We start from the raw sequence: 144,179 nt of genomic DNA, 5'->3' as shown, positions 1-144,179 counted from the left end.
TTAATGTTGAGGGGAATCTGGAATGGGTAATAAAGGAGGAAGAGGGTAAATACCACTTATATTTTACTGCCAGCTTGGGGTAGTTTGCCTCACTGTTCTTCCCCTTATACATTTTTTGCAGTAATAGATAAACCAGAATCTTGGAGGATCTGTTCCTAAGGTCAACTTAACTATATGAAGTGGAGTTGCACGAAGGCTACGCTGTAGTAACTGCTGTGGTACATCACACAAATTTTTCTTTAAGGATCAGGGAGGATCCACTTACTAGGAATGTTGCCAGCTAAAGTTTTGCAAATGTCTTTCTCCTTGGGAATTGCTCTCAGCCAAAGGGAACTGCCTACCCCAAAGTAACCCCCATTTGAAAACTGATTCATGTGGGGATGAAAAGGCCTGGCCCCCTTGTTTCAATTTTGAACCTATCTGAATGTCAGTTCCTGCTTCACAACTACCTGGCAGAAGTCTTGGTTGAAACCGAATCACAGTTCAACCTCTTTCTCAATCTGATCCTGCTGTCCATATTCTCTTACAGGTGGTGTTGCTGAGAACACTTTGCAGTAACATCCCTCCACATATAACTTTGATCTCAAGAAACTATTTTACAGGGAATTAGGTCTGATATAATCTTTTCACAGTTATTTTGAGGGCTAGTCAAAATGTTAGAAGTAACATAATTAGCACATTTCTAGCATATAGGAACTGTAAAGGAGATGGTGGCTTATACTAAAGAAGTACACACACACACACACAAACACACACACATACACACACACGAACTTAATTTACTTTTATTAATTTTATTCATACTTTTACCCAGATATATTGTTTAAGCATCTCATCAATATTTGAAAAGTTACCATTTCTGTAAAATAGGAAGATTGCTATTATGATAATTAAAGCTCAAATGTCTTATTTTATAGATTATATTGCCACCAAACATTTATCAAGGGCCAATATTTATCAATTTCCTCTACATCTGAAGAAACGTAAAAATATAAATCCACCTGTGTTCACAATGACCCTATGAGGTAGAAACTATTACTGCCCCCGTGTTACAGAACCAACCCACTAATCAGGAGTCAGCAATTTTTTTCTGTAAAGGAACATAGAGTAAATATTTTAGGTTTTGCAGGCCACATACAATCACTGTTGCATAGTCTTTAAATTCTATTTTCTTCACTTTAAAAATGTCAATATCTTTCTAAGTTCTCAGGCTACACAAAAACAGACAGCAGGCTGAATTTGTCCTGTAGGCTGTACCTAGTAACCCTTGTGCTAGACTGAAAGGAACTACTTTCCTTGCCCCTGGTTACTTGTTATGACAGATCTTAGAAGAAAATATTCTAACCTCCCTATTGAAAGTTCTTTGTACTGAATTATTTGTTGTATCTGTAAAACTAGAAGTAAACATTGCTATTGAGTTGCCTGCTACTTATTATTATAAATATAAAATACTCAAGTAGATAAGCTACAATACAACTCAAAGTCTCTGAGTTAAAGGTTAAATGTTTGTTTGAAAATAATTTTCTTGAAATAATGATGGAAGTATGAATCTTAATATCAAACTGTTATTGTTATATAAGTGCTCTCATTTAACTAAAGGATAACCTGATATTGAAAACCTAAGACAGTTTATTATATGATCTTGTGTCTACACAGAGATAGATTTTTAATCAGAAGAACCAGCAGTCCTTCAAATTAAATGCTTTAAGTACCATTTTCAATTAGCAATAACACTCTATGTGTCCAGTTAAATCTTTATTTGAAACACTAAGTGTGATGGAATGTCCAGTAGATAAGATGAAATATGTACATAGTCTGAAGATTTCTGCTGGAGAAAAGAGGTAGCTTTGTGCTCAGAAAAGCAAATTTTATTTTATGAATCTAATTTCTGCTAGGCATATAAGTTGTGTTTAATGCTAATTGATACATAGTAAACCAAAATTGCAATCAAATGGGTTTCTATATTTGTATTACATATCTATACACACATATATATACAAATACAGTTATATAGTTATTTAGCTATATATATTTTCAGTATGTATTAATAGAAACCCTTGAACACAATGATAAGAAAGCCTATAATTAATTATTTGCCACAATTTGACTCATCTGTGAATTATGTCAGATAAAAAACAGCAATTATTTTGCAGTAATGCAGTAAAATGGTAAGTGAGTTGATTATACTAACATGTATTAAAAGAAAGATCTTTACAAATCCTTGTTAAATAAATATACTAATGAAAGGAGCATACTGTGATTTGGGAAGAAGTTTAGAAGTCATATAGCCTAACCTAATATCCAAGTGAATCCTTACAATCACCCTTTTTGCAAATTCTTTAACAGCCCAAAGCAAAATAATTCACTGGAAAACATATTCTGTAGTCCATAAAGAGAACATTAAATGCTGGAAGACAGTTAAGCAAGCTTACTCCCTTCATATCAGTATTTACTCCAGCTCCATTGCTTCATTCTGGTAATGTAAAATAAAATAACAAAAGAATAAAAAATATCCATTTATATCTTTATCAATCACTGTGGAGGAGACGTAAAGTCCAATAATAACAATATTATTATTTTGATCATATTTTGTCATGGCAAGATTCATATACAGAGAATGGAGAAATTCCTGTTCCAGGAGTGTTTGTAGCTTCATTAGCTACAAAAATCCCATCATACCTACTTGATGAATCATCATGCATAAATTTTGACAAGTCCTAAACATGTTTTTCGTCTATGAAAATATGACATGAAATTAGAGGATCTTTATGAAACTTTCCTGCTCAGAATTCCCAAAGATATAGATCTGACTTAAAATTCATGAGCAATTTTCTAATGGAGAAGACTCTCAATGTTTAAAAGGAGGTATTTTGTAATTCTGTACAAGCTCCTAGACAAAAGCTGAACCTTGGTAGCTTCACTTCTTGCATCATCCTGATTAGGTCCATACAATCTTACCCAAATAGGCAAATAGATGTGACCGTGTAAGGACCTTTCTGGCTATGACTCATCTAAAGGTTGAGTCAAATGTCTCAAATGTCTGAGGAGCTTATTGACAATTTAGGTAAAGACAGTTCTATTTGGTAATATCTGGAAGTATTTTATTGTAATTAGATTTTATTAGCATGAACTATGAAATGCACACCATTACACCTAACAATTACTCAAATCTAGGATTCTTTATTTCTGTAGCCCAGAAATAATTACAGTACCTAATGCTTCATTGGTGGCTTTCTACACCACCCCTGGGTTCTTTATCCTTGACTCTTCTTTATGTATGAGTCTAATTTTCTATCTTTTTAAAGGCAATAGAGTGTGGCTAGGAACTTGTTTGTAGATAACAATTTTTTAATTAATTAATTAATTAATTAATTAATTTAATTTTATTTATTTTTGGCTGCATTGGGTCTTCGTTGCTGCACGCGGGCTTTTCTCTAGTTGTGGCGAGCGGGGGCTACTCTTCGTTGTGGTGTGCAGGCTTATTGCTGTGGCTTCTCGTTGTGGAGCATGGGCTCTAGGCGCACGGGCTTTAGTAGTTGTGGCACACGGGCTCAGTAGTTGTGGCGCACGGGCTTAGTTACTTTGCGGCATGTGGGATCATCCCGGACCAGGGCTTGAACCCGTGTCTCCTGCATTGGCAGGCAGATTCTTAACCACTGCACCACCAGGGAAGCCCTCAGATAACAATTTGAATCAACTCAATCATATATCATGATCAGTGGAAAGAGCTAAAATCAATACTGATGTATGAAAACCAAGAAAGTCTTGAAATTCCAATATTAAAGAGTTAAATGATGAATTAGAATAACTTTTCATAGTATTCCTTCTCTGAATATAGGCATTTGAAAGTAACCTAATATATGCAATTTTATTTTCATAAAACAAAGTATCACTTCTTGATTTATATTTTGTAACTATCTTAAAATATGTATTTTATTTTCCATTTCTAAGTAAAAGTATTACATTGATAAGAAATTTTTTCATCTTAAAATAACTCTTTTTTCAAAAGATTGAAACTAATCAAAAGCTTTCCAGAAACTTTACCTAGTCTTTCATATGATTTTACTTTAAATATTTTCAGAAGTTTTCAAATTTTGCCTAGGCTATTCTGAGTAGTATTCCAATAATATTTCAATTTTTCTTGATTGAAATAATGTCATTTGTGATATTTAAAAGGGGATATATTTTATTCAGGAGGATATGACTTGCTTCTTTGTATCTTTTGGTGTCCATTATAATCAGACTCACTGGTGCCGCAATTTATAAAATATTTGTAAACCTAAAAAGCAAATTCTGAATGACTACGGCAAGAAATTGTCATCCAAAAAAAATTTTCTAACTAGTCATTAATCCTATAAGTGGGGTTTGAAATAAGATAATGACCAAGGAAAAAGATATGATTTCTCCAAGCTATTTTTAATTAATAATTTTTACCAGTGAGTTTTTTATTGAATGATAAGAAACAGTATATTAAATTGAGGATTTTTTCATAAAATCTCAATGAAGATAGAAATTTATGATTAAATGTTTGAATATATTAAATTCTAAATGCTTCATGATTTCAGGGAATTATATAAAAATTATGTAAGGAACATGCATAAATCAAGCATTATTATATGTTAATATATTAATTTATGCTATATAATTATATATTATATATAATATTGCTAATATACTGTCACAGATTCTAACACATTTAAACCAGTTATTTTATAATAGTCTAGTCTTATTTTAGACTTGAGTTAATATTTTAGAGTTAAAGTTATTTGTGAAATATTAAATTTTTCTGTTTATGTGTTAAAATAAGGCAAACATACAACAATTTGTTCATTTATGTGTTTAAAATTAAAGTTGTTTATGTATGGACAGAAAGAAAAAAAAATTCAACAAAGGAGGGGTATCATATATTGAAATTTGCCAACACTAGATAATGTATGCAGGAAATTAGAGACTAGAAGGAGTAGCAGGTTGGCAAATTCAGGGGGTGATCAAGAATGAAGACGTCTAGGAGTCTGGGCATCATAGTATTAAGGCTCTCAGGAGTCTCGCTAAAAATCTATGTGTGACTTTGTTACCAGCCCTCCTTGTTGGTCCCCAAAAAGGGTCCTTCTGCCCTATGTCATTGGAGCCAAAAGAAGGAGACTGAGTTGGGTTCACAAGCAAAACAAAAGCTTTGTTCTCTGATCAGAGAATGGAGATGTGGGAACTCCCGCTCTAGAGCACACGCAGCATAAGCCCTTCCCACAGGCCACGGGCGAGGCTCCTTTGTAGGGTTCTTGTCAACGAGGAGGGGGCGGAGTTCTCGCGGTGCGTGCTTACGCACCAGGGGCTGGGCATCTCTGGGCACAGCCAACTGAGCGCAGGTGTTGGTGCAGCCATTTTGCAGGAGAGACGCCGAAGGGTCCGGCGGGAGGCCTCTGCGTTTGGCACCTTATGAGCTAGTGAAACTAGACGAAGCACAAAGGAAAAAAAAAGGTTAGACTTCATTTTATTATTCTATTTTTATTTCTGGGGAATGGTTAATGGGCTTCTTTGGTGACAGTTTTTCAGGCCAATCCTTGGGCAATTACAGAGCCGTTACCTGGAAAGCTTCAGAGGGGAGACCTGCCCTCCCACAGCAGACCTGGGGCACCCCCAGTGCGTTCTAGTCTCTGAAGGGAGTTGTAGTCAAGGACTCAGGCCCTTCTGGCTGGCCATGTTCTTAGGCATGTCTGCATTCCTAGCCCAGGAGTGTCCATTTGGAGGCCTCTTTTTAGGGAGAGGGAGTCCTTTGCCAGGGGCCTTTCAGTGAGGTTTCCTCATTAAGGGGCAGGGGAGAACTTTGAAGACACTTCACAGTTACTCAGTACTTGGTAGTTTTCTACTCCTAGCTTTTCCCCCTCTCAGGTCCATGAAACCACAGGAGCCTTTGGTTTGGGGTTCCCTCTGCAGTGAGAGGAGCCCCATATTCTTTCTGTGTGTGCTGATCCAATTAAACCGTGACTAGAGCCATGCCGTGGAAAACACGGAATGAGGAATGGACTTAGCACTATCTCCAGTTTAGCCTATTGCTTATATTATCGCACTCAGTGATTGAAGAAGCCTTGAGAGTTATCTTCATTTTGGCGTGTTGTCTAAGCTATTCCAGTACCTGGCAGCTCAGCTCTCTCCAGCTCAGCTGATCCCTGGACAGACATCTTGCCAGTAAGTTTTTATTAAAACATATATGCTAAGTTTGGAAATTTTCAAATAAGATGCCTGGGGAAAGTGAAGATACAAAGCCCTGCTTACTATTAGCTGTGCTTAAGAAACAAAAAGAGGAATTCCCTGGCAGTCCAGTGGTTAGGACTCCGCCCTTCCACTGCAGGGGGCACGGGTTCATCCCTGGTCAGGGAACTAAGATCCCATCCAGCAAGCCTTGCGTCTTGGCCAGAAAAATAAAAACAAAAAAACCCAAAAAACAAGGAGCTTGATACCAGAGTAGCAGTATATTCATCAATGAAGCAGATGCTACTAATATGTCACCTATCTCAACACAGGACTAATGACATAGCATATGAGGAACACAGGAAGAGCTAATATGGGACATGAAGTCAGGATGGGAATAAGGAGCAGTTTCTTTTCAAATATTCTTTAATTGTGTAACTATGAACAGCAGAGAATAAATTAATTTGGGAGTGAGGATTAATAGGTTTAAATATAGACTTGTGTTCCAAAAATGATTCAAATATATTTAACACCTGTAATATATGTTTCTCTCTGCAATGCTCTTTGATTAAACATACTTTTATGGGCAATGTTTCCTTTGGTTTTTCATGCAAATTTTAGAAATTTTTAAGTCAATTATGTTTCTCTAAACTGTTTACGAATTAAATTACCTATCTGTCTCATTTCCTAGTTCCTAAACAAAATACAGAACAAAACACACACACACACAAATATAAAATGATGATTGAACTACTAGACTAGATATTCACAAGTTACTGTGTAATCCTTTTTTGCTTGCTCTTCCTCTTATTGTAACAATTTGACATAAAGTCAACTTAAAGAGATATTTTGGTCACTTTTCCAATCTCTGTTAGCTAAATTGTATGAGGACAGAAAAAAAAGACATAGAAATAGCTGGGTTGGGAAAAGGAAGAAATAGATGACTTTTAGTACAGTCAATAAAATATGTCCTTGTTTTCTATTTTGTCAGGAGTTAGCAGAAAAAAGGAAAATAAGAGAGGACCTGGGAAAGCCAATGAAACATGGCGTTCATTGCACCTGTCAATATTAAATTGTAAAGAAATGATTAGGCACTAGGGGCAAAAAATCAACACTATTTGCCTTCATTTAATAGTGTTCACCTGAAGTATGATGGTAGAATAAATGCATAACTGCATGAGTTATAGGATGAACTAAGATTAATTCAATTTACACATTTTTTTTAAAAGCAATTACTCAAGTCTTTAATGTAGTCATAAAATGCTCTAGGGAATTTATTTCCTGCCTTCCTTTCCAGCTTGGAGTTTTATGCTCTCCTGCTTGGTCACTATGCTCTGGTCACAATGGTCATCCTCAAACCTAAACAGCTCTTAAGCAAATCTGGAACTCACATACCATCTGATCCTGCAGTTTCCCTCTTAGTCATATATACAAAAGAATTCTCACAATTCTAAAATGGTCCCCAAGATTTCTCACCCCCTAGTGTACATGCCTGCATAATCCCCAGAACTGTGAATTAGATGGAGTTACTACCTTTATAACTTGATGTTATTTGGCACAGTTGACTTTAAAATGGGAACGTAATCCAGGTGGCCTAACTTAATTACATGAGCCTTCTAAAAGGAGAGGGGTTTTTTCAGCCAGAGAGGAGGAAGCCAGAGAGATCCACTACAGCTGGCCTGAAAGGAAGCAAACGTGCATGTTATGAACTGTTGTTGGAGAGAGAAAACATCCAGGAGTTGCCTCTAGAAGCCTGGTTTATAGCCAGCAAGAAATTGTGAATTTCAGTCCTAACTGAATTCTGCCTTTGGTAAATGAATTCTGCCGACAACCAATGAGAATGAAAAAGAACCTGGAATCCCAGATGAGACCTGCAGCCCTGATAAACATTTTGACTTTAGCTCAGTGAGACCCTGAGTGGGGAATCCAACCTTGCGGTCCCTCGACTTCTGATCTGTAGAAGCTGTAAGAGAATAAGTTTTTATTGCTGTAATGCTTGTGGTAATCTGCTATGCAGCATAGAAAATTAGGGAAAGATGAGTGAAGAACTTTATCATAGTGTTAAAGACAATCAGTGTATCACTGAGGGAAGCAAAAACAAAATATAGAGGATATCATTGAGTCCCATGAGAAATTAGGAATATCAGACTACAATTTCACAAAGCAACATGGGTCATAAAGTGCCAAGTAGAAAAAAAAGTAAAACAATGATAGTTTATGTAATATAAAATAAAATAACATTTATGTGAACTGAGAAGATATGTTTATAAAGCATCAATGCACACTTTAAAGAAAAGAGGGAACATTAAACCCATTAGAATATCTGCATATAATCAGGAGTTTTGGAGCTGGAATCCAAATAAAAGAATAAGTCAATAAAACAAGAGAGGGGCTTTGCAAGGATCAGTAATAACAATGTGCTATGAACTAAGAGATTATGATTAACTCAGCTTCCAACACATGAAGTGGGGAAAAGGGAGAGTCAAAAACCAAGTCCTACCAATTCTTACCTTCCCTAGGACTTTCACTCACACTCACACTCATGCTGTTCCTCTGAAAAACTACTACTTGCTCCTAACGATCAACTTGAATGTCACTTTCTCATAGAGGATTTCCCATATGTTCTACTTGAAATTGCATCCCTCTATGCAAATATGCATTTCATAGCCTATTGAACATTTCTTTTCAAAACACAAGACACCCTTGTCATAACTTTTGTTTATATAAAACAAAAGTTTTATATCTCCACTCTTTAGTAACTTCTATCAGGGAGGGATTGTATTTCTTTTGATTAGTACTAAACTTCCTCTGTTTATCAATCATGGTGCTTGAAAAATATATTTTGAATGAATTAATCATTCAAGGAATGATTTGCTGTAGGTTGGAATGTGTCAAAGCTGTTTCTACCCCCCCTTTCTAGGAGTAAGTGACTTTCACTTCCTATGAATGATTTTCTTATTCCCTCTGCCCTCTATCTGCTTTTACCTCAGGAACACTTTCCTCTGACTGACAAATCTGAGTTTTGACTCCAAAGATCTAAAGTTATAGTTAATAAGGACCATTAAACTACTGACAACCACATGAAGTAGTGTTTTGGCTCCCCGTGTTTTCTCTATGATGGCAGTGATTTTGGAAATAAAAGGGACTACTTCAGATCATTGTATTTAAAATTTAAAATATATTCCTATGATGATATATTTCTAAATCTGCCCTTTTTCTTTTGTTTTCTAGTTCTTTACAATGGTATATTTTCTCTCTGTCTGAGAATTTTCTAAATAGGTATTTTTATTCTTTATGTCTGACTTTACAAGAGTTCTGGCTACTCTAGAAAATGCATTTCTTCTAGAAATGATGGTTGAATGTCAATTTAAAGAATGTCTACATATATGGGTATTTCTATTTAAAGACTCTGTTATAGTCTATGCTGGAAAAAAATCCCTTATGCTGTTGATCAGTCCGTTATTTATTAGGCCAGAAATATTTTCAGTAATGTCTTTTTTCTTCTTATCCCATTTATAGTTTCACAAATGCTTCTTTTTTCCCATAAAATCAATTTAATAATATTTCAGATTAAACAAAGTCAAGAAGATACAATCTGGGTTACCACCTGGCTCCAGAAAAAAATTGAACATTTATTTTATTTCCTAATTAGGAATTTGGATACAAATGGACGTTAGTATAAAAATAATGAGAAAAAATATCTCAAGAGAATTACTTTTTTTTTTCCTAAAAAGTAAACAGAAATATAATTGAATTTATGTTATAATGTACCTCACCTCTTTAAATGTTAGGAAATGAGGAATTTATTTTTATAAGATGTTTATCTTTTTTCTCAGTAAATTACTGAAAGCAAACTAAGAAAATAAAGGAATCCTAAAAATAAAGCAACTATGATGCTTTTAGAATATTCTATATTCTCTTTTAAAGCATCTTAGAGCACTTTAGAGCATTGTATATTTCTACGTCATTACAAAGAGATTTCAAAATGTTTATAAATGCCCACTAACAAAGATGTAATTCATTTTTTAAAAAATTGAGACCCTAATGAGGAAAGGAACTATTACTAAATAACTACTCTAAGTGCTCTGTGTCAGTTAATCTTCCCAATAACCTTCCCCCTGTAGACATCTTCACCCCATATTACGAATGAGAAAAATGAGGCTCAAATTATTGTATTTGTTCAAGTTAAAGTTTCAAGACCACCATTTAACCAAGCAGTATGTGCTTCCCTCTTCTGTTGTTCATAACTTAGTCTCCCCTGCAGTCATGCATTCGGTCAACAGGTGTGTATTGAGTAGCTACTGTGTTCAATAATGTACTGTTCTGGTCACCAGAGAGGTACAGGTGGTGAGGGATTCAGTTGATAAGCCCATATTCTCTCTCTTGAAATTGAAGAGAGTTGGGTAATTTTCCTTTATTATCAGGCTTTCTCAAATTTGATTCCCTCTTCTGGACAAATACAGCCTCCATGTTGTCAGAAATGCATAAGCAGGTAAATAATATTAGTTTTTCTTTTATTATGTACAGTTTATTTACTCTTTTAAATAAATCAGATGATTGTCATTTAAACACCTAACTCTTCCACACTTGTGGGGCAGATGTGGATCGTTAAACACCTCTCTAATTTTATGTCTGTGGACGGCCACAAATTATATAAGAAGCACTCTCTACTGTTGTAGATGTTAAAATACGGCTCAGAGGGCAGCTGGGTAAGAGCTTTTAGACTGCAAATTGGTATGGTTTTCTCACTGTTCAAATTGCTTTGAAGTTTTCATTGTAAAGCAATTATACTCCAATAAAGATGTTTAAAAAAGTTGCTTTGAAGTTTTAAATGAAATAGAAAAATAAGAAGAGCCAGTTCACCTTCAATAACATGATAGTTAAAAGCCTGGTGTATCCACTAAATACTATTGCCAGAAAGCCTTGTGCCTTCTGTTTCTCTATAAATCATCCAAGTGATGCATCTTTCTGTTCAGTATACAGAACAAAATCAGTGCCGACCAATTATCTGGTTTTAAAAATGGCTCTAGGTCTATTATCTGATGTATTTGTTTAAGTCGTGATTCTTGTTCATGTATGAAAAATAAATTATCCACCTAGATATTTGATAGGAAATCTTTGTACTATAAACTTGAAACCAGGTTTATACAAAGCATGTATTTAGTTTGGAATTTAGTTAAAAAAAAAGTAAATCCAGACAAATTTTATTACTTCCCAAATTATGTTTTGAACCATTTGCTTATTTCATTTTTAGTTAACTATAAGATATTGCAATTGAAGATAAGCAACTTACTGCAATTGAAGATAAGCAACTTATTTTCTACATATAAAATAATTGCATATTTTTCATCCCTCAAAGATGTTTGTTTTTCTATAGCATTTTTAGTTTTATTGAGAATTTCCATTAACACATTAGAGTGCCACAACCAAATAAACCTATAGCAATATAACAGAACAATATAGCAATGCCAAAATATTTCAAAAGTGAGAAATAAAATAGGTTTCATCATTATTATGGCAACCACTTTCATAACACTAAAATGTTCAGCCACATTTAGAAAATCAAGCTTTTATGACTTTCCCAACATCTCTCTTCTTGTTGGAATTGGTGAGATGCATGTGAAATTCTCCAGGTGAGCTAATGATAAAAGGCAAAGAAGAAACTTATAAATTCAGAACTTGGCCTGATCTTAAGTAACCAAGTAAGCCCATAGCAATTAAACTTACTGAGTTTGTGTTCCCTCAATTTACAACTAACCAAAAGCTCATATATAAGCTGTCAGTGCATTTACTCATATTTATAAAACAATGTCTTTGACCTTATATTGATTGATTTCGTACTATTTTTGAGTTTATTTATTTAGTATTTTATTTTTCAAAAAATTTAAGCCATTTCCTCAATGTAGATGTGCATATAATTTTAATATATCCACTAAAATTAGTTTGAGACATGCCTCAGGCAAACTGCTTTCTATCTCTGAGTGTTTCAGATCTCTTAGACCCTATTGATCCATGTTACTAAATATATATATATAGTATCTTAATAATCTATTTTTATAAAATATATATATATTTTTAACATCTTTATTGGGGTACAGTTGCTTTACAATGGTGTGTTAGTTTCTGCTTTATAACAAAGTGAATCAGCTATACATATACGTACATCCCCATATCTCTTCCCTCTTGCGTCACCCTCCCACCCTCCCTATCCCACCCCTCTAGGTGATCACAAAGCACTGAGCTGATCTCCCTGTGCTATGCAGCTGCTTCCTGCTAGCTATCTATTTTACGTTTGGTAGTATATATAAGTACATGCCCATCTCTCACTTCGCCCCAGCTTACCCTTCCCCCTCCCATGTCCTCAAGTCCATTCTCTATGTCTCCATCTTTACTCCTGTCCTGCCCCTAGGTTCTTCATAACCAATTTTTTAGATTCCATGTATATGTGTTAGCATACAGTATTTGTTTTTATCTTTCTGACTGATATTACTCTGTATGACAGACTCTAGGTCCATCCACCCCACTACAAATAACTCAATTTCATTTCTTTTTATGGCTGAGTAATATTCCATTGTATATATGTGCCTCATCTTCTTGATCCATTCATCTGTCGATCGACACTTAGGTTACTTCCATGTCCTGGCTATTGTAAATAGAGATGCAATGAACATTGTGGTACATGACTCTTTTTGAATTATGGTTTTCTCAGGGTATATACCCAGTATGTACCCAGTGGGATTGCTGAGTCATATGGTAGTTCTATTTTTAGTTTTCTGAGGAAGCTTCATACTGGCTCCATAGTGGCTGTATCAATTTACATTCCCACCAACAGTGCAAGAGGGTTCCCTTTTCTCCACACCCCCTCCAGCATTTATTGTGTGTAGATTTTTTGATGATGGCCATTCTGACTGGTGTGAGGTGATACCTCATTGTAGTTTTGATTTTCATTTCTCTAATGATTAGTGATGTTGAGCATCCTTTCATGTGATTATCGCCATTCTGTATAAATTCTTAGGAGAAATGTCTATTTTAGGTCTTCTGCCCATTTTTGCAGTGGGTTGTTTGTTTTGTTGATATTGAGCTGCATGGGCTGCTTGTAAATTTTGGAGATTAATCCTTTGTCAGTTGCTTCATTTGCAAATATTTTCTCCCATTCTGAGGGTTGTCTTTTCATCTTGTTTATGGTTTCCTTTGCTGGGCAAAAGCTTTTAAGTTTCATTAGGTCCCATTTGTTTATTTTTGTTTTTATTTCCATTTCTCTAGGAGGTGGGTCAAAAAGGATCTTGCTGTGATTTATGTCATAGAGTGTTCTGCCTATGTTTTCCTCTAAGAGTTTTATAGTGTCTGGCCTTACATTTAGGTCTTTAATCTATTTGGAGCTTATTTTTGTGTGCTAGTTTCTGCTTTATAACAAAGTGAATCAGTTATACATATACATATGTTCCCATATCTCTTCCCTCTTGCATCTCCCTCCCTCCCACCCTCCCTATCCCACCCCTCTAGGTGGTCACAAAGCACCGAGCTGATCTCCCTGTGCTATGCGACTGCTTCCCACTAGCTATCTATTTTACATTTGGTAGTGTATATATGTCTATGCCACTCTCTCACCCTGTCACATCTTACCCCTCCCCCTCCCCATATCCTCAAGTCCATTCTCTAGTAGGTCTGTGTCTTTATTCCCGTCTTGCCACTAGGTTCTTCATGACCTTTATTTTCCCTTAGATTCCATATATATGTGTTAGCATACTGTATTTCTTTTTCTCTTTCTGACTTACTTCACTCTGTATGACAGACTCTAACTCCATCCACCTCACTACAAATACCTCCATTTCATTTCTTTTTATGGCTGAGTAATATTCCATTGTATATATGTGCCACATCTTCTTTATTCATGCATCCGATGATGGACACTTATGTTGCTTCCATGTCCTGGCTATTGTAAATAGAGCTGCAATGAACATTTTGGTACATGACTCTCTTTGAATTACGGTTTTCTCAGGGTATATGCCCAGTAGTGGGATTGCTGGGTCAGGTAGAATCTTTAGGATTCTCTATGTATAGTATCATGTCATCTGCAAACAGTGACAGCTTTACTTCTTCTTTTCCATTTTGGATTCGTTTATTTCTTTTTCTTCTCTGATTGCTGTGGCTAAAACTTCCAAAACTATGTTGAATAATAGTGGTGAGAGTGGGCAACCTTGTCTTGTTCCTGATCTTAGTGGAAACGGTTTCAGTTTTTCACCATTGAGAACAATGTTGGCTGTGGGTCTGTCATATATGACCTTTATTATGTTGAGCTAAGTTCACTCTATGCCTACTCTCTGGAGGGTTTTTATCATAAATGGGTGTTAAATTTTGTTGAAAACTTTTTCTGCATCTATTGAGGTGATCATATGGTTTTCTTCAGTTTGTTAATATGGTGTATCACACTGATTGATTTGGGTATATTGAAGAATCCCTGGATTCCAGGGATAAACCCCACTTGATCATGGTGTATGATTCTTTTAATGTGCTGTTGGATATTGTTTGCTAGTATTTTGTTGAGGATTTTTGCATCTATGTTCATCAGTGATATTGGCCTGTAGTTTTCTTTCTTTGTGACATCTTTGTCTGGTTTTGGTATCAGGGTGATGGTGGTCTCGTAGAATGAGTTTGGGAGTGTCCCTCCCTCTGCTATATTTTGGAAGAGTTTGAGAAGGATAGGTGTTAGCACTTCTCTAAATGTTTGGAAGAATTCGCCTGTCAACCATCTGGTCCTGGACTTTTGTTTGTTGGAAGATTTTTAATCACAGTTTCAATTTCAGTGCTTGTGATTGGTCTGTTCATATTTTCTATTTCTTCCTGGTTCAGTCTCGGAAGGTTGTGCTTTTCTAAGAATTTGTCCATTTCTTCCAGGTTGTCCATTTTATTGGCATATAATTGCTTGTAGTACTCTCTCATGATCCTTTGTATTTCTGCAGTGTCAGTTGTTACTTCTCCTTTTTCATTTCTAATTCTATTGATTTGAGTCTTCTCCCTTTTTTTCTTGATGAGTCTGGCTAATGGTTTATCAATTTTGTTTATCTTCTCAAAGAACAGCTTTTAGTTTTATTGATCTTTGCTATTGTTTCCTTCATTTCTTTTTCATTTATTTGTGATCTGATCTTTATGATTTCTTTCCTTCTAAATTTGGGTTTTCGTTTTCTTCTTTCTCTAATTGCTTTAGGTGTATGGTTAGGTTGTTTATTTGAGATGTTTCTTGTTTCTTGAAGTAGGATTGTATTGCTGTATACTTCCCTCTTAGAACTGCTTTTGCTGCATCCCTTAGGTTTTGTGTCATCGTGTGTTAATTGTCATTTGTTTTTAGGTATTTTTTGATTTCCTCTTTGATTTCTTCAGTGATCTCTTGGTTATTAAGTAGTGTATCGTTTAGCCTCCACGTGTTTGTATTTTTTACAGATTTTTTCATGTAATTTATATTTAGTCTTACGGCACTGTGGTCGGAAAAGATACTTGATACGATTTCAATTTTGTTAATGTTAAAATTACCAAGGCTTGATTTGTGACCCAAGATATGATCTGTCCTGGAGAATGTTTCATGAGCACTTGAGAAGAAAGTGTATTCTGTTGCTTTTGGATGGAATGTCCTGTAAATATGAATTAAGTCCATCTTGTTTAATGTATCATTTAAAGCTTGTGTTTCCTTATTTATTTTCATTTTGGATGATCTTTCCATTGGTGAAAGTGGGGTGTTAAACTCCCCTACTATGATTGTGTTACTGTCGATTTCCCCTTTTATGGCTGTTAGCATTTGCCTTATGTATTGAGGTGCTCCTAAGTTGGGTGCATAAATATTTACAATTGTTATATCTTCTTCTTGGATTGATCCCTTGATCATTATGTAGTGTCCTTCTTTGTCTCTTGTAATAGTCTTTATTTTAAAGTCCATTTTGTCTGATATGAGAATTGCTACTCCAGCTTTCTTTTGATTTCCATTTGCATAGAATTTCTTTTTCCATCCCTTCACTTTCAGTCTGTATGTGTCCCTAGGTCTGAAGTGGGTCTCGTGTAGACAGCATATATATGGGTCTTGTTTTTGTATCCATTCAGCCAGTCTATGTCTTTTGGTTGGAGCATTTAATCCATTTACGTTTAAGGTAATTATCGATCTGTATGTTCCTATTACGATTTTCTTAATTGTTTTTGGTTTGTTTTTGTAAGTCTTTTCCTTCTCTTGTGTTTCCTACCTAGAGAAGTTCTTTTAGCATTTGTTTTAAAGCTAGTTTGGTGGTGCTGAATTCTCTTAGCTTTTACTTGTCTGTAAAGGTTTTAATTTCTCCATCGAATCTGAATGAGATCCTTACTGGGTAGAGTAGTCTTGGTTGTAGGTTTTTCTCCTTCATCACTTTAAATATGTCCTGCCAGTCCCTTCTGGCTTGCAGAGTTTCTGCTGAAAGATCAGCTGTTAACCTTATGGGGATTCCCTTGTATGTTATTTGTTGTTTTTCCCTTGCTGCTTTTAATATTTTTTCCTTGTGTTTAATTTTTGATAGTTTGATTAATATGTGTCTTGGCATGTTTCTCCTTGGATTTATCCTGTATGGGGCTTCTGTGCTTCCTGGACTTGATTAACTATTTCTTTTCCCATATTGGGGAAGTTTTCAAATATAATCTCTTCAAATATATTCTCAGTCCTTTTCTTTTTCTCGTCTTCTTCTGGGACCCCTATAATTCAAATGTTGGTGCGTTTAATGTTGTCCCAGAGGTCTCTGAGACTGTTCTCAATTCTTTTCATTCTTTTTTCTTTATTCTGCTCTGCAGCAGTTATTTCCACTATTTTATCTTCCAGATCACTTATCTGTTCTTCTGCCTCAGTTATTCTGTTCTTGATTCCTTTTAGAGAATTTTTAATTTCATTTATTGTGTTGTTCATCATTGTTTGTTTGCTCTTTAGTTTTTCTAGGTCCTTGTTAAATGTTTCTTGTATTTTCTCCATTCTATTTCCAAGACTTTGGTCATCTTTGCTATCATTATTCTGAATTCTTTTTCAGGTAGACTGTCTGTTTCCTCTTCATTTGTTTGGTCTGGTGGGTTTTTACCTTGCTCCTTTCCTGCTGTGTGTTTTTCTGTCTTCTCATTTTGCTTAACTTACTGTGGTTGAGGTCTCCTTTTTGCAGGCTGCAGGTTTGTAGTTCACATTGTTTTTGGTGTCTGCCCCCAGTGGCTAAGGTTGTTTCAGTGGGTTATGTAGGCTTCCTGGTGGAGGGGAGTAATACCTATGTTCTGGTGAACTAGGCTGGATCTTGTCTTTTTGGTGGGCAGGACCGCATCCAGTGGTGTGTTATAGTGTGTTTGTGACCTTATTATGATTTTAGGCAGCCTATCTGCTAATGGGTTTGGTTGTGTTCCTGTCTTGCTAGCTGTTTGGCATAGGGTGTCCAGCACTGTGGATTGCTGGTTGCTGCGTGGAGCTGGGGCTTAACATTGAGATGGAGATCTCTGGGAGAGCTTTAGCCATTTGATATTTTGTGGAACTGGGAGGTTTCTGGTGGACCAATGTCCTGAACTCAGATCTCCCACCTCAGCATCACAGGCCTGACACCTGCTGGAGCACCAAAACCCTGTCAGCCACATGGCTCAGAAGAAAAAGAGAAAAAAAGAAAGAACGAAAGAAAAAAAGAAAAGAAAATAAAAGTTATTAAAATAAAAAATAATTATTAAAAATAAAGAAATTCAAAAGTAATAAAAAAAAGAAAGAAAGAAGAGAGCAACCAAACCAAAAAACAAATACACCAATGATAACAAGCACTAAAAACTATACTTAAAAAAAAAGACGAACAGAACCCTGGGACAAATGGTAAAAGCAAAGCTATACAGACAAAGTCACACAAGGAAGCATACGCATACACACTCACAAAAAGATAAAAAGGAAAAATATATATATACCGTTGCCCCCAAATTGCACCACCTCAGTTTTGGAATGATTCATTGTCTATTCAGGTATTCCACAGATGCAGGGTACATCAAGTTGATTGTGGAGATTTAATCCTCTGCTCCTGAGGCTGCTTAGAGAGTTTCCTTTCTCTTCTTTGTTTGCACAGCTCCTGGGGTTCAGCTTTGGATTTGGTCCTGCCTCTGCATATAGGTCACCTGAGGGCGTCTCTTCATAGCTCAGACAGGACGGGGTTAAAGGAGCAGCTGATTAGGGGGCTCTGGCTCACTCAGGCCGGGGGGAGGGAGGGATACGGAATGCGGGCGAGCCTGCATCGGCAGAGACCAGACAACGGCCTGAGGTGCGCCGTGTGTTCTCCCAGGGAATTTGACCCTGGATCACGGGACCCTGGCAGTGCTGGGCTGCACAGAATCCCGGGAGGGTAGTTGTGGATAGTGACCTGTTCTTGCACACAGGCTTTTTGGTGGCTGCAGCAGCAGCCTTAGCGTTTCAGGCCTGTCTCTGGTGTCTGCACTGATAGCCGCGGCTCGCGTCCATCTCTGGAGATCATTCAGGTAGTGCTCTGAATCCCCTCTCCTCATGCACCCTGAAACAATGGTCTCTTGCCTCTTAGCTCCAGACTTTTTCCTGGACTCCCTCCCGGCTAGCCGTGGCGCACTAGCCCCCTCCAGGCTGTTTTCACGCAGCCAACCCCAGTCCCCTCCCTGGGATCCGACCTCCGATGCCCGAGCCTCAGCTCCCAGCCCCCACCTGCCCCGGTGGGCGAGCAGACAAGCCTCTCAGGCTGGTGAGTGCTGGTCAGCACTGATCCTCTGTGCAGGAATCTCTCTGCTTTGCCTTCCGCACCCCTGTTGCTGCACTCTCTTCCGTGGCTCCTAGGCTTCCCCCACCCCCACCCCCCATCTCCACCAGTGAAGGGGCTTCCTAGTGTGTGGAAACTTTCCCTCCTTCACAGCTCTCTCCCACTGGTGCAGGTCCCATCCCTATTCTTTTGTCTCTGTTTTTTGTTTTTTCTTTTGCTCTACCCAGGTACATGGGGAGTTTCTTGCCTTTTCGGAAGTGTGAGGTCTTTTGCCAGTGTTCAGTAGGTGTTCTGTAGGAGTTGTTCCACGTGTAGATGTATTTCTGATGTGTTTGTGGGGAGGAAAATGATCTCTATGTCTTACTCTTCCGCCATCTTGAAGGTCTCCCATATATTTTTAAAGTAACTTCATCCACATTTCCCTTAAGCTTCTTTTTTTTCTTTTAAACCTAAAATTTGGTTTCATAGATATATAAGTACATACCCGCATCAGCATTAATTACATCATAGTTCTTAGTATTTTTCTTAGGAACAGATAGTAATCACTGTTTATGAACTATATTCTAAGAATAAAAACAAAAAGTGAAATACAGTGACACTCTTTTTAAGCAATACCTGATGACTCTTTATTAAGTGTCAAATTAATTTTATTTGATGATAGTGCTAAGGGTGGTTGTAGTAGCCGTACTAATAGTAGTAGTTTGGTAATTTAGTGTAGAAAATTTTAAAAAAGGAAGATAAAAGTAGAAGAAGAACAAGGAAAAGAAGAAGGAGGAAGACAGGAGAATAAGAGAAAGTGATGAGGAATAAGAGAAAGTGAGGAAGAAGAGAAAGAAAAAGATGGAGGAATGAAAAACAAAGTGATGAAGTAAAAGCCATGAATGCCAGATGTTAGTTATTAGAAAAATAGTATGTATATATTTATTTGGAATCTGTTGCCATTTAAATGATTAAATGTATATGCATATTAATTCAGATCAAGAAAAATGTCCATGTTATATCAGTATGCTTTCCCAGTTGATTAAATTTTGTTTGATTTAATTGAATATTTTAAAATAGTTAATGTGTGTCTTTTTATTTATTTATTTATTTATTTATTTATTTATTTATTTATTTATGGCTGTGTTGGGTCTTCATTTCTGTGCGAGGGCTTTCTCTAGTTGCAGCGAGCGGGGGCCACTCTTCATCACGGTGCGTGGGCCTCTCACTGTCGCGGCCTCTCTTGTTATGGAGCATGGGCTCCAGATGCGCAGGCTCAGTAATTGTGGCGCATGGGCCCAGTTGCTCCACGGCATGTGGGATCTTCCCAGACCAGGGCTTGAACCTGTGTCCTCTGCATTGGCGGGCAGATTCTCAACCACTGCACCACCAGGGAAGCCCAATGTGTGTCTTATTGACTATTACTTTTCGTTAGTACATTAGATTTGTGACTCTAGTTCAGCCATTTTAATGCACCACATTTAACAAGAAATATGTTGGAGATTTAAAATTTCACTGTGTGGGACACTGTCAGTGCTCCGCCCATATCTGCCAGGATTTCTTTGACTATTTCTGGGTCCTCTTCTGTGCTTTTACCTCCGGGGATTTTTCTTACCTACTATTTCTCCTAGGGGAGGACTGCCATTTTTCTACCCTAGCAGCAGGAAGCTAGAAGAATTGGGAGTTAAGTTCCCCTGGAGCCTGACTCCTTTGTTTAGGGTGAAACAAACTCTGAGGCAAAACCTACATTCCGGAGTCCCCCTGTGGAAGTGCACTACTCCTGTCACTGCGCTGCTGCCTTTCCTTCCAAGTCCTCCTTCTCTAATCCCCTTACTGCTGCTCTCAGACGCACTTTCTTAGCAAATCACTTGCACACAAATCTTTGTCTTAGGTTTTCTTCTAGGGAATCTGACCTAAAACAACTGTAAAACAAATAAATGAATTGAGTAATGGAATTTTGTGAAAATCAAAAAAAAAATTTTAAATGAATCACAAAGAACAGAAAGTCCTTGAAATGAATACACGTATAGCCCAAATTGATTTAACAATTTTTCCCGCTAGTACTGGCCTGGGTTTTTTGGAGCCGAGGGTGTCTGTGTGTTTCAGTGGCTCAGAGAAAGAGAGGAGGTTGTTAGTTTTTATTATTACTATAAGATACAAACCCTGAAAATTATAGAACCATCACACTTACAAATTGAAAGTAATGAAAAAGTTGGTGGTAATTATGATATTGTGCGGCATCAACACTTTCTAATCACTGTTATACAAAAACAAAATAAATCATTTTAAAGAGAGTTATATGTAACATACATGTATATATAATAGAAATAACTAGATCTGTGTTCACACCATTCAATGTGCCATAACTTTTACATATAACTACATATTTTGATAGAAAAAAATGGAAGTGAACTTGCCTGCCTATGGAGATATAAGCATTGAAAATTTCTGTCTCCTCGATTTCCAATTTTAAAGTTTATATAATTTTTAGCAAACATATTCAAAAACAGTATTAATATTTGCTTTGGGAACAGTCTATGAAAACAATTATTTGGGCATAGTACATAGTTCTGTATTATTTATTAGGAAACTTGGTGTAATATGGTTCACACAAATTAGCTTTTAGCCAAGAGTAACAAAGGGATAGGTTCCTAATTCTTATTAGGATTTTATAAAGAGAGTGAATTAAAAAGTTGTTTACCCTATGTAATAAGGAAGTCCAGGGGTAAGTCTGACTCCAAACACAGCTGGATCTGGGGCTCAGTATATAATATCAGGACAGTATTCCTTAACATCCCTTACCTCTGCTTCTTCTATCCCCATTCCCACACCTTTGACCTGATTCTCAAGTGGGCTGTTTCTTTTCAGTAGTAAAAATTGTGACAAGCAGCACCAAATCTCTATTCTTTTAGGTAAGCAATTCTGTATAAAGTGTGTGCGTTTATCCTACAAACTCAACATAAACCCATGTATGATTTTATTGGCTTGGGAGGTCACATAGAAATCTAATCACTATATTAAAGGGGCTGCAGGTAACCTAACCTAACCTGAACCACATACATTAAGAGCTGGAGAAGCACTATAATTAGAAGAAGGAGGAAATGGATATTACATATATAAAAGCAAAAGATTCCCTGGATAGTATCAGACCTAGGATGTCACCAGGTTAAAGTCCTGTCTTAAAATTACCACATTAAATAGAGTGTTCTCACATATCCAAGAAATTGACTGGAAGCCAAGCAGAAATCACAAAGGAGAAACCCAGGAATTGGAAGAAAACGGTCAATGTATATTGACTCTCCAAGTTGATGTGTTCAGTCTTACTGAGAAAATGTGCAGTTGAGTGAATCTGACCAGACTGAGGCAATTTTTTTACCTTTTATTCTCTTTTAAACGTCTAAAATGATGTTCTTTATAAGATCTCTTAATCTTTTATCTTCACGTACTTATCTTTATGTACCTCAATGTTGATTATAACTTACCTATTTTCAAATTTACAGGTTTATTATAGATTGTGAGAGTATTTTGTAATATAGATTATAGATTATAATAGGTTTTTTCTTTACTCAATGTATTATTTTATTGATCAATATGCTTATCTATTTGGCAGATACATATGTATTAATTGCTTACCAAGTTTTGGGAACTATTCTTAAAGTAGGGCATGTAAAATTGTTAGCATTTATTTTCTCTTCTTGAAGATTTCGATGTCTAATTACACATAAAATATCTGAGTGAGGACCATATTCCACCATTTTCACTTTTGTAATTCATGTATTCACACAATATCTGGTCCATAGTAAATACTCCAAATGTTTCATAAATGAATAAATAAGTATAAATGCATAGTGTGATTATGAAATATATTTTCCATATATAGGTCATTGAAAATCTACAAAACATTTAAAATACATTTCAATCAAATCATATTTTCCTAAAATTAAAAGGTTATACTTAACACTAATTTATGTAATTAATTAAATATTTAATTAGCCATGAATATTTTTTTCTTCTTTATTTTAGAAGGAATTTCATAGAGTGATTTGGAAAGCTTTTGTGATTTCAAAAGTCTGTACTAATTTAAAATGATGAAATTGTTTTTTAAGAAAATATATTCTAGTGACATATAGAGATATTAAAATAATTTTATTATTCTTCTGTAAAAAATTATTACTGAGACATCTTTTTTATAGACATCCCTAAAAAATTGTCTTTAATGGTAGAGAAAGCACAGATATCTGTAATTTCACATTTTGGTGTTCAACTTTTCCTCATATCATTTACTTAACATAAACAAGTCATTTAGATAGATGAGTGTAAATTCAAGGAGAAATAGTTGGGAATTAACCACTTTGATAAGGTTGATAAATGTTAATACATTATATGTATTTCCCAAAATAAGTGATTATGTAAAATTTGTATTCTTTAATTCACTGTATGCAGAAGAAGAGATCTCAGTTGAAGTGAAAATAAATTAATTAATGAATAAATAAATTTAAAAATGTTAGAAATGAGATGTAACTGTTAATTAGAGCAAACTGAAGGAGCAGTAAAATAAAGTTGGGGTATTAAAAATAAGAAAGTTCAGAAACTAGTTTTGGATGTGAGAAACAATACTAGTTGCATATAGCAAACATTTTTGGGGTATATATTAGTTTAGTTGGGCCTTCATACCCAAATACCATAGACAACATGATTTAAATAAATTCATTTCTCCCACGTTTGGAGGCTGGAAAGTCCAAGATTAAGGTCCAGCAGGGTTTGGTTCTGGTCAGGTATCGCTTCCTCGCTTGCAGATAGCCACTTTGTCCTCACCTGGCCGTTCCTCTGAGTGAGCACTGAGGCGCGTGTAAGGCAGAGAGGGAAGGAGAGAGAATGAGTGAGCTTGGATCAGGGCCCCAATTTATGACCTCATTTACCCTTAACTACTTCCTTAAAGGCCTTATCTTCAAATATAGCCATGCTGGGGTTTAGCGCTTCAACATAAAAACTTTGAGGGGATACAAACATTCAGTGGATAATAAGGTAGGTGATACCTAATAATAAGATACTCCATTTAGTTATATTCCTGTTTTTCCTTTCCTGTGAATTCTTCTTAATCTGTTTACTCAGTCTCGTAATAATTAAAGAAGATCAAGTTTTCTATACTCATCATGATGACTACTGTTAACACTGTATTGCATATTTCAAAGTTTCTAAGAGAGTAGGTCTTAAAAGTTCTCATCACAAGAAAAAGATTTGTGTAACTATGTGAGGTGACAGATGTTAACTATACTTATTGTGGTGACCATTTTGCAGTATATACAAATATCAAATCGTTCCATTGTACCTCTGAAACTAGTAAAATGTTATATATCAACTATACCTCAACAAAAAGAAAGACAAAAAATCAAAATTTATTGTTTAGCACACTGAATTTAAAAATTGTGATTTTATACATTATAGAAAACATTATTTCCATCTATATAATAGTATTAAGTCCATTTTTATTATTTGCAGTTTATTTTTCCTTAAAAACTTTTCTCAAAAATATTAGAAAACTTTGAATCTGGACATAGAATAATATTGTCTGCTGTGAGATAATGGAAAATATATATTTGTCTCTGCCCCTAGCTCCTGACACAGAGCTCCTGAAATCCTTGTAATTTCCGAAGTGATAAGAGCAATAGGAGCATCTTTTGTTCTAATATTTGGTCTCTGACCCCAGTTCCTGACACAGAGCTTCTGAAATCATTGTAATTTCCTGGCTGATAGGAATGTCTTTTGTTCTAGTGAGGCTATTCTGTGTGCACTATTCTGTGAGGGCTGGTCACTGGAAAGACTAAGCCATGATTAGAAGCTTGGAATTTTCAGCCCCACCCCTCATTCTCCTAAGAAGGGAGAAGGGCTGAAATGGAATTAATGCCATCCCAATGAAGCCTTCATAAAAATCCCAACACTAATGGGTTTGGGGTGCCTTCAGGTTGGTGAACACTTGGAGGACATGGAAACTCCCAGGCCCCTTCCCACATACCTTGCTCTACTCATCTCTTCCCTTTGGATGTTTAACTGTTCATACCCTTTTATAATAAACTGGTAAAAATAAGTAAAATATTTCTCTGAGTTCTGTGAGCCGCTCTTGCAGATTAATTGAACCTGAGGAGGGAGTGACTGGAACCTCCAGTCTATAGCCAGTAGGTCAGAAGCCTAGGTTACAATCTGGACTTCCAACTGGCATCTGAAGTGGGGTTGGAGGACAGTCCTGTGGGACTGAGCCCTTAACCTGTGGGATCTTACACAATCTCCAGGTAGATAGTGTTAGAATTGAGTTACATTAAAGGGCACCCAACTGGTGTCTTAGAGAACTGTGTGGGAAAAACTTCACATCAGGTGACCTGAAGTGTTCTGTGTGAGTAGAAAGGAGACCCACAGGAAAGAAATACACAGTAGGGAAGAACTGGGTTTTTCCCTATGTAGGAAGGAAAAGCTGAGTTTTTCCTTTTTATCTATAATTTCATTTTTTATACAAATTTAGAATTTCTCCATTATCTTGTAAAATGAAGGAGTTATCTTTGGATGTTGCATAGAATACTTGAACTAAGAATCAATAGATATCATTTTTACCCTTAGGTTTCATACCTCGGAAAAGTCATTTGATTTCTCAGCCTCCTCAGTTAAAGAAGCTGGAGACACTAGGTGCATTATCCCTTTTTTCTCTAGTTTTCTAAAACAGACTCATGAATATACCTCAGATCCTACTTTTTTTTTTTTTTTTTTTTTTTTGCTGTTCTCTGCCCTGCTCTGTTCCTGAAGACTTGGTAATTGCATATTCCAAAGATAATATTTTATGGGTTTAAGTCAGCCCTAATTTTTAAAAGAATCTAAATAAGATCTATGGCCCTGGTGACCACTCAGTTACTTAGAGCAAAGTGATTATTTCCTGAATGTGAATTCAGTAGCTCAGCTACTGACCCTGGGTTTTCCAGTGAACCATTTCTTTCCTAATCCTTCTTTTCCAAGCAAAACTCTGAGCCAGTGCACTTGTAGTTGGTTCTTAGACCTTGGTGGAGAGAAGAAAGATTGAGAGATGTAAGTGTTCATTGTATTATTAGAATCTTCTAAAAACTATGATAACCACTCTAAATAAATTATCTTGTGTAATTTATTTATTTACACATTTCCTATACCTTTTTCAAGGTAGGTCACAGATGAGGAATTCGAATATCATGGAAATTTACCAAGTGTCAGGATAAAAACTAAGATGGAGCTAAACTAAAATCCATGCTCTCTCTTCAAACCATGTTAACTTTCCCAAATCAAATCTTTTATAATACTACCTCCTCTGCCCTGATTTTTACATTTTTCTCTCCTTGGTTTCTGTTCCATCTCTGACCACTAGAGGTCTCCCTACTTTCTAGAAAACCAACAGCCTGCCTTCATATCCTGCCTTTGTGGCACCTGATCTCCCTCCTTTCTTGCTGTCTCCATTCTCAACAGTGTAGAAACATGTAGAAACATGTAGAAACTTGACCCTACTCCTCCATTAGCATTTCTTCTAACTCCAGATCATTACTGATCCTATGGGTTCCCTAAATCCTGAATTTACTCTGTAATTCTGTGTCGTACCCAACTACGAGTCTTTGGATCCTGGGATCAGTGGCCATATCTAGGACCCATCTGTGCAGATTCCTCCAGTTTTCAAAAAAAAATCTTTGCAAATGTCTTTGCCTTTTTGGAGACATTGCTACCCTTTCCTTCCAATTTTCAAGGTGTAGACAGTCACTCAGAACATAACCATGTTCAATGTGATGATGTACAAACCCAGAAAATATTTGATTTATGAATTTTTTGTTTGTTTTGGATATTATTTCTTTATAGTTACCAACATAATTTTATTGGTTTGTGATGTTTTGTTTTGTTTGGTTTTCTTTGTTAAATGTTTTCTCTCTTTCTGGGACCATTGGCTTGCTCAGTGGATGATGAGAAAGATATCTCCACATAAAAAAAGTTAAGAAATGCACAGTATATAAATATTGTACTTAAAAAATAAAACTAGTTTTAGTGCTTTTATTTATACCAATCCCTGTAAATTTCTTTGTACTGTTTGATAACTTGTGTAATGTAAAATATATTAAAAAAATCACTTTTATTCATATCACCTTTGTCTTATTTTAAATGTATTGACATTACTTAATTGTGTGTACATTATATTATTGATACTTTTGTAATAGCATTCATATTATTGAAAAGGTATAGACCCAGTTTATCTCAGGAGAAATGTTTATCTCAGGAGAGTGAAATAATATGTGATAAATAAATTGTCGAATTTGTGACTTTCTCTAACTTCCAGTTTTCTACATGGGACATGGATATCCTTTGTAATCAAATAATATATAATAATGTTTTAATGTGAAAATAACAGAATACACGTAAGAAAGTACTTTTTTGATAGAGTCACTTATAGTAGATACTTAAGTTTAGGGTAAATAGTCATCATGCTTTAACAAACACTTTTAATCTTCGTTGTGTATTCTTGTAAGAGAAAAAAGGCAAAAAAATTGAGCAGCCTTAATAGGTAAAAATGAAGAACTACTATGTAGCTTGGCAAAGAATATATATCTTCATTAGATAGTGATTCTTTATTCCATGCCTCTTTGCTGATTCCTTTGAATATTTTTTCATTTTAAAGCAAACTGATTTTTATATTTTCCAATAACCATAAAGGAATTTGTATGCGACACCATGGAATGAATCAATGATGAACTGCTCCCCCCCCCAAAAAATTGACTTTCATCACACTGTGGCACAAACACAAGAGACATTTATTTTATGCCACATTGGGGGTCCTGTGTTGAACAAGGCATGTAGGATCTTGCAGAGTAAAGAGCATTGTAGAATGGCATAAGTGTGAAAGTACATGGAATGTTAACAGAACCTAAACACTGCATAGCTCACAGGTTTAGTATGATACAGTTTTGTTGCTGAAGCATAGGCGTCTGGTTTGCATAAATACACATCACTGATCATATTAACTGAAGAACGAATTCTAAGTTTTCAGTGAGGAGAGAGTTCAGTTTGCATAAAGTGAATTTAGGTTGTTGATGGGCTTTTAAGACTGGAGAGATCTAATGGTTAATTAGATATATTCTTCCACAATTTAGGAAGAAACTTGGAGTTGTAGATTTGGATATCTACAACAGTATTTGTTAAATCCATTCATCTGAGTTTACCCAAGATGAGACATTTAGATGACAAGAATAGAAAGGAAATGCTAGTATCCGGAGAGTTTAAAGAGCAGGAAGAAGAGGAATAGTAAACAGAATTGACTAAGAAATAGTCTTTAGTCAATGCAGAAGATATTTTAGCAGACAATGGTGTATGAACACCGAAGGAGAAAATTTCAGGGACATAGGTCAACAGTATTTATAGGCAAAGTAAATATAAGCTTTCACCATTCCACACATACATATGTGCTATATATTTGCTGTTGAATCAATATTAATAATTTATATTTTACATTAAATACTACTATAGTGGAAATAATCCAGAGTAATAATTGAAATACATTTTATATAAAATTTTACCCCAGAGTGTTAGAAGGCTTTAGGGGCCTTGCCTTGGCTCAACTACCATTACTGAAATAAAAATATACTGGATGGTACAAACAAGTGTTTATGTCCTTGAATATCAGATGTAAGAAATCAAAAAGCAAAGAAAGATGGATTTTAACAATCTTCTTTTTAAAATCTATAATAAAAATCTAAGGTTTTTCCCACTTCCTCTTTTATTAGAGGTTATCTTAATGGAAAAACAATCAGTATAAGAAAATTAACAGAATATGGAGCTGTGATGAAGAAAAAAGAAAGTTGAAAAACAGAAAAAAAAGTATTTTTCTTTTGATAGGTAGATACATACACCTATATTCAAAGGCATACATTTTCTTTTTAAATGTAATTTGCATTGATTATTTCATGCATTATTTTATGTATTCATTTAAGTCATCCATTAAAGTTCTTCTACTGTGGAAACTGCTCTGAGTCGCACAAAGGCTCAAAACTCAATGACCCTGAAGGAGACTTAGCATGTATTTCTAACTGAAGGGTTTTTGCCATGTGCATCACTTTCATGTGATAGGCATTGCTTGTCACAGGACCACAGTCCTTCCAGATACTCACAACCCTGATCTCTATGTTAGACATGCTTGTGTGGGGAAGTTGTAAGAGTGTGCTTGCTACATAGTTCACAGGCCTTATCTGTTTTAGGGACAGAGGTGGGCAGGGCCTTGGTTAAAAGGATGTCGTGTGCTGTAAAAGGTGTTGACAGATGTCCTACACCAGTCAGAAGTAAGAAGAACACATGTGTCTTCTCAACACAGGTTATAGGCATATTTACTTTTAGAGGAACAGAGGATCTGTTGGCATCAGCTCAAGACCCATGCAGCTCTGAGACCTGGGGCCTGGTAGCCTAGTCAGTGCAGACTCCCTCCACTCCAAGGGCCACTCTGGATATGTTCTTCCTTTGTGCCCTAATCCACTCTCCTTCTCCCTGTACTCCCCAATAACCCTGGCCTAGTTGCATGGATTACTTTTCCTCTACTTTCTTTTCAACCTGTTGTTATGGTACCTCCTGTCTAATCTGCTTCCTTCTAATCTTACTCCCTACGGGAGTGGCTGCAGTCTGAAGGCTGTGTGCTTTATTTGTTTTGTTTTGTTTTTAAAGAATAATTCAGCATTTACCTTGTCAGTAGTTCCAGAACAGTAATGAAAGACTGAGATCAAGATAAGAAGTGGTTAATCTAAAGAGAAGACTACTACATCCACAGAGAGATTAGGACTTCAGATTGATTACACCCATTGGAAGACAGGAAAAGGGCACTGATTATCTGGCAATGGTTTAGTTTGGAAGCCATTTCCGTAATGCACAGATATTTGTTTACACAGTTTGTTTTGTCCTTGTATTTTTCCTAAACCAAAATTATACATTAAAAGCGGATTGTTGCAGCATCAACTTATTATAAAGCTTGCTTTCAAGTTTTGATAACTGTAGGACTGATTTCTAGCTTATTTGTTATCATAGAAACGCCTATCACCAGTTTCCCAGAAATGGAAGTAGAACTGGCAAAATGTTCACAAGTAATTACATTCTTCTGTTGAATGTGCAAAACATAGTCTTACATGTTTAACTGCTGTTATTTTACTGTATTTTAGCAAAGTTGTCACACAGAAGCTTTGATATGTGAAGGATCTTGATGAATGACCCCATATTGAAAATAAATATTTGCCATCTGCAGTGAATATTCAAATATCATCTTAACTTTAACCTGTTAAAACACTTCTTCCACTGAGACTCAAATAGGAGATCCTCCCATGATGGAATAAAGGACAAAGAGTTAAATGGTTAATAGTAATAGCTTGCAAACCCCAAGCAGATTCTTTAAGAGGCATTGTGTATTTTTGGCAGGTTCTGATGTTTTCCTTCGGCCACAAGAGTTGCATGTCCCCAAAAGGAGCTTCTCTTTGACTCTGGGACCCCAGAATAAGAAGAGCTGTGGAACAGAGTAGCCAACCTGTAGCAACTGCCATGCAAGTAAGTAATGTTTGTTGCTGTAAGCCACTGAGATTTTGGGGTTGTTCATTACTGCAAAGATGATTCTGACTCAAAGACTGGATTCCTTACATCATGACAAGAGGGTCTAACTTAACTTGTTTCAGTATCTCCCTTAAATTCCACTAGAAAAAAGAACAAAGAATTCAATTATGTTTTTTAAAGATTTGTCTATTTCTATACACAGGAAAGTAAAGAATGAAAGTTTGAGGCTCTGGCTGTTAAACTAATAAGAATATAGTATTATAGAACACACATAATATCCAAGGCAAATACAAGATTTGTCTTCCCTTATGTACATGATATGTTTTCATTATTTTTTTCAAATATTGTCTAATTTTTTTTCTCAATTTTGTTTGTGACTTATTTAGAAATAGGTTAATTTCCAAATGTTTGGGATTTTTCTAAACATCTTACATATTTTGTTTCCTAATTTAATTCCTGATGGTAAAAGAATATTTTGAACTTTTGACATTTGTTTTATGGCCCAGGGTAAAGTCTATCTTGGTGAATGAACAAAGGGCACACTTGCAAAGTGTGATTCTACAACTATTGGGTGTAGTGTCCTATAAATGTAAATTAGATCAAAGTGGTTGAGAGTTGTTCATATCTTTTATATTTTTACTCCCCCATCTTTTTTTCTTGCTGGGAGAGATGAGTGTCAAAATCTATAACTGTGATTGTGAATTTTCCCATTTCCCTTTAAATACTTTTAATTTGTGACTCATGTAGTTGGAAAATCTTCCAACTACAGATTTTCCAGGTGAATACATGTTTATGACTGCTAGCCTTCCTGACAAATTGACCTTTTCATCATTATGAAATATTCCATTTATCTCTGGTAATATTCTCTGTCTTAAAGTTTACTTATATGATGTTAATATAGCCACTCCAGTCCCCTTAACCTTATTGTTTGTACAGTATATCTTTTTCCATCACTGTATTTTCAAACTATGTTTTTATACTTACAGTATATCTTATGTATTTAAAGTGCATATTTTTTATTTTTATTAAAAAATTTTATATTATATTGGAGTATAGTTGATTTACAATGTGTTAATTTCAGGTGTACAGCAAAATGATTCAGTTATACATATGCATATTTTTAATATTGATGACTGCTTTGCTTATGTTTTTTTTCCTTGATAAACACTGTATTTTACAGTCAACAAATTAATGCAGTTTGAGCATAAGGGTTAATAATTTACAATAAAGTACTAGAGAAATACTGATCATAGGACAGAAATAAAAAATAATCAGAAGGTGTTAGTGTTTTCTCTCTCTCACTTTCTCTATCTGTCTTTCTCTCTATCTCTTCCTCTCTCATTTTCTATCTCTGTCTCTCTCTGCCAATATGATTCATGATTCTAGAACCTCCCTGAACTTAGAAGGAATTCAGGTCATGGAAAAGAATCATATTGATAAATATTTTGTCATGCACTCAACTGTCACCAGTTGGTAATGTAATGATTCAATATTAGATATTTGACCATGGATTTATATAATTTTACTATTTCCTTTCCTTTATGATAAATCTTATATATCTGAAAATGACAAAGATTATGTGTATGTATATATATTAGATGAAGGTATATTGATATTTCAGTAAGTGCATTTAATAAAATTAAATTCTTAATATTGTATTAGACTGGATATTTTATTTTTCTGAAATGAGGGGTTTTTTTGACATTGAGTTGAGATCAAAAGCATATTTCCAAGTAATATTCATATTTCAAAATAATACACTAATATTTCCATTTATTATTTTTCTCAGTAAATGCTACTAGATGAATAAGTTTGAATGAAATCATAATGTTATGAGTCTTTATGTTACATTCTCGCATTGCTTTTGGAAAACAGACATGCCTGTGGAATTTCACATTAGCTACGTTACAGTGTTACTGAAGCTGAAACCGGCCTCTGTACTCTGACACCGAATTAATTCTCGGAGTTTTGAGTGAAGTAGGAAAGAATAGCTTTACTGCTTTGCCAGGCAAAGGGGGCCACAGCGGGCTAATGCCCTCAGAACTGTGTGTCCCAACCTGGTGGGGGTAGTGAGAAGTTTTATAGTAACGGTTCAAAGAGGGCATGATCATCTTGTGGACATTTTTCTGATTGGTTGGCAGTGAGGTCAGTGGGAGTCAGCATCATCAACCTTCTGGTTCCAGTAGGTCTGGCTGGGGTCTACATGCATGTGGGCAGAAACTTTTAATTTCTCCCACTGGTGGGGGTTTCAGTATCTACAAAACAACTCAAAGATATTGTTATATGTATCCCTTGATGGGGAACCAGGACCCTGCCCCAAGGCTGCACTATTGTTTCTTGATTGCTCCTCCCTTGTCTCCACATCCCCTCCCTTCCCTAATTAGCAACTGTTTGAACCTGCTCCTTGGAACTCAGGGAAGGTCATGAAGGCTGAATGAAGCCTATTTCCTGTAATCAAGAAATGGAGGACACAGAGAGGTTTTTATGCACAGGAGCCCCACAGGGTTCTACTTGGTATCATTATTTATTGTTGAGATAGCCTCAAATCAATTTACATTTAGTTTATGTTACTTTATTGATAACAACTATATATATATTCAAATGTTTTCTTCTATAAATGTTCTAAGTAAAATTTCCACCTTATAGTTTGTGCATAGTTCAAATTCAAGTTTGGTGTTTCAAAATAATTTTATGAAATAATATCTGCATTGCCAGGAATGTGTTTTCTATTCTGGTAGTATATTTGTGTAAGTGGTTTGGATTTAACAACTCTTAATATAAGCCAAAATGTATAAAATTTTATATACATCTAATTACACTTGATTTCCTGCATTTTCAAAGATATAATCCAGTAGTTTGCTATTATTCAATTTTTTGTAGATTAACACTGCTATTATTATACAAGGTAATAAAAGGGTTTTATAAAAAAATTAATGTGAAATATTTAATTGAGAGATTGATGTGGCAGTTATATAATTATTCACTTTGTTTCTTAAGGCATTATGAAATCATTTCTCAGTCAATACTGCATTTAAAAAAACTTTTTACAAGCCCAATATTTTTTATTCTTAGATTCAACAAACATACAATTAATAAGTCAAAATACTAGGAAATTTTAATCTGTATCTATCTTCTTCAGACATGTAATTAACAGTTTGAGATAGTTCTTGTCCATGAGTCTTTGAGTAGCCCTAGGATATAAACATTTATCAGATCTGTCTGCCTAATTATCTGACCTAAAGTAATTTAAATCATTCCCTAATTTGGGTTTTTTAAATGTGTTTAAACAAAAACATTATTTGTACTTCAAATTATAACATTACTTTCATATGGATTTACAATTTTTATTCAGAACTTTCAAAATTACAAGTATATTTAGAATTGAGTTATTGTTTTTTCCATCATGGTGATCCTTAATACCAAGAATAACAACATTCTTCTATATTTGACTTCATTATCTGTTGATTTACCATAACAATATTGAATCATTTATAAACACATCCATTTGCAGAATCACTAACTGCTGATTTACCTCTCATGATAACCAACCTGAACTAATCTGAGAAAATGCTGAATTCAAAGCTTGTATTTTCCAGGCAATCTGGTTTGCTTTGTTAGAGAGATGGAGGTGCCCTTTAGATCCCAGATAATGAAATCAAGTTTTCCTTACATTAAACACTAACCAAACCCCATCAAGAGGGCCAAAGCAAAATTGTTAGAACAAGAAGTGCAAAACTGCTATGAAACAAGTGAATAAAAACCAAAGAATGCTCATTTGAATTTGCATGAAAGGATAGAAAGTGATGTTTGGAAAAAGTTATTGAATTTCCAGAATGAATAAAAGTATATATAGAAACAGGGATGGGGACAGTTCATGGCAGAGAGGAATTTGTTTATACTGTACCTGAAACCTCTTTTATGAGTAGGGAAGAAAATGTTAAGGGCCCTAACTTGATTTAGAAGCAGACAAAGTCATAACTTAACCTCGTGCACCTGGAAGAGATTATAAATGCATATTCTGCCAAAGGAACAATTTAAAGCCTGTTGCTAAACTCAAAAATCCTTGAAGTCTCCTCAAATTTTTCCAGAATTTTCTTCTCGAAACACATCTGTGCACTTTTGAGGGGATTATTTGCAGGGTGTGATATGTTTACTTCTGAGTTTAATCCTCCAATGTGAATTTAGATTAAAAAATAGAGTTCTTTAGATCTGGAAATAGAAGATGGAGGCCACAGTGGAGGAGAACATTTTAAAGATTATTTGTTTGCCATTTAAACAAACAGTCCCATGAACGATATTCAACATTTGACTTTGGGTCAGCAGATCAGAAAAGAGAACTGGCAAACTTCATAAGTATTTCAGCTTCAAAATGAGTTATTATAGCTCCAAGTTGAACTAAAATGTCTAAAGATATTTAATTATATATATAAAAAAAGTTCCAATGGATGCCAGGTCGAAAATCAAACTTATTAACAATGCCATGGTAAAGATTGGACTTACAAGTTAATCTAGTTTAGAAAGACAATTTAATACAAATAGAAAAAATTGTAATTACATATTTCAGGCAAACTTTATTTTTTGTTTTACTTTTTCTACCAAATTAAACTTAAGTAGACTTTTAATTTAGAATCTCCTAGTACAATTCAGTAAGTTTTAAAATAAGCTTCCATTCTAAAAGACAGTGTACTCCAAATTCATAATTGAAAATATTTTTATTATTTAGGTATGTTGCCCCTGAAATGTGTGTTTTATGCAGTGTGCAGGTGCAGTGTATGTGTCATACACAGATGTGTCTGAGAGAAATATGTGTTTGTGTGTGTTTACATTACTTATTCATTGAACTGTGCTACCAGTCTTCCTTATGTAATATGTAAATAAAAATTTAAATATTTTATGCCCTTGGATATTTTAATATGTTTTATAAAATATCACTATTATGTGATTATGTGGTACTATAATTGTAAATGTTTTGTAGAAAATTGAGTTATAAAAGAAATTATATGATTGATAACTAAAGAGAAATAATTGGATGATAATATCTAAGAGTTGGAAATAAACTCAGTCACTCAGCTCTTCTTTTATTAAGCTCCAAATCCACTTCTGAGTGCTTTTCCAGACTGTTCTCAAAGATTGCTACTAAGAGGAATCACATCATCCTCCAAGGCAGTTTATTCCTTCTTTCTTTTGTTCTGTTTAAATTTTCACCTTATGTTGACCCTAAATTTATATCTGAGATGATTCTGTTGTTGAACCCAACTTCCTGTGCCTGAGGCACAGTGAGGCCAAACAAACTGAAGTGTTGTAGCTTGGAGCAAAGAAGGTTTATTGCAAGGCAAAGCAAGAACAGGGTGGTTCATGCTCAAAACATCCGAATTCCTCGATGGTTTTGGGGGAAGAGTTTTTATAGGCAGAATTTGGGGAGACGTCTGCAGGGTGTGTCTGTTGGTGGTGAGGTACAGGGTGGTGGTCCAGGAATCTCAATCATCAGCCTCCTGGTTCCAACCATCTGGGGTCCATATCCTATGCTCAGCCTGAAGTTACCATCCTCCACCTGGGTGGGAGCCTTAGTTCCTGCAGAAGAACTCAGAGATGTATATCAGATTGCTATATATAACCCTTGGGGAGGAACTAGGACCCTGACCCATCCCTGTACTAGTATTTCTTGACTGCCTTTCCTTTGTTTCTGCATTCTCTCACTCTAACTAATAACGGAATCTGCCCTTTGGAACTGAGGGAAGATCTAGGAGGTGAAACTTTTTTCCTACAACAAGAAATGGGGGACAGGGAAAGTCTGGTGCCAGGGGCAGCCCCACAGGGTCCTGCTTAGTTTCAATTCCAAACAATAGCAATTATATGTATTTCTTGATTTTCCTCGTTCATATGATGAAGCCGAATCCAGCCTTTGTACCCCAACACCAAATTAAATCTCAGAGACAGAGTTTTGGGTAAAGTAGAAATGGGTAACTTTATTGCTTTGCCAGGCAAAATGGGCCACAGTACGCTAATGCCCTCAAAACTGTGTGTCCCAATCCAGGGATGGGGAAAGATGTGAGGAGTCCTATACTCCAGGGGCAGGGTTGCTGATAAAGATCAGGGTGCATGCAGGGCCTGCATTCCTTCAATCCAGAGGTCTTCTGACATCAAGTGATGATGTGTGAACTGTGACCTTATCTAGAATGAAGAGGGCTTCATCAGGTCTTCCATTTGGTGGGGTTTTGGTTCTCCAGAAGAGCTCAAAAATAATGTTATGTATATCCCTTGAGGGGGAACCAGGACCCTGCCCCCAAAGCTATACTATTGTTTCTTGACTGCTTCTCCCTTGTCTCCGCATCCCCTCCCTTTCTGCGTTTGAACCTGCCCTTTGGAATTCAGGGAAGGGGACACAGAAAGGCTTTTGCGCCTGTGAGCCCCATAGGGACCTGCTCAGTTTCAATGGTAATCTTGTAATTGTTTGCAGAGAGTTGTCCATGGACCCTCAGAATCTAGAATGGCTGACTAAATACCATGTACCATAAAAAAATAGATGTGATTCTGTTCAATCAATCCTCTCTTTTCTTTGAATATCTTTCTTTTTCTATAGGATTGTTAATATGTGTTGTCAAGAAATGGTTGAGTAGCTCCATCAGTACAAAATAGAACAATTTTAAAAAAGAATTTTACTCAGATATAATATATTGACAAAGAATAAAAATGCCCTCAAGTAGCCCAAGTAAACAGGGATATATTTCAAGACAACAGGTAAACTAATAATCAATCACCACTAAGGGGATAGAATGGATATCAAAATCTTGTGGGCACCAGAGCTAGAAATACAGGTACTGCAATCTCATTAATTTTGGGCTTCCTGGTCCTTTTGTTTCTTTTGTTTTCTTTTTATGTTTTTATTCTTATCCTGCTTCAGGTCGTCAGCTCTTTTCAGTCTTTTCTTCTACTTAATTCTTTCTTTTGACTAGTTATTCATCATGTGTTTTCAAATGGCACTTCAGCACCTGAGTCTGCATGACCTTACTGCTTTGCCTTCTTCTAGATAAATCAGTTGGTTTTCTAATGTTCCAATTCCAGACTCCCAGGAGAGAGAATCTGATTTTTGGCTTCCAAATCTCATCCAATAAACCTATTGGGGTGGAGGGAGGTACAGGCTCACATGGGCAGAGGGATATAGTTGAGGCAGTTCTCAGTAACAGGTATGAGATCAGCAGGTAGTGGGACATCCAGTTCTGAAAGACTGTCATCTTTCTCAATCTAGACATCATATTTCTTTATTATAATTATATTCAAGTAATTTAATGCTACTTATTTTGGCACACAGATTAGTCTGTTGAATTACATTGAAATATATATGATTTTATCAACCAACCATAACTTTTCTTCTGCAAATAACTGTCTATATTAATTTCTAAATTAATGTTTAAGAAGTAGGTGCATGAATTATGTGTAGTTTAGGAAAAAGGGACCTAATTCAAAGAAAGATTAGCTGAGATTGTTAAAGCTGAAGGTAAAATACAATCAAGAGTTGAATAGCATTTCTTGGCCATTAATTATTGCCTCTTTCAGAGAGGAGTTATGCATGTTTATATACAGAAAAAATCTAGTTCACACACACACACACATTTTTACACACCCCTTCATACTCATTATCCATTGGATTTATCAGCCCATTCCTCAAACTTGAGCTCATAGCTTTTATGTGGGTTTCCCTCAATACCACCAACATCATCACTGTCAACTTTAGTCTCTTTGTCTCTGCTCAGAGGCCACCTAACATGTAATATTACAATTAGGCACTTATATTTCAATATTCTGCACAATGCTTTGTAAGGTAGGTAGCTTATTATGATGCTTAATAGATGAGTAGAAGTATCTATTTAGATGTTTTAAACATCAAAATAGTTGGTGAGTAGAAACATCAAGTAACATCTAATAAGTGATAAACTCAGGATTTTACAGATCAAACTTTAACCATTATGCTGTTCTGTAAGTTCCAGCCTTGGACAGTAAACTATATTTAGGAACAGGTGTAATTTGATTTGTGTAATATAGTTTGTAATACAGCTTAAATATAGATTAAAGATTGTCATATTTTTTAAACTTTCTAAATTATAGTAAAAACATATTTCATTGTCCATTTTCTTAATTATATATGCAATCTAATAAAAATCTATGGAAGTAAAAGTAATTAAATAAGGTAGTCAAAGGGGAGTTTAGTGTGTTTTCACATTGTGGTATTAAGTTAATAATCTCATTTGAACTTTACTTGTAGAGTGTCCTCAAATACCATCAGTAACATTTAAAAATGTTCATCTTTAGAAATTATTCATTATATTTTAATTTTTTATGATACTATTTTGATTTTAAATGAATTTTCAAACTTATGTCAAATAAGCACATCTTAATTTTGAAGTGTAAGATGTGTTCAGTATTTTCTTGATAAATATTTTTCAAGTGATTCCATTGGAAGGAATAATATCTTTTTTCTCAAGGATAAGAGTTATATTCTGCCATTATATGCAATACTTGTCAATTAGAACTGAAATAACAATTGTTACTATAAAATTTTACTTATTCTATTTTACATATTGAGACTCATGAATTTTGAGTAATTCCACATAGACATAAAGCATTATTTTTTTCCTTATATCTTTTATTCTGACTTTCTGGTGAATATCATAATTGAAATTATTTTTGTGTTATGTAGGATTGGTTTGTAAATTGACTTATTTATAACAGAAAAGGAAATTATTAAAACAACCACAAAATTAAAGTGACAGCTACTAACATAGCAACATATAATCTTATGATATTCTTTTCTAGAAATTGTACATTCCCCAAATATACAAAATTATTCCATAAACAAGAAGAGAGTGGTTTGTATATTAGTGATCATAACATTAAATTCATAAATAACTTTAATCACCACAATTTTTTGGTCTGACTTTTGTCTTAGTTAATCACAACCAAGTACTGAAAAATCCAAATAAGGATCAGCATTTGGTAATAACATTAGATGCCTACCTAGCAATCTTCAATTTTCTGATCTGTTGCATAATTTGTTTAGAATATTCCTAAACCAGTCTCACTTTTATCATGTTTTTATTGTTTTCTTACCTTAATGATAGTATGAACTATGGTGAACATTAAAACAGAAGTATACTATTTTAACAGGCCACCATTATGGATGACTGAAAGAAAAAATAATTTACTAATGCCATAGAGGGCTGAAAGGAATTTGAGTTACATAGTATTTTATTTCCTAGATTCACATTCTCTTTAGAAACATGTTGATTCCAGTGATCTTTTAAAATTATTATAGTCTGGCTTTTATTCTGAAGACAGCTTAATAACTGTACTCAGTGACTAAATAACAAGACTATTTTATCATCAGTATTTCAGTTTCAGCCAGTACCCCCCACTTATCTAAATAACCAAGCCCAATGTTCAGCAAAATTCTGCTTCAGTGAGATGGATCATGACTTCAACTAAAATATTTTTAATTCCTATGTAGCAACTGTCTCCAGTGAATGTCAACTCCAGTTCTTGAAATTCTGTGTAATGAAAAGAAGTGTATTTTATAAAAATATTTAAAGAGTACCTTTCTGAAAATAATATCTCTGAGGACATCTGAGATTACTCTCAGCTTGAATTAGTGACCTTACGGGAGGCAATGATATTAAAACGTGGTGCAGCACACAGCTGCTAAATCATTTCAAAGTGTGTGGACATCATTCGGTGTTCTGCATTTTAGTATTATATATATGACATCTCAATAATTACTATCAGTTTACAACTGCATATTAAAAAGGGGAATTCTTTTTAAAAATGTTATCCACTTTATTGAGAATCTGCCTGCCAATGCAGGGGACACGGGTTCGAGCCCTGGTCTGGGAAGATCGCACATGCTGCAGAGCAACTAGGCCTGTGAGCCACAATCACTGAGCCTGCGCGTGTGGAGCCTGTGCTCCGCAACAGGAGAGGCCGCGATAGTGAGAGGCCCGCGCACCGCGATGAAGAGTGGCCCCCGCTTGCCACAACTAGAGAAAGCCCTCGCACAGAAACGAAGACCCAACACAGCCATAAATAAATAAATTAATTAATTAAAAAAAAATGTTATCCACTTTAAAGCATGTTAGGAGCACCTAGGATCAGAGTCCACCCCAGATTATTAAAATTAAAGCCTCCAGGGAAAGTGAACTAGATTAACTTTATCCATCCCTTACTAACTTCACTGATTTTGAGAGTGTCTCTTTTCTGTAAAACATTCTTTCACAATATCACACACATTAAAATGAATAAGGTATAGTTTATTTAAATGTTATTATTTCTATAAATGAACACTTTTCTCATACATGCAATGTGATATTTTTCATTAGAATGCTCATATGTTTATAAAAGGATTTAATGTCAAAAACACAGTCAAATTTAAACTCTAAATTTCTGGATGTAGAGGATAACTTTGCCAACTGTGATGACCAGAACAATTGTTTTAGAATAATGGTAAAAGGCTCTTGAAATTATTACTTACTGACTTCTTCTAAAACTACTGAGGCAGTTAAACAAGTTTATCCATGAACAAGATTTTTTGCATTAGTTTGTAAAATGCAGCTTTTTGGAATACTTTATAAAATTTGAACTAAAGAACTTATTACTGTCTGAATTCATGTAATCTTCCATATTTGTCTTGGTTTTTTCAAAACCTTCCTTGGGGAATTTAATTGTTTATAAATGATTTTAGCATTTGATGAAAAATGCATATTCTTTCTCATTTTAAACCAAAATGAATTCAATTTGATAAAATTTTCAATTAAAAAACCAACAACTAAAATGTGTAAGAATAAAATAAAATACTTCTATCCTTCATGTGAGGAAGAACTTTCTCAGCATGATTACAAAAGCAACATAATCTATGATTTTGCAGAAAGGCCCACCCCCACTGTAGGCCCTGGCTTCATTGCTCATTTCACTTGGGCAGAGACAATGCAGCAGAGCAGCTCAGAAGGAGATATTTAGTCACTGTTTGAACACATCCTGGATCTGCCATTCAACATCTTAAGACCCTGTCTATGTGTCCCAGTTTATTTTCTCTAATACAAGGATGATAAAAGTATTTACCTTTTAATGTAGCTCTGAGGGAAGAAAAAAAAAAAAGATATCCCATGCCCGGCACATCTAAAGTTCCCTGTAAATGTTACTGTTGGTACCTAATCACACTAGGATTCACTGAACTTATCCATAAAGACAAACCTCTGAGTTCTATTCCCAGAAATAGGATTCCAACTTTTTATGAGGCCATCCTGTGACTAAATCCAAGATTTTGATCATATCCAGTTTTCCTATATGAAACATTTCATATTCAATTTGCTTCTTTGAAACTTAATACCAAAAGTATTTCATCCCTGGCCTTTCAAAGTATCAGTGAACACCAGTTCATAGAGAACAAGATCATTAAAATGTTTTGTAGTAAGTTCATATATTGTAGATTTCAACACATTGTCCCATTTCACTGTATTTAGATAATTAAGCAATGAGACAGAACAAACTGTGAATTGTGTGACATTTATTTACATATGGTGGGTTATTAGTCATAAGGCTGAAAGCCAAATGTTATCAAATGAGTAAAGTGTGAATTAAGCATCACATGCCTGGGCTTACATGTCTAAGTTCATTATGAAATGCGACTAATAAAATCAAATTAACATTTGTAGAGATGCTTCAAAATAACAAGGTGACAATGTCAGCAAAACCCATAGCTAAGGATTGTGTGACTTGTACAGAGTTAATTAAAATAAAGTCAGGATTCTTGTTGAAAACACAAGAAGTTGGTTTTTTTGTTCACTTGTTTTTGTTGGAGTTTATTACTTGTTTGGCTCTTACATGAGATTTGTTAATATAGATATTAACATAACATGTCAAATAGTCAAACAAATTTAACAGAGAGTTCACAGTACTGTTATGTTTATGATTTTGGGCTGCATACTTTGTTTAATTTTCTGTAAGCTCCTTTTGAAACTCTAATACCAATGCCTACCCTGGATCAACACTGTTTCATTCTGCACCAATCATTCTCAAGATACAGAGCTAATAATAACTCCATATGTACCACTGTTGCAGGAAGGTGGACCCCTTCCAGGGCCTGAGAGTGGGCTCTTGTCTAACACGTGGAAATGAATTGTCTGAGGGGACACACATGCTGGCAAAGCAAGAGACTTTATTGGGAAGGGGCGCCGGGGCGGAGAGCAGCAGGGTAAGGGAACCCAGGAAGATTGCTCTGCCATGTGGCTCGCAGTCTCGGGTTTTATGGTAATGGGGTTAGTTTCCGGGTTGTCTCTGGACAATCATTCTGACTCAGGAACCTTCCTCAGGGCGCGTGCATCACTCGGCTAAGATGGATTCCAACGAGGAGGATTCTGGGAGGTTGTCAGGACATATGGACTGACATCTCCTCTCTCCTTTTGACCTTTCCCAAATTCTTCCGGTTGGTGGTAGCTTGTTAGTTCCATGTTCCTTACCAGGACCTCCTGTTATTAAGATAACTCATGCAAGTGACTACTATCTTGCCTGGCCAGGGAAGGCGGTTTCAGTCAGTGTTTCTCCTAACACTACTGTGCATCAGTATTTTGTGTACTATTAGTACATATGTACTAATGCTACATGTAAAATTTGTAAGTTTTCTATCCCTTTATTCTCTTCTATGATTTAGGGATATCCTCATTCAATCTGAAGCTCATAATTGTATTATAAATAAAAATACAAAGAAACTTTGACAAGATTTTCTGTTATTCTTTTAGCAATTAAAAATTATTTGAATGAATACAAATTATAGTCCTTAAGTGAATTAACTCAATCCTTACATGATTTCAAAAGCAATAATCACAAACACACAGATAAACATGCTCACATATACAAACTTTTTTCAACCAACCTCACAATATATATGAATCATACCACTGCTTAACAGTTATACACTGAGTTCCCAAATACCCTTTACTCAGCTTCCCCTTATAATGACATAATCATAGAACATTCATCAAAACTAAGACTTTGTTCTTTGTACAATATTGTTAACTAAAGTCCAGAAGTTATTTAGATTTCAGCAGTTGTTCCACTAATATCCTTTTTCTTTTCCTGGATCCAACACAGGATTCCACATTGCATTTAACTGTCTTCTTAGTCTCCTGGTATCTGTGACAGTTCTTCAGTCTTTCCTTGTCTGACATTACCTTGACACTTAAAGATTATCAGTCAGTTATTTTGTAGAATGTCCTTCAGTTTAGGTTTGTCTGGTGTTTTCTTATGTTTTGGTGAGTTTTCATCAATACCCTAAAGGCAGAAATACTTATTTTCTCCCTCCCCCATCCCTGAAAGACTCTTATTTCATAGTGGAGACTAAAGGAATAGATTTCAGTCAAGCGTTTTGTTGCTCTCTATGCACAGTTGTTATTTCTCTAACCCTGGTCACAGTCAGAGATACTTCTTAGAGCTTTTTCTATTCCTTTCTGTGAGCACCCAATGGGTTTCATATAGAAAGAGACTGTCCTGTAATACACTTGACATTCTTCAAATGTTACCTCTTCTGGTAAACTCTTAGCCACATCAGGTATGTTTACCCCCCAGGTAAGCATATGCTCACTTTTCCTTTCTCCCTTCAAGTACAGTCTCTTTTGTCCTTGGGCCATTTGGTGGTTCTACAGTCTTATGTCTCCAATAAGTTTGAAAAAATTGTGATTTTTAAGTTTGGTCCACATCTGTTGGGAAAGACAGTTGTGCTAGTATGTTGTACCCCCTCTTGGGCTACAGAAGAATGGGTTTTGGTTTAAAGTATTTCTAACTGGGAGATAAGGAACCCTCACAGTCTGTGTTGGGTTTAATCCGGTATTTCAGACTTAATGTGTTCTCCTTTGTTTTGCTTAAGTGCATGTCAGTGGCCCTTAGGCACTCCCCCAGCTTTCTGTATTTCAGACCCCATGGCAGGAGGGGCAGAGTCCTTCCAGTGCAGCAGAAAGGGAGATGCTCGGTTGCAGAAGGAATCCACTGGTGGTGGAGGACCTACACATTGCAAGGAACTGAATCTTGTGTCCAATCTCTCTCATTTTGCTGTTAAGTAAACCCTGTACCTCTTGAGCCTGAAGTGCATGCTGTCTGTTCTCAGTGACCTCAGATCATGCATTTGTTTCTTCCCTGGGTGGCACTTATCTGCCTATGAACATGCTGTGGACATGCTCTTGTTATAGTCTGTCTTATGGCACAGCCTGACTGCTCAATGAACAGTGAAACATCGTTTTCATTGCAAGCTGGGAGCAACATTCCTCCCAACTATCTACATGCTGGGTGCAGAATTTTGAACAACTGGTATGGTACTGATAGTGTCTGTATTTTCTTAAATACATTAAATTACAGTTTTCTTTATTATAAAGTTGTGATCATTCTTTAAATTTTTAATGCAGTACTAATTAATATGAAATTCAGTTTAAGTTCTGAAAGGCACTGAATCCATACAAAAGTTTTACTTTCTAATAGAATTGTCATTTTTGATGGTTTTTCAAAATTAAAAATGTAAATGCAGTGTTATGGAAGCAAGCCAAGTTGGCTTAAATGTATAAATCACTTCAATTTTATGGAAATGTTTCACTAACACAATAATGATCACACATTTCCTAACCCCACTAAATTAAACAGGTGACTGAGTTTTCAGTCAATCCTTGATTATATTCTTCATGTTGTTCCCTGGATACAGGAAAGTTTAAGAAAAAACTATCTTCATCTTTGCCTTTGAACTCTGTTCTAAAGCTTTAATTTCTTCTTGAGAGTCTGGGACATTTTTTAATACATAGTAGGCTTCCTAATTTGTTGATGAATGGCACTGTTATACACAGACACATTTACCCAAATATGGCACTATAGGTTTGACTAATGTTTGTGGGGCTGGCTGGAGCCAGTAGAGATGTCAGATTTACATTGAGTGAGGAGCTCCTGGAGCTGCTACAGACAGACTGTTCACACTGACTTTATAAAATAGCACAGTAAAACAAAGTGGACCGTAACGCAGGGAGAAAAGGGGAGCTCAGTGTTGTATTAGAGGTATAAAACCAGGCTGTAAAGAGGAAAATGAGTCATAAAGTCAGAATCCATGAGAAATGGGTCAGTAAATAATAGATAGTGTGAAGGATAGGTTCCATACCAAGGCTATTCATCTTTCAAGTCTGCTTTGGTCCTGCTCTCATTTGGTATCAACTGTATGTGACAAATTCAAGACTAATAGTTTACAAATGAACAGCACCAAAATAGACATATGTGCGCTGAAGATAGCCAATCTCTCTCTATCTCAGGTAACTTTAAGTAAGAATTAGGATAGGATGAATTAAGATTGACCTTGATGTATTATTTTGATTATTAACTTCGTAAAGTATTTTTTCTGAATTTGTAATATAATTAGGTTGCTGTGCATTCATATCTTTGTCTACTTTTACTAATTGGTTTAAAAAATATCTTTGCGATATTGGAAACATTAGTTGCAAATACTAAATGAAAATTCATCTTCATCTCAATAATCCAATGCAAATTTTATTCTTTATTTAAATAAATTACACTTTTAATATTCAGCCAAAAGTTAAATGCTAAATATGTTTTTCTTATTTTAGAAGGATTATAAGCAGTGGATTAAAAATTTCCAGATTTTTGAGACTCATAACTTCCATAATGATACAGTATGTTAAGTAAGCATTCACTTCTCAATATGATTCATAATTATTAGGTATAGAGTCTGTTTATTCATTGTTGCACATTCCCTAACATATCTACAGAAAATTTATAGCACAAAAATACTCTGTCTACTTGTCTGCATATCCCAAAATTGAATTAGGAAAACAATGGTATGTATAGTTCAAAGGCCAATGACCAAGGAAGCAAATTTGTATTAAAATATGAATGAATGATCTATACCATTAAACCATAGTATTATAAATTGGATTTGATAACATTTAGGAAGATATGTACACCACTAAGGGGATAATTCATATTTTAATATTGATGCAAACATCTTTCAGTAAAACATGTATGAAAAAGGGGAAAAGCCTATTACAGATTGTAGGTAAAAAGAAAAGGTTGATCACTTTTGAAAAGAAGCATGTCAGCTAAAATTTTATTAGAAGACTTATCCTTTTAAACTTAAAAATTAGAATGAGAAAATCATATACAAGAAAAACTTACTTTCTGACATGTTTTAAATTGTTTTGATGGTTTTAAAAAGAAGGAGCTGTATTAGACATTTATATTTAAATAATAAATGAGACAAATGCACAATAAAGGATTAAAAAACTAACTTAAATTATAAATAACTCCTCTGGACATTATTGAAAAAAATCTCCAGGGTTAATGGCTATACTGATTCTGTGTTTTATTTTTATGGATGTATTATTTTAAAGATGAGTTCTTGTGAGCATTAAAACATAGATTCATTAAAAGATGGCAAGTTTCTGAGGACCTAGATGAATGTCTCAATGGTAAACAACAGGATTCTTTAGATTTTTTGTGTGTCTCCTACCTAATTTTTACCTCCTTGCACAATTTTATGTTTATATGTAATCGTATTAATTATAAAAATATTTTTATTTATTTACATAGTTGCAAAGCCTATAATTCCCAGTGTGTAGTATGGATATTTAAAAATAAAACTCTTATGTGACTATTTAAAAGTGTATTTTGTGGAATCTATAGTAGAGATTTGGTATTAACTTAATCTATTTTTAAAAATACATGGATAATATTGTTTCTGAGAGCCAAAATTTTATTTCATTACATTTTTTATTGAATTCATAATTCTACTCTACTTTTCCCAAAGAATTTATTCCAATCTATTTTTATGCTTGAAATTCTTTTACTGATCACCCCATCTTATTTCCCTGTAACAACCACCTATAACAAAGCTAAGAGTTGTATTTTTGCCTTCTTCTTTGTTATTTTTAGAATTATTTTGTACACATTTATCAGAACAACCTTAATGTGTTATACAATTTTGATGAATAATTATAAAGTACAAAAAGTAAATTCTGACTGGAAATGCATTTTTAAATGACTTGGATGGTACTTAAAATTCTATGTTAAAATACGTTCAAATCAAAGAGGTGGCTATAAAAGGAAGTTTCTGGGATTTTTTAACTTAATTTTTTTTAAACTTAAAAATGTCATTGAATGCTTTGACTTCCTTCTGAGTAATATGTCAAGAAACGCAGAGTGATCTATCATGAAAATTATAACAATCTGTTACCTGGCAGTTCAATTACTTTTTTCTTTAATTTTGTTGATAGGCATAAAATAAAATAAAATAAAATAAAATAAAATAATAAAAATGAAAAGGGAATCTTCTGATCTACTGATGGATTTGTTACTTAATCACTAGTCATTCATTTTTTTCAACATGTTCAATTTTTCATTCTGTTAGGTGTTCTGAACATTTTATTTGTTCTTCTGTTTATTTTTTGTTGTTAGTTTTTTCATTTGTTTTTGACAGTTTTATTGAGATATAACTTTCATACCACAAAGTTCATCTATTTAAATTGTACAATTCATTGGCTGTTAGTGTATTTACAGAGTTGAGCAACCATCAACATGATCTAATTTTAGAATATTTCATCATTTAGGATAATGAAAAAAAGAAATCATGCATCCATTAGCAGACCATCCTAGCAAAATGCAGCATAATAAAACTCAGTTTAAGTGTAAGGAAACGTCTGAGTGGGTTGTGATTTACGCAGGCAGGGCAGAGAAACTGCCCTCATGCAGACCCTTCCCAAGCAGATACTGTTAAGAATAGAGTATACATAGAAATTGAAGATATGGAAAAGGATTCCCATAAAACTCTCCATGCTCTGGTGCCTTTTAGAAAGTCTTTTTATACCCCTAGGAGTGTGCTTGCAAGAAGTATGCCATGATATAGTAAGATGTTTGTTATTTATCTTTTGAAACCTGTTCACTCACTGGGTAATAAATAGTAAAAGTCAGCACATAACATTCCAATAGGAAAATTTTTAGGGAGAGACACATACGTTACACTAAACAGAGTTTTGTTATCGGCATATAAACCAGTAGTTTAAAATTTTTGTTAAAATCATTTATAAATACTTTGAGCCAAAGCAAAGCATGGCTGTCCCTCTCTGAATGGTTTGGATAACTCATGGAGGATGAGGACATTTTCTTGCAATATGTTGCCAGTGATAGGCAAATGTTTAAAGTTCATGTATTCCAGTCATTTTTTTAAAAAAATATATTTATTTATTTATTTTATATTTATTTTTGGCTGTGTTGGGTCTTCGTTTCTGTGCGAGGGCTTTCTCTAGTTGCGGCGAGCGGGGCCCACTCTTCATCGCGGTGCGCGGGCCTCTCACTGTCGCGGCCTCTCTTGTTGCGGAGCACAAGCTCCAGACGCGCAGGCTCAGTAGTTGTGGCTCACGGGCCTAGTTGCTCCGCGGCATGTGGGATCTTCCCAGACCAGGGCTCGAACCCGTGTCCCCTGCATTGGCAGGCAGATTCTCAACCACTGCGCCACCAGGGAAGCCCTCCAGTCATTTTTAAAGGTGTTCCACCTTTCTATAAAGTTTTATAATACTCTTGGGTCTGTACCTTAGCAGTTTTTGAAGAACTTGATGGTATGGTTTGATAGCTTGTGACCATATTTATGCTATATGCTGAGGGCAACTTACTGTTACTTAACATATCAGGACCACTGTGGCCTTAAGAATTGTAACTTGTCACTTTGATGCATTAGATTTAATAGTCAGCTTATGTTTATGTCAATATTTTTCCAAAATGTTTGGACTGTTAGCACTAAATTTATTATTGTTACATGACATTTGCAGAATCATCAGAAAAAAGCAGATCCACAATTCTAAGCCCATGTTTACTTTGGAATTGTTTAGTCAATGAGAATAGTAAAGATATCTATTTAACTTTTTCTCTTTTGCTTTCTATCTTTCACTCAGAATCATGTTCTCTCTCTAACATTATGTAGTGGCTTTACAGAGGATAGTCTCAAAAGGGAATACTCTTCTGTGGAATTTCATGATGTCCGTACATATGATACTTCAGTAAATTTGATGAAATATTTCATCTATAATCAATATTGGAAAATCCCCTTATGTGCATTTGGTTCAATCTCCTGCCCAGTGCTGGAATTAAATAAATAATAAATAAATAAATAAATATCCCTTATGAAATGGCACTCTCTGTTAAAAGATAAAAGACATAGTGTATTAGAGAATGCACTAATTTAAGAGGCAGAACTTTTTAATTTTTGAATAAATATGATTGTTGCAAAAACTTTCTTTTTTTAAGTTAATAATTACATCTGAGTAACTTCATTCTCTTGGTCCTATCTCCAACTCATAGGTGAATGTAGGTGATTCCCCAGAAACAAACTTTTTTGATTTAAAAAAGAAAAGCAAAATATAAACAATCAATAAAACTAAGATTATTGCATTATTCCAAGTCTCTAAGATTACTGAAATCAACTCATATGTTTACTTATAGCCACTATAATAGCTATATTGATAGCATATAATTTTAATCAATTATTCAGTTAGAAATCATTGATTTCCAGTTACTGTGCTTAGCCATCTTTTTCTGTGAGATAGTTAATGTGCCAGGACCCTTGATATTTTTATAAAAAGGCGGAGAAAAAATAAAACAGGTAGAAGAAAGGAGAGAAGTAAAGAAACAGAAGGAAGCATGTTTTTTCTGTCTTTTCTCCCCCACATGACAGCTGTGCAGGTTATAAACTATCTTAGACCAACTAGATTTTCTTATGAAAAATCAAAAATGACTACAAGTCCAACTGTATGTAATTTAGACCAAGTAGAATTTATGAACATGTAAGATTATGAAGAAATAAGGAAGAAAAATAATAAATTCATTATTTTATAAATGATCTTAAAATAATCTAAAGGAATATACATTAGGAGGAGATTAGCCAGGTAATAGCAGAAAGAAATCAGTAAATTATTAACAATGAAACAGGAAATTAGGCAAAGAAGAAAAAAAAGTTTTCTGTCTTGATGACTGAAAGAGACAAAACTATGGCAAACTAAAATATATGAATAAATAAAATACAATTTTTGTTTTCGTGAGATAAGAGTAAGCTGATATAACACTGTTATTATCTTAGTGCTTTGAAGAGCTTGTCAGCACGTCAGCAGCCTTTCACATTTCATCCATTGTAGTGAGCCATCTCGGGGTCAGAAAAGTCGACTGCTGAAATATGATCATACTTTCTACTTCAGAAACAGACTAATTACAATTTCATGAGATGTATTTATAAATCAGGATGCAAACGTAGCTAAAACAAGAAGCACAGAAAAAGACAATGTTGCATAATCATTGAATGTTTAATGATTTATCAGAAATCTAGTAATTTTATTTCTTAATAATCATCCAGACTATTTTAGTTCCAAAGCTTCTCACATATGACATATAAAATAGGGTTTAATAGAAATGCTAATTATGAAATTATATTTTCATAACTATTAAGGAATGTCTCAGGGTTGTGACAAAAGGAAAAATTTTCGAAGAAATAAATACTGATTTTATAAAATAATCATTAAAATCAGAAAATTTGAGATTACAGAAAGTATCATAAAAATGAAAATAATAGATTGGCAAAATGTATCCACATTATATATGGCAGTTAATAAATTATGTAGGCATATGAATGCATAACGATTGTGATAGATGGGTAGACGAATACTATCTTTTGTAACTTGACCTGCATAAGAACAAAGATAGTATTTTATTCATAGCTGTATGCTCATATCTTAAGAGAACATGACAATAGACAAGCACTCATCATATAATTGCTGAACAGATGGTTGGTTGGATCGAGTAGATAGATACTGAGACTTAGTTACCTCCCAAACTCTCTGATAAAATTGGTTGAGGGAAAGTCAAGTTTCTGAATCCTTTAAGGTAAGACTAAAATCATGGTGAGTTGCTCCACTTATGAGACTTTGTCTATTGCTTGGAAAATTACTTGAACATGTTTTTCAAACCTGACAATAACCTACCAGTAAGAAGGATGTGTGTGTATAAAAAAATAACAAAAATTTCATGAATAAAATAGACTTACGGTAGTGATATATTCTGATATTTTATATTTTATTTCATTCAAACATATTTGATTGCAAGTTACCAAATGAATTCCAGACCTGAAAATGAGACACAACTCCAATTTAGAGCAATTCCCAGATTTTGCAGTTGTGATCAGAAAAAGTGCATAAGTCATAACCCAAGTTTTTTGATACCTAGCAGAGCATTTTTCCATCACTATATTCAAAATTAGTATTTATACGCAGGCTTCAATCAAGCAAATAAAACTATAACTAAAAAATAGGAATTACACCTGTTGTGAGCTCTTAAACTTGGATACTCATAAGTAATACTGAATGTGTTTTATTTATTTACTAAACATAATGTGTTGTTATGACTAAAGGAAAGAATTTGAAAGTCCCTTTATATTTGTTCACATTTTGAACAAGCCTGATAAATATTGTTCTATATGGCAATGGAGCTAAATTTCAAGTAGGTTTTTAAAAAGGGAATTTAACTTCTCTCCCGTCTCTTTTTTCTATTCCTTTGCCCTGTCTTTCTCTCAAAAACATTTATTCACCATCTCTTCTTTGTGCAGCCATCCGTACAACAACACAAACCTAAAACAAAAATGCCAAATATTTAAACTTAGAAATTTAAAATTTCTGTTTAACAACTTCTGATGAATTTAGAATTCTATTTTGTCTCATAATATATATGCTGACTTATGTGTAGTTCCTCAATGTAAGAATCAGAAATTCAGGTAAAGCATTTAACAAATGCTTCATTTAATAAAACACACATTTTCAAAAAAAGGTTATCTATGTAATTCATCTGCTTATTTATGTCCATTTCCTTTTAAAAATGAATTAAACCAGTAAGCATTTTATTAGTATTTAATTCCTTCAAAAGGTTTTTATTATAATATTTGATATGATAATTATAAAATATGTAGTAGTTATAGTAATACCCCTAAATAAATGCAGTAAAATATCATAATAACAGTTTTGAAAGAATGAAGTTTATTAAATCTGTTTGCTTACAAATTAAAAATATGAGAGATTCAATCAAACTTTCAGTTTTACTATTACAGGACTATGACATAATAACCAGACTATCAAGATATATTGTTTTAATGTTAAGAGGATTTATTTACTGTTAACATGAATTGTTAGGTTTTAAATTGCAGACCTCTAAAACTTTAATTCCAATCTCTAAAATTTAACTGCAGCTCAGTTACAAAAATTTTTAAAGTAAGAAGTGAGTTTTACTACTTGGATTAGTAAAACTAATCCAAAAAAATCTAATTAAAAGAAAATAAAGAATGCAAATTAATTACACTATTAAATAACATATTATTATAAAACTATATAAAAAAACTGTATCCATTATTTTATTGTGTTTAAAACAATATCAGTTGTACAATATCTTTAACTTAGACATTTTAAAATCATATAACATCATTTTAACAAGAGCTTAAGTAAGATATTTAATGTGCCAATTTATCAGTGTAAAGTGTTCTTTTTAATATTATTTTTCAGAGGAAGAAAACCACTAAGTTGGTTTCAGATAATTTGTTTATATTCCTATGACTATACTTTCAGTAAAACTTAGAATTGACAAAGGTAAATTATTATTATTTGGTGATATTTTCTATCTCCAAGAACCAGTGTTCTCTCTGTACTTTGTTGATAGGAAATCTCCTGAGATTAAATACTTAAAGTATGTGATTGTGACACATTCTGCTCAAGATCATCTGTCTAATAAGATAGCAAACTGCAAAGAATTGAGAAATTGATTTTGCCAAGTTTTAACTTAATGAAAAACAACCTGGTTTCAATCACACTGGAAGGTGAGAGATAGAGTTGCTTATTAAGACCTAGATACATGGGAAGTCAAGAAACTTTCTGTCTTCAGAGATAAGATGTAACAAGAGAATGGTCTCTAACAAAACAAAACAAATTTACAGGAAAGACATTGCTCTGCCCAATGTGTATTTTGAAATTCACCAATAAGGAAATCACTTAAGAAGCCTCCTAGTATTATGTTCATTTTCTAGGTCAACAAAACAAAAGACAGTAGGTTCATTTGCATCTTTCTTTGGAAAGCAAGGAGAGATTTCTGGATATCCAAATTTTTTTTCTTTCTAAGTCTCTCTCTTTCTCAATCTCTCTCTCTCTTTCTCATTCTCTAATGAAGTATATAGTAACCTTGACTTATCAAAATATAGTTAATGAATATGTTTTAATGATAAACAGACTGTAGATTTTTGTCTCTCTTCAGTGGATGAAAGGAAACTGTTTCCTCACCATTGAGCCCAAGTCTATTTCTCCTGAGAAAACATATTTTCTTCTTTTGATGATTCTGCCAAAGAAGTTTAAAGGATCTTTTCTTACTTCACCTACATACAAGTAGAATTTTAGTCACTAGCTATGCCCAAATAAATGGATAGTATTAGGTAGTTATATATAGCTAGTAGAAACCATGCTTCTTAGACTTTGCTGCACACAAATTTTGAGATAGATTTTTTGTCACTTAGTGAATTCTTTGTTGCTCAATGCCCTTGCTTTAAGCTTCTGCAGACCCTTAAGAAAGACTATCAGCCTAATGAGGAAAGGACTCTGTATGTTCAATTTCTTAACCTGAGATTTATTGTTATTAAGAGCAGAAATAGAATTTGAACTCCTTTCAACTCTTTTTCTACCCAGAACAATTATGTTATTTTTCTAGTTCAAGTTAGTTAAATTTTCGAAAGGATTAAATCATCCTGTGAAAAAGAGATTGGAAGGGAGTTACTGGTACTTTTTTAATATTGAATTGTCTAGTGCTTTTGAAAGCCAGGATTCTTTGATAATTATAGATATGAAAATATCATTAGAAAATGAAAATATAAGAGCTTCAGTGATATACATATTGAGGTCTTGCTTTGTTTTGATTTTTAAAATTTTGAGATTCAATGAAAAGTAAGAAAAGTAATCTCTGGTAAGGGACTGTGTTTACCTCCCTTGGATAGCAAATCAGAGTTAGCAATTTTAACAGTATTCACTGATAAACTAGTGACTTGATAATCTTGGGCAAGATACACCTGGAGTATAATATGGACCATAATATAGACAACTGACTTGCTTTACAAAAGAGGTTAACTCACTTTTTATGGCATTTTTAAGTATTCGCTGTGTTAGAAAGTTGGATGGGAGTTGACAAATTGGAAACAAAATTAGAGAAAGAATACTACTAAAAACGATATCAAAGTTTCTTCTAAGAAACTGTGTCCATTGGTCATTACACTTCTCATTTATTCTAGTGAATTTATTACTGTTGCTTAAAGGACAGAAATACAGGCTATGTGTAGTTTGATGTTTTCTTTGATATATTCCTTAACATCAAAATGAATTAAGAAAAGGAAGTTTTGTTCCTATGTCTTTCAGATACAGAATCCAATGTATTCAAGGATTATTTCAGAGTTAATTGTTCCTTTCTTATTTTTTTTCCTAGCAAATGTGCAAAGACACAACAGTACTTAGACCAGAATATGACCAATAGTTTTTCAAATTGAAAAATTATTTCAAAGATTTTTGAACAGATTAGAATTTTACTCTATAAATTACTTTAAATTTATAAATTATTTTGTCTATTATTCAAACTTTAACTAAAAGAGAAAACAGCTACACAGACATACATGTGCCACAAAACAGAGGTTAGCACTGCTGAATGTTGCAACACTAAGTCATTTTTGTGCAGAATTCAGAATAAACTTTATTGCATGTACTTTGTACTTTATATAAATATGTCATTGATTTGAAAGATTGTTGCTCTGCACTGGTATTTGTTTATTAGCTTGTTTTAATTTAAGCCTAGTCACTTACCTTAAATCATGAAAATGACTACATTTTCACAAGTGATACTAGGTAAAGCAAGTAGATACACTCGAGAAATAATTATATAATAACAACTGAACTTCAGACATTATAAGCAGTTTGTGGGTTGATTTTAGGAGACTGATCATTATATAAATTATTAATAGTAAAGAATAGAAGTTCTGGTTAGATTTGTGATTAAAGTATAAGAAAATCATATTCTTCACTACAATCTCATGTATCAGGACCAGTACAAGAGGATTCTGTGACTTCTTGATGAGCTTAAAAAAATAGTTGCCATTAAAGCTGCTTGTTTTGTGTACTTGCTTGCAGACAATTAAGAACTTTTTACACCAGTATGTCATCAATATAAATACAGAAATGAATTGGTTGCTGACTTTAAGTTCCAACATTCATTCTCAACTGCTGACATAAATAATATGTTCACCTTAATAGCTTCATTTTTATTGCTGATTTGCTCTGTAAATGAGTAAAATAAATTTATAAGAAATTAAAGTGATATTAATCATAAATATTAATAAAATAAGCCATAATGTCTCTTTATGTTTTAGTCATTAATATTAACAAAAAATAAATTACTATTTGAGACTTTAAATTTACCTTGAAAATTAGGATTCTGTTATCTACAAATGCTAAAATATGCATCTTTAATTAAAATGTTTCAATTTTTTTGAACATTTTCAATGTTATGAACAAATGGAAATATTTTAGCCTAGCCATGATTGTTTCTTAAGAATAGAATTTAGAAGGAGTGATGAGTGGAAGAAATTGAAGTATTTAAATGTCACTAATGCATGTATCAATTTATATTATATTTCTACAAGCCATGTATGTGATCATCCTTTTCTCTTAAACAAATGCTAATTAGTGGCTCTCTTTTTAAATAATTTTCAGTTTTCTAAATCAACACTTATCTTCATTTAAAATGTGTTTTCACTTTACTTATGGATTTATTCGTTGCTTTATATATAAAGGCTATTAATAATTTGTTTTGTATATTTTTTGTTTACCTAATTATGCTATCTCAACTGTATTTTTATTTTGATCATTTCTAAATTAAAAGTATTGAAAAATGTATTCTAAGCAACAATTAAAATCATCCTTAGAATTGACTTCCTCACAATGAGAATATAAATATTTAGCTAGGTTTTCTTCCATATATTTTTGGTTTCTTTTTTTAATGTTTAAAATTATAATTCCACTAGGATTTGTTTTGATGTATAAGCATCAACGATGTTTTCCCCAAATGGTTAGTCTCTTGTAAGAATCAACATTTTACTGAATTATCTACCTTTTGCTAAATGATTTATCATGTTTCCAATTATTGAATCCTTAGGAATTATTCTGAACTTAGCCATTATTGATTGTTATTATTTTGAACTTCATAATTACTTTGTTAATCAGGAGTTTGATCTAAAGTACCTGAAATTTATTTATCAATAGGGACGTATAGCGTAACATCCAAGAATATTGAGTACTCCTATCCACATATCATTATTTTCATTTTTTTCTTTCCAATATTTATAAAATGTCTGCATACTTTGTGATTTCTGTCATTATGACAGAGTGTAGGAGACAATTTGAAATTACAAATGAAAAAATTACCTATGAAAGTGAAAATCAAGTTGCTGAGATCACAAAATGTATATGCATGATGGTAGGATGCATTTTATTTTGATGGATGTCCTGGGAAAGATTTTCTAAGGATGCAAAATTTAAAGAAAACTTGAACTGGTGCTAGAGTTGGCAGTACTAAATAAATAAGTGATAGTAAGAATTCCAGGGAAAGAGAACAACCTATGCAAAATCTTGAAGGTAGAAAACAGCTTGTTGAAGGAAAGGAAAGGTGACCCATGTATCTGTAGTTCAGTGGGAAAAGGGGACAGGCTCAAACTGATGCTGGAGATGTATAAAGATACTGCATAATAAAGGATCCAGATAACCATAGTAAAGTGTTTATATTTTGTTTTTTTATAATATCCAGTTAAGATTTGTAGCTGAATTTCTTGTTTTGGGATTCCTCTTTGCAAATATTTTCCCATGTTTTTTCCCATATATTTCAAATGTTAATGCTAGTATACAAGGTTCTTAATGACTTTTCGTGATTTAATTGTGTAATGGATCACCTCTTTGAATTTATTACATATAGCATGATAATATGCCATCATTGGGTATCTTTGTTTTGTTCTTCATGCTAAAGGAAATGGCTTGTGTGTTAGATTGTTACAATGATGTTGAGTGTCAGTTTAAGACATAATCTTTACCATGTTAAGGATATAGATATTTTTTCTTCCCTAATCAGAGTTTAATAAATTTTACTAGAGTTTTCATTTTAATTCTTCAATTGATGAATTTTTTTAAAATGTATTTTTAACATCTGTTGAAATAATCATGTCTTCCCACTTTGATTTATTGATGTCCTTAGAGCATTTCAGGTACTGAATAATTTGTTTTCTGAAATAAAAAGTACTTAGTCATGTTTTGTTATTCTTTAAATGTCCTTATGAATTTAAATTTCTGTTAACTTCTTAAGGCTTTCATTTGCTTTGTATAGCACTTGTTCCATTTGTGCTGATCTCTGAGCCTGGAATACCATTAATTTATTTGTTATCTCCTCATCCTGTTATGATTATCTTCTTGTTCATGCTTTAATTCTTTACACTTTTCTTTACATTCTGGGAGCATCTCTCCTTTGCCCTTCCCCTCACTGATACTAGTTTTAGAGAAGCAATTCTAATCTTCAACATCTCAGTAAGACTGTCAGTGCTATTTGAGTTCCAGCTCCTTGCCTTATCAATTTTGATTTCCCTTTCATATTATGATATTTTGATCTCAGCTGCACTTTTCTAGTGACTTTCCATGTCTGTTTCACAAAGGGCATGTCTTATTACACTCTGGAGATATAAAATGATTACCTGCTTACATCTGTGAGCAATAAGGAGTTTTTTGTTTCTTTAGCAAATGAATTGGACAATACAACAGTGGATTATTTTTTAGAAGTGTGCTTTTCTGATCCACAGCTGCTCTTTTTCTCTCTAGTTTTTCAGTATCTATTTTCTGAGTTCCATTTTTTTTTTCTCCTTTCCCAAACGTGATGAGAGACTTGATCAGTGGAATTCCCTTTGCATGAACTTTCCATTTGTACATGGATAAATTTCCTTCTCAAAGTTTATGCTGGATCTGAGGGTGCTGTGAGCAGTTCTCAAAACTTTCAAAACCCCCAATTATTAACAATTTTATACCTAGTACAAATCTCTCTTAGATAGCATTTTCTTATAACTTATTGACTTATGACTAAAAGTCAAAATATCAAAATAACTTATGACTCCTAATGTTATGAGTAAATAGGATATGAAAAATGCAAATTGCTATTATGTAAAACCACTCAGAAGTTCTACTACCTCTGTCCTATTTATTTCAGGAATAACCACCCCAGAATACTATAATTTTATCAAGCATTCCTTCATCCTGTCCAGATTTTGTTTTGTATAGATTTTTGGTTTCTTTTACAGAATTTTTGTATCCTTTTCTTCGGGATTATTAGATAAGAGCAGGTGGGTGGGGAAATGTAATAATATTTCACATAGTATTTTTGAAGTTGTAGAAAGAGACTACAGTAGCCAAGTTTTCCTGATGATACCGTTCATGTTTCTCTATATTAGGTATATAATTTCTTTTGTTGCATGATGCAATGGGTTTTTCCTTATATGCATAGGACTACCATAAATCTAACCTGAGGAAGATTTTTCTCAATCCAGTTTCATCTGTATTAGAGCACTATTCCACCTAGATTCTAATATGATATTCTCCACCAATCTTCTTCACTTCAGGTATAAGTATTCTTTTTTTATCTGTATAAGTATAGACATTAGAGGAAAGTTGGAGAAGTCTGTATTAGAAGTACTGGCCAAAATCTGGAAGCTCTTTTCCTCAGTCACTAAACTTTCTGAAATAATGGCTAGTATATTTTTCTATAGAATAAAGATTGCAACTGATATTAATATGTTAAAATTCTGCTTGAGTCAGAATGGCTACAGGATATTATCTGAAAAAATAAGCAGTAAATATTTCATTAATAGAACAATTAAGACACCAGCCAATTCAGAGATCCCAAGTTCCAGAAAGGATCTGAATTATTCTGAGGTTAAAGTTTGGGGGAATTTAGGTTAGCGAGGCCACGTAGCATCAGATGAAAGTAGTGAATACTTCTTATTGTCATTTAGAGTTTTTTGAACACTGTGAGATTTCTAATATGGAAAACAGACAAGTGTTTAAATTTCTTAGATCGTGCATAACTGGTAAGATAGCAACAATTATGAAATCAAACCATACTCTGCAAAGAGTTGTACATAACCCATCTGGTGCAATATTGTAAGAGAGGTGTCACTCCCAAAACATATCTTCAAACTGTATAGCCACACTAAGGGATAAACAGAATTACTGCTATCAAAATGATCAGTATGTGCCAATGTGAGAGTTTCTCTTGTTACCTTTTCCTCTAGTTGTTTTTTTTTTAAATTTATTCTGCTTGTTTTCTCAGTAGGATTAGCTTTCTTTTCCTGTATTTATTAGCTATCATCCTACCCCACCTTTATTTTTATTTTATGAACTACTTGTTATTATTCATCATTTTTCTAGTAAATTGGTTTATAGTAACTATTTCTATAGTGAAAACAAGCAATCAGAAAGCCTAACTATTCCTTGTCATATGTGTTGCATATACTATTTATTTTTTGTCTTTTGATGCTGGTCATGGTATTTTATTCATACAGATATTTTTATGCAGACAATTAAAAAATCTTTCCCTCTGTGTTTCTGGGTTTTGTAATCATGCTTAGAAAACCTTCCCCTCTTCTAAGATAATAAACTAAACCCTATATTTCTTCCACCTATTATATACTTTCCTTTTTATATCATTTAAAGACTGTTTCATCTGAAATGGAAAGCTGGTGGAGAGGAAGGAGAAGGCTATACTAATTTTATTATTTGGAGTGGTCAATTTGAATTTTTGTACCATACTTTGGGTAACTTCCATTTTTTTTTCAGTATTTTTATTTTATTTTATTTTATTATTTGTTATACATCTTTATTGGAGTATAATTGCTTCACAATGCTGTGTTAGTTTCTGTTGTACAACAAAGTGAATCAGCCATTTGTATGCATATATCCCCATACCCCCTCCCTCTTGAAACTCCCTCCCACATTCCCTATCCCTCTGCTCTATGTCGTTGCAAAGCACCGAGCTGATCTCCCTGTGCTATGCTGCTGCTTCCCACTAGCTAACTATTATACATTTGGTAGTGTATATATGTCAGTGCTACTCTCACTTTGCCCCACCTTCCCCTCCCCACCCCCCCATGTCCTCAAGTCCATTCTCTATGTCTGCGTCTTTATTTTTGCCCTGCCACTAGGTTCCTCAGTACCATTTGTTTTAGGTTCAATTTCCTTGCATTAGCATATGGTATTTTTCTCTTTCTGACTTACTTCACTCTGTATGACAGACTCTAGGTCCATCCACCTCACTACAAATATCTCAGTTTTGTTCCTTTCTATGGCTGAGTAATATTCCATTGTATATATATGTGCCAAATCTTCTTTATCCATTCATCGGTCGATGGACATTTAAGTTGGTTACATGTCCTGGCTATTGAAAATAGTGCTGCAGTGAACATTGTGGTATATGTCATTTTGAATTATGGTTTTCTCAGGGTATATGCCCAGTAGTGGGATTGCTGGGTCATATGGTAGTTCTATTTTTAGTTTTTTAAGGAACCTCCATACTGTTCTCCATGGTGGCTGTATCAATTAATATTCCCACAAACAGTGCAGGAAGGTTCCCTATTCACCACACCTTCTCCAGCATTTATTGTTTCTAGGTTTTTTGATGATGGCCTTTCTGACCAGTGTGAGGTGATACCTCATTGTAGTTTTGATTTGCATTCCTCTAATAGCCAATGCTGTTGAGCATCCCTTCATGTGCCTCTTGGCCATCTATATGTCTTCTTTGGTGAAATGTCTATTTAAGTCTTCTGCCCATTTTTCAATTGGGTTGTTTGTTTATTTGATATTGAGCTCCATGAGCTGTTTATATATTTTGAAGATTAATCCTTTGTCCATTGTTTCATTTGCAAATATTTTCTCCCATTCTGAGGGTTCTCTTTTCTTCTTGTTTATGGTTTCCTTTGCTGTGCAAAAGCTTTTAAGTTTAATTAGGTCCCATTTCTTTATTTTTGTTTTTATATTCATTATTCTAGAAGGTGGGTCAAAAAGGATCTTGCTGTGGTTTATGTCAAAGAGTGTTTTTCCTATGTTTTCCTCTTAAGAGTTTTATAGTGTCCTGTCTTACATTTAGGTCTTTAATCCATTTGGATTTTATTTTTGTGTACAGTGTTAGGGAGTGTTCTAATTTCATTCTTTTACATGTAGCTGTCCAGTTTTCCCAGCACCACTTATTGAAGAGGCTGTCTTTTCTCCACTGTATATGCTTGCCTCCTTTATCAAAGATAAGGTGACCATATGTGCGTGGGCTTATCTCTGGGCTTTCTGTCGTGTACCACTGAACTATATTTCTGTTTTTGTGCCAGTACCATACTACCTTGATTACTATAGCTTTGTAGTATAGTTTGAAGTCAGAGAACATGATTCCTCCAGCTCCGTTTTTCTTTCTCAAGGTTGCTTTGGCTATTCAGAGTCTTTTTTGTTTCCATACAAATTGTAAAATTTTTTGTTCTAATTCTGTGAAGAATGCCATTGGTAGTTTGATAGGGATTGCATTGAATCTGTAGATTGCTTTGGGTAGTATAGTCATTTTCACAATGTCGATTCTTCCAATCCAAGAACATGGTATATTTCTCCATCTGTTTACATCATCTTTGATTTCTTTCATCAGTGTCTTATAGTTTTCTGCATACAGGCCTTTGTCTCCTTAGGTAGGTTTATTCCTAGGTATTTTATTCTTTTTGTTGCTTTGGTAAATAGGATTGTTTCCTTAATTTCTCTTTCAGATTTTTCGTTGTAAGTGTATAGGAATGCCAGAGATTTCTGTGCATTAATTTTGTATCCTGAAACCTCACCAAATTCATTGATTAGTTCTAGTAGTTTTCTGGTGACATCTTTAGATTTTCTATGTATAGTATCATGTCATCTGCAAACAGTGACAGTTTTACTTCTTCTTTTCCAATTTGGATTCCTTTTATTTCTTTTTCTTCTCTGATTGCTGTGACTAGGACTTCCAAAATTATGTTGAATAAGAGTGGCGAGAGTGGACATCCTTGTCTTCTTCCTAATCTTCGTAGAAATGCTTTCAGTTTTTCACCATTGAGTATGGTATTTACTGTGGCTTTGTCATATGTGGCTGTATTATGGTAAGGTAGGTTCCTTCTGTGCCCATTTTCTTGAGCAATTTTATCATAAATGGGTGTTGAATTTTGTCAAAAGCTTATTCTGCATCTATTGAGATGATCATACGGTTTTTATTCCTTAATTTGATAATATGATGTATCACATTGATTGATTTACATGTATTGAAGAATCCTTGCATTCCTGGGATAAATCTCTCTTGATCATGGTGTATGATCCTTTTAATATGTTGTTGGATTCTGCTTACTAGTATTTTGTTGAGAATTTTTGCATCTATGTTCCTCAGTGATACTGGTCTATAATTTTCTTTTTTTGTGGTATCTTTTTCTGGTTTTGGTATCAAGGTGATGTTGGCTTCGTGGAATGAATTTGGGAGCGTTCATCCCTCTGCAGTTTTTTGGAAGAGTTTGAGAAGGATCAGTGTTAGCTCTTCTCTAAATGTTTGATAGAATTCTCCTGTGAAGTTGTCTGGTCCTGGACTTTTGTTTGTTGGAAGATTTTAAATTACAGTTTCAATTTCATTACTTGTGGTAGGTCTGTTTATATTTTCTAACTCTTCCTAGTTCAGTCTTGGAAAATTGTACCTTTCCAAGTGTTTGTCCATTTCTTCGTGGTTGTCCATTTTATTGGCATATAGTTGTTAGTAGTAGTATTATAATCCTTTGTATTTCTGCGGTTTTAGTTGTGATTTCTCCTTTTTCATTTCTAATTTTATTAATTTGCATCCTCTCCCTTTTTTTCTTGATGGGTCTGGCTAAGGGTTTATCAATTTTGTTTATCTTCTCAAAGAACCAACTTTTATTGATCTTTGCTATTTCTTTGTTTTCTTCATTTCTATTTCATTTATTTCTGCTCTGATCTTTATGATTTCTTTCCTTCTACTGACTTCGGGTTTTCTTTGTTCTTCGTTCTCTAGTTGCTTTAGGTGTAAGGTTAGATTGTTTGAGAGTTTTCTTGTTTCTTGAGGTGAGATTGAATTACTATAAACTTCCCTCTTAGAACTGCTTTTGCTGCATCCCGTTGGTTTTGGGTCATGGTGTTTTCGTTGTCATTTTTTCTATTTATTTTTTTATTTCTTCTCTGATTTCTTAGTGATCTCTTGGTTATTTAGTAGCGCACTGTTTAGCCTCCATGTATTTGTGTTTTTCACAGTTTTTTTTCCTGTAACTGATTTCCAGTCTCATAGCATTGTTGTCAGAAAAGATGCTTGATGTGATTTCAGTTTTCTTAAATTTTCTGAGGCTTGATTTTTGACCCAAGCTGTGATCTATCCTGGAGAATGTTCTGTGTGCACTTGATAAGAAAGTGTATTCTGCCACTTTCAGGTGGAATGTTCTGTAAATATCAGTTTAAATCTCTCTGGTCTATTGTGTCGTCTAAAGCTTGTGTTTCCTTATTTATTTTCTGTTTGGATGATCTGTCCGTTGGTGTAAGTGGGGTGTTAAAGTCCCTTACTATCATTGTGTTACTGTCAATTTCCCCTTTCATGGTTGTTAGTATTTGCCTTATGTATTGAGGTGCTTCTATGTTGGGTGCATAAAGATTTATAATTGTTATAGTAAATATGAAAATTGTTTGCCTGCTTCTTGTATTCCTAGAGCATCAACACTAAAGAACTATAGTGAAGTACACAACAACTCAGGTATTAGAAAATCCAGGTTCAGTTCTAAACCTGGTATTTGCTAATTGTTGGACCTTGACCAGTTCCTTCTTCTCAACAGTTTAGAGTCCCTGAACCTTATTAGAAAGAAGCCTCCTAAAAACCCAGACAGGTCAATGGCTCTTTTAAACCATATTTTATTTGTACCTTAAAGAGCATCAGTTAGTATAAAACTGGCCTCTAGCCGAGCTCTATTGTTTGAGTTCAACTTCCCAGGGAAATTGACTTTGTCTTGCTGTGTCTTATAATGGGAACTCATTTGTTTCAAACTCAGGACAATATCAGCCACTCAATCCTTGCATTATTGGCTTTTGTCTGCTCTCATGAAGGACTTGCTTCTATCTCTGGCTTCTGGTATTCACATTGCATTAAGTTGCCAACTTCACTTTTACTAACATCTCCATTGCATGCTGAACTCGCCCAGAATTCTGGAAGTACCTAAGCATCTGAAGGATATCTGAGGCTGTCATGGGTTAGCGTTTTCTTTGACCATAGACAGCTGTGTTCAGCTTCTTGCAGCTGACCAGATAACATTTGCTTTGGAAAACTACCTTATGCTCCTCAAGCTTCTCTTCCTCCAAGAAAAGGATTTCTCCAAGATTTCCTTGGATTTATGTATTTATTTAAATGTAAAAGTGGAGCTTGGATTAGATAATTTTTGAGCTTCGTTTGTTTCTGACAGAGTATGATTTTATAAATCTATATTTGAATATGTCTATTTTTTTAAAGATTCATAGACTTTTTCACTAATGCAATTTTTTTTTTTCTCTTTAAGGACCATAGCTTATCTTGAGCATTCCTCTCTTATAGAACGGAAGGATGATATTTTAAAATCACAGGACTTGCATTCTTCCTAATGTAATTGTGTTTATTTGCAATTTTACCCAGTTCATGTTAACTAATATAAACCTACAGTAGTTCACTGAGTGAAAAAGATCATTGCTAGATTTCTTGGATATAAAATGTAATTGACAGATACTATTTAACTTCAAGGAGGTTATACTATGTTTAATAATCCAAAATGAAATTGTTTTTATTCCTTTATGTATTGTTTTCAATTTCTTCTATCTTATTCTATATCAGTACACATATTCTTTCATCATACCATTTCCTTTATAATTTTGCTGAAGATCTGCCTCACTCTATCTCTCTTTTTATGACAATCCAGTTAAATATAAACTTCCTACAGTTCAAAAAGGGGAAGCATTATTAATTTGAAATTGACCTAATTGTTCCAGGTGTGGTTTTTTTACATCACATTCTTCTGAGGCTGCTAATACTTGTTTTGTGGTCTGTGTTAGCCAGAACACAGCATTAGTTCATGGCAGAACGGTAGGACTCCAGTTAATGAGAAGCTCAAGAAATAGAAGGAGAAGAAGGAGGAGGAGGAGAAAAAGAGGAAGAAGAAGAGGGAAGGGGAGGGGAAGTAAAAGGGAGAGAAGAAGAGGAGACAGGAGGGGGGAAGAGGAAGAAGAAGAAAAACACTGGGGACATTGTCAAATTCTTGAGTAGAAGAGAAGAAATGTCATTTCATCTCCATAAAATTTTTGTTTTGTTCCTAAACTAAAGCCATCATAGAGCATTACATAAAGCATACTCCTTTTACGTAATAACCTTCACTGTATGTCATAAGGTTTTTCTCCCTCTTTATAACAGAAAAAACCTTCAAACTCCTTAAACTTGATAAGAAATTTAATTATATTTTGTCATCAATAATTTATGGTTCCAAATTATACCAAATTGGCAGCTGCTGATGTGAAGTGCAAATGAAATCAGACCAATGCTAACCAAATCAGGCATAAAATTACATTTTAATAAACTTTGATTCCACTTTCTATTACCCTTTTCTCTTTATCCTTCATGCCTGAGCTCCATGTGTAATTTGTGTACACAGATGTTAAGTTTTCTTGCTTTGATAATTTAGAAACCTGACTGTTGAAATGAAGATATTCGTATATACAGGCAGAAACCAATGAAAGTTAAAATACACACACACAATGGTGATGCAGATCTGCTAAAGAAACAAAGAGCCAAAGTAGAAGAAACAATGTACGTTTCTCAACTCGGCTGTATTTCTTTTGTAGGATTAAAAATTTGGCTAGCCTGCTAGTTTTGGCACTATTCATACAGCAGGAGGAACTAAGAAGATGCAATGGAGAATATAGACTTTTGGTTAAAAAAAAAGTAAAATAAATTCAGTGTATCTATTTTTATAGAAAATTGGAAGCTAGAAATGTTGACCTGAAATAAATAGACTGCCAGATATCTCTGTAGCAAAGATGGGTTTATTCAGGATTAGCAGAGAAGTGCAATTTGGGGTCTGCCACATGCAAGTCTAGCCACATGCAAGGCTCCACACAGCAAGGGAAGGAGAACGCTTTTATAGAGAAGAAAAAGAAGTTGAGAGGGCCATAGTAAAAAAGAGTCCATGCCTTTTCATTGGCTGAGTCCTTGCCAGGAAAGAAGAGGAGTCTTTCTTCTCCCTGTTGGGTTCTGCTATCATCACAGGCAGAGAGAGCTCCCTCTTCAGGTCTTATGACTCTATTTAACTGAGGTTTCTGTTTATTATTTTTTTTTAATATTTTCTTCGTTTGATCAAGATCTTTCTCTGAAAACACTGCTGATCAAGAGTCAGGTGTTCTAGTTTCAGTGGCCTTTTGTCTCTCCATGCCAAGAAGGATCTTTTCTGGATGTAGTGTTTCAAGTTGGAGGGAAAGAACACAGATTGGAAACCTATTGGAGTCACAAGAAGGAATAGCACTTTTTATCTGAAGTCCATATGTTATCAAGATCATAAACATTGGAGATCATCTGAAGCATTATATCATCATTAAGATCTGGTGACAAACTTCCAACAGGCCTGGTCCAGGTATCTTGAGAAAGTTGTCTTATTAGCTGTCATCTGCTTCAATTCCAGGAAATTTTTACTTTCAGATCACCAGATGATGTGCAGATCCAGTCAGTGTTCAGTGCTTTATTTAGGTTTGTCATGGGAATCCAAGAGACTGTTCCTTAGAGTTTGGTGGCACAAGGGTTGGTTAGTAGTACCTGATAGGGTCATCTCCAATGAGGTTGAAGATAATTTATCTGGAGGTGCTTTATCCAGTAGAGGAAATCTCCAGGTTGCAAGGTGGGATGCTTAAGGACTTTGTCTCCAGAAAGTGCATTGTGAAAAGATTGCTCTATTAAAGTATAGTTATTTTTAATAGAAGCAATTAGGCCTTTGCAGTATTGGAGTATCTGTCCTTTTATCAGTTGTGGGTCAAAAGAAGCAGGAGCCAAGTGCATTGGGAATCCTGTGACTATCTCAAAGGATGAGAATTTATAAGTTCTGCAAGTGGTAGGACCAATGGCAATGCTTTTGGCCAAGGTGTTTGGAGGGTCTCTACAAATTTTGCCAATTGTCTTTTTTTTAAATTTATTCATTTTCAGTGAAGTATGATTGATTTATAATATTGTATTAGTTTCAGGTATACAGCAACGTGATTCAGTTATATATATATTACCTATATTACCATTATAGGCTGTTACAAGATCTTGAATATAGTTCCCTGGGCTATACAGTAAATCCTTATTGTTTATCATTTTTATATATGGTAGTGTGTATCTGTTAATCCCATATTTCTAATTTATCCCCCCTTCCCCTTTGGTAACTGTAAATTTGTTTTCTATGTCTGTGAGTCTGTTTGGTTTGTAAATAATTTCATTTGTACTATTTTTAAGATCCCACATATAAGTGATATCATAGGATATTTGTCTTTCTCTGTCTGACTTATTTCACTTAGTATGATAATCTCTAGATCCATCCATGTTGCTGCAACATGTTCTTTTTTTTTTTTTTTAAATAGCACCTTCATGGATCTTATTTTATTTATTTATTTATTTATATATTTTTGCCTGTGTTGGGTCTTCGTTTCTGTGCGAGGGCCTTCCCCCAGCTGCGGCAAGCGGGGGCCACTCTTCATCGTGGTGCGTGGGCCTCTCACTATCGTGGCCTCTCTTGTTGTGGAGCACAGGCTCCAGACGCGCAGGCTCAGTAGTTGTGGCTCACGGGCCTAGTTGCTCCACGGCATGTGGGATCTTCCCAGACCAGTGCTTGAACCTGTGTCCCCTGCATTAGCAGGCAGATTCTCAACCACTGAGCCACCAGGGAAGCCCAACATGTTCTTTTTTATGACTAATATTCCATGGTAGCATATATATATGTATATGAAATCTTCTTAAGCCAGTCATCTGTTGATGGGCACTTGTGTTGCTTCCATGTTTTGGGTATTGTAAATAGTGCTGCTATGAACTAACTGGGGTGCATGTATCTTTTTGAATTAAGAGTTTTTGTCTTTTCCAGATATATGCCCAGGGGTGGGATTCCTAGATCATATGGTAACTTTATTTTTACTTTTTTAAGGAACTTCTGTACTGTTTTCCATAGTGGCTGAACCAATTTACATTCCCACCAACAGTGTAGGAGGGTTCCCTTTTCCCCACACTATCTCCAGCATTTACTATTTGTAGCTTTTTGATGATGGGCATTCTGACCAGTGCGAGGTGATACCCCATGTGTAGTTTTGATTTGCATTTCTCTAGTAATTAGTGATGTTGAACATCTTTTCATGTGCCTGTTGGCCATCTGTATGCCTTCTTTGTAGAAATGTCTACTGCCCATTTTTTAAATTGTGATGTGTGTTTTTTTGATATTGAGTTGTATGAGCTGTTTATATATTTTGGAAATTAATCCCTTGTAGGTCACATCATTTGCAAATATTTTCTCCCAGTCCGTAGGCTGTCTCTTCATTTTGTTTACAGTTTCTTTCACTGTTGAAAGCTTATAAGTGTGATTAGGTCCTATTTGTTTATTCTTGCTTTTATTTCTTTTGCTTTGGGAGACTGACCTAAGAAAATACTCTGATGGTTTATATCAGAGAATATTTTGCCTATGTTCTCTTCTAGTAATTTTATGGTGTCTTGTCTTATATTTAAGTCTTTAAGCCATTTTGAGTTTATTTTTATGTATGGTATGAGGGAGTGTTCTAACTTCATTGATTTATGTGCAGCTGTCCAGCTTTCCCAACACCACTTGCTGAAGAGACTCCCTTTTCTCCATTGTATAATCTTGCCTCCTTTGTTGAAGATTAATTGACTGTAGATGTGTGGGTTTATTTCTGGCTCTCTATTCTGCTCCATTGATCTATATGTCTGTTTTTGTGCCAGTAGCATGCTGTTTTGATTACTGTAGCTTTACACTATTGTCTGAAGTCTGGAAGGGTTATGCTTCCACATTTGTTCTTTTTCCTCAGGATTGCTTTGGCAATTCTGGGTCTTTGATAGTTCCATATACATTTTAGGATTATTTTTTCTAGTTCTGTGAAAAATGTCAGGGGTAGTTTGATAGGGATCACATTAAATCTGTGTGTTGCTTTGAGTAGGATGGCCATTTTAACCACATCAATTCTTCAGTCCAAGAGCATAGGATCTCTTTTAATTTCCTTGAATCATCTTTGATTTTTTTTTTACGGTGTTTTATAATTCTCAGCATATAAGAGAATTATATGCTGAGAATTATACATTTCACCTCCTTGGTTAGTTTTTTTTTTTTTCTTGATGCGATTTTAAAAAGGATTTTTTTTTTTACTTCTCTTTCTGGTATTTCATTGTTAGTGTAAAGAAATGCAGTGGATTTCCATGTATTAATTTTGTATCCTGCTACCTTGCTGAATTCATTTATAAGATCTAATAGTTTTTGTGTGGAGTCTTTATGGTTTTCTATATAGAGTACCATGTACTCTGCATATAATGCCAGTTTTACATCTTCTCTTACTATTTGCATATATTTTATTTCTTTTTCTTGTCTTATTGCTATAGCTAGGACATCCAATACTATGTTGAATAGAAGTGGTGAGAGTGGGCATCTTTGTCTTATTCCTCAATTTACCAGGAAGGCTTTCAGCTTTTCATTGTTGAGTATTGTGTTGGCTGTAGGTTTGTCATAAATAGCTCTTACTATGTTGATATATTTTTTCTCTATCATTTTGGTGAGAGTTTTTATCATGAATGGATGTTGAATTTTATCAAATGCTTTTTCTGCATCTATTGAGATGATCATGTGGTTTTTGTCTTTTCTTTTGTTGATGTGGTTTATCACATTGATTGACTTGCCTGTGTGGAACCATCCTTGTGACCTTGTGATGAATCCAATTTGATAATGGTGTATGATCCTTTTTATGTGCTGTTGGATTTAGTTTGCTGATATTTTGTTGATGATATTGCATCTATATTCATCAAAGATATTGGCCTGTAATTTTTTTAGTTCTGTCTTTGTCTGGCTTTGATATCAGGGTGATGGTGGCTTCATAGAATGACTTTGGGAGTGTTCCCTCCTCTTCAATCTTTTGGAAGAGTTTGAGAAGGATAGATATAAGTTCTTCTTTGTATGTTTCGTAGATTTCCCCAGTGAAGCCCTCTGGTCCTGGACTTTTGTTTGCAAGGAGTTTTGTTTGTTTGTTTTATTTTTATTTTATTTTTAATTTTTATTTATTTTTAATTTATTTTATTTTTAATTTATTTTTATTTTAGTATTTTTTATTACAGATTCTATTTCATTTCTAGTGATTGGTCTGTTCAAATCATCTGTTTCTTCTTGATTCAGTTTTGGTGGGCTGTATGTTTCTAGAAACTTGTTTATTTCTTCTACATTGTCCATTTTGTTGCACATAACTGTTCATACTATTTTCTAATAATTTTTTGTATTTCTGCAGTATCACAGTGTATAATTCAGCCTGTTGGGCTGAAGGAGCTGTAGATAAAGAGGCTGCCTTAATAACATCAAAAGGAGTGGCAATAGCATACCCAGCACAATGTTTGCCATTGTCACCTTTTAAATAAGAACCTTCAGTGACCATGAGAAGTCAGTGTTACCCAAAGTAATTTCCTGCAGATCATCATGAATACTCAGGAGGTAGTCAATCAACTTTAAGCAGTTGTGAGGGACTTCATCAGTGATGGAGGTAACAAGATTAAGGTTATTACAACATAAAAGTTACATGAAGAAGAGTTAACAAAGGCTTCATAGGAGCTGAGGCAACTGGCTGAGAAATATTGAGTATGATGAGATTTCAAGAGAGCTTTTACTGCATGAGGTACAAAAATGGTTAAAGAGGAACCCACAACAGTTTTCTCAGTGGTCTTAACCAAAAGGGCTGTGGCTCTAATGCCTCTAAGGCAAGGGGGTGTCCATGTGCCACAAAGTTCAGTTACTGGCTATAATACCCTATGAGTTGATGGTGGTCCCTATGTCTTTAGGTGAGTACTTCAAGGGCATTCCCTTCCTTTTCATATACACAAAAGAAAAAGGAAGTAAGATCACTGGGCTGCCCAAGGGCAAGTGCGTTCATCAAACTCTCCTTTAAAGCCTTAAAGGCTATGTCATCCTGTTCTGCCCATCAAGTTGGATCAAGGTTGTTATTGTTGAGTAAAACATACAGAAGTTTGGCCACAACAGAGATACTTGGAATCTAATTTCAACAATAACCAAGTAGCCTGAGAAATCCTCACATTTGGCACTTAATTTGGATTTTGGGAAGTTTAGGACACCCTTAAGTCTATCTGGATCTAAGTGCAGGCCTTGTTCGGATATCAGCTGCCCTAAATATTAAACCTAGGTTGGGCAAACTGCAATTTTTCTTTGTCCCTTTAAGGCTAAAAACTTTAGCAAGTAGATGCTTTCTTGCTGTGAGGAAGCTTGAGAAGGACACAAATTATCCTCATATTGCAACAAATAGGACTCCTAGGAAACTTTCTATCATCCAGATCAGCCTTCATGATTTTCAAGAAATGAGAAGGCCTCTGAGTCAAACCCTGAGGCATTGCTGTCCAGGTGAATTGTTTTTCTTCACAAATGAAGGCAAAAAGTATTGGCTAAATTTATCAACTGGAATACTAAAGAAGGTACTGCATAAATCAATTATAGTAAAGAATTTACTTCTGATGGGAATGGATGTTAATAATTATGAGGGTTAGGAACAACAGGGTATCAAGGGATAATAGGGCTGTTTATTGCTTGAAAGTCCTGGAGGAACCTCCACTCCTAGTCCTTAGGTTTTCTTACCAGTAAAAGGGAAGTGTTACAGGGCCTAGTACAAGGGATAATGAAGCCTTGAGTCTTGTAATCTTCTATTATGGGCTTAATACCTTGAAGGGCATCTTATAGGGTATTGCTTAATTCTGAGAAGAGTTTTTGAGGGATCTATTTGAATCTTGATGGGATGTGCTCTGTGAATATTACCAGCTAACAGTTGGAAATTTTGTCCATAAGAAGGATACTAGCTAAATAAATAGGGACGAATAATCAGGGTTTTTTTTTCCCCCCCATAATCAGCTCTATTACCTTCAGAGGCAGAATAAATAAAATATATCAAAGAGTCATTTAACTCAACTGGTTGGTTACTTTTAATGACTACTGTCAAATTCAAGAATGATTCCTCCTTTTTGGAGAAAGAAATTCTGGCATGATACTTCCCTAAGAAGTCTCAGCCTAATAAATGTATAGAAGTAGAGGAAATAAGGAAAAAAAGGGTTTGTATCTCTCAGAGGGCCTAAACAAAAGGGATTAGGTTCAGAGACATGAACCTCTTGAAGTTCATTAGAGATCCCCACTGTTAGAACTATATATTTTAGTACTCCAAGGCAGGGGCTGTTTTATAGTAGTGGTGTTGAGCCCTGAAAGTGTGGCTCCAGTGTCAATTAGGACCGGAAGAGATTCATCCCTGATCTGGAGAAATGTAAGTTTCAGGGGAGCAGAGCGTAAAAAGGAAGAATGAATATTTATTTGAAAAAAAAATGTAAATTCAGTAACATGAAAATACAGGAAGTAACATGAGGAACATCAAAAACATAAGCTTAGAACCCTGCCATTCCACAGCTCCTGCTTTAAAAAATCATCCATAAAGAACCATGATTTTGGACTAAAAATAATTCATTCATATTTCCTAATCTAACCCAACTATTTCAACTGAAAATGCCATTGTAAGTAATGTACGGAAAGTGCAAATGACATTTTCAGGAAATCTATTGGAATCATTACTAGTATAATCACAGAAATTGAAAAGAAACTATATGTAAATTTGTTTATTTTCAAAATATTTAGAAATAAATGCAAGTTTTTCTGGAAAAAAAAAAGAAACCATGTTTTGTTATAGTAGAGTATACTCGTGAAGATGGTGTTTTTTAAACACCTTAAACCATAAGTCACAAAGAATCAAATAATTTTCACCTATAAAAAGTAAGCAGAAACTAGGAAAGAAATCAATTCAATTTACAGCTTAAAACTACACAACCAATTAGATATATTCCACCAAGCATTTGGGGAATATTAAAAGAAATTAGGAATATAAATAGGGGGAAAGTAATGAGAGCTGACTGAACTCGGAAAATAGAAGAAAAAATAAAAGTGTATATGAAATAATGAATAAATTGTAAGTTTTCTTACAATCAAGTACAATCAAATATATCTGAATGAAAACTTAATAAGGGCAATTAAAGAAAAACAGCAAAACAGCCAAAAGAATGATGTAAGGAAAGAAATAAAAAATGGACAGAGATCAGCCCTGAAATGGAAGACGGGCAAAAAAGATCCAGCATATATTTAACTGGAATCTCTAAAGAGAGTCCAACTGAAATAATGGGATAGAACTTATATCAAAAACTATAATCCTCTTTTCTTTTCCCCCCCTGGAAACCAAAGACTACCTGTATCTACATATTGAATGGGCCAAGGAAGTACTAGGGAAAATTGACCTACCACAATCAATTCTTAGACATTTCATACACATTCTGTTACACTTTATAGTTAAAGAAAATTTCCTCAGGGCCTCCTGGCCACAATAATAGATAACTAAAAAGGACAAGAGAATCAAACTGACTCAGATTTCACCAGTGATGAAGGATTTTATAAAATTTGTTTGTAAAAAGATTGTTTCAGTGACTTGAAATCTAGCTTAGCTGTCTTCCAAGTGTCAAGGCAATAAAACAATGTTTTCTTCACTCAAATGATCAAGAAATTCTCTACCCATGAGTCCTCCTCAAGCAATCTACCAGACAAAGAGTTCCATTCAAGCAAGAAATTACTGGTGAGACTTCAGCAAAAAGATGAAACATGAACATTTGCTGTAATTGAAAACAAAAACAAGGGTGGGAAAAAAAGTATATATATATATATATATATATTTTTTATGCTATATGTTATACAGTATGTCATTTTTTGTGTTACATGTTATGACAAAACAAAAATTATATATTAAATATAGGAGAAAATAGGAAGAAAGAGAAATGTTGAAGTTGCTGCCATTTAGGTAAAACATTGGAGGTAAATTACATTATTTTAAATGGACAAATTGTTTTGTTAAAAGTTAAATTGGAAAACAGAAAACAGAATGTGTTTTAAGAGGTATACATACAAAGGTACCTATTAGAACAAAAAATTAAGCCATCCTAAACACAAGTAAGAAATTTCAATAAATGAAAGAGTGAAAAAAGTCATATAGATAACTGCAAAAGATATATCATAATACATTTAATAATTGTACCATAAAATAATATGACAAAGTCAATACCAAACAAAAGACATATCTTTTTTTTTTGTAGTTGAATTTCTTTTTTTTTTTTAATCAGTCATCAATTTTATACACATCAGTGTATACATGTCAATCCCAACCGCCCAATTCAGCACACCACCATCCCCACCCCACTGCGGTTTTCCCCCCTTGGTGTCCATACGTTTGTTCTCTACATCTGTGTCTCAACTTCTGCCCTGCAAACCGGTTCATCTGTACCATTTTTCTAGGTTCCACATACATGTGTTAATATACGATATTTGTTTTTCTCTTTCTGACTTACTTCACTCTGTATGACAGTCTCTAGATCCATCCACGTCTCAACAAATGACTCAATTTCGTTCCTTTTTATGGCTGAGTAATATTCCATTGTATATATGTACCACAACTTCTTTATCCATTCGTCTGTCGATGGGCATTTAGGTCGCTTCCATGACCTGGCTATTGTAAACAGTGCTGCAGTGAACATTGGGGTGCATGTCTCTTTTTGAATTACAGTTTTCTCTGGGTATATGCCCAGTAGTGGGATTCCTGGATCATATGGTAATTCTATTTTTAGTTTTTTAAGGAACCTCCATACTGTTCTCCATAGTGGCTGTATCAATTTACATTCCCACCAACAGTGCAAGAGGGTTCCCTTTTCTCCACACCCTCTCCAGCATTTGTTGTTTGTAGATTTTCTGATGATGCCCATTCTAACTGGTGTGAGGTGATACCTCATTGTAGTTTTGATTTGCATTTCTCTAATAATTAGTGATGTTGAGCATCTTTTCATGTGCTTCGTGGCCATCTGTATGTCTTCTTTGGAGAAATGTCTATTTAGGTCTTCTGCCCATTTTTGGATTGGGTTGTTTGTTTCTTTAATATTGAGCTGAATGAGCTGTTTATATATTTTGGAGATTAATCCTTTGTCCGTTGATTCGTTTGCAAATATTTTCTCCCATTCTGAGGGTTGTCTTTTCGTCTTGTTTATGGTTTCCTTTGCTGTGCAAAAGCTTTGAAGTTTCATTAGGTCCCATTTGTTTATTTTTGTTTTTATTTCCATTACTCTAGGAGGTGGATCAAAAAAGATCTTGCTGTGATTTATGTTAAAGAGTGTTCTTCCTATGTTTTCCTCTAAGAGTTTTATAGTGTCCGGTCTTACATTTAGGTCTCGAATCCATTTTGAGTTTATTTTTGTGTATGGTGTTAGGGAGTATTCTAATTTCATTTTTTTAAATGTAGCTGTCCAGTTTTCCCAGCACCACTTATTGAAGAGACTGTCTTTTCTCCATTGTATATCTTTGCCTCCTTTGTCATAGATTAGTTGACCATAGGTGCGTGGGTTTATCTCTGGGCTTTCTATCTTGCTCCATTGATCTATGTTTCTGTTTTTGTGCCAGTACCATATTGTCTTGATTACTGTAGCTTTGTAGTATAGTCCGAAGTCAGGGAGTCTGATTCCTCCAGCTCCGGTTTTTTCCCTCAAGACTGCTTTGGGTATTTGGGGTCTTTTGTGTCTCCATACAAATTTTAAGATGATTTGTTCTAGTTCCATAAAAAATGCCATTGGTAATTTGATAGGGATTGCATTGAATCTGTAGATTGCTTTGGGTAATATAGTCATTTTCACAATATTGATTCTTCCAATCCAAGAACATGGTATATCTCTCCATCTGTTGGTTTCATCTTTAATTTCTTTCATCAGTGTCTTATAGTTTTCTGCATACAGGTCTTTTGCCTCCCTGGGTAGGTTTATTCCTAGGTATTTTATTCTTTTTGTTGCAGTGGTAAATGGGAGTGTTTCCATAATTTCCCTTTTAGATTTTTCATCATTAGTGTATAGGAATGCAAGAGATTTCTGTGCATTAATTTTGTATCCTGCAACTTTACCACATTCATTGATTAGCTCTAGTAGTTTTCTGGTGGCATTTTTAGGATTCTCTATGTATAGTATCATGTCATCTACAAATAGTGGCAGTTTTACTTCTTCTTTTCCAATTTGTATTCCTTTTATTTCTTTTTCTTCTCTGATTGCTGTGGCTAGGACTTCCAAAACTATGTTGAATAATAGTTGTGAGAGTGGACATCCTTGTCTTTTTCCTGATCTTAGAAGAAATGCTTTCAGTTTTTCACCATTGAGAATGAAGTTTGCTGTGGGTTTGTCATATATGGCCTTTATTATGTTGAGGTAGGTTCCCTCTATGCCCACTTTCTGGAGAGTTTTTAACATAAATGGGTGTTGAATTTTGTGAAAAGCTTTTTCTGCATCTATTGAGACGATCATATGGTTTTTCTTCTTCAATTTGTTAATATGCTGTATCACATTGATTGATTTGCCTATATTGAAGAATCCTTGCATCCCTGGGATAAATCCCACTTGATCGTGGTGTATGATCCTTTTAATGTGTTGTTGGATTCTGTTTGCTACTATTTTGTTGAGGATTTTTGTATATATATTCATCAGTTATATTGGTCTGTAATTTTCTTTTTTTGTAGTATCTTTGTCTGGTTTTGCTATCAGGGTGATGGTGGCCTCATAGAATGAGTTTGGGAGTGTTCCTTCCTCTGCAATTTTTAGAAGAGTTTGAGAAGGATGGGTGTTAGCTCTTCTCTAAATGTTTGAAAGAATTCACCTGTGAAGCCATCTGGTCCTGGACTTTTGTTTGTTGGAAGATTTTTTTTTAAAATATTTGTGCTTTTTAAAAAATTATTATTAATTAATTTATTTTTGGCTGTGTTGGGTCTTCGTTTCTGTGCGAGGGCTTTGTCTAGTTGTGGCAAGCGGGGGCCACTCTTCATCGCGATGCGCGGGCCTCTCACTATCGTGGCCTCTCTTGTTGCGGAGCACAGGCTCCAGACACGCAGGCTCAGTAGTTGTGGCTCACGGGCCTAGTCGCTCCGCGGCATGTGGGATCTTCCCAGACCAGGGCTCGAACCCGTGTCCCCTGCATTGAGCAGGCAGACTCTCAACCACTGTGCCACCAGGGAAGCCCTGTTGGAAGATTTTTAATCACAGTTTCAATTTCATTACTTGTGATTGGTCTGTTCATATTTTCTATTTCTTCTTGGTTCTGTCTTGGAAGGTTATACCTTTCTAAGAATTTGTCCATTTCTTCCAGGTTGTCCATTTTATTGGCATAGAGTTGCTTGTAGTAGTCTCTTAGGATGCTTTGTATTTCTGTGGTGTCTGTTGTAACTTCTCCTTTTTCATTTCTAATTTTATTGATTTGAGTCCTCTCCCTCTTTTTCTTGATGAGTCTGGCTAATGGCTTATCAATTTTGTTTATCTTCTCAAAGAACCAGCTTTTAGTTTTATTGATCTTTGCTATTGTTTTGTTTCTATTTCATTTATTTCTGCTCTGATCTTTATGAGTTCTTTCCTTCTGCTAACTTTGGGTTTTGTTTGTTCTTCTTTCTCTAGTTCCTTTAGGTGTAAAGTTAGATTGTTTATTTGAGATTTTTCTTGTTTGTTGAGGTAGGCTTGTACAGCTATAAACTTCCCTCTTAGAACTGCTTTTGCTGCATCCCATAGGTTATGGATCATCGTGTTTTCATTGTCATTTGTCTCTAGGTTTATTTTGATTTCCTCTTTGATTTCTTCAGTGTTCTCTTGGTTATTTAGTAACGTATTGTTTAGCCTCCATGTGTTTGTGCTTTTCACGTTTTTTTCCGTGTAATTCATTTCTAATCTCATAGTGTTGTGGTCAGAAAAGATGCTTGATATGATTTCAATTTTCTTAAATTTACTGAGGCTTGATTTGTGACCCAAGATGTGATCTATCCTGGAGAATGTTCCGTGCGCACTTGAGAAGAAAGTGTAATCTGCTGTTTTTGGATGGAATGTCCTATAAATACCAATTAAATCTATCTGGCCTATTGTGTCATCTAAAGCTTCTGTTTGCTTATTTATTTTCATTTTGGATGATCTATCCATTGGTGTAAGTGAGGTGTTAAAGTCCCCCACTATTATTGTGTTACTGTCGACTTCCTCTTTTATAACTGTTAGCAGTTGCCTTATGTATTGAGGTGCTCCTATGTTGGGTGCATATATATTTATAATTGTTATATCTTCTTCTTGGATTGATCCCTTGATCATTATGTAGTGTCCTTCCTTGTCTCTTGTAACATTCTTTATTTTAAAGTCTATTTTATCTGATATGGGTACTGCTACTCCAGCTTTCTTTTGATTTCCATTTGCGTGGAATATCTTTTTCCATCCCCTCACTTTCAGTCTGTATGTGTCCCTAGGTCTGAAGTGGGTCTCTTGTAGACAGTGTATATATGGGTCTTGTTTTTGTATCCATTCAGGAAGCCTGTGTCTTTTGGTTGGAACATTTAATCCATTCACGTTTAAGGTAATTTTCGATATGTATGTTCCTATGACCATTTTCTTAATTGTTTTGGGTTTGGTTTTGTAAGTCCTTTTCTTCTCTTGTGTTTCCCACTTAGAGAAGTTCCTTTAGCATTTGTTGTAGAACTGGTTTGGTGGTGCTGAATTCTCTTAACTTTTGCTTGTCTGTAAAGCTTTTGATTTCTCCATCGGATCTGAATGTGATCCTTGCCGGGTAGAGTAATCTTGGTTGTAGGTTCTTCCCTTTCATCACTTTAAGTATATCATGCCACTCCCTTCTGGCTTGTAGAGCTTCTGCTGAGAAATCAGCTGTTAACCTTATGGGAGTTCCCTTGTATGTTATTTGTCGTTTTTCCCTTGCTGCTTTCAATAATTTTTCTTTGTCTTTAATTTTTGCCAGTTTGATTACTGTGTGTCTCGGTGTGTTTCTCCTTGGGTTTATCCTGTATGGGACTCTCTGTGCTTCCTGGACTTAGGTGGCTATTTCCTTTCCCACGTTAGGGAAGTTTTCGACTATAATCTCTTCAAATATTTTCTCTGGCCCTTTCTCTCTCTCTTCTCCTTCTGGGACCCCTATAATGCGAATGTTGTTGCATTTAATGTTGTCCCAGTGGTCTCTTAGGCTGTCTTCATTTCTTTTCATTCTTTTTTTCTTTAGTCTGTTCCGCAGCAGTGAATTCCACCATTCTGTCTTCCAGGTCACTTATCCGTTCTTTTGCCACAGTTATTCTGCTATTGATTCCTTCTAGTGTAGTTTTTATTTCAGTTATTGTATTGTTCATCTCTGTTTGTTTGTTCTTTAATTCTTCTAGGTCTTTGTTAAAGATTTCTTGCATCTTCTCAATCTTTGCCTCCATTCTTATTCCGAGGTGCTGGATCATCTTCACTGTCATTATTCTGAATTCTTTTTCTGGAAGGTTGCCTATCTCCACTTCATTTAGTTGTTTTTCTGGGGTTTTATCTTGTTCCTTCATCTGGTATATAGCCCTCTGCCTTTTCATCTTGTCTATCTTTCTGTGAATGTGGTTTTTGTTCCACAGGCTGCAGGATTGTAGTTTTTCTTGCTTCTGCTGTCTGCCCTCTGGTGGTTGAGGCTATCTAAGAGGCTTGATGGGAGGCTCTTGTGGTGGGTAGCAAAAGACATATCTTTTATGTCAATAAATCAACATGGATATAACTTGCCTGTAAAAGAGAGAAAAAAATATATTTAGCTAACAAATCAAAACCCCTAAATATTAAAAAAATGAATCTAAAAGTCTAAATAGAAAAGTGTGAATAAATGTATTCTGAGACTTGGAAACTAGGAAATCTGGGGTTGTTATAATGGTGATTTTTTAAAATTAGAATTTAAACAAAAAACATTGAAAGTAACAACAAACCTTTTAGTAATAAAGGAGACAATTAAACATATAACATTTATAGATTTTAATGCACCAAATATTACAGCAATCACCTTTATAAAGAAAAAACTTGAAAAGCAATGAGATATAGATAGAAACACTATGAATAACAGAAATTAACAGCATTTTCATTATAAGAAAGATAAAGTAGGGAGAAATGATTAAAGATATATAAGAACTGAATGATATAATCAATAAAATAGATGTTATCAATATTAAATATATATATTTATATACTTTCACCATGAAAATAGAGAATATAACTTCTTCTCATTTGTTCATGAAACTCTATGTATTGTCATGAAGAAAATACCACTATGTTCCTTAAAGCAGAAGTATTACAAACAGACTTTCTGATCACAGTGATATAACACTACAAGTTATTAACAACATAAAAGGCCATTCCATCTTGAAGGTTTAGATAATTATTGGGCTAAAGTGTAACCTAACACTAAAAATCAGAAAATTCTTAGAAATATTATTGATGAATATTCTACATATCAAAATACATGAGAGTTATTTAAAGCAGCAATCAGACCAAACAGTCATAGCCCTAAATGTTTTTATCAGTGAAAATGAACATAAATGAAAATAAATTAACTAGATTCCCAGTTTTCTTTAAAAACAACTAGAAAAAGTAACCAAAAAACCCCCCAATGCTAAGTAAGATGAGGGATTTTAATATAAAAACAGGAATGAATGACATGGAAAAAATTGATTTTGTATGAAAAATTTTACCAGAGAACATTAGCTAACTTAAGAAAAGTAAGGAAAAACAAATTTACAAAACAGAAATGACAAGGTGAAACTAGGTATTGAAATGGGGAAAAGGGACAAATTACGGGTGCTTTCATACCTTTCTTCAAATAAATGCATTTATAGGGAAGTACAATTTACTGAAGCCATCCTCTTTGGAGATAAAAAGCTTAAGTTTACTGATGTCTGTAGAAAACAACAGTAAAAGAGAAAAAGTGGGTAGGAAAGGAACTACCCCCACCCCCCCGCCAAAGTCAGGCCATATGAATTCAAAGGGAAAAATCTACAAGATCTTCAGAAACCCAATAGTTACAGTGTTCCATAAATTGGTTCAGAGTATTGAAATTAAAGGAAATCTTCCTATAATTTTTATGAAGTGTTACATTCATAAGCAAACCTAGTAAAAACAGTACCAGAAAAAGAATATTACTTATGAAGTATCAATGCCAAGTATTAAATATAAGTTAATAAACCCAATATCATATTATGAAAATGATTTACCATGACCAAGTGTAATTTATTCCAGAAATGCAAGATTTGTTTAACATTGTCAAATTATGAATATAATCTACCATATTGATAGATATAGAGCTTTTGACAAAATTTAAATCCTATTTCTGGAAAAAAAAACTTCAAATAAGTAAAAATGTGTGTGTGTGTAAGGATAAGATATATACTCTAAATATATTCTAACAGAATATATATAATATATTCTAAATCTTAAAGCCATCATTTTATGTAACATGTGAATACTAACTGCACTTCCACTAAGATTAGGAACAAGGAACCAGTGCCTGTTAAGAATCAACACTTTCTGGAGGCATTAGCCAATACAGTTAGACAAAATATATCAATTAGAATAATAAGAATTATAAAACAAGAAATAAACAGTCTCAGTTTATATGAAATAAGTTTATATATCCTAAGAATTTATGTTAAATCCCAGAAACTCAATATTAAAAACTAGGACTAGACAATCTCTTCGCGTCTGCAGTGCGTCTGTTGTACCTGGTGGCTGGAACCGCAGTGGCCGTGAAGATGGCGTCTACCAGCCGTCTGGATGCTCTTCCAGGAGTCACATGTCCAAACCATCCAGATGCGATCTTAGTGGAGGACTGCAGAGCTGGTGATATGATCTGTCCTGAATGTGGTCTGGTTGTAGCAACAAAAGATCCATCTCGAGTTGGAGATTCTCAGAATCCTCTTCTGAGTGATGGAGATTTGTCTACTATGAATGGCAAGGGTACAGGAGCTGCAAGTTTGGATGAATGTGGTAATTCTAAGTACCAGAATAGGAGAACCATAAGTAGTTCTGATCGGACAATGATGAACGCATTCAAAGAAATCACTACCATGGCAGACAGAATCAACCTCCCTCGAAATATAGTTGATCGAACAAATAATCTATTCAAGCAAGCGTATGAACAGAAGAGCCTGAAGGGAAGGGCTAATGATGCCATAGCTTCTGCTTGTCTCTATATTGCCTGCAGACAGGAAGGAGTTCCTAGGGCATTTAAAGAAATACGTGCTGTATCACGAATTTCTAAGAAAGAAATTGGTCGATGTTTTAAACTTATTTTGAAAGCTTTAGAAACCAGTGTGGATTTGATTACAACTGGGGACTTCATGTCCAGGTTTTGTTCCAACCTTTGTCTTCCTAAACAAGTACAGATGGCAGCTACACATATAGCCCATAAAGCTATGGAGTTGGACTTGGTTCCTGGAAGGAGCCCGATATCTGTGGCAGCAGCCGCCATTTACATGGCCTCACAGGCATCAGCTGAGAAAAGGACCCAAAAAGAAATTGGAGATATTGCTGGTGTTACTGATGTTACAATCAGACAGTCCTACAGACTGATCTATCCTTGGGCCCCAGATCTGTTTCCTACAGACTTCAAATTTGACACCCTTGTGGACAAACTACCACAGCTATAAATTGAAGCAGCTAATGTCAAACTCCTATGAACACTGAACTTTGCCTGTTGTACATAGCCTATACGAAGTGCTGGATTGAGCCTTTAATAAGGAAAAACGAAAGACATGGTACACATTCCAGGGCTAAATATTAATTGCTTGGCCTTCTGTATGTATATACTAGTGAAATATATTTAATGATTTAAATTTCTTATTGAATATGCTTTCTTTTGTAGCAATCTAGGAAACTGTATTTTGGAAGATATTTGAAATTATGTAATTCTTGAATAAAACATTTTTCAAAACTAAAAAAAAAACTAAGACTAAAATAATAAAATAATTTAAAAGGTAGCATGTAATAAAATTAATATTTAGAAATCAATAGCTTTTATATACACAATCAATAACTAGTTAGGGGACATAATATTAGGACAAATTATTTACAACAGCAAAAAGAAATAAGACAAGAAATAAGATAGCCATACAATTTTTCAAAGAAAGCAAGAATAGAGTCATTTATAACTTGAATATAGGGAAGTGTTCTCTAAAAGTGACTCAAAATAAAGATGTGATAAAGGAAATGATTGATAAATGATTACATAAAATTAATTTAAAAGTTTATTGTGTGGCAAAACAACAGAATAAAAAAAGATAACTCACAAACTGGAGAAAATATTTGCAATATATATCACAGATGAAGGACTAACATCTCTAATATACAAATAAGTCCTAAATTTTTTAGGGAAAAAAAAAAAAACTCAAGAACCGCATAGGAAAAATGGAGAAAAGGTAAGAACAGACAATACAAATAAAGATGTAAAAAGGGTTCTACACCCTATGACAGGATGTGCCACCTACCTCATAATTAGAGAAATACAAGTAAGCCCTACACTGAAATGACATATATATATATATATATATATATATATATATATATAAAGTTGACAATACTTTAGAAAACAGATATTCATATGTTACTGATGGGAATGCAAGTTTGAAGAGGAATTTGTGAATATGTAACAAAACTACATGTACATTTAGATTTTAACTAGCATTCCAATTCTGGGAATTTATCCTGAAAACATGCCTCTAACAATATGAAAATAGGTATTTCCAGTATATTCATCACAGCAATATTTGTAATTGCAAAATATTGCAAACAGCCTAAGCACCCATTCACAAGATATTGGTTGAATAAACTATGGTATATCCATGTATTGTAGAAATATTCATCTATAAAAAGATCTGTTTGAACTGGTAGGGAATAATTTCTAGAATATATTGTTAGGTTAAAAAAAAAGTAAAGCACAAAAGGGAATTTATAGTGTGTTAGCTTTTTATTAGAAGAAAAATAAGAAAGTAGTCATATCTTTGCTCATTTCTGTAAAACAAATACAGGACAATTAAACCAGACAATGATAAGGTTGATGATTAAAAAGGATAGGATAGAATGGATGGAAAGGGTGGGTAGTTGAGATAGCATAGAATGTATGGGGAAAAGACACATTTAAGAGTACAAATTTTGCTTAGTTTTAACTTTTAGGTAATAGTTTTTCACATTTTCAAAAATAGATAAAATCAAGAAGGATAAGAAAAAATGGTATTATAAAAAAAATAACAAATCAGCCTAGGTTAATTTCAAATGACTGAAATAATCACACTGAAGGAGGAAAAAAAAAAACTAATCCAAGTAACTCTTGAACCTAATGTTTTATCCACATATGATAGCACCGCCCTAATGAAATACCCATATATATTCATAGATCAACCTTTGGGGAAAAAAGTATATGTGATCTTGGAAGCAAAGATAAGGTTTTATTTAATCATCCAATGATAACTTTTGTTATATGCTGATATGTGTTTCCAGTTTCAGAAGAATGACTAAATTTATAAATTGCATTTTATAGTATTTTTACCTTTCAAAACACATATGGTAGCTTAATCTGTGCAAGAACAAAGTAAAATTAATTTTAGTACTATGCACCAGGGTTTCCCTGATGTAAAATGTTTGTGCCAGTTTTTATTTTTTGTTACATGACTGTATATCACAAGGAGTAACTGAATAAATTATTTAATAGATATGAAACATTATACTAATTATATTCACTTAAATGTCTTTGATGACTTTCATAAAAATATTTATGATATTTAAATAATCACCAAAATCTGTGATTGTCATTGAATGTTGAATTCAACTTATGCAGAGTGTATTTTCAAAGGCATGAAAAAAGTAAGGCTTGGGACACTTTGTGGGGCAAAAGAAGACTTAGTGGATAAGTTTCAAAAAAAATAGGAATAGTGTACCACCAGGGGTTGATTGGCTAGAGGTAGATAGTAGTAATGCTACATATACCTTAACATAAAGTCATAAAGCCTTATGTTGATACAGGTCATAAAATTTACTAGTAGAAAACTTGCAGATATTACTGATTCTCGAAGTTCTCTGCTTAAAAATAAGGTTTTTTTTTTAAAGGTATATTTATGTACTTAACTGTCTCCCCAGATAAATGATAAATACCCCAGTCATACTTAAAATTAATTTGCTGTAGGTCATGAATTTTCTATGTATCTTTTCATAGAAATTCTTATGAATAATTCAGATATTAATGCAGTCATAGTTTTTTATTTATAATAAACATTCCAGTCTGGGTCAAGATTTATTTGCTATCATTTTCCATCTTTATTCTAGGATATTTTCAGTAAACCATGGGATTCTTCTACATATGATGTTTCACGTCAGTCCTGTAGGCAATATTTCTGCCCTTTGATACAATGGACATCTGTTGTTTGTGACTGCCTAGCGACTTTTTAAAAATATCACTCTGATTTATTAAGGTGACCACTTTTTCTCCCCAACACCTGCATTTCGTTATCTCTGGTGGGACCAACCACACTTCCTTTTTCCAGGGGTGGCTAAAGTTAGTCTACTCTTTCCATCACTTATACTCACTTATACTATAAAGGACTTTACCCCATCTATAAAGTAAATTCACCCCAACTCTCCAGGATTCTGGTAGTTTCCATTTCCTGAAGAAACTTATAAGAGGTCTTTTAAAAAATACCATCCCTGAGACTGGAGCTTCCCTATTTCCTCCACTACCTATTATAAATGCTCGTCACCTTTAAATAGCATCTTTCCTCATGGAAGTGATTTAGATGGTGGGATAACTCAGACCTTCATCTCTGAGGGGTCTGCTTTTCTGGTGCCCTTGGTCACCATGCTTTTCATAGGCTCAGACTGCTGCACTTGTTAAATTTAAGGAGGAGAACACCAATAGAGGCCCTAGTAAATGATTTGGAAACCAAATATGTTATTTTCTGCTCCATTTTATAACAGCAATCCTACCTCTTTCAGAAGAATAGAGTCCTTTGCCCCCTGCCAGGATAGATTTTCTGTCCTTTCCAGATCATCTCTTAGCACAAAGAGCTCAAGGCAAAAGGACAGTAGCCATGCCTTGACGTTTAATAGAACTTTCTGTTTCTCCTGGTGAAAGTCAGTAGGACTTCTAGACCCACATAGACTTAAGTTGTAGAAACAGAAGACACAAATTCTCTAAGTTGGTCATTAGGAGTGGTAGTAACTTAGGCCCATTCCTACTTTAACCTTTTGATTCCCAGACCCATAAGTTGTATCTCTAGGGAGAAAAGGTAATAATAGAAACTTTATTAGTGTTTTTAATATTAATATCTTTTAGTTTTGAAGTAGCAAAACAAGTATGGTTGTAATACTTATAATGGGCCACATAGTTTTCTAATTGCTTTACCTATAAAATCTTTAATACTCAAAGCTAACTTTGAGTATCCATATCTCCATTTCTTGGCTAAGTAACTTGACTTAATTCTCACAGCTAGTAAACAGTTGAAGGTGACATTTGAACAGTCTAGCTCCTGAGATTATGAACCACTATATTACACTATCTCTTAAAGTTTTTTACGCTCCTGTATTATCTGAGAATGTTAGCTATATTGTGGTTATAATGGCATAAATTATATAAATCTCAAATATATAATGGAATTGGTAATATTTTATTTTATTTTTTTATTTTTTTAACATCTTTATTGGAGTATAATTGCTTTACAATGGTGTGTTAGTTTCTGCTTTATAACAAAGTGAATCAGTTATACATATGTTCCCATATCGCTTCCCTCTTGGTAATATTTTAAATAATTTAAGCATGTATCTTGGAATATCAATTAACAGTATTCCCATTTTTATGAGGGCATACAACACCAGATGTGCTTTATAAAAATATAAAAAGATCATCCTATTAATTAGCTGTTGTTTTATTAGGATAGAAAAATGATTTTATGTGTTCTTTCCAGATTTTGAAAATTCATCAAATATGCAGGACAGAAAAACTAAATAAGACACTATTTAGAGATTTGTTTCACAACTTTAATGTACAAAAGATAATATGGTGGAATTAATTTAAAAGAAAATCCTAATCCCTATTCCATGTAAGTTTAATTCATGAAGTTTCCAGTTCTCAAACCTCAAAGTTCTTAGACTCAACTGTGAGCATTATAAAGATACCCATGCTTGGGCCCTACCACCAGAGGTTCTGAATCAGTTGTTTCAGGAGTGAGGACAGGGCAATTTTTAAATGGTTCCCAAATGATTCTAATGTGCAGCCAGAGTGAGAATTCCTGGCTTATGATAAAGTCCAGACATCTAAAATTTTAATATATCACAGGGTGATTATATAATAAATATTTCATTGTAATAATAAATGAACTATTGAGTTAAGTTGAATATTGAAAGGTGCAGTGTTACTAATGTGAATGTTTTTTATATAGGAGCAGAAGCTGTGTGATTCTGCACTAGTTGAGGCTTTAAATTGTGGAACACTACTGGGTAGCACTACTTTCAGATGAAAATGGCAAACTCAAGATACTACTGAAAGAAATATGATTAACATGAAGCAATCATAGTATGCTAAAAACCATTGTGAGATTGAAAAGAGTTAAATGATATGAAGAAAATGACAAGAAATTATTCCCAAAATGGATACAATAATTAGATATACTGATTAAGAAAATATGCCTGAATTTGGTGAGAATTATGACACAATAGTTCTAAGAGACATTCTCCTAAAAGTACATAATTGTGTTAACTATCATTGGTTGCCTCTTCCATTTGGGGAAATAAATAGGAGACTTCGATTTTTGGTAAGCTTAGAATTGCTCATTATCTGCTGACCTTTTTATATTAAACATTCTTAATTCCTTGGGTTGACTAGAATCTCTAGAAATCAAAGGTTCATAGTTCATAGAATTGGAAACACCCAAGTAGGTGAAGTGCAGGAACTGTCTATGTTATGCCATTTAAAGCTCTTTGAAGACAATGGTTCAGTTGAATATAAAGGACCCTGATAATAGAGACAGCAGTAACAACTGGATTTGGAGAATTAGATTCTGTTAGATTAGCACTAGGTGTGTGAATACCAAATTTTAAATTGTAAAGGTCTTTTTTGTTCAGTCTTTTAATTTTTTCTCTAAAGACATTTCTAAGGCCAACATTTTGATGTTTTCTACTTTGTACCATCTCTTTTAGCCGTGGAAAACCTTTTCTAAAACTGTAAAAAGTAAACATAAAGTCCAAAGTCCCAAAGTATTATTTTTAAAGATAAAAATTGAAAACAAATTGAAAAAAGCACTTTGAGTGTACCATATTTTTAGGGGTATAGTGCTCAAAACTAATACATATATTTTTTTAAAAAGATAAAAAATTGAACGTTTAAATAATGTTTAATATTTCTGAACTTGTTTCCTAATTTGTAAATCAAAATATCTACCTCATATAATTATTTTGAGATTTTACTTAGGCAATATATTTTAAGTGTGTCTGAAACATATATTTATTATATATTCAGTTATTATCACCATTGTTAATTTTGTTATTATTGATTGTAATTGTTTACCACTTAGATATTTGGTTGGTGAGATAGGAGGTAAGCATTAATATATCAAAATTTTTCTATCTCTAGATTAGAGGATTTGCCAGCCACCCAAGTTACTGATAAGTTTAGGATTTTAAACATTTCAGATGCCTTTAAAATTAACTTTATATTTGTAATTCAGATACTCCTATAAACTGTTGCTCAATTTGGCTCAACTCTTGCTCATAAATCTAAAATAAAACAACTTTAGGAAGAGTAACTTTAAAAGAGTTGGCATCTTAATATTCTTAACAGTTAGGCTAGTTTTAAAGTGTTAAGAGTAGTTTTCAATTTTTAAAAAATAATTATTTCTACAAAGTTACTGTAGATTCAGATTATAACACTGCACTACAATTATGGTTCAGATGGTACTGTTATTCTTAGCTCATACTTTCATTTGTATATAACTTCACGACAAGTACCTTTTCGGGCTAGAATTTCTCATACTTTCCAAGCAAAAAATATATTTTTTTCTGTAGATTGTTTGAATAAGCAACAATTCACCAACTGCTAGGATAAAAAGGGTATTTTAGAAATTCTGTGAAAAAGGTTTTTTTTTTAACTTGTTTTTTTCTAATTTTTAATAGTCCTTTCAGCTTATATTTGGTTTATACTTTTACATATACTCTAAACTTTTCAGAATGCACCATGAAAGTAATATGCTGTATTTAAAAAATAGTATAGAGGGACGTCAGTGATGTTTTAGTAAAAATTAATGAGGCTTTTATATGATATCCATATCTTTAAAGAAGAATAGATAAAGCAAACCATTTATAGAATTTTTTGCAAACCAATTTGAAATTAGGTCCTCTATCGAATTTTATGGTTGTAAGATGTCATCTGGACTGTTGATCTCTAGAGAATCAATTCATTTGTGACAAGACTCCACAAATAGTTCAGGTTGGTAGTAGAGGTCGCAAAAGCCCAGAGCTATGGCATATGGATAAAAGCAGAAGTTCCGGTTTACAAACTATGAACACTAAATTGAGAGAGGAAGTTGTGCCTCAGTATATCTTCAGTCACCATATGGGCACCAGGACCCATACCTAATAGGCAGCCACCAGGCACACAGTATTTCTGACCATCAAGCACCCAATTCTTTGAGGGAGTGATGGTGAAAACAGTGTTAAATAGTGAAGTTGAGTCTGCCAATGTGCTTTCTACCTTCATGAGCATTGTTGTGGTATCTGTGAAGGAACTTCTAGACTCCCTCATGCAAAAACTGCCCTATAATTAGTAGTTGCTATTTGCAGATTCTGCTTGTATTTACTGTACTACATATTTATCTGCAGTGAAACATTTGCTCAAAAATTCAGACCATCTTTGATTTCTTACAAGCTATAATACCGTGTCCAAATGCTGCTTCCCTGTTTTACATAGCCATGTAGCCAACTGGAAATGGTAATGTCTCTATCCTGACCCTCTCATCAAATTCTGAATTCCTTGTCAAATCTCTACAACCTAGTACTGGTCCACTCACTATATGATAATGAAAATAATAATTATAATGAAAATAGAGCCCAATTATTAAGTACTTTCTTTTCACTAACTTTGTTTAACGTGTCTCTATGTAGGATATATAGTCAGACAGTTCTTGGTCCATAGCCTGTAATAGGCACAACAATCCCCATTCCTACTCCCAAAGAAGTCTATGTCCTAATCCCCAGAAGCTTTGAATATGTTACATTACATGGTAAAGAAAAAGTGAGATGAGAGATGGAATTAAGGTTGCTAATCATCTGACTTTACCATGGTGAGATTTTCCTGAATTACCTGGGTTGGCCCAACATATTTTCGAGAGAGGTCAGAAAATCAATATCAGCATGAGAAAGACTCAGCAGGCCTTTGATGGCTTTGAAGATGGAAGGAGAATAGGCAGTTCCTAGAAGCTGGAAAATGCAAGGATTCAGATTCTCCCCTGCAAACTGCAGAAGAAGCACAATCCTGCTGACACCTTGACTTTAGTTCAGTGAGATCCATTTTGGACTACTTACTATGAGAACTTAAAAAACAACTTTTTGTTATTTTCAATCACAAAGTTTATGAAAATTGTTTACACCAGCAACAGGAAACTAATATAGCTCATCCCTACTGCGTCTATTAATGTGCACGCAAGAGCAAAGATTGTAGAACATAACATTTCCTTAAAATGATTATTTGATAAATCATCAAAGACTTGATAGGAATTGCATGTAGACTGAGAAGGGATCGATGGCTGTTTTGGGGTTCTTTCTGGAAAGGGGGGCAAAACACAAATTTATTCTGAACTAAGGAAAGAAAACTTAAAGAAAACATTCGAGATTGTGAATGGGTATAAGTAGAAGATCCCTGAGAAGTAGATCACCTGATTCCTAAGAACAAGACTTCCCCAAAGCATGGCAAATTCTAAGAGATGACACCTTTTGTGAAGTAGGAAGGCATGTGTATGGCATATATTATCTGTTGAATTGATTGATTAATATTTTAGCAACATGGCTTCATTGTTAGAGTGTATGTAGGTATCAAAACTCTGATCATCAGATAAAAATATTTAGGCTTAGCTTAAAGTTACTTACTTAGGTCACTCCAAACTTCCCTTTTAATACATTATTTCTATTTTGTGGTAGAAAATTTGATGCTGAAGCTAGAACCCAGGTGTTGTAGTCTGAATTCTGTCTACTCCAAAATTCATATGTTGAAGTCCTAAACCCCAGTACCTCAGAATGTGCCAGTATTTGATGACAGGGTTTTTAAAGAGATAATTAATTTGGCCCTAATCCAGTATGAATGATGTTCTTATAAGAACAGAAAATTTGGATATAGACACATAGAGAGAAGACCATGTGAAGACACAGGGAGAAGACAACCGTCTGTGAGAAGACAACTGTCTATAAGCCAAGCAGAGTAGCCTGAAACAAATACTCCGTCATGGCCTTCAGAAGAAACCAATCTTGCTGATACCTTGATCTCAGACTTCTAGCCTCCAGAACTATGAGAAAATATATTTCTGTTATTTAAACTACCCAATTTGTGGCAACCTTAGCAAACTGATATACCAGGTCAAATTGATCACATTCTTTTTAATGTTTATTGTTGAAAAAGTAACCAGAACAGATTGTGCCATTAATGGACTTTATTATAACTGGTATCTGCCTAATTAAGCAAACTGTAGGATCTAGGGTATACAAACAAGTTACAACAATGCCAAATCAGTAGTAGAAACTGAAAGAAAAGCAAGACAAAAACTGGGGAATAGAAACTATGTGTTTTATGAAACCACATAAAACTGAGAGTATAGTAAGCCTAGGGGGAAATTATGTCTTTCAGAACTTTCTGCACGACCTATTTGGAGGAAGAGAGCAGTAGCTTGGAAAATAGAATGGAAGGCGAGTGCAGACTGCTAGCCTGAAATAAGAAACCCTAAGTCTGGAACTGGTGTAGAAGTGAGAATTAGCCTAGAAAAAAAATAATGACAGATGTAGCGGCTCGTCACGGAGGGGAATTTCTGTTAAATATTTAAAAAAAAATAATTTTATTCTAGATAGCTCCAGTGGGCAGCCCCTGCACAACTGTGAAAGCGAAAGATATGCTATATTCACTGCATGTAGTAGCAACCAGGCTTTTTTACATCATGAACAAACTAAGTCAAGTATTGATTGGTTTTATTTCACTTTTGAAATTATTATTATATTGATTATTGTTTTCATAGTTCATTTTCCAGTATTAACGCTGCAACACTTTTATTTTCTGTGATGTTATTTAAAGTTTTTGCTCATTGAAATCAGTACTCATTTCTGGGATGATCCTTGTTCTCCTGCTTACAACTATGAGTTTGTAAGGTAAGGTCAAAGATTCTCAGGCTGGGGGGAAACTTAAGTATAATTTTTCCTTCAAAAAATAGTATGTATAATAACAAGTATTATTAGCAAACTAACATGTAATAACTTATAGATGTCAAACTGTAGTAAAAGATATAAAAATGAAAAGCAACATCTTTCTCCATTTCCTAAATTTGATTCTATTCTCTCATGTTAATTAGCTTAAGGAATGTCTAACCATATACACTTACATATTTTTATGCAGACTTTTTATTTTTAAGCAAATTGTATGCAATTGTTCTACAATTTTAATTTTTCATTCGTGAAGGTACTTCATGCATTTTTTCATGTTAACACCTCCAGACCTACCTTATTTTTTACTGACTGTTGAATTTTAATTTATTGTTCTAGCAGAATTTTAAAAATAGACATCTTTTGGTAGGCACTAGGCTATTTCCAGTTGTTTTTTATTACTAAACTTTATCTAGTGCATATCTTTTTACATATATCTTCATTCACTTTTGTAAGGCTATTTGTAGAATAAATTTAGAGGAAAAAAAATTTGTTACTGTCTACAGCTTTAAAATATATCCAGACTATATTCCTTTTAAACACTTCCACTGCTTCCAGATCTCCCAGCCACCACCCCCATTCACATAGATCATTGCTATAGCCTCCTAAATGGTCTCTTGCTCCCCTATGACCTAGCCTCAATTCAGTATACAAGATATCACCTCTTTGCTCAAAATCTGCTGAGTAATACCATTTTACTCAGAAGAATTTATGTCCTATTAATCTCCCCCTCATTCCTCCCACGTCCTTCACAGGAGCTTTCTTGCTGTTTCTCAAACATGCCAGGCCACAGGGCCTTTGTATTAGCAGTTTCATTGGCAACAAATTTGTTTACCTGTAAATTGTGGAAGGTCAATCTCTCACCCTATTTTAAATGCCAACTTCTCAGTCCTACCTTGACCATTCACGTGAAAAATGTCCAACCATTCAGTCTACAGTCTCCAGTTCTTTTTTTTTAAATTTTTATACAGTGCTTATCACCTTCTATTTAATTTATAATTTGCTTATTTATTATATTTTTTCTCTCTCCTCTCATTAGATTATGAGTCATTATAACAGGAACTTTTGTCTGTTGTGTTTACTGATTTATCGTAAGCACCAAAAGCACTCTGGTAATTTAAACACTCAATAACTATACAATGAATAATTAATGGATCCTGTTGTGTTCATTTTAAATGATAATTTTTGAACATTTGTCCCCTAGAAAGGCTGTAAAAGGAATTCTGTTCACACACTCATGAAAATTGTATACTATTAATTATTTTACTCTCTCCATCCAGGAGAAAATTGAGAGAAAGAGGTGAACCACATTCAATATGGAAGTTGGCTATGATGTCCTGTCATGCCCACATTAAACGTGAGCTCACTACCATGGAAAACTGACTTCCTATGAAGTATGATAAAATCAGGACAGTGTAAACTGACTGTATTAATTTGCTAGGGCAGCCACAACAAAGTACCACAGACTAGATGGCTTAGACAAGAGAAATCTGTTTTCTCATAATTCTGTAGGCTAGAAGTCTGAAATCAAGGTGTTGGCAGTGTTGGTTTCTTCTGAAGTCTCTTTCCTTGGCTGTAGATAGCAGTCTTTTCTATTTGTTTTCACATGATATTTTTTCTGCATATGTCTCTTCTTACCAAGACATACTCATATTGAAGTAGGGTCCACCCTAGTAACCTCTTTTTAAGTTAATTACCTCTTTAAGACCCTATTTCCAAATACAGCCACATTCTGAAGGACTGAGGGTTAGGACTTTAATATATGAATTTTTATGGAAACGTAATTAAGCCATAATACTTATATAAAATTATCTTTTTCGTCTTAAGGGTGATGTTGAAGGTTCTTCCTCTTAAAAGAGACACAACTTTTGTAGTAGGCATAATTCTAAGATAACCACCAATGACCCACACCCCTGTATAGTCCCCTCCCCTGAAGTGAGGTGGCATTTGTGACTTGCTTATAGACATTAGAATATGGCAAAGGTGACAGTATAGTCACCCCTTGATTAGATTATATTGTATGACAGAATTAATGGGAGAATATGGGAGAATCACTTCCACAATTATGTTATATTATGTAAGACTAAGACTCTGTCACTTACATACTGGAGCAGGAGATTCTCTTGATAGCCTTGGAAAAGAAAACTACCATGAACTGTACAACCACAAGGAAAAACTTAATGCCAACAATCTGAGGGAGCTTGGAAGCAAATCCTTCCTTAGCTGAACCTCAATATGAGAACACCACCCAGCTGAAACCTTGATTTTTGCCTTGTGAAACTAGGAGCAGAAAGAAACCTGGAAAGCTGGACCTAGTCTTCTGACTTACAGAAACTGTGAGATGATAAATGGGTATTATTTTAAGCCACTAGTTTTGTGGTAATTTGTTATGCAATATAGAAAAGGAATCACACTTAGAAGTAAAGATAGAAGTAAATGAAGACCTGATAGGCCTAGACTGGCCTACATATCTGCTGGTTTCTTCTCAGTGGATCCCTATTTCCTTTTTTATTTGCTTTATTATTATCCTTTAAATTAGTCTGACCTAGTCCTTCCCCGGAGCATACGTGCCATCTCATAATTTTAGGTTTTCCCAAATAGCTTTCTAATTGATTTCACTGCCCTAGTCTCACTACTTTATGATTCCTTTTGTCAACCTTTCTCACCCAAACCTCCCCTGGACATTATTTGGTATGGATATAGTTTGAGGGCTTCGGCTACTCCAAGGCAGAATTTACATATTCTTTTCCCTTCACCAAAATTCCATCCTAATACCATTTTAAATCTCACTTTCGCATTACTCCTAAAGAGAGAGAAAAAAGTAAATAAAGAATGTTAAAAAGTAATTTCAAGCTTGGAAGACTTTGAAGATAATTTTGCCTTCTTAAAAATCTTTTTAAAAATTTTGTTTTTACTTGAAATTCCAATATTTAAAATATTATGGACAAGTGTTTTCTCTTTCTACAATTATTTTTAAAAAATCAGTTACTTTGTGGAGGGATTTTAATTATTAATGCACTAGTGAAAGCTATCAGTCAGTTTAGAGCTAGAACTGGAGTAAAGTTAGGACCTGAAAATTACAAGCAGACTTGCTTAAGGAGTAAGATGTGAGCATGGAACAGGTGTGGAAGGGAGAGGAGAAGAAAGAGACTCAGACCATTAAATAACAATATTTGGATACTTACCACTTCTTTCTTTTTCTTTTTTTTGAATTTTATTTTATTTATTTATTTTTTATACAGCAAGTTCTTACTAGTTATCTATTTTATACATATTGGTGTATATACGTCAATCCCAATCTCCCAATTCATCCCAGCACCACCCCCACACCCCCACTTTCCCCCCTTAGTGTCCATATGTTTGTCCTCTACATCTGTGTCTTTATTTCTGCCTTGCAAACTGGTTCATCTGTACCATGTTTCTAGATTCCACATATATGCGTTAATGTACGATATTTGTTGTTCTCTTTCTGACTTAGTTCACTTTGTATGACAGTCTCTAGGTCCATCCATGTCTCTACAAATGACCCAGTTTCATTCCGTTTTATGGCTGAGTAATATTCCATTGTATATATATACCACATCTTCTTTATCCATTCCTCTGTGTGGGCATTTATCCATTATCCATTCCTCTGTGTGGGCATTTATCTTTATCCATTCCTCTGTGTGGGCATTTAGGTTGCTTCCATGACATGGCTATTGTAAATAGTGTTGCAGTGAACATTGGGGTGCATGTGTCTTTTTGAATTATGGTTTTCTCTGGGTATATGCCCAGTAGTGGGATTGCTGGGTTATATGGTAATTCTATTTGTAGTTTCTTAAGGAACCTCCATACTGTTCTCCGTAATGGCTGTATCAATTTACTTTCCCACCAAGAGTGCAAGAGGGTTCCTTTTTCTCTACACCCTCTCCAGCATTTGTTTGTAGATTTTCTGATGATGCCCATTCTATCCAGTGTGAGGTGATACCTCACTGTAGTTTTGATTTGCATTTCTGTAATAATTAGTGATGTTGAGCAGCCTTTCATGCACCTCTTGGCCATCTGCATGTCTTCTTTGGAGAGATGTTTATTTAGGTCTTCTGCTCAATTTTTGATGGGGTTGTTAGTTTTTTTAATATTTAGCTGCATGAGCTGTTCATATATTTTGGAAGTTAATCCTTTGTCCGTTGATTCGTTTGCAAATATTTTCTCCCATTCTGAGGGTTGTCTTTTCATCTTGTTTATAGTTTCCTTTGCTGTGAAAAAGGTTTTAAGTTTCATTAGGTCCCATTTTTTTACTTTTGATTTTATTTCCATTACTCTAGGAGGTGGGTCAAAAAAGATCTTGCTGTCATTTATGTCAAAGAGTGTTCTTCCTATGCTTTCCTTAAGAGTTTTATAGTGTCCAGTCTTACATTTAGGTCTTTAATCCATTTTGAGTTTATTTTTGTGTATGGTGTTAGGGAATGTTCTAATTTCATTCTTTTACATGTAGCTCTACAGTTTTCCCAGCACCACTTATTGAAGAGGCTGTCTTTTCTCCATTGTATATCCTTGCCTCGTTTGTCATAGATTGGTTGACCATAGGTGCATGGGTTTATCTCGAGGCTTTCTATCCTGTTCCACTGATCTATATTTTTATTTTTGTGCCAGTACCATACTGTCTTGATTACTGTAGCTTTGTAGTATAGTCTGAAGTCAGGGAGTCTGATTCCTCCAGCTCCTGTTTTTTCCCCTCAAGTTTGCTTTGGCTATTCCGGGTCTTTTGTGTCTCTATACAAATTTTAAGATTTTTTTGTTCTAGTTCTGTAAAAAATGTCATTGGTAATTTGATAGGGATTGCACTGAATCTGTAGATTGCTTTGGGTAATATAGTCATTTTTACAATGTTGATTCTTCCAATCCGAGAACATGGTAAATCTCTCCATCTGTTTGTGTCACCCTCGATCTCTTTCATCAGTGTCTTATAGTTTTCTGAGTACAAGTCTTTTGCCTCCTTAGGTAGGTTTATTCCTAGGTATTTTGTTCTTTTTGTTGCAATGGTGAATGGGATTGTTTCCTTAATTCCTCTTTCTGATTTTTCCTTGTTAGTGTATAGGAATGCAAGAGATTTCTGTGCTTTAATTTTGTATCCTGCAACTTTACCAAATTCGGTGATTAGCTCTAGTAGTTTTCTGATGGCATCTTTAGGATTTTCTATGTGTAGTATCATGTCATCTTCAAGCAGTGACCGTTTTACTTCTTCTTTTCCAATTTGGATTCTTTTTATTTCTTTTTCTTCTCCAATTGCCATAGCTTGGACTTCCAAAACTATGTTGAATAAGAGTGGTGAGAGTAGACATCCTTGTCTTGTTCCTGATCTTAGAGGAAGTGCTTTTAGTTTTTCAACATTCAGAATGATGTTTGCTGTGGGTGTGTTATATATGGCCTTTATTATGTTGAGGCAGGTTCCCTCTATGCCCACTTTCTGGAGAGTTTCTATCATAAATGGGTGTTGAATTTTGTCAAAAGCTTATTCTGCATCTATTGAGATGATCATATGATTTTTATTCTTCAGTTTGTTAATATGGTGTACCACATTGATGGATTTGCATATATTGAAGAATCCTTGCATCCCTAGGATAAATCCCACTTGATCATGGTGTATGATCCTTTTAATGTGTTGTTGGATTCTGTTTGCTAGTATTTTGTTGAGGATTTTTACATCTATATGCATCAGTGATATTGCTCTGTAGTTTTCTTCTTTTGTAGTATCTTTGTCTGGTTTTGGTATCAGGGTGATGGTGGCCTCGTAGAATCAGTTTGGAAGTGTTCCTTCCTCTGCAATTTTTTGGAAGAGTTTGAGAAGGTTGGGTGTTAGCTCTTCTCTAAATATGTGATAGAATTCACCTGTGAAGCCATCTGGTCCTGGACTTTTGTTTGTTGAAAGATATTTAATCACTGTTTCAATTTCATTACTTGTGATTGATCTGTTCATATTTTCTATTTCTTCTTGGTTCTGTCTTGGAAGGTTATACCTTTCTTAGAATTTGTCCATTTCTTCCAGGTTGTCCATTTTATTGGCATAGAGTTGCTTGTAGTAGTCTCTTATGATGCTTTGTATTTCTGCGGTGTCCATTGTAACTTCTCCTTTTTCATTTCTAATTTTATTGATTTGAGTCCTCTCCCTCTTTTTCGTGATGAGGCTGGCTAAAGGTTTATCAATTTTGTTTATCATCTCAAAGAACCAGCTTTTAGCTTTATTGATCTTTGCTATTGTTTTCTTTGTTTCTATTTCATTTATTTCTGCTCTGATCTTTATGAGTTCTTTCCTTCTGCTAACTTTGGGTTTTGTTTGTTCTTCTTTCTCTAGTAGGTGTAAGGTTAGATTGTTTATTTGAGATTTTTCTTGTTTCTTGAGGTAGGCTTGTATTGCTATAAACTACCCTCTTAGAACTGCTTTTGCTGCATCCCATAGGTTTTGGATTGTCGTGTTTTCGTTTTAATTTGTCTCTAGGTATTTTTTGATTTCCTCTTTGATTTCTTCAGTGATCTCTTGGTTATTTAGTAATGTATTGTTTATCCTCCATGTGTTTGTGTCTTTTATGTTTTTTTCTGTGTAATTGATTTCTAATCTCATAATGTTGTGGTTGGAAAAGATGCTTGATATGATTCCAGTTTTCTTAAATTTACCAAGGCTTGATTTGTGACCCAAGATATGATCTATCTGGAGAATGTTTCGTGTGCAGTTGAGAAGAACATGTAATATCCTGTTTTTGGATGGCGTGTCCTATAAATATCAATTAAATCTATCTGGTCTATTGTGTCATTTAACGCTTGTGTTTCCTTAATAATTTTCAGTCTGGATGATCTGTCCATTAGTGTAAGTAGGTGTTAAAGTCCCCCACTATTATTGTGTTAGTGTCAATTTCCTCTTTTATAGCTGTTAGCATTTGCCTTATGTATTGAGGTGTGCCTATGTTGGGTGCATATATATTTAGAATTGTTATGTCTTTTTCTTGGATTGATCCCTTGATCATTATGTAGTGTCCTTCCTTGTCTCTTGTAACATTCTTTATTTTAAAGTCTATTTTATCTGATATAAGTATTGCTACTCCAGCTTTCTTTTGATTTCTATTTGCATGGAATGTCTTTTTCCATCCCCTCACTTTCAGTCTGAATGTGTCCCTAGGTCTGAAGTGGGTCTCTTGTGGACTGCATATATATGGGTCTTGTTTTTGTATCCATACAGCAAGCCTCTGTCTTTTGGTTGGAGCATTTAATCCATTCACATTTAAGGTAATTATCAAGATGTATGTTCCTATTACCATTTTCTTAATTGTTTTGGGTTTGTTTTTGTAGGTCCTTTTCTTCTCTTGTGTTTCCCACTTAGAGAAGTTCCTTTAGCATTTGTTTTATAGCTGGTTTGGTGGTGCTGAATTCTCTTAGCTTTTGCTTGCCTGTAAAACTTTTGATTTCTCCATCAAATCTGAATGAGATCCTTGCCGGGTAGAGTAATCTTGTTTATAGGTTCTTCCCTTTCATCACTTCAAGTATATCACACCACTCCTGTCTGGCTTGTAGTTTTTGCTGTGAAATCAGCTCTTAACGTTATGGGAGTTCCCTTGTATGTTATTTGTCATTTTTCCCTTGTTGCTTTTAATAATTTTTCTTTTCTTTAATTTTTGTCAGTGTGATTACTGTGTGTCTCAGTGTGTTTTTCCTTGGGTTTATCCTGCCTGGGACTCTCTGCACTTCCTCGACTTCGGTGGTTATTTCCTTTCCCATGTTAGGGAAGTTTTTGACTATAATCTCTTCAAATATTTTCTCAGGTCCTTTCTCTCTCTCTTCTCCTTCTGGGAATGCGAACGTTGGTGCGTTTAATGTTGTCCCAGAGGTCTCTTCATTTCTTTTCATTCTTTTTTCTTTATTGTGTTCCACAGCAGTGAATTCCACCATTCTGTCTTCCAGGTCACTTATCCGTTGTTCTGCCTCAGTTATTCTGCTATTGATTCCTTCTAGTATTTTTCATTTCAGTTATTGTATTGTTCCCCTCTGTTTGTTTGTTCTTTAATTCTTCTAGGTATTTGTTCTTTAATTCTTGTAGGTCTTTGTTAAACATTTCTTGCATCTTCTCGATATTTGCCTCCATTCTTTTTCCGAGGTCCTGGATCATCTTCACTATCATTATTCTGAATTCTTTTTCTGGAAGGTTGCCTATCTCCACTTCATTTAATTGTTTTTCTGGGGTTTTATCTTGTTCCTTCATCTGGTACATAGTCCCCTGCCTTTTCATCTTGTCTATCTTTCTGTGAATGTGGTTTTCGTTCCACAGGCTGCAGGATTGTAGTTCTTCTTGTTTCTGCTGTCTGCCCTCTGGTGGATGAGGCTATCTAAGAGGCTTGTCTGGATACTTACCACTTTTCATCTATTTCATAATTTTTATTAAAAAAATCAACTAGTGTCAGTTTTATAAGTTCTGTTAATTCAGTGTTGTGATCTTTATTCCTTACTCTTCTGTGGGTCTGTCCCCACCAAATCATGCTGTGTTCTGAGAGCTGCTCTATGGTTGTAGGGACACCAAGTTAAAATGTCTCAGTAGGATTATTTTTAAGTGCTTATTTTTTTGTTGTGAGTAAGAGAGGAAGGTGAGATGTTATAGTCTTCAAGGTGTCCATTAAAACACAGGCTGTGTTGTTACATAGATGAGCTATGGATAGTGATTTTCTCATTATATCTTTGTAAAAATTTTTGTTAATAAAATGTTAAGATAGTGTAAGAAGTATTGATTGATGCACTACCCATAATAAAAATGAACCCAATCCCTGAACATTCTGTTATCTTAGTGTATATTCTTTCTCCATGAATGCTTTCAAGCTACCCAGGGATGTCCAGCTTGCAAATGCACCATTGTTTAATATCCTTCTGGCTTTCATATGCTGGAGATACTATGGGATACTGTTTTTATTCTATCTATGTATATTAAAAACCCATCTTGTTTATTAACTGATGATATGAAAGTATGTAGTACTTATATCTTCAGTACACAGTGTCTAAGTATTTGATGTCCATTGGTAAATGGTTTCCACATCAATTACCTACTTTTAATTTTCCATGACACTTGTTAATTTCTTCTGGATTATCAGATATTAGGTCAAATATATTTTTTACTGGTTTTCAACCTTCAAGAGTCTATATTTAATTTCTGCAATGAATATAAAATTAAATATTATATAAGTATGACATTGATGTCTTTGGGCAACAGTGTTGATTCAACTTATTTTAATTCTAATGATATAAGATTGTAAAAATATCTGCAGCTACATAAACAACATATGTTAAATTTGTAACATATAGAGAGAATTTCAATATGATGGCTTTGACTTTGGAAATATAGCAGGTAGAAAATAAACTTGATACTCCTAAACAAGTATGTGCTTACTTTCAAACATTTTAATGTTATCACCTGTTTAAAAAAAAAAATTCTTAATAAAGAAAAACGCATTTCTTAAAAGGAAAATGACCCATTATGAGCCATAAAGAATTATAAGAATAATGACAACAGTACTTTAAGTAGAAATACAAATATTTATATTCATTATAAGTGACCAAAACAATATTAAGATACCATTTATTTGGTTAGAAATATGTTTGGTACTGATCATATTAAGCTCTTATTTAGTTTTATTTGTACAATTTATTTTGTATTTGATCAATCATACAGTATTTGCTGAAGTGTTTCAATTATAAATGATTTTAACTTCTATTATTTTATAGTGACTAACAAAACTTTAAGAAAATGCTATTACATAAATGAAAATATATCTTTGATTACAGTTATATAATTACACTTTCATAACTAATTCTTCTGTAACCAATTATTCTATGAAAATGACCTGGTAGTCTATAAGGTAAAAAAGTTCAAAAATGCATCATGATTCAATAAAGGGGAAAAATATATGAACAAATTTAGTGATGTTAAAACACAGGACTCAGGTATAAGGGTATTAATGCCCATAGGCTTTAGGGTTCCAGACCTTAAGTATTTTTGAGAACATTTCATATACACATTCCCAGAAGGTTATCTACCTTGAGGTCCATCTCCCTTTCCAGTTATGAATAATAAGTGACTCAGTTTTAGACCAAAGCTGATCTAACTAAATTAAATAAACATTAAATCAAAATTTTAACATAGATATAACAGCTAGTCATGTGAAGAAGGAAAGAAGATGACGTTAAATTTTCAAAATAAAAAGATTTTAAAAGTTATCCTACATTTGATTTTTTTCAATCTTTTGGCAAAACGTTCAATAACTTATGCTTTTAAATGGATTTCATAAATATTAAAACTTGTTCAGTTGCTATTAAACCCACCTCCTGGAGATTCCAAGCCTTGTTACCATTTTAAGGAGTATCCCTTAATAGGAACTCACCTGCAACTGGCCTCTCCAGTAACCTTTGATTATTAGTATATCTAAATTCAAAGGCAAAATCTCATTTCATTCTGTGAGGTTTTTATAAATTTTAACACAACAACTTCATTAGAAGCCTTAGATGTGATTATTTCTTGTAGCAGAAAAAGGTAAAGCTGTATTTCTAGTGCCTGTTTGCTTTTATCATCATAACATTAATTAGATACTCATCCCTAGACTTTAGTCTGTAAGGTAACTGTAACATTCCTGATTCTGCCCCAAAGTCACATTCATCTCTATGTCTGATTTCTTTTGTGTTATAATCATCACTTATTGGCTTCCATAGCTAACAGACATTTTAACGAAGAAGGAAGCAAACAACCTCAGCAATTCTTCATTAAACTTTACCCTCTTACCTCACTTTCTAGACCCAGATTCATCACGAGCTCAAGGTCTTTTAAGGATCTGCACTAGATCTCGTGGTTAATTTTAAAAATTAAAAACTGAGTTTCTTAAATTAAATAGAATTAAAAAATTTTTTAAACATTTTCTATAAAACATAATTTACCAATACAATGCGGTGTTTCACTGAAAATAGAGCATTTGTTTTGCATCACCAGATCCTGGTAGCATTAGAGTGAAAGTGATCTTCACATTTATTCCCATAAAAAAAAAAAAGTATTCTTTAAGATTATCTACCCTAAAGCTGAGTAGACTGAGGGTTATCTTGCTTAATATATCCCAAATGCCCGAGTTTCAAATAATATAGTGTTTTCTCTCCTGTATCTCCAGTAGCTCATAAACTTTAATTTACCAATATTTCCTACAGTTAAAATTTATTGAACACTTACTATCCACAAAACAGTGTTATTATTCTCAGAATGAAAAATATAAGTTCAAGTAATAAGAGTAAATATCTAGTATTTGATCAATCCTTAGCTATTATTTTTATAGTTATAACTTTAAAAAGAGTTTTTACAGGCAAATTTGAGCAATTGTAGCATTTGAAATCAATTTTTATATTAATCAAAGATATTTACAGATTTTATTTTGTTTTGGTTTTTTAATTTAAATTAGTTTTATAATGAGTTATACCTATAGCATGGACAATGTAGGTATTTTCCACTCTACTAAACTCCTTTTAAAATGAGAGAATATTAATTAAATATTGTCACTTATTAAAATTTACAGGTCATAAAAGAGATAGTGCCATATATCTTGTTTGTATAATGTTACAAGTTTATTAGGATTTTGCCACTACTGATTTGATTCATATGTAAATTGCCTCAAAGTAAAATTAACTTGTCAGTCCTATAATTACTATGCAATTATTTTATAGGCAAGCAGTAAGGGAGAAAAAAATAGATATATATAACACCAGAAATCAATTATAATATCATTTACTATACAAGTAATTATAGTCTTAATCTCCATTTATTTTACCGTATAACTATATTATCAAAATATATGATTAAGTTTATTATTCATTCATTACATAAAGGAGAGATGCATGGAACAGCTAAATTAAGGTAACCACAGATCATGGCAGTATTAATTTTGTAATATGATAATAACTTCCAGTGTCAAAAACATGGTCTCTGCCTTTCTATGCACCTCATTTATAGTTTTGTTTATAATTCAAGTCTAATTTAAGACTTCCACATTACAACAATTCTTGTTTAGAAAAAAAGGAATTTAAAGATTGCAAATAATCTACTTTAAAGTGTATTCCCTCCCCTTTGAAGTGCTCATTGTCTGTGTGAATGCAGTAAGTTGTGATTAGAAATAATTTTTTTCATCTTTTAATATCCTGTTTCTTTTTTTATTGAAGTATAGTTGATTTACAATATTGTGTTTGTCTTGGGTATACAGCAAAGTGATTCAGTTATATATAAATATATTTTTTCAGATTATTTTCCATTATAGGTTTCAGTATACAAGATACTGAATATATTGATCCCTGAATTGTACAGTAAACCCTCGTTGCTTTTCTATTTTATATATAGTAGTGTGTATCTGTTAATCATATACTCCTAATTTATCCCTCCCTCACCTTTCCCTCTGGTAACCGTAAGTTTGTTTTCTATGTCTGAGAGTCTGTTTTTGTTTTGTAAACAGATTCATTTGTATTATTTTTAGATTCCACATATAAGTGATATCATACCAAATTTGTCTTTCTCTGTCTAACTTATTTCACTTAGTATGATAATCTCTAGATCCATCCATGTTGCTGCAAATGGCAATAATTCATTCTTTTTATGGCTTAGTAATATAGAAGTAATTTTTAATAACCTCTAGCGGATTATGAACTACTACATTAGTTGTGGCATGTATAACAGTTATTTATTATTTTATTGAAAATCATAAACATCCAGTGCACTAGTCTAAAAAAGTGTTTCCATAATGCAGCTGAAAAAGCATGGGGTAGTCAAACAGGTTTGGTTTCAACACAAGAATCATTCAATTACTAGCTGAATGTTAGTTAATCAGAGCTTCAATTTTCACAAATGTAATAACTTTAAAAATTTCTGTGAAAATTAGAGATAAATTATGAAAAGTATGGGATTCATTTATAATTTGAGGATAATAACTCATAGCTACTCAATACATTAGGATAAAGTAGACCTCAAGTGTGTAAGTATTAAAATTTAGCTGGGGCTATATTGAATACACTACTTGGAATCCAACTGTTTATATATAATAATTATGTTCAACTTGCTTTTTTAATAAAATGTATACATATAACATGTAAGTAAAACATAGATATAACGAGGAGAGTAAGTTGTAATTAACTCTGGAGATGAAGATACATTGTCTAAGTTAGTTTGCACTAATAGATTCTGAATATCTCTGAGGTGTAAATATAGTCCTTAAAATTAATTAGAACTGTTTCATTTCTGGATATGTTTATCGTGTGTATATGTTGCCTAATTTGTTTTAATATAATTCTCTCAGATTAGAATTCTAATACCCATATGCTAATGTGGAAATGAATAAGGTTCTTAACTTCAAAATTTCATCTTTAAAGATTTATTGATAAAATTAATATGTGAAATTATAATTTAAATGATTTAGATTATTGAATTTTAAACTTTTTTGGGGGGTCAGGATAATGTAATAAATATAATCTTAAACTTTCAAAGTGATACGGTGAATAGTTTTGCCACAGCAAAGGTTTACTTAAACTTTAATTTCCTTAGATCAATTAGTTGTGGGTATCTTACACGATTTGTAGACATTATTGGACACATAATTATTGTGCTGATTAATTTTCATGGTCTACCTCTGTGGTCAGTGTAACCAATGGAGAAGGTGGATTGTAACTAAAAGAAAATTGTTGTCCTCATTTAGTCAATAAAGAAAGTATAACATATTGCAGGATAACATCGCTTATTCCCAGAGGAAAATAATAAAATAATAGTATGGATACTGTTACTTGATTTTCTTGTTGATTACTTATTCTGAAAGAAGGCGCCCTGCACCAACAGTAGCTCAGAGCATCTTCCTAAACATATGTTTGCCCGCCTCAGAAGAATAAAAACTACGCTGCTACGTAAGATTACTTTTTTAGTACATTCACTAATTTAAAGACTATGAGCAAAGGAAAGTACATTCTTTCTACTTCTGATTTTCAGATATTTATAATCAGAAATTCTATGTTTAAAAAATTCATGCAAGTTTAAATATAACATGGTTCTAAGAGATTTTAGAGTAACTAAATAACAAATAAATTTAAAAAATTATTGGCACTCCTTTTGTTTGATTTTATTCTTGAAGCCAATGACTTAATTAGTATTGACTGCAAGAAAAGTATTACTTAATTCAGTACATAATTTAATGATGCCAACAATTTATATTTCCTTATCAAACTAATCACCTTGATATTTAGAATAAAAACTATATTGCTCCACATTTTAAACAGCAAACATTATTTAGTTGAATAAATACATAGTACCAGCTGTGAACATATGTATATCACTATCTTTGTATTCTAATGAAACAATGAAATAGATTAAATTTTTTACCACATGTAAAAATCTAAAGAATAATCACATAACCAATATTATGAATGCAACTTTTTCATACATAAATCTATTTTGAAATTTGCTCTGTAATTTTGAAATTTGCCCTGTATAAATTAAAATTTATATTATTTTAATAATATTAATGAATGTATTTTTATTTACTCTAAACTCATCTAATGAAAAATAGAAGTAAGAAAGTATTATTTAGAGCTCTCATTCTATGAGTTCAAGGGCAATGATAATCTTAGTACGTAAATAGAATTATAAATATTCTTAATTATTGCTGATAATAGTAGATATTAATTACTTTATAAGAGCAGCAGCATTGAATGGTAAATAGACTCTGGAAATGGCAGTTATGAAGACTGATACTTAGTCTGAATCTATCACTAAATTATTCCACTTTATCTATAAAATAATGACACTGAACAAAATAACACTGAAAGTCTTTTCTGGATCTAGATTTCTATGATTTTGAGGTTTAGTCATTTAAAATAAGCAACACCTTATTTGTTATAAACATAAAATAGGCAGACAGAGATTATCCTAAATAAATGAGTTTAGTCTAGATGCCACATCCCTCATTCTTGAGTGCTGGTAATGGCTTGGCCATTAAGAGACAGTAAACATGTTTTAGTGTAAAATTAGCTTCCTGCTTGTGTTTACCTGTACATTATTTCTTTTTAATGATTTTGTATGGTACGAATTATAATGTACACATAAATAATTCAATGTTTATCAAATTTCTCTATGCCAGTATATGTAGTATAGGAGCATTTGATATTAATTTTATAATATTAATTACTAATGAAGGCACCAGATTGACTGCTAAACATTTATATTGCAATTATCTTGCATGGATGGATACATTGTAATTAGTTAAAAATTTACTGTCAGAAGTTAATTGTGCTTGTATGTGAAATACAGAACCTAAAACCTTATTTGAATACTGTAGCTAGAAAATGGTTGTAGTTACGTTGAACGGATGCACTATTAAATGTCTGGGGTATGTGATTCCTTGCTATAGAATCATGTCTGTGCGTATCAGAGGTCTTACCTTGATTCTAAACTTTCAGACAAACCTGGGCATAGTGAAAAGTCTAATAGAGTAATCATCATGTAAAAATAAAACAAAACAACCACAACAGAAAAAAAAAAAAAAAGAAAGAAAAAAACCTTAAGATGAAGAGAAATGAAACAAGGGCTAGAAGTGTTTACAATGGGAACTGTTCAGATTGAGTCCAGAAATAGATCAATTACACTGTCCTCCAGCCAATTTTCATGAAATTCATACCTGAGATTTAGGATAAAAGGGTTGACTTTTTTTTATCATAAAGTCTTACAGGAAAAGTGAATGCATATTCACTAACATTGGTTCCAAAAGTCTTGGTAACATCAGTGTTATAATCATGGTCAGAATGTGTTTCCTCTTTTGGGCAGGCACTTAGACAGGTTCCACCCAGTGTGGAGCATTGGCAGCCCATCTCTGAGTTGCAGGAACAATGTTAACAATTTTAGTTAGCATAAAGAGAAGCTAGAATCAGTTTTATTGATGAAATCTTATGATGTACATTGTTTTTGGTATTTGTTTTGTTTTTTAATACCAGAAGAGATAAGAATTATCTGCAGAGAAAGACTGATTAAGAAGAATTAGACTTACAAAGGAAGTATAGCTAATGGACCAAAATGTAGGAGAGGATCCCCACCCCCACAATACCTTTAAAGGTAAAGCTTGTTTACATGGAGGATTAGAGGCAACAACAGAGATACTATTCTGTGACAGCAGTAAAACTCCTTTTAAGCCTAGGTTAATGTGAGTTTTGGAGGGAACCACTGATTAAGTACGGCAGCAGACCAGACTAAGACTAGATAGAAATGATTTGGAAAATTGAATTAAAAGAAAAAAAAGGTTTACTCAAATAGCTAAGAAATTCAGGAAATATGTTTGTGTTTGTGTGTGCATGTTTAATAATTTATGGATGTAATTATTGTATTACTTCTAAAGGGGATTTTCACATTTAGGTGTTGCAAAGTCCTTTCGAGGTCTTAAAAAATCTATATTTCACTAAACGAGAATGTAATATAAAATTTTATCAGGTTTGCATGTACATGTTTAGCCACATTTTCAAATTCAATTATATGCAATTTGCTTGATTAAGGCATTAGAATAAAAATACTCCTTTATCATCCCCTAATACCAAAAATGGAAGTCTTCTTTGCAGAATAGACTATTCTCATGGAATAAGCACACATGTCTAAATTGCCAGGAATAGCAGAGGCTTTATTTTTTCTCCACACTAGCCCAAAAAATCAAAAACAGAAAAATAAGTGCTTGTATATATCCTCAGGTAATAGAGTATAATTTAAACCTGAGAGATAAGATACAAGTAAGTGTAATATAGCCTTAAGTTTTCTGATGAACCAGCAGATTAAATCAAGGAATTTTCCTCTCCTTTTCCTTTGTTTGGTTTAATTTTTTCTAAAAATCTCCAGATAGAAAAAATACTCTTTAGGTTTTCTTGTAGAGAAAATTAAATGTAAGATTGAATTATGCACATTCTGATACGTTTTCTTATCTTAATAGTAAAATTAAATAGTCCTTCTTGGTTCATTTCACCTCTCAATGATCTCTCCTGAGGAATTTTAGAATAGATTAAATATAGAATTTTTAAGGGAAAACAGACCTGTATTAGCTTATTATGCTTGCCTAACATTTTTGCCTTGCTTTCAGCTCCTGTGTATATCTGCTCCTGTATGCATTTTCTTTTTTTTTAGAAATATTTTTTGAATAAATAAAAGATAAAGATTGCATGTATGAGCAAGACTGAACCAAATTTATTTGGTCCAATGTTGGTGAATGTTGGTGGTATCTCACTAATGTAGATGAGAAAGGTAAAGCAGATATATATCTGAAATGACCAAAAACATTAAATTCTTTCCCAAAATGACAATTTAAGTCAGATAATGGGTATATGAACATACATAAAAAATTTTGCAAATATTTGTGTAACCCTAAAAAGACTAGAATCCAGTCAGGAAACATTAAATAGATTAGAGATGAGCTTTTATGTAAGACTCCTTAGAATGTTTGTTTTCTTTTTTTTGTTTTTTAGATGTTCTGCAGGCAAATTTATTTCTTGATATTTTTGGAAGGACCTTACTAAAGCCAAATCTACACAACCACTTTGTCAAACAATGTACACCTACAAATCAATATTTTGATAGGTCAGTTAATAAATGAAGATCATGAGACAGCAGGACTTTTGGTTTATGTTGGGAATGGCAACAGTACTTTTGATTTGGCAGGAGGACTAGTGGTGAGGGCAAACAGTAGTCTCCTAATTTGACTGAAATATTTTTGTAATGTATAAAATATGTATTGCCTGAGAATTATAATGCAATTATATCTGGCTAACTAAAATGATTTGTCCAGTTTGTTAATAAATATGTTTTAAAAGAGTCATTTGTTTAAAAAGAGTATACATTTTATTAATATGTACAGAAGTTCTTTGTAATAACTCTAGTGATATATCTATAAAAATATGTATAGTGACATATATATATATATATACATATATTCCATTGGAACCATTTCCTTAAGTCCTAAGAGGAGGAATGTTTCATCAAACATAATGTTACCTTAGATTTAAAACTTAGGCCTTGTTTGTGTGTGTGTATGTGCGTGTGTGTGTGTGTGTGTTTGTGCGCACAAATAGCAAATGTCACTGCCATGTATAATGTATTTCCTTGAGGTGAGATGTATATATTTTTAAAATGGTATTTCTTTCTAAACAGCAAAAATTCATCATATCATATCAGGCATTCAAATCTAAAGTATTTTGGGAAAAAAAAACAATTCTAGGTATAAAGATTCAAATGTTTGTTTAACCATGTCCATTTTCACATTTTCTTTGCCTTCATGTTTGTGATATCTTGCAGCAGGCTTATGAAATCTAGGTAAGGTCTTAATGGTATAAAAGACTGAAAAACAGATTCATGTAAAAACATAAAATAATTCCCTCAACTTAGTAACTATATTTCAGCCTTAAAATATATCAGAAAATAATAATTTACTTAGATTGTAGATTTCCTGTACCTTTTAGTGGATGTATTGCCTTTTTTTCTGGGTGAAGGAGAAGATGCTGACAAATATAAGAGTTGTTACACTGTTGAAATACACATGACCCTAAAATGTGAAATAAGATTAGTTTTCATACTATCTCAGGTTTAATAGAACTATTTCATTTTACTTTTGCCAGTCTTTTGAAGAGAAATCCTACTTAGAGAATACTGTAATTGTTCTGTTGGAGATTTAATGTTTGGGCTCCCACTTGGGAAAGCCAGCAAAAAAGCCTCATATCTTTTTGAGTAGGCAATTGTGCAGCCTAAAAAAATAATCTGTTTAGATCCCATATTTGAATAATCTTGCAGATGACTAAAGCTAATAGGAGTCTCAAAAGTTGATACATAAATAACCAGAATGCTAATTTATTTTTAAAATCAAAGTATAAAAGTGAAGGGAACCTGATTTTCATATCATCTGACAAAACATATTTTTTTTTTCTGAGTGAGCTACATGGAATTTGAAGGTTGCTTGGTGACAAATCAAAATATGTAGACTGATATATGGTTTAGATCAGTGAGTCTCAAATCAGAACCTGGAGACTTGCTAGGAAATCAAATTTTCAGACTCCACCAATCTAGATGGATCAGAATAAACTAGAAACTGAATCAGAACTGAATCAGAAACTCTGGTTAGGTTCTAGGAACCTATGTTTTAACAAACACTCAGATTATTCTAATACATGCTCAAGTGCAGAACCATAGATTTAGATAGTAAATACCAGCAGATCAATATCCGTCTAAGAATCCGTCTTTACACAGTTGTGGTGTAAATAATAAAGGGTTTAATTATGACTCATCCCAGTCTTTGTTTGCCTTTGATTGGCACAGTAGCTGTTTGAATACTAGGCAAAGGTAGACTTTATGTCATTAAAGTCTTTTTGTCATTAAATGTGTTAATAGATTCACTCTATTTGCAATGAAGATTTGATATCAGAACATCTATTTTACACCTTTAGGTGATTGAATATCTTGGTTATACCCACTGAGTCTTGTTTTATAGATGACTCTCAGGCTAATTTATTTTCCATATGTCTAATAGATTATAAGAGCATATCACTGGTAATCTCTTTGTTCTCTTTCTCTCTCATTTCCTACAATTTTGGGCTGTTGAGAATCTCAAGATCTATGGTTAATGAACTTTCTTTTTTGCAAAAAGTATTAATAGAAAAGACTTTTTATAATTTTTAATCAAAAGAACCTTGGCTATGCCAAAGCATAGAAAGGCATTCTGTAATTATCACAGAGTCTTATATAGAAGATTTTTAAAAAAGTAATTACAACCAGTGGCCTTGACCATAAATACATCCTTAGCATGACCCCTGGAAAAATTCACTTTTAATTTCAACTGGTATGTATGAGAATGCTTAGTAGGTGGGATGGATGAAGATCAGCCCCTCAAAATCAACACAAATATATATTTTAAAAAAGCAACCTCAAAAGAAGTTGCCAACACTCCATTCTCGTGAGATTACAGCTTTTCAGCTCCTCTTACGTAGGTATTTCTGTTGAGTTTCACCTTTGCAGGATAAACCACACAACACACCCCTCCTCTTCCATGAGTAATTGGATGCATTAACATTTTATATGTGATCATTTCATTTTCATTTAAATGAAAATGGAAATATTTTCCATATAACATAATTTTATTCTTTGCATTTGTGATCATAAATGGCGCCTTTCTCCAAAATGTTTAAAAGTATTTTATGGTGTTCCTAATGTCTCATAATAGAGTCTATCCTTGTTATAGAGAAGAAAGTTTTCATTGTTCATGAGAGTTGAACATTCATCAAACGTATCTGACTAATTTATCAAGTTACTGATATGCAAGTAAAAAAGAAAAGAGGGCTTCCCTGGTGGCGCAGTGGTTAGAAATCCGCCTGCCAATGCAGGGCACACGGGTTCGTGCCCCGGTCCGGGAAGATCCCACATGCCGCAGAGCAACTAGGCCCGTGAGCCACAACTACTGAGCCTGCGCGTCTGGAGCCTGTGCTCCGCAACGGGAGAGGCCGCGACAGTGAGAGGCCCGTGCACCACGATGAAGAGTGGCCCCCGCTCGCCGCAACTGGAGAAAGCCCTTGCACAGAAACTAAGACCCAACACATCCAAAAATAAATAAATAAATAAATTTATAAAAAAAAAAAAAGAAAAGAGAAGAGATGGCTCAACAGTCTGATTTTATAACCTTGACAGCACCTGCTTTCACAGTTCTTAATTTGGCATTGGTATTATGATAATACCAATTTTGAAAAAAATTAATTACTAAAAATCTATAATTTGAAAGTATAACATTATCAAATAGGTTATGTGCAATTACAAAGACCTGTTACATTTTAATATTCAGCCAAAGTTACTCTTCTGAAACCATTTTCTTGGTGAAATTTAATAGGACCTGTTAATCAGTTTAGATACAGCTGTTCTAAAACACACAACTCACTGCATATGTAATATATGAGGCTGCAGATTCAGGTCTCTGACTCTTAAAAAATGTCAGTGAAGTGTTTTAAAGGGATGTCCAGGAAAATAAAGGGTTTATTCTTGGGAGATAATAGAGGGTTTCCCCTTTGAAGAAAAGTAGATTGTACTTTGAGCCTATCCTTTGGGATGTTTGTTTGAAATGTTAATTAGAATAACTGGTTTAGCAAGGATTAGGACAAGAGCTAAACACTGCTGACAGCAAGGTATCTTCTCCTGGGAACCTTTCTGTTTCAGTAACTGCTGGGGTGTTTAAAGTGGATAAAGCTACTGCATCCTTGCCAGGAAAAAATGTCCCAAAGACCACACTATTTCTGAATGTACCTTAATATTCACTCTTGAACCAGAAACATTTCATTGTTTAAATTATTCATGTTTGAGAAAGTTCCAAAATTTAAAAGGTGCAAGAGTACATTACAGTAATGCCTTTTAATTCATGATGTGTTTGTGTATTGATAATTTCTTCACATGAGCAGTGTCATTTCTTTAGAGAATATTTTTTTCCTAAAATGTATCTGCAGAGACAATACTTTTTAGTTGCTGAAATTCAAAGGTACAGACTCTAAAAGCAATACCAAATATTTAATTATTCAGTAATTCATTTAAAAATTGAGACTTTAATATGGTCCATGTATTAAAAAGTACAGACATGGACTCTGACCTTACGGGGTTTATACTTCAGTGGGGGCATCAATATAGTCATAATGGTGTAATACAAAGTTTAATGGAAATAAGTGGAGTGGTGCTCTTTGTGTAGATAGAGGTATTTCTAACATTGCTTGAGAGGCATCAGATAAGGTTTTCTGAAAGAAGTGGTATCATGAGTGAAATATAAAATCTGAGTAAGAATTAGGCGAAGAGGAAAGCGAATTGGGACATGGAGAAGAGTCATCTTACAAAGGATCAGCTTTGTCACGTCTAGGTCAGAGAGAATATAAATCATATTTCAGGAACTACAAACATTCAGTCTGACTAAAATGTTGCATTCAATGAAAGAGGAATGATAAAGAAAGTTCAAATCATGAGGGTCTTGTTAATGAATCCAGACATCATCTAAAAGCAATGTGATGTCATTAACATTTTACATAACAGGGAATGTTGTGCTAAAATTTGCATCTTAGAAAATCAAACTGTGATTCCATGTGTGAAGACCAGATTGAAGATGAGAATTACTGGAAACAGAAGTACCGTCAGTAAACATTTGAAGTAAGCTAGTTGAGAGATGGTGATCTGGTTAAAATGGGTAGATATAGTAAGGAAAGAAAAAATGGTCATATTTAAGAAATATTTATGAGTTGAAATTAAGAATTATTAATTATATTGTAGAGGCTTAAAAGTAATTATCAAGAGAACATAAGATCTATAACCCAGACGAAAATAAAAAAATTGAATCCCTTTGCTTATATATAATGTATAAAATATAATTTATATTTTAAATACATATACACATTTTTAAATTTGTCTTCCTTAACTGACAGAGTGGGTCACCAATGAGCATATGAAATACTTTTCAGTTTTTTCATTTGTTTAATTTGGGTTATTGAAGTATCATGTGCAAACAACAAAATTTATCCTTTTTAGGTATATAATGCAACAGGTTTTGACAAATATAACTACAACAATCAAATAATAGAACATTTTTATCACCTCCAGAAGTTTCCCTATGCCCCCTTTTTTTTTAATAACCTACAGTTTTATTAATACATACACTTTAAAAAATTGAAGTATATGTTGTGTTAGTTTCTGGTGTACAGCAAAGTGATTCAGTTATACATACATACATATATGTATATTCCTTTTCAGATTATTTTCCATTATAGTTTATTATAAGATATTGAATATTAGTCCCAGTAGGACTCTGTTGTTTATCTATTTTATATGTAACAGTTTGTATCTGTTAATCCAAAACTCCTAATTTATCCCTGCCCCTCTTTCCCCTTTGGTAACCATAAGTTTGTTTTCTATGTCGGTGAGTCTGTTTCTGTTCCCCATGCCCCTTTGAAGTGAGCATTCTCACCCACTTTGGGCCCATTGCAATCATTGGTCTGATTTCTGTCTCTTTAGTTTTGCCTTCTCCAGAATGTTGTAAAACAGGATCATGCAGAATATGTGTTGTCTTTTTTTTTTTTAACTTAGCATAATGCTTTTGAGATCCATCTACATTGTTGTATATATACTAGTTTGTCCCTTTGTATTACTGAATATATTCCATTGTATGGCTGTAAAAATACTTTATCTTTGAGTGATTTTCTTTTTTATTTCTATTATCTATCTATCTCTGTATTTAACATTTGGGTTTCATCTTATACATTAATGATAGGTAGAAGACTTAAACTTTACTCTTAATGCCAAGATGTCTCATTAGGCAGAATACTATAATAGATTGGAAACTCTGAAGACAAAACAATTCCAAATTTGGGCAAAATTTACTAATTCCTTTTATTTAATCTGATAAAATGTTCTTTCACTTTAGGTATCCATCATCTTTCACACTAGTTTGTGGAGGAATCTGAAGTTGGTGCCATGTATGAAATGTATTTTCCTGTGAAAAGAAAGGTTAGTATCTTTACAATAACAATCTACAACTTTGAGACAGTTTCAAGGCAGACTAGTTCCTTTTTCCCATCTGTCTGTTTTTTTTTTTTTTTTTTTTGCATCCTGAGATGAAGAAAATCTCCCACATTATTAGAACCCCTCTTAGACTTTGTCTCATTAAGTCACCAAGTATCCAGTGAACCCAAGCTAAAAGGAAACTCAAGGAGCACAGGTAGTAGATTGGATGGGGGTATAAAAGAAAGAAGGAATTGATGATTAGAGCCAGTTTATAATGTGAGCCTCTAAGTGTGTTCTTGTGCTATTCACTGAAATAGGAAAATAGAAAGAAGGATAATTAAGGTGAGTATGATTAGTACTGTTGTGGAAATACTAAGCTTTAAATGGCTACTGAACACTTACTGGGAGTAGGCAGTAAACAGTAAGACATAAGAACCTGGAAGTCAGGAAAAAATTAGGTTTTATATGTAAACTTGAGAATCATCATCATTAACATGATCATTTAAATACCATTAAATAATCTAAAAACTTACGGAAAGATATCAAATATGGGCAGATATGACTGAATAATATGTTAGCAAACCAAATATAGCACTGAGTGATGAGAGAGAAGAGTGCATAGAAGAGGCAGGGGAAGGAGACTAAAAGCGAACACTGAGTTTTGCCATCTTCTTGTGGTAAGGCTTGGGCTGAGTGATTAACTAAAGAATGAATGAATGAATAAATGAACAACCTATACAAGCTAATGGTTTGCAACTCGCCTAATTGGTTTGACAAATGTGGCTTGATTATTGACCAAGGGTACTATTGACCCAGGGTCTCCCACTCAGAACACCTTAGAACTCTTTCAGACCAGCCTTCCTGGCAAACATCTTGGGGGTTGAAGACAGAGACTCAGAGCAGCTGTGCACAAAGGTAGAGATATGAGGAGTTTGGGTTATTTAGTTGTCTCTCCTGAGACTCTTGATGCTTGCCTGCATCTTTTTTTTCTTTTCTTGGTCTCTATTGATTATTTTAAATAAAAGCCTCATGTTAGGATGCACCGTGGAGTCTAGTAAATCCTTTCAAATTCCAAACTGGGGGAAAAATACGCTTGATTCTTATTATCTTTACTGTTAGGTAAGGGAATGAAACACTTACTGGGTCAATAACTTCATGGCAGATACAGGGAGCTCAGATGACTTTTTCCAGGATTGATAACAAATCCAGGAATGCAGTTACAATCAGATAATGATCAACACCAGAACCTGACTGAATTTGTAATATCTACAATCTCTCCACAATCTGACTTTTGCCCTTACCAATCAGAGGTAAACATATGTCGCAGGAATTCACACCCTTTTAGCTTTCAAGAGTTTTATGGCAGCACTATTCTCTGTAATATTCCAAGGAATGTATCATTCTTTTTTTATTGAGGTATAACTGACATATAACAACACATTGATTTCAGGTGTCCAACCATAATGATGTGATATTTGCATATATTGCAAAATGATCTCCACAATAAGTGTAGTTAACATCCATCCCCATACTAGATACAAAAAAAAAAATTCATGTGATGAGGACTTTTAAGTTGTACTCTGTTAGCAACTTTCAAATATGTGATACAGTGTTATTAACTATAGTCATCATGATGACTACAGTTGAGTGAAGAGGGCAAAATGTACAAATTTCCAGGTATAAAATAAGTTATGGGGATGTAACGTACAGCATGATACTTTTTTTGCCCTTTTATTTTAATATACAGATCTGATGTTTTGGATGGAACTATTAGATTGGTAATGCCTTGAGCAGACTGGGAAGATTCTGTATGTGACTAAGCCAGCACTTCTCCCACACATTAAAAGTCCTCATTAATTTTATTTACTCTCTTTGTAGGATGCGGAGACATTTTTCATAGGCTTTCACTTAGGTCTTTTTACAGTATTATCTTTCAATCAATGGTTCAGGCAAGCAACATAAGTTATCTACCAGTTAATAATTTTATTTATTCCCTCTCTACATGCTGGAACCTGAAAGCAAATATTAAGTTTCCACAGCCCCACTGGACTGAGTGTGAGATGACTTGGGCAAGATCTCCATTTAATACCTGACCTCCTGAGTCCCCACTCAGGTCAGAACATCATAATGTTGTTTTGGATCTCCAGGCTTTACGGTCTTTCAAAGACAATATCTAATAACTCACATTACCTTTGTATACTAGCCATGCCCTAATATGGCATAATTCTGGAGAATGGAAATAGGAAACTTTGGGAGAATAGAACAAAGAGTCAAGTTATTCCTCTGACCTATTGCAAGGCATTTCAACAAAGTGAACCAGGAGGGAGGCTCTGGCACTGTAAACTTTGCTGAACTATGTGAGAGTAAGTTCCAGGTATCACAACTTTTTAAACCACAAATAGTTCAGTTTATATCTCCTAAGAACAAAATTCTATCAGGCAACCAATGTGAAAAATTCAAATTCAGGATATTTGTTATTAATACAGTACTGTTAATTAATGAATAGTCCATAGTTAAGTTTTACCAGTGTCCCATCAGAGCCACCCACCACCCTCCGTTTTATTTTTTAAAGTCTGGGTTGAATCCCAGAATTATATATTGCATTCATTTGTCACACGTCTTTAGTTTCGTTTAATCTGAAAGAATTCCTCGGCCTTTCTTTATCTTTTTTTGACATTGAAGATCATTAAAGAGTGCAGATCAACTGAACTAGTTTAGAATATGGGACGTTGGAAAATGCTCCGTAATTTGTGGTTGCTTGATTGTTTTCTTACGAACAACTGTGCTGTGATTAGTAACAGAGTGAATCCATTATTCCTATTTCCCTTGAGAGTTTACTGTTCAGACTTTATTCTCTACATTTCAACATCAAACAGTGGAGGCAACCACTGAGTCCAGGTATCAATTAGCCTACCTAATGGATCCTTCAAACCAGTCCTGATTATTGAGCTAAAATACTAAACTGATTCTGAGTTGAGGGCACCTATGTCAATAAGTTTGACACAACCAGGCCTTCTATTCTGCTTAAAATCCATGCCTATCTACTTATGCTTCCCTGACTTCTGCTGATAGAGATTGCAACATTTTCTTCCAATAGGTCAGTAACACATTCAGTATATAGGCTATCTTTTCTAGGAATCATCTTTGTGATTCTCTGTCTGGGATTTGATGTCCACTAATTCTCATTATGGGCTTGGAGTCAGTGAGAAGTGGTAGAGGTCAGTCCTGGGGAGAATCATCATCGGTTTATAAGGAAACTGCTTAAGGCGCAATCATTGAAGCTCTTACGCAAGGGAATCAGTTTTCTTCAGAAAGTTCAAGTTTATACTCATATTTCTCATTCTGATGAAACACCACCAATTTCTTCCTTGCCTTCTCCTTTTCCACAATTTCATCTCCCTTTTATTTGTCTTCTGATCTTAGATTATTTACCTGAACCTTAATAGCATTCTAACAGTATAGATTCAATGGATCTGAAACTGTCCCTCAAAAGAAAATCCAATCACTGAATTTTATAAATTATACTGAAATGTTGCATTTGTTTTATTTGGGAGGAATTCATAATTACCTGTTTCATTATTAGTAGTTCAATATTTGAAGAATTTGAAAACAAATCATGTCATTTATTGTCTATTCAAGAGGAATTTATTGTTTTTTTCAGAATACCTAATCATGTACGTTCTTCCTTAGAATTCCTAACTGAGAAATTTATCAACTGTATAATGCAGTCATTTGTCCAATCTATATTATTTTCTATTATAGAATTTATTACTATTTCTTTAAAGATAATTCCCATGCTTTTTATACCATAAGACTGTTGAAAAGTATATAAATAATGATCTCCACATTCATGCAGCTCCAAAAGATGAATTAAAACTAAATTTATGTTTTCTTGACAGTACTTACCTTAGCAGAGAGAAGACACAGTGGTAGATGTTAAATTTGGTAACTTCTGTGGAATCAGCCTATTTATGTATAATGTCTTAGCTATTTTTGCATATAAAGTTAACCCTTTGAACATATAACAGGAAGATTACTTCATGTTTAGTTAAGAAATTTTAAAAAATGCTTGTACAACTTGGTGACCAAACACAAGCAATAAAACAACAAAGAGACTTACACTTTGAATTAGTTGGGTTTTTTAAATCCTTTAAATTTTGCAAGAAAATAGTTTAATTTGATATAGCAGAAAGAATTTTCTAAAGGTGAATAATTTTCATATAATATTGGAATGTTCTTTTTCACTCCGATACAATTAAAGTATAATTATCAGTGTGATTATCTAATAAGTATCTTGAATGATTATTAGGAAATTAAAAGTATGTGATTTATTTTTTCTTCAGATAAATTAAAATTTAGAATCTATGTATTTAAATATCTTCACTGTTAAAAGAAAATGGACATAGTATATAATTAATATATCTAATTATTACAGATTTATAACATGTTTTCAAAGACAATGGGGAATTTATTTTCTTTTTTTAAAAATACTGTGGTGGGATCCCTTATACTTATTCCAATACATATCTATGAATCCATTAAACTCTATTATTAACACTAAAGTTTTGAAAAGTGAAAAAAAAAAAGCAACATAAGATAGAAAGGGGTACTGAAACAAAAACTAAAATGTTGCTGCTTTTATGGAACAAAAATTACAATATATTGTATAATGCTATTGATTTTTGAAACACATAAGTATCTGTTTCCTTACAGTTTTGATTCTAAAATGAGAGCCACTTAACTTTGACATTGGCCTAATTTCTAAACAAATCTTTACTACCACTGTATTTATATAACTATTGCATCAATTTATGAATATTTTTAATAAGATTCTATTGTGTAACACTTCAGAGGTACTCCAAAATCTGCCCTGTACCTAAGTGAATGGGGTTGAATTATATCTCATGTAAGTGTTAAGTCAGAAACTGCAAAAGATCTAAGATGTTACACTACATGCACAGTTATATATTTATATAAATATTGATAACAAATAAAATTACAGGTATAGATACAGAGATGGATATAGATGTAGATATAGATATATACTAGCAGAAATGCCAAATCTGTAGTCAGAGGTCAGACTTTATTTACTCACAGCAATAGCAGTGGGCAGAGTAACATGGCAGCATGGATCTCCCTATACTTAGAACCCTGCCCATGATGTGATGAGGGACACATAAATAAGCCTACACTTACAGGAGGATTTTCCCATTGGATAAGAATGCAGAAAAATAAATTTCTGTACTTACAAAGAAGGACAACTCTCACCCACTCCCCTCCTGAGAGAGGAAAATAATTGTAATCTTCTCAACATAAACAAATTCTCTCCTCTAAGGAGGAAGAGTAAGATCCTGGGTCTTAATTCTTTGAAATTTAAATAAATCTCTCCAGGAGGGAGATAAGGTAAGTGTCTACAGTTTACAGCCCAGGGTTTTATCCCTTTTGAATATAAACACATAGGAAGATAACTCTCTAAATTGCCCTGGAGGCCTACAGGCTGTTCAGTCACCCTTTCTGTTAACCCAGGTCACTACCCTGGAATGCAACCATTTAGTTGTTGGGAAAATAAAGGAAGATTTATTGTCCTTTGGATGGGATAATAAGGAGACAAATGACATCAGATCTAATACTCAAGGCATGTAAAAAGCAAATGTTTTTGAGGGAAGTAAAACCAAACATTCTCCATCTTCATAGCATATCAATTTCCATGTCTCAGGAGGCCAGGGTTTTGCAGGAACACTGAGGAATCCAGGGAAGATATATCTTCCCACATTAAGCACTTTTTATGCTTTAAGTAATAGCCCTATTTGTATTGATCTGTGAATTCATGAGCATGTAAAAAGCATAAAATGTCTCAAGTCAAACATAATCTCTCATGACTTTCCAAGAATTGGCTTGATAGAATATTTGCATTGCGAAAGGCTGCAATGAGTTATTTAGACACAGCTTTATTCAGTCCAGATTGATTTCCATTGGCAATGACGGAGAGACATCATACTAATTCCTGATAGCTATAACCTACCATAGCAGTTTACTTCTCCCATTTTCTTGAATTTTGTTTTTAAGATTCTGGTTTATTATGACAGTTTAATTACATTGTTCAGATTGATTGCTAGGAATGAGATATTATGTTTTAGAAGGAATGAAGGAAGGAAAGTAGGAAGGAAGAAAAGAGAAAAACTCCCTGGTAGCTTAGAGCTGGCAAGTAACAGCTAAGAGTAAGAACTAGGCTATAATATTCTCCAAAAAACATAAACAGTCTTCACAGAATATCAACAATAATCAGGTAAGGGCACTAATATCAACAATAATCAGATAGGGAGACTCCATGATATAGAAAAAAGATCAGGTCAGGATGCTCAGTGGTTACTAAATAAATATGATTTCTCTCTCATTTCATATGAATAACTACTGTTTCTTTACCAATGACAATTCTAGCCCTATTTGTGCTTTCCATCTACTACTTAAAATGTGTTGCTGTTAAAGTAGGAATTACCTAAGCTTCCTGAAAGGATCCACTTGTGAACAAACCTAGTTTTCTTAAACTCTCCCACAAAATGACTCCATACAAATTAAAATACTATAGCAAGAGCCTCCCATCTTCCTCTTATTGAGATTCCCTGAGGTTCCATACGGTGTGTATTCTCCCTGCAAGCTAACAAACCTGACTCTGAACATAAGTGTGTTTGTGTTGGTCTTATCTGGTGGGGGGAAAGCATGAAAGTCCAGGGGGAATAAACAACAAAACTAAAGATTCTTTTTTTTTTTTTTTTAATTGGAGTATATTTGCTTTACAATGTTGTGTTAGTTTCTGTTGTACAACAAAGTGAATCAGCTGTATGTATACATATATCCCCTCCCTCTTGAGCCTCCCTTAAAGATTCTTAATTGGAAGCATGCTTGGCATGTTTCAGGAAAAGGAAAGAGTCAGTGTGATTGAGACAGAGTGATGGAGAAAGCACTAAGAGATGAGATCAGAAAGCTAAGCAATAACCAAAAAAATAGAGAGCCTTGCAATAATAGTGACTTTGAAATTTACTTTCAGCGAAATGAGGTGTAATTTGAGGATTTTGAGTAAAGTAGTGATATCTATTATAAGTTTAGAAAAGATCACTCAAACTGCTGTATTCATAATAGTGTGAAAAGAAGCAGGTTTATAATCAAGGAGACCAGCTGGGAGGTTCCTGTGATAATACAGATGGATTGGGTCCGATTGTTACAGTTGTGATGCAGACATATTTAAAGTGCAGGCAATAAATTTGTATCCATTTTATTTCCCACCTCTAAAACCATCCAGTATTAATTAATTGTTCTCATTTCTTTGTAGAGAAAATATTTTGTGGGGAGTCATATGTTTTAATATATTTCTGTCTTATTGTTGCAATTAACAGAAATGACTATAAAGGCTTCAAGTGTAAAAACTTCTGAACAATTTAATTATGTATCATCAACTTGTAATAGTTTTATCTTTTAAAATCTTTTGATCTGTATTAGTCAAGATTTTAGATTTAATATTGACATCTTGAATTTTGTCTTTATGGGGAAAAAAATCTAAAATGATTAATTAATGTCTATCTTATTCAATAACTTTATCCTCCAGTGGTGCAGTTTTTTTTTCTTAATTCGTTATTCTTTCTTTCTTTCAATTAGACAAAACTGTCTTAAACTTTCAAAAAATCTCCTTTGCTATTGGATAAAATCAAAATGCTTAGCATATCCTACAAGATCCTCAACCATCAGGTTCCAGTCTGCTCTCTTGGTTTACCCTTGATAATCCATGATGGCTACACACACTATCATCATCCACCATGCCCTGTAGGCCTCTTATCTGCATTTTTTCCCTTTTCAGAAAGTTCATGCCCTTTACAAGTTTATGTCAAGAACATATCAAGCCTCCTTTATGCCACTGTCAGTCTATTTCTCCCTCAACCCCCATCAAGAGTAGCCACTATTCTAATACCTGTTAGCTTTTGTGGATATACATATGCGCTTGTTGACTACTTAACTACAATAATATCATAAGCAATTGGAGAACAACTATCTGATTGAACAGAATCGAACTACATAAAAATAGGTATCCTTGTTCTCCTCGAAAAAGAACCAGCCACTGTAACCAACCATTGTCACTTTTTAGTTCTTCCAGCAAAGACAAAGGTAAATCCTAGATGTAACTCTTATCCATGAAGTTTTCTCCATTGCTAATAAAAGTAAAGTTATCCGAAGACAAATACTGTGTGGTCTCACTTATATGTGGAGTCTAAAAAACAAAAACATACAAATATAGCAAGATGAAAACAGACTCAGAGATACAGAGAACAAACTGGTGGTTGCCAAAGGGGAGAGGGATGGTTTAAATAGGTGAAGAGGATTAAGAAGCACAAACCTTCAGTTGTAAAATAAATAAGTCACAGGCATGTAATATACAGCATAAGGAATATGATCAATAATATTGTAATGACTTTGTTGGGGGTTGATGATTACTAGACTTATTGTGGTGACCATTTCATAATGTATACAAATGTCAAATCACTATGTAGTACACCTGAAACTAACATAACATTGTACACCAACTATATATATATCACAGAAGAAAAAGAAGTAAAGTTATACATCTCCCTTTCTTGGTGGCATTTAGAAAACAGTATTCTGATCTGACTCTATACAAGTGACTACTTTGTCCTTGAGAACCATTATTATTATTCGGTTAAAACAGGTTTCTTGTAATTTTGAAAATGTCTTTTTAAATATACTAGTCAGCTTAAAGACATTACACTTAGCAAAAGTTTTGTAACTGTTTTACATGTGTGTTTTACTTTGTCAGCTCAGATTGTGAAAAAGTTTACCCTTTATCCATCCAAATAGTTACATCTCCTTAAGGAAAATTGTGAGCAAAAGCTTGGCTCTGAATTGTGCACTAAGTTCAGTTGATCTGGAAAGTGTTATATCAGCATTTAAAAATCCTTAATAAAATCTTTAAGCAGCTGATTCAAGAAATAGAGTATCATATAGAAAATATTTTTATATCATATTTGAATTCAGTTTCTATGTGATACTTTTACTTTGGTTTTTTTATCATATATATTTTTTCTAGATGTATTCAGGTATATTAATGTAAAGGACTGATTAGCAAAATGAGAAAAATTAAAACATCCATGAATTTTTGAATTATCTCTGAGTTTTTACCTTGGGATATTCCTTTATTTGAAAAACTTATTATATATGACATGACTGTATGATCCCTTTCGATAGAGGTTGTTGATCCTGTGGTAAAAACTGTTTCTTGCATATATGAAGTTTGACTTTAAGAAATAATAATACATAAATACAAGTGGCAATAAGCAAAATGAAAGAAAATTACTGGTTGCTATTAGAAATTATGATATTGAAACTTATCCTCTTTGTTTACTATGTGTTGCTTTAGATATATGTTAAAATAAAAATTAAGCTATGATTCTAAACCTGTATGAAAGACTTATGCAATAAGAATGAAAGTGAAGAAGCAGGAGAGACAATGAAATAAAAAATAAGGAAATTAGATTAAAAAGACATATTTTCTATATTCTAGTTTTAGGATTAACATTTGCCAGGCAGGAGAATCTGAAGAAGTTATTTAACGCTCTGAGATCCAATTTCTCACTTTGTAAAATGGGAACACATAATAGTCCTTTGAAATTCACGAGAGTTGTGGATAATCAAGTGAAATAAGTTATATATATGACTACTTTGTATACTATAAGGCATTAAACAAATATAGGAAGTTAAGCTTGTTTCCAGAAATGCAATGTTCACCTTATAACTGTCATGAGCTCCATTCACTTAAAAAAAAGATTCTCCCTCTTCTAGTATAATATTCATTTTCACATATAGTGCTTGAGGTTTTCCCAATTGCAAACTAAAATATCACCAATATCAGTATCAGTTGTACACTTTTATTCTTATACACAAAAGTTATTTTCAGTTTTCATTTTAATTCACATATTCCCTGAAACTGATAATGTACAAAGCCCAGTGATATTATTACTGGTGACACTGAATTTTCTGATGAATAGCATGTCAGTTTTCATTTATATTTCTGAATGCCTGGCAAAGAGTGACAGCTGCACAGAGCTTATAATTTGGTGTCACCTTATCTCAATGAATGGAGCAATCTTCGTAGGAAAATAATTTGAAATTAAACATTGAAAATCCAGATAATGTTTTTACTGATTTAAAGTGAGACTAAGTATTACAGGGATACATTTCATAGTTCTGACACTGTGTTTGAAGAAACATGGAATGGGCAACTGAAAATAACTCAGAGATGGCGAGCATTTCATTTTTCTTGTGTTAGAGCATTAGATATAGATGTATATTTGAACCACAGTCCAGTCTAAATGATATTCTGGGGTCTACATAATGTTATTCTGTTGGATATTACCATGACTAAATTCCTTCTACTCTTGGTCAAAAATGACTTTTAAAATACTTAATTCTATTTCATTTTGTTTCAGACTTTTTTTTTCTAATATTGACGTAGACATGCTCCACAAAACTGTTTATTTTCTCTTGAGATTTTATTCAAGTATTTCTTGAAAGTGATACAATGCAGTGACGGTACCATGGGTTGTATAAATGTAGCTGGAAAAAAACAAATTGTTGTTTAAAACAAACAAACAGAAATTATAGCTTATAGTGCAAGGTAACTGGGTGATGGTGAATGGAAGTTTCTCTAAAGTAAAGAAAGAATACATTTTATAGAGATGGACAGAGGGAAGCCTGAACCAAATGTTTGCTCATATCAAGAAAAGGTTGAAATGTTAACAACTCTGCTAGTTCTTTCACACTGTTAAATGATTTAAGGACTGACATAGTTGAACTTTTCATGATCCTGATGCCTCAATTTGTTTTTGGATAAGGAAATACAGACCTTCAGTTGGATACAAGGTAGCAAGTCAATAACCCTCATAAAATAAATAAATTTCTGAATTTCAGGGGAGAAACCCAAGAGAGAAGGGGTAAAGGCCTGAATCTTTATGGAAAGAAGTTGGAGGGAGGAGGAGGGGTCTGAAATGCCTAAGGAGCAAGAAGGCAAGCACGTTGCTGAAGAGCAAGTTAATTTGTAAAGTGTTTTCGGTGTAGGGGCTCAGGAGTAGCAAAGCACTTCTAAGAACAGATGCATGGTATGTTAGGGGCTTACTGTTCTGTACTTCTCTACAATTCCTCCATTGACATAAACTTCCATTCAAATTTTGCTGCAAAAATACTTCTGAAACTTAACAGTGTTTTATGAAAATCCGGAGGGCTGGGGCTGGTTCACTGCTTGTTCCATATTTGTTAGCTAACTTACAAATTTAAAAATATTTGTACCAGCCTCAGGAGGCAAGACAGGCAAGATGAAGAATTCAGGGAAAGTATATCAAAACAAGGGATAACCAGGATACTATAATTAAGCCTCTGAGATCACTAGAGATTGGAGGCAAAGCTGGATTTTCATTTCTTGTGGGGTAAATAATCAAATTGTATTAAGTTTTTATATGAAGGAGTCCTTCAAAATTTCCTACCTTTAATGTATGTTTGCCTTTACCAATGAGCTTTCCCATCTGGTAATTTTCTTGTTTCTAGTTGTTACCTTTTCTTTTCCGCCTAGAGAACTTCCTTTAGCTTTTGATGTAAAGCTGGTTTGGTGGTGCTGAATTCTTTTAGCTTTTGCTTGTCTGTAAAGGTTTTGATTTCTCTGTCAAATCTGAACAAAAGCCTTGATGCGTAGAGCATTCTTGGTTGTAGGTTTTCCCCTTTCATCACTTTAAATATATTGTGCCACTCACTTTTGGCCTGCAGAGTTTCTGCTGAAAAATCAGCTGATAACCTTATGGAGATTCCCTTGTATGTTATTTGTTGCTTTTCCCTTGTTTCTTTTAATATTTTCTCTTTAATTTTGTCAATTTGATTACTGTGTGTCTTGGTGTGTTCCTCCTTGGGTTAATCCTATATGGGACTCTCTTTGCTTCCTGGACTTTGGTGACTGTTTCCTTTCTCATGTCAAGGAAGTTTTCAGCTATAATCTCTTCAGGTATCTTCTCACGCCCTTTCCCTCTCTTCTCCTTCTAGGACCCCTATAATGTGAAATTTGGTGCATTTGACATTGTCCCAGAGGTCTCTTAAATTCTCCTGATTTTTTTTTTTCATTCTTCTTTCTTTATTCTGTTCCATGGCAGTGATTTCTACTACTCTGTCTTCCAGCTCTTCTGCCTCATTTATTCTGCTATTGATTCCTCTAGTGTGTTTATCATTTCAGTTATTGTATTCTTCAACTCTGTTTGGTCGTTCTTTATATTTCCTACCTCTTTTGTTAAAAATTTCTTGTAACTTCTCTCTCTGTGTATCCATTTTTCCCTGAGTTCTTGGATCATCTTTATGATCATTACTCTGAACTCTTTCTCAGATTGCCTATCTCCATGTCACTTAGTTGTTCTTCTGGGGTTTTATCTTTTTCCTTTGTCTGTAACATATTCCCCTGCCATCTCATTTTGTCTAAATTTCTATTTGTATTTTTATGTGTGTGGAAGGTTAGTTATATTTCTCGACCTTGAAGAAGTGGCCCTCAGTAGGGGATGTCGTATGTGTTCTAGCAGTACACACACCCCTTTCATCACCCAAGGGCCAGGGACCAGATGGCCCCAGGGTAGGTTCTGATCTCTGTTTATGGACTCGGCTTTGCAGGCTGCTGGATCATAGTTTTCTTGCTTCTGGGGTCTGCTGCCTGGTAGGTGAGGCTGTTCAAGAGTTTTGTGCAGGCTTCCTGATGGGAGGGGCCTGTGCCTGCCTGCTGATGGGTGGAGCTGGGTCTTGGCTTCTAATGGGCAGGGCTGTGACAAGAGGCATGTCTAGAGGTGACTCTGGGCTCAGGAAATCCTTAGGCAGCCTTTCTGTTGATAGGTAGGGCTGTGTTTCTGCCCTGTTGGTTGTTTGGCCTGAGGCATCCTAGCAATGGAGCCTACAGGCTGCTGAATGGGGGTAGGGCTTGGTGCCAAAATGGCACCAAGCCTCCAGGAGAGCTCATGCCAATGAATATGCCCCGTACCTCTGCTGCCAGTGTCCTTGTCCCCACAGGGATACACAGTCATCCCCGCCTCCCCAGGAGACCCTCTGAGGCCAGCAGGTAGGTCTGGCCAGGGTCCTGTGAAGTCACTGCTTTTGCCCTGTGTCTTAGTGTGCACAAGACCTTGTATGCCCCCTCCTAGGGTGGAGCCTGTGTTTCCCCAGTCCTGTGGATCTCCTGCACTCAAGCTCTGCTGGCCTTCAAAGCCAAATGCTCTGGGGTCTCCTCCTCCCAGAGAGAAAAAGGAAATTATTCATGGCTAAATACAGGGATAAAAATTGGGATTTTGCTAAGGAATAGTTATAAAGAAATTGGTTCATTAAGAAAGGTAATTTTAAGTGTTATTCTAACCCTATAAACTGGAAATCGTTTAGTATTCTTAGAGATAAGCAAGAACTGAATCATTTCCTAACCCTTTGAAAACTGTGTTCCATGGATTTAATACCACTCTGAGACCACATACATTTTAGTATTTGTAGGTACTATCCAACATTCATTTTTGTGACTTTCAATGTATTATACATCATTACTTTGGAAATAAGCTCATTTTCCTATTATCATAAATAACAAAATGCTTTCATTACACTTTTCATATTTTAATTTTTACACAGTTAGTTAGGCATCAGGTGCTCATTGAAATGCCTACTGTCTGTTAAATAGATGGGAGAAACAGACCCTTATGAGAGCTATACATTTTAAAGCACATCAGTGCAATAAGGGTACTTATGCTTTGAATATTGATTCTTCAAATTCTTTTTATCTTTTAAAGTAAATTTTATTAACCTAGGACTTTCCTATACTTTTTCAGATTCTCATAATTGAGTACTCTATTTACTCTATTGTTAGGAATCTAACAATAAGATTTTTTCTGAAAAATTTATAAATTATATTTTTATAAAAAAATTACTGACAATCATAAAGTCATACTATGAAAGCTGTGAGTTGTCCTTAAAACTTACTTGTTAGAAATAATTTTGAGAAATTTTGATATAAAATTGAGAAAGATAGTGAGAAGAAAGAGCCGTACTTCTGGCAAGCATGGTTATTGTCCCAACTCCACCAAAATGAGGGGAGTTATCTGGGGTCATAAAATTGGTAATATCTGCTTGTGTACTGCGCTTATGGTTTTCAGAATCAAGTTAAGTTTTGCAGATGGAAGACAGGAGTTAATTAACTAGCCTGAGATCCATTTCTTTTCCATTATCAAGGACACACTGGGAATAAAAGAAGGTAGATGATGAGGTTTAAACACCTTGTAAACCTGATGATATGGACTAATATACAGACTAATGATATTTGTTAAAAGGAGATTCTTTAACTATGGATTGCTTTTTGATCTGATAGTCCTGCTTTACAATTGTTTTTGGTAAAAACAAAAGAAAACAAAACTAGAATCTATGGAATCCTGGAAAATGCTATATATCATAAGAAACTACTTGAACATAAAATGGAGATATGTCATATCCTAAAATTCTCCTTGTTGGATGAAGTTACCTGCTCGTTTGTCTTAGAAAACTCTAGAAAGCACATCTGATGTGGGAAAGAAGACCTGAGGGGTCACACTCAGAACACCTGGCATCTCTCTACTTTGCCTGTGCCTCTTGATTTCTTGTATCCTTGAATTTATTAGTATCACTTGATTTTAATTTGTATGAGTCTGATTTAGCAATCCTATCCTTTGTTTTAGCTCAGTAGAGGAAATCTTAAATCCTAAACAAAATATGAAACATGAACATTATATTTGGTTTGTAAACCTCCTTCAGTTTTAAAACAACAAAAAATTATTTTTTCTTTCCAAAACATAAAATTGCCTATGACAGTAATACTGAATATTTTAATTGAAAAATCATATTGAAAATTCAAAAATCAACTAGAAAAGAAATGTCACAACACTTACCCTTTATTTCTAGCATCTTATTTTTTCAGACTTTGTTCTAATTTCTTTAGGAAGCTCATATTCTTGACAACCAGAGACTTGTAATACAAAATAATTATTTTACGTAATAGAATTTGCATTGAAACTTGTGCTTTCAAAAACTCAAATCATCAACATTGATGAAAACAATGAATATTTTCTAAGGAAAATATGCAAAGGTTTTTTGTTTTTTTTTTAATCTTTGGCTGTGTTTTTTTTGGGTCCTCGTTGCTATGCGCGGGCTCTCTCTAATTGCGGAGGGTGGGGGGCTACTCTGAGTTGTGGTGTGCAGGCTTCTAATTGTGGTGGACTCTCTTGTTGCGGAGCACGGGCTCTAGGCATGCAGGCTTCAGTAGTTGTGGCCCGTGGGCTCAGTACTTGTGGCACAAAGGCTTAGTTGCTCCAAGGCATGTGGGATCTTCCCAGACCAGGGCTCGAACCTGTGTCCCCTGCATTGGCAGGCAGATTCTTAACCACTCCACCACCAAGGAAGCCTTGCAAAGGGTTTTTTAATTTGTAAAGAACTATGGAGTGACATTGGAAATAGAAGTAGTAACTATAGTTCTAGAGATACAGAAAGTGAGAACAATAGTGAAAAGCAAACCAGTGAAGGACCTATAAAATTAAATCAGAATGAACACTTAGAATATCTGGAGATTCATCAACCCAATTTGATGATGTATCAGTAGACTATGGGTTGGAATGTGTTAGGGCTATAATTCAGAAGTTGACTAACTGCAACATAAATATTAATGTTTAAGACTACTCCTGGGGATATTCCTGAGTATGTCCACAGTGTTCTTGCAAACAATAATCTTCTCTAAGAGCTTATATTTGGAGACACGGGACAAAACTGAATAATCCTTTTCCAAAATAGAGTGGGGTACAGAAATAGATAATCCAGGCAGATAATATTTGGAAAGCCATACAGGTAATGTGCTCACTGTCTGTTCATGGTTAAGACAGTCCCCAGTTATCAATCTTCGGTTTTCAGATAGGACTCCACATGTCAAAGAACTGCACTGGCCCTCTAGAATACATCAAGGAGAAATGGGGATTAGGCAAGCTATTGACATGGGAACTGGCTGTGGAGAAGAAATTTAAAAATCCACATATATGAACTTCAGCAAAACTATGGTACAGCTCAAGCTAAATAATACAGTCATAAGAGCACCATAATTTGAACCAGGGACACCCAGAGAAACACAGAACAAGTCTGAATTCAGTTCTACATGCCAACAGATCAATTATCTGAAGACTACAGATATGTATCCTTCACGACTTATCTTCTAAATTTTAAATAATCCCCATTTCTTCAACTTTTGTTATAGGCTATAATTTCCTGTCCTTATGACATGATAGTTTATTATTAGAAATTGGTCAAATTCTCTGTAAAACTGTGGCACTTACAAAAGTGAACACACAACTTTATCTGTTCCATCAAATGAGTTCAGTAGCAAAAGTGTCCTTTATTCACAACAGTATGACACATCTACTCCTCCAAAGAATAATTCCGTGTGCATGACTTTAAAGAATCCCTTGTCTATTTAATTCGTTTGATGAGAATGTTAATGGTTTTCCTACTAAAGTACATTTTTAAACATAAGGCATGATTCAACCTGTTTGCTCTTCACTGTATCCTATTTTCAATCTTTTCAAATTCTGTGCAGTATTAGATCAATTAAATGCCATGATGGACTAATAACTGGCATTTACCAGGGCTCATCATACTTATTTATAATACTATAGAACAATTATTTGGTCATTAACATCTTGTTCAATGAGGTCTCAGATTATCTTTATCAGAATTTCTAATACAGGCATATAGGATATCCTGACAGTATACCCTGTTGCCTTCCTATAGGAAATCACTGGCAGAAAACACTGGGCAGTTGCTGTAACACTATCCAGTTGCCAGAACTACAGATATAATACTTAAATATTCAGGTTAAAACTTTGCCTCCTTTAGAGGTCTCAGAGCAACCTGCAATTCCCCTTTTCAGTGTGTCCCAGTGGTGCTTGTCAAGGGCCTGTTACCGCCTGAAGTTTCAGATGTTACTCAACTGGAGATTTATAACCTTTGCTAAAATTATGGTGCCGGTTTCCATAAATGTATCTCCTCAACCCATTGCTGCAAGATACATACTTCTGTTGTACTCTGACCTCTGTATGTTTCTCTAATCTTCAAATCAATATTTTATCACATTTTCGGACTTCCCTGGTGGTGCAGTGGTTAATAATCCGCCTGCCAATGTAGGGGACACACATTCGAGCCCTGGTCTGGGAAGATCCCACATGCCACGGAGCAACTAAGCCCGTGTGCCACAACTACGGAGTCTGCGCTCTAGAGCCCACGTGCCACAACTACTGAAACCCGTGTGCCTAGAGCCCGTGCTCCGCAACGAGAGAAGCCACTGCAATGAGAAGCCCACGCACTGCAACAAAGAGTAGCCCCCCTTGCCGCAACTAGAGAAAGCCCACATGCAGCAACGAAGACCCAACGTGGCCAAAAATAAATAAATAAATAAATTTTAAAGAGTTTATCACATTTTTTTAATGATTGAGATGTAGTATTAATGAATGGTAAACTTTAAAACTGAGACCCAAATTGTAGGCTAGATCTGAAGTGACATCCGTTTCAGTCATTTATCTGGATAGGAAGTGTTAAAATGAAATGAAATGACAAGGCTTGAAAATATCCCAAGCAGACAAAACCATTTAAGCCACTTAAGCAAAACTAAATCTAACTTATTTCATGAACTTAAGTGAAACTTAGGTTATTTCTTGTAAATGTCCCCTGATAATCATAAACGAAATTTAAATCATCTTCCAAAAATGGTATAATTACTTTTAACCAATCCCATGCCATCTTGAAACCCCCAGTGTAATAACCAGTCATTGTAAAGATTTTAACTTCCTTGTTTTCACTTTATCCTGTAAAGTCATGTCTCTGAGCTTCGTATCAGTTTTGGATTTGAATATTCCCAATTCAAGGACTGTTCTTCTGTGCATGGTAATCTCTTGCTAAATACTGTTTAACTGGTCTGGTTTTAGTTTTTACTCTTTCTGAATTTTTGTCAGAGATATGAAAACTTGTAGGGTTTTAAACAGGTGTGGTGCATTTACATTGGAATTGCATTGTGCACTACCATACTCTGACACTATTCTTAGTACCACCAACACAGTATTTGTGCATGTTGGTGATCGTTATATTGATAGAACAGAGATTGAAGATAGGAGCCTGGAATTTTAGCACCAGATTTACCTATATGACCTTCCAGTTTTCTTAACTGGAAAATAGTTGTGATACTGCTTTTATGGACTTGAAATATTCATAGAGGACACATTTTGAAAACAAAAGTATATTAATAAAATCAAGCTTTCTTTTATGTTCTCCCATAGCCGTTTTTGTAAAGTATCTGCCACTTAATATCTTAAGAGGCTGCCTTTTAAGATCTTTTTTTTTTCTTTAAGCTAGCAAAGTTTTCTAAACTGCCCTTTGTAAGGTTAGAGATTTAAAAAAGCAATTTGTCTTACGAAAGCACACTGACAAACAGAATTTCACATTCAAGGGGTATTCCATTGTGCATGATGTTTTCAGTGAAAAAAAAGGAAATAGTTTATTTCTTACTATGTTTGTGACTTATATATGATTTCTCCAACTAGTAGTATATTAGAAGAATAATTGTCCTCTCATCAGTTAAAGTTATATGAACTTTTATTTAATAAAGTATTATGTAATTTTGTGTATTATAAATTATTTTTGTGTATTTCAGACATTATTCATAGGTTACTTAGCTTTAAAATTGTTGCTCAAAATTCTAATAAATATAAACATTGAAATAAGACTAGGGAATGTTTTAGGATAGAATAATGGATTTCTTTTTATCTGCTAAATTTGTGTTTCTATAATATCAGTAAAATTGTAACCTTAATAAATTTTAGAGATTTATAATTTAGAAAGTATTTTGTCTGTTCCCCTTTGATTTTCACATAATACCACAGTGTAACAGATAGATTAGGGGTTATTATTATCATTGAATAGATTATGAATTTAAATTCCAGATAAAACAGGAAATAAAGTCATATAATGAATAAACAGCCAATATGGATCTTGAATTCAGTTTGAATCTAAAGTTGAGAAAATTAAAATTAAGTCTACTAATAACCGAATGAGGTTGAGGAAAATGACTGAAAAATAACTGATGACAACTGGGATGGTAGTAGCAATGGAACAAATAGTCCTGAGAAATTGCTATGGGTCAATAGAGTATAATATATTGATACAATGTATTTTTAATAATATTACTGACCCATATACATGTGCATATATACATATGTACATGTATACATATAATACTGTTGTATATACATGTGCATATATATTATTATATACATATATAGTATAAATACATACCAACAAATAAAAATATAGATGTATATATTGGTGTATATTTCCACTTAATATATAACTATATATATACTGTATATACACATGTACTGTGTATATATATGTATACACATATATATACACTATATATGTATATGTTGATATGTATTTATACTTAATATGTAATAGTATTTATTATATATGTATATTTACATGGTATAAGATAATTGGTACATATTGGTGTATATTTATACTTAATGTTAAAGAGATGGGAACTGGTATTATTGTCACTTGATTAAAAAAATTTGCTCAGGGGATTTATATAACTTTTTAATCTTTTAAAGCACAAAGATTCAAACTGAGGTCTGGTTAACTACAGAGCCACATACAACTATTAGCAACAATGATAGTAAGGAATAAAAGAAAAAGTGTATTGATATTAGTTTCTATTAATATTGTATTTGAAGATATCTTGAAAAACATTGAGTAATACTCTTTTTTTTTTTTTTAAAGATTTATTTATTGATTAATTGATTGCTATGTTGGGTCTTCGTTTCTGTGCTAGGGCTTTCTCTAGTTGCAGCAGGCGGGGGCCACTCTTCATCACGGTGTGCGGGCCTCTCACTATCGTGGCCTCTCTTGTTGCGGAGCATAGGCTCCAGACGCGCAGGCTCAGTAGTTGTGGCTCATGGGCCCAGTTGCTCCGCGGCATGTGGGATCCTCCCAGACCAGGGCTCGAACCCGTGTCCCCTGCATTAGCAGGCAGATTCTCAACCACTGCGCCACCAGGGAAGCCCTAGTAATACTCTTTATTTTTAATATACTAATTATGTTAAAATGAATACTGATTTGCATTGCTTATGCTTTTTAGTTATAGTTTCAGAATCTTAGTTAATTTCCATGGAAGAAGTACAGAAATATAAACATAGTGTGTAATAACTATAGTCCCTGAAAGAAACTGTGTATTTAGAAAAATTGTTGTATAACAATGAACTAAATGCCAAGCAGGTTATTACAAGACAGTTTCACCATAGGGATATTTAGAACTAGGCATGCATCCTGTTTAGTCAAATAAATAGTGAATAGTTTAAGAAGAAATATAAGACTTTCATCTGAGGTAATCTGTATTATTATCCAAAGCTTAAATTTAAAAAACTCTAGTGAGAGTTATATAATTTTTAATCATATCACATTATAACATTTTTTTAATTAATGTGAAACTAAGTTACCAAATCAAGTATTTATCTTATTATGGTTCTTGTTTTATTCAGTGAGGCATATATAGAATACATATAAATTGCATCATCTTTTAACTTCTAAGTAAATCATGCTTAAGCTGGTCTGATTTTTATCAGACACAGAGAGGAGGCCAAGAAGCTGCAGGTCCTTTGCTTCAGGAATGTAAGGATCTCAGTTTAGTTTGAAAGATAAACTCTTTTCACACATATTTATCCACCTTTATCATTTACAAAAAGTTCTGGTAGGATGGAAGGCACAGAGTGATGTCAACTAATTCACAATCTTAAGTCTTTGGAGCTTCTGAAAATTACTATACATTGCTTCAGATTTCTAAAGCACTGATATTTATTTTCCTTGTATTATTTGATTATCATTCCTAACTATTTTTCATTAAACCTAATCTACATAATTATATACATTTAAGGAAAAGTCATTGGCTTAAATAATCAACTCTCCCTTCTCTTTAATATTTCATGAAAGACTATCATAAAAAGGATAGTCTCTTCAGTAAATAGTGTTGGAAAAACTGAATATCCACATGCCAAAGAATGAAATTGGACCATACACAAAAATCAACTCAAAATGGATTAAACAAAAAAGTCTGAAACCATAAAACTTCTAGTAGAAAATATATGGAAAAATGCTTCTTGACATTGGCCTTGGCAGTTTTTTAATATGACACCAAAAGCTCAGGTAACAAAAGCAAAAATAATTAAGTGGGAAAGCAATGTTTATTTAAAAATTTTATTTTACAAACAATGAGTGAAAAAATATAGTTTCATTTTTTTAAATTTGTATATTTTCCTACACTTTTTTGTGTCAAGCAGCCTCCTAATCATAATGTTGTAAACCAGGGAAAGTTCCTTACCAGATAAAACACATTTATATGTATAGAAAATACAAATCTTGACCTTGCATTTTGTTAAAAATGCTTAAAATTTCAGGTAGTTTTTTCCATAGCATTGTTTTCATGGAGATCTATTACAAATATGATTAATTTCATCAGTTTTTATTTTTCACTCTGTATAGACAACTGACTAAAAGTCAAATTTCAAATGATAGTATGTCATGTATTTCTCAAGTCTTAGTATTTTAGGTTAGAAATTAAATCCCAATTCTGCACAAAGCTGGTAGTTCAGCTCTGTAGATGCTAGGTGAGAATAGGCATCTGTGACCTGGCCACAGGTAATTCAGGAGATACATTCCTTAGGGCCTTAAAATGCTGTCAGTTTAACAGTGTTATTTACCTGTGCTAGATTCTTATCTCTTCAAGATTAAAACTCAGCTTTTAGTTATCTTGTGTCTGTGCTCTTTTCCTCCTTACACAGGGAACAATATCTCATGCAGCAAAGTCCCTGTCTTGCTTGGGGAGCCACTTTCATACTAGCAACATTGACCCATAAGAGAAAAAAATATGTAAAAGTACAGGAAAAGGCATACAGGTGCATACTGTTAATCCAGAGAGAATATAGTACCTCATCTTAATATATCTTTTTTAGTACAAACTATTTACCCCACCAAGATTCAAAACAGATTTTGCATCACTTGATCTTGTGTTTTCACTTTCTGAGTGGAGATATCATGCCTGCAGGTCCTGGCGCTTCTTCTCCTGCCCATCTAAAGTCCAACATGGTAATGACTGTAAGATTTAATATCAACCCTTTGGCCTCTTAGGATCTCACATTCTAAAGAAGATGTGTGTGGTGGTCTTTTTACTAACTAAAATCAATAAATGATATATCTAAAAGTCCTGCTTCCCATCACTATGTGGAAATATGCTCTAATCCTTGATTTCCCACAAAGCAGATCAATTAAGGCATGGGACATATAACTTTCAATTTCTCAAGTTCATAGAAATGTTGATTTTGGCCACTGGTCTCTGAGGGCATTATGTGGTCTCAGTCCCAGGAACCCATCATTGAAACTGACTTCTCTCTGTTCTCCTCAGACTCACTGTTATGACACAAAGTAAATTATTAGATTCTATAGAAGTTTGAATACATAGAAACATATAACACTTTAAAAAGCATGTGTTTCCAAAATAATGCATTTATTTGTATTATAAATAACAAGGATATCCGTTTTTGTGTAGCCATTGAATAAAAGTTGCCAAGATGGTAAAATTGACTTGTATTTTGACCTTTGCCACCTACATACTGTGGGACTTGGACAGTTATTTTCCTTCTCTGAATTTCAGTATGTCCTGTAAAGTGTGATCATTAAGCTTGCCTCAGCTATTTTATAAAATATTTTAAGCTTAAAATAAAATAATGAATAGAAAATACCATTGAAATATAAATTATTAACCAATGTAAAATATTAAGATGAGCAGTGATTCCCTAGGACATTCAACCTAATCATTTTACCATTAATGAAATTCTATTTCAGGTCTATAAGATATAAAATGAACATAATATTGAATAAATTGAAAAACCTTGAAAGTGACCCTAGACTCTTAATTTAAGAGTTATAAATTTCCTGAACTAAATACACCATTCTTCCCCCCCACTGTTTATAAATTACAACTTTTTCATTCTGAACTGCGTTATCTAAAATAACATCTTCTCAAATCCAAGACTCTAAGATATGGTATCAAATTCAAATATTATTGAATTATTTTTCTTTAGAAAAAGAAAACATTTTATTTAAACCACAGTTGTTATTATTATTTGTAAACTAGATGACAAGTATATTGGAGTTCTATGAAGTAGAAAATTGATTATGTTTCCAACCCCCACTCCCCCCCCAAAAAAAATTTTGCATTCATTGCATGCAGTACAGATGAGCTCTATTTAACTAGCTGGCTAGGTGTCTAGCTATTAACTTTCATACTGATCATTTACTTTTCACTCAGTGGAAGTCTGGCAAATCTGTTATGTTTGTGACTGAGCCTTGCATAGCTGTTGCAAGAGAAGATTAAGTTGCCCCAACACTAAACTGAATGATTGTTGGCCAACGTTTTCATATAGCAAAGTGCAGTTTTGTTACATAATTACTAGAATTATATGCAGCGCTATATCTATTTCCTGACTATAAATTGAAGGGTTGTTCTGTCTGAGTTATGAAAGAAATTATAAACTAATTTGTGGAAACAACATCTGTTGTGAATAGGCAAAAAGCTATAGTAAAAAAGGAGTAATTTATTTCCTTCTGTTTTGTAGCTATTTATAAGATCAAGAGAAAATGAAAGTATTTTCCTAGTCTATAGTTCTTTACAAAAATATTTGCACTTTTGTATTGTGTAAAAACACAATGCTACAATTTTTGTCATGCTCAGAAAAAAAGTAAAATATTCAATTTCTCACAAATGTATTTTAACTTAATGTGCAACAATGCATTAATTGTATTAGCGCATTTTGAAAATGATGAAGTACATTTTTATGTATTTTAAAACACTACAGTTTTCAGAACACAAAGAAAATGTTACAGATATTTGATAACTCCTTCGCAGATGGGACAGTAAATAAATTATCACTCTGAAAAACTGTGTACTATTTCTAACTCCATTCCTTTGGAATCCCACTCCTAAATCTCTCATGCAAGTTCTACCAGTCCTTTAAGTGTCACTTTAAATAAGATTTGACCCTGAGATTGGGTGTAAAACAGGGATTAGGGCGTGGGATTTTGGCCAAACTGTGGAGTATATTCCTCATAAAACCTTCATATCGTTTTACACACTGTTCAGGCCAAATAACAAACATCTATGAGTCCCTTAATGGTCTGTTAGCTGTTATTATTTTTGTTTAATCTTCAAAAATAATTTATAAAATCATGAAGGAGATAGTCAATTGTATATATTCATATTTATGTTCTTTCTTTGTTCTTTCTTCTTTCCTGATAATCTAAGATTTCTTTTTATTATTTCCTTTCTATTTGAAGAACTTCCAATAGCCAATTTTTAGGTCTGCTAGAGACAAATTCTTTTAGTTTTCCTTCATCTGAGAATGTCTTTATTTCATGTTCATTTCTAAAGAATTATTTTTTTCTTGATAGAAAATTCTGGTCTTTTACCACTTGAACAATGGTGTGCCGCTTTCTTCTGGTCTCCTTGGTTCCAGATTAGAAATCATCTATGATTAGAATTGGTGTCCCCTATAGTTCATGTTTCATTTCTCTCTGGCTGCTTTCACAATTTTTTTCTTTGTCTTTTGTTTTCAGGAGTTTTATTATGATATGTTTTGACATAGAATTCTTCAGCTTTATCGTCTGAGATTTGCTCAGTTTCTTAAATCTGTTGTGTCTTTTGCCAAATTTGGAAGTTTTGGGCCATTTTCTTCAGACACTCTTTCAGCCCAATTCTCTTTCTCTTCTCTTTCTGGGACATAGATGACACAATATAGGACCTTTTGTTATCATCCCATGGATCCTTTAATCTCTGTTAATGTCTTTTCCAGTCTGTTTTCTTTCAGTGACTGAGACTAGGTAAATCAGTTGATCTGTCTTCAACTTCACTGATTCCATCTTCTGTCATCTCCACTCTACTATTGAGTCCATCTAGCATGCCTTTTTATTTCTGTTATTGTATTTTTCAGTTCCATAATTTACATTTGCTTTTTTTTATAATTTCTATTTCCTTGATGATTTAATTTTTTTTTGTTTGCTTTAAGAAAATTCCAGATTGGTTTTTAAGGCATTTTTATGATGACTACTTTAAAATCCTTATGGACTAATTCCATTTGATTCATTGTGGTGTTGGTGTCAGTGATTTTATTTTCTCCTCCAAGTTGTGATTTTTCTGGTTCTTAATATGATGAATGATTTTGTATTGTACCCTGGACATTTTGCCTATTATGTAGGATACTTCCTGATCTATTTATACCCTTTATTTTATCAGGCACCTCCCCTGCTTAAGTTTAGCTCATAGCTCCTGGTCTACTTTTGTGGGCTCTGGGTCCAACAGTAGTTTCATTTTCAGACTTTGCAGTGTTATTTTGGTCTCCTTGGCTTATCTGGTGCTGCCGTGGCTGCCTGAGGGAGTAGGAGGGTTATTTCCAGTACTAACCACCAGATGTCTCTCATTAGGGGTTTAGAAAAGTGAGTTTCAGTCTCTAAGGAATGAAGAGGCTTCCCTATCCAGTCTTCAGTTGTGATGAATTCCCTTGCCTGTGGGGGAAGGAAAGTGTTTCCTGTGCTAGGCATTTGTTGGGACAGGATTTCCCCTACTGGTATTTCAGCAACCTTCTATCTCTGGGCAGGGAAAAGGATGCTAAGGCCCAAAGGGACAAAGGGGCATCCTGGGCAGGGCCACTTGTTTGGGCTGAATCTCCATTGTTGAGGCTGACTGAGTAATCTGGTGTCACTCCATGAAAAAGAAGAGTCCTGGTTTGCCTGTAGGGACAAAGAAGGAATCCTTCCATGAAGGATTGCTTGTGGTGGGTCCCTTTTTCCTGTGTTACCCAGCCACCCATGTGCCTCTTGATCAGGAGAGGGAGTTTCAAACTAGTGTGGACAGTTTTCCCAGCCTCTTCCCCTGGCCACTTATGGTTATCAGGGCTCCCAATAGGTGCCTGTTGTTGGTAGCCAGATGGTACAGGGCTTGTTTGGTATTGTCCAAGGGCTTCGGTTCCATCCTGGGAAGGAATGAGCCTACCTGGGCTTCCTTCTATTGTTAGGTTTTGGACCAGAAAATGCTGGGCCGGTGTTGCTTTCTTCCATTGGGAGTAGAAATATAAAACACCTTGCTGTTATGTCGTTCCTCCAGTTCTGTGGTCCTGAACTAGTTTGCTCCCAATTTCCACCTTCTAGAGTTCTCCTGTGGTTGCCTTTTACATTATTTGCAGAGTTTATCCTTAGAGAAGAGGAGCAAGAAACACGTCTATGCCATTTTATCCAGACTGGAAGTCTTTAATATTTTTTTAATTAAAATTTTCCTATTTAGGCCTGAGAGTATCATATCAAATTATACTTTCTATTTTAAAATCTCTACCCTCTTGACATAAAAATTAGGAGAAAAATAAGCTGCAAGTAGGGGAATAAATTTGTCAAAATATTATGAGAGTAAATTAGAGAAATTTATTGGAGGAAATAATAAGACCTAAATAAATAGCTATATCATGGACATAGATAGATAATTTAATAATTTAATGAAAATGACAACTGTCCCAGAGTTAATCCACAAGTTAAAGATGATTCCCAACAAAATTCTTACAGGGTTTTTCATGGAATTTATGCTGATTTAAACATTCATAGACAGGCATAAAAGTTCAAGGATAGTCTTCACAATTTAGGAAATGGAAGAGAAAAAAGAAAATGAGAAAAATAAAGAGAAAGTAAAGGATAAGAAGGAAGAGAAGGAAAATAAAGAAATAAAGCTTAAGAAAGAGATGTAGAGAAGGACACATGCTACTAGGAATCAAGATTTATAAACTTAAAATTTGAAAGTTTGATATTGACACAAGGTACTTCAATAGACTAACCGAGCATACTAGAGAGCTTAAAAAGGTCATATTTGTTATATGATAGAAATAATAGATTTAAATTAATGGTGTGGGAAAATTAATTATTTATTAAATTTTATTATTTATTAAAATATGTTTTATAAGAATAATGGAATATGTTTTATAAAAATAGAAAATTCACAGAGAAACATAGGAACAATGAAAGTTTTTATTGTTTTGTGTACAAAAGTCTTATAAATCAATAAGAAAAAGACCAGTGACACTAAAGACCACTGGGCCAAGGAAATAGTCACTTCTCAAAAGATAGTTTCCAAACGGACAATGGATATATAAAAATACAAACTAAACAACAAAGAATTGTACTTTATG

General features: G+C 34.0%; 1 protein-coding gene across 1 annotated transcript; it reads left to right on the top strand.

Annotated features, from left to right (window-relative positions):
• The first annotated feature begins 82,537 nt into the window (after nt 1–82,537).
• On the top strand, nt 82,538–83,458 carry LOC133093245 (transcription initiation factor IIB-like). Its single transcript, XM_061193000.1, has one exon. It carries the CDS (start codon nt 82,562–82,564, stop codon nt 83,456–83,458), a length of 897 nt encoding a protein of 298 aa, XP_061048983.1. The 5' UTR covers nt 82,538–82,561.
• Nucleotides 83,459–144,179: the final 60,721 nt, after the last annotated feature.

This window comes from Eubalaena glacialis, chromosome 6, assembly GCF_028564815.1.
Source record: "Eubalaena glacialis isolate mEubGla1 chromosome 6, mEubGla1.1.hap2.+ XY, whole genome shotgun sequence".
In the NCBI taxonomy this organism is placed as follows: domain Eukaryota; kingdom Metazoa; phylum Chordata; class Mammalia; order Artiodactyla; family Balaenidae; genus Eubalaena; species Eubalaena glacialis.
Note: the sequence above shows the minus strand (reverse complement) of the source record. Positions and strands in the feature narration are given on the sequence as shown.

Coding starts and splice junctions, on each gene's coding strand:
- LOC133093245 (XM_061193000.1), top strand. CDS start 82,562: ATGGCGTCTACCAGCCGTCTGGATGCTCTTCCAGGAGTCACATGTCCA.